At 42.7% G+C, this 144,179-nt stretch overlaps 5 protein-coding genes and 1 long non-coding RNA gene across 12 annotated transcripts in view; 3 read left to right on the top strand and 3 right to left on the bottom strand.

Annotated features, from left to right (window-relative positions):
• NEXMIF (neurite extension and migration factor) overlaps positions 1–7,634 on the bottom strand; it is a 175,225-nt gene extending 167,591 nt beyond the window's left edge. For 2 of the 6 annotated variants that reach the window (XM_072877075.1, XM_072877077.1), the window contains exon 1: positions 6,820–6,951. The gene's annotated coding sequence lies outside the window, so the exon portion shown is untranslated. Of the gene's footprint in view, positions 1–6,819; positions 6,952–7,519 lie in introns of those variants that run through there. The other 4 variants (XM_072877072.1, XM_072877073.1, XM_072877071.1 and 1 more) reach the window with 4 other exon arrangements.
• A 19,612-nt stretch (positions 7,635–27,246) lies between these two features.
• Positions 27,247–68,917, bottom strand: ABCB7 (ATP binding cassette subfamily B member 7). Its single transcript, XM_072876732.1, has 16 exons — positions 68,709–68,917; positions 60,936–61,013; positions 59,202–59,288; positions 53,099–53,218; positions 45,085–45,217; positions 44,377–44,645; positions 43,048–43,136; positions 42,877–42,964; positions 41,699–41,873; positions 40,117–40,274; positions 39,406–39,569; positions 39,105–39,234; positions 38,418–38,589; positions 33,450–33,553; positions 31,119–31,226; positions 27,247–28,335 (listed from the first exon to the last, which is right to left on the bottom strand). Exons 1-16 carry the CDS (start codon positions 68,874–68,876, stop codon positions 28,117–28,119), a joined length of 2,262 nt encoding a protein of 753 aa, XP_072732833.1. The 5' UTR covers positions 68,877–68,917; the 3' UTR covers positions 27,247–28,116.
• A 605-nt stretch (positions 68,918–69,522) lies between these two features.
• Positions 69,523–83,387, top strand: LOC140658694 (palmitoyltransferase ZDHHC15-like). Its single transcript, XM_072877381.1, has 7 exons — positions 69,523–69,742; positions 78,089–78,183; positions 79,766–79,886; positions 80,724–80,793; positions 81,430–81,462; positions 82,556–82,676; positions 82,759–83,387. Exons 1-7 carry the CDS (start codon positions 69,523–69,525, stop codon positions 82,816–82,818), a joined length of 720 nt encoding a protein of 239 aa, XP_072733482.1. The 3' UTR covers positions 82,819–83,387.
• Positions 83,388–84,795: 1,408 nt separating this feature from the next.
• On the top strand, positions 84,796–86,230 carry LOC140658725 (uncharacterized). Its single transcript, XR_012044834.1, has 2 exons — positions 84,796–84,967; positions 85,659–86,230. It is a non-coding gene; the product is annotated as an uncharacterized lncRNA (long non-coding RNA).
• Positions 86,231–90,597: 4,367 nt separating this feature from the next.
• Positions 90,598–109,659, top strand: UPRT (uracil phosphoribosyltransferase homolog). The gene is made up of 7 exons (XM_072877446.1): positions 90,598–90,970; positions 97,766–97,808; positions 103,882–103,951; positions 106,225–106,287; positions 107,051–107,212; positions 107,989–108,087; positions 108,970–109,659. The coding sequence occupies exons 1-7, from the start codon at positions 90,678–90,680 to the stop codon at positions 109,074–109,076; spliced, it is 837 nt and encodes a 278-aa protein (XP_072733547.1). The 5' UTR covers positions 90,598–90,677; the 3' UTR covers positions 109,077–109,659.
• A 714-nt stretch (positions 109,660–110,373) lies between these two features.
• On the bottom strand, positions 110,374–141,427 carry ZDHHC15 (zDHHC palmitoyltransferase 15). 2 transcript variants are annotated; one of them, XR_012044833.1, is made up of 12 exons: positions 141,209–141,427; positions 137,489–137,515; positions 134,961–135,055; positions 133,261–133,381; positions 132,352–132,421; positions 131,685–131,717; positions 130,469–130,589; positions 128,365–128,497; positions 127,069–127,195; positions 125,844–125,958; positions 119,580–119,662; positions 110,374–118,322 (listed from the first exon to the last, which is right to left on the bottom strand). XR_012044833.1 is itself a non-coding variant. In XM_072877445.1 (12 exons), exons 1-11 carry the CDS (start codon positions 141,324–141,326, stop codon positions 119,619–119,621), a joined length of 999 nt encoding a protein of 332 aa, XP_072733546.1. In that variant the 5' UTR covers positions 141,327–141,427; the 3' UTR covers positions 110,374–118,322; positions 119,580–119,618. The 2 variants fall into 2 exon arrangements, 1 of the variants encoding a protein (XP_072733546.1); XM_072877445.1 differs by having other exon boundaries at positions 125,849–125,958.
• Between the last annotated feature and the right edge of the window lie 2,752 nt (positions 141,428–144,179).

The raw sequence follows: 144,179 nt of genomic DNA, 5'->3' as shown, positions 1-144,179 counted from the left end.
GCTATCGATCAAGTAAACCTGTTCACATAATGTAAGCAAAACATTTACGGGGGGGGAGGGGGGAACAAACCACACCACAGCTTTTTGTAGCTAAAATAATCCCACTTCCCAACAGTTTTCTTCACACAAATGAGAACAGTGACCACCCTGAAAAAAGGCAATTTTCATTTCTACCCTCGAGGTTCAGAGAGGGCCAAGAGTACCAACTGCTCCATTCCCTGGAGCAGTATGAAATAAGACCAAGCATCCACCTGTATTGCCACCGCAATACCAGCATGAACCTTACATTCATATTCAGAGTATTAAAACATGACCTTGCCAGCTACAGGGGAAAAAGTGCTGCTAGGTGGCCAAACAGACACCAAATTCACTTTGTACTCGTTAAACTCCCACCCACAACGCTTGTTTCCATGAAGCAGTTAAGTATTTCTCTGAAGTTACTCAACAACTGTGAAGGTCAAGTATTGTCCTAACTGGCCGGTTACAAACAAACGCACCTTTCATGTCGGCATGTGCTTCAGCCTGCTACCAGCCACAGAGTAAAACCCTAATCAGAGGAGAAAAATGACAGCAAATTGGCAGCAAAGGGTACACACCTGGTCTACAGAGTACAGTCGATGCTTGCAGAGGATCTAGCTGACCCAGCTAGAGACCTGAAAATTGGGGCCAACGCAATGGATGGGAAAGAACTATTTTTTTTGATGTACAAAACTTATAGTTTCAGCTAAAATACTAAAAATTAAAAAAAGAGCTTCAGTGGCACTTCTGAAGAATAAAAAAAAGGCTTTGGAAGCTTTAGATTTGAAGCTTCACAAGCTTCTTATGAAAAATGCAAGCTTTGAAAAACTTCTGAAGATTTAATATTCTTACTTTGGGCTCTTCTACTGCCAACGGACTACGGGTGCTGTAACTAATAAAAAATAATTAATGCCAATAAACAGGCCCTTCATAAGGCTTCAGCTTCTCTTCTCCATCAAAGACTCAAGTCATTCATTGGGGCGTTGTACAGGAAACAAAATCCATCCACAAAGCCTCTCTTTTCTGCATTTGGTTCTCCTGCACTATAACTCATAATCAAAAACCTTCCAAGTGTGAGGAAAGGAATTTGATTTTTTTTAAGTACGCAGCTCCAAAGGCAACTCCCAAGCATGGCAGAGACCTTACCCAGAACAGGACTGAGAAAGAGCCGGGAGTTTGTGTGCTAGCCCTCCAAAGAGCCCAGGTCTCACATAGGCAATGAAACGACCAGGTAGTTTCTCAGGAGTGCTCCACGCCGAGCGGTACCCTACCATCCACCATGCCACGTCCCGGCACTCCCGAAAGTCTAGCCACATCCTGCAAGATTCACAAGAGCTGATCTTTCTGATAACCTCCATCTGGAAGTTTGAACACCCTCAAAAATGCAACAGTCTCATGGCATCAACCACCTTCTGAGCAGTTTCGGCACGCTGGGAAAAGCACTGTAACAAAGCTTGAGTTTTAGTACATGACAAGCTCCCTACCCAGGGGCAGAGGGGAAGCAGAAATTGCCTCAACTATTTTGCTTTATTTTAGAAATCCTGACACTCTCCTCCCTAACTGACTCAGCAGAGAAGTGCATAACAGCTTCAGACAACAGCAGTGTGAACACCACAAAGCGGTAAGGATGACCTTCACAACGTGAACTGGCAACTCGTGCATGAGGAGCCATTCTGCATAACAGAAGCTCTCGGTAAGCAAGGTGAGAAAGCTGATAAATTGGCAAAAAACCTAACCAGTGTCTAGGCCAAGCGTACCACCTCTGCCATTCCTGCTGGTTTCAATGACACGCTGAAGACTGGCATTGCGACGCCGTGCAAGGTGACATCCAGAAGTCCGACCTCAAGCTCTCCTAGGCTCTTAGGACAGAGACGCTCTTGGTCTCATGCCTAGGGATAACAACAGCTATTTGCAGAGACAATAATCACAGTAACGATAACGATTAAGAGAGGTGTTAAAACTGATTTGGTAAATGAATCAACCAGGGTCCAAGCAGAAGCAATGCCAGCCCTTTTGGTCCAGCATACTATGGTCCTACCCTCCCAAGGCGCAACGGCAGTAAATCTAGACAAGAAGATCGATCAGAAACTTCTAGTGACACATCCACCCATATTCTGAAGATATGGCAGAAAAAAAACCCAAAACAAAACAAAAAAAAAGAAATACAGCATCGGTGAAAGGAAACAATTAGCCAACAGAATTTTCTATCATGGGAGACTATCGAGACAAGAGCTTGGATAAATTAAGCAAATCAGGCATCTTATAGCAAGAAGCATTTCCAGAGCTTTGTTAAAACCAAAGACGACTGCAAATATGAGCTCACATCGCTGGGCATAAATCACCTTCTGCATACTTCAGGGTCAGAAGAAAACTTTGCGCAGGGACAACGCCCTCCATTGCTGCCCGCTGCCAGCTCTCCCTGCAGCGTCCTCCAACGCAGCCAGCGCGGACCTCTCCTGCGACCGGAGGGCACTGGGTTACAGCCCGGCGTCACTCGCAGAGCTGACGTAGCAATGCAGACACAGACCCAGCTCATACGTACCACGTTTGGAGACTGCATAATCATCCGGCTCAGCCCATGCGAAAGCAATATGAGAACACCTTCTGTACACAAGAAATTCTTGAGATTTAAAGTTTTAACACAAGCTAACAAACGCCAGAGATGAAAGAAATCCTGGGATGAAAGATCTCCATGACACCTGCTTTGAATAAAAAGACATTGCTACAAAAATATCAGAGACCTGCTGGTCTAGAGCCTTTGCTACATGTCATTCCCCAGACATCAATTTGCAATAGAGGCACACAAAAGCAGTATTACACAGATTACATGCTACTCCCCTGAACTGCAAACAAAATCCACCCAGCACTACCACCTCGCCGTCCAAAGCACTACTGAACTAAAGCCACCTTCTCTTGCTGTTCATAAGATGACTTTGCTAAGGATAAGGCACGCAGCCGGGTTCAACACTGATTTGCAGAACTGACAGCTCCTCCTGCAAACTTCGCTCCGGCTCAGCTTTACCAAATACCCCCAATTTTTCCTCATGTCCACAGGCAGGGAATGGACGGTACCAACACTTTGGCACTGGGAGTGGGACAGCTTATCCTCAGCTTGTGCATCCTTCAGGCAAAACCCACACCCGATGCCTGGATGCTTAAACCAGTTAATCATCTCCAGCATTTATAACTTCACGCTTTCTACACAACAACGTAACACGTGGTAATTATTTAACATTTCGTTCTAGTGGCACCCAGGAGCCATAAAATCAAAGGGCTGAGATCCCACAAAGCCTCTTGCACCACACAGAGGTAACAAATCGGGCAGGTCCCGACGCTAGAATAGCCCGGTCCCCTGCACGGGTGACACCATGGGTGCGTACGACCAGCTCGGAGGAAGGAGGGAAGAGCAAGGTACCAACAAAACGTGGTTTGCTCGGTTTTATGCCACATGGCTCATTTACTCACTGCTGGCAGCTTCCACAAAATCAGGCTCGTCAAGCACCTGACTGTATACATAGGTAATGATTATAAAGCCAAATCAAGCGGGGCTAAAAGTACACAAAGATCTAGCATAAAAATAAAAAAGTGCAATCCTCTCCCAGGTGAAAATACAGGACTTTGAACGTAACAGGTAGATTATATAAAAATTATTTTGCTCCCAATTCTCAAAATATTTTTTAAATTCCCTCACAGACCAAAAATTGTCATTACTGAGAAGCAATAGCAATTTTGCTGTGTTTAACATTCAGACTACCCACCTCTCTCAGGGCCAAACACAAACCCAACTACGGCAGCATCTGCACAGCCCCCAGGCGAGGACTAGGGCAAGGTCTGGAGTATCCATGGCTCTCCTCCCTGGATTCTGCCCACGGAAAAGATTATTTCCTAATGTTGCTTTTTGTTTGCGACAGGGCATAAACTTTAAGGGGATGGTTTGCTGTTGTGCTTGGGGAAATCAGCATGGTTGCTTTGTTAGTACTCTGTCTACAATGGAAAAGTGCTGCTGCACCTTGTATCGATGGCCGTGCCCTACACCCGGGATGCCAACCTGAGTCGGACCCCTTTGCTCGGGAGCACTTTCTCCCCAAGCCTCGCCTGCGTCCTTCATGTCCTGCAAGCACATTTAAGTCTTTTCATATGTTTCTTTCCAAAGACAGGAAAAAGATAACGCACATGATCGATCACAAAAACATCCACGAGGCATCGCCATCTCACAAGAGGAGGACACCATCAAAGCACTGCCCCACACAGATGTACTCCCTGCCCCTGTACCAGCTACGGAAGTTAAAACCCGCTGGCCACAATCTTTTCTTTCTTCTTTTTTTTTTTAATCCGAAATAGACTCCTCATCATTCAGAACTCAACGTTTAAGTAGGCTGCCAGAGCCTCGCCTCCAAAAGGAAACAACAAACACAAAAAAGGAAAAACAAAACCATGAAAATCGCCCCTCCCCGCCCCCAAAGCAAAGCACCGGGTGAGGTGCAGAGAGGGAAAGGGGGACGAGGTGCACGGGGAAGCCGGCCGGTTGCTCCCCTTTTCTGCCTCCCTTTTATTTCTGCTGAGTGCAGTAACACTTGAACTGGCTCTCTTTATTTGCGGCCGGATACGCGCTTTCAAAGATACTGTACTACTGTGTAGGCCAAGCAGGGACTCTCTTTCTTCCCTTAGTTAGGGCTTTTGGGAAAATAATTATTCACCAGAACTGCCATCACGAACAGAGAAAGCTAAATCAATGTAGCTTTGTATGGGCCATTGCCACTGCAAAGCAAATACTCCATCAAGACATGGATCAGTGAGAATTTTATCATTAGGAATCCTTACGCACATCTTTGTGTATTTTTAATATCCATCTTATTACTTGGCGTGCCCCCTCCCTCCCCACGCTCCTGCACCTCACCCTCCCCGTGGATTTGTCGTGTGTCGCTGGCAGCTACAGGGCTTGGCCATAAGATTCACATGCTCAGTAGAAAAACCTTAAATACACAGCCAGGTTTATTCCCTTTAAAAAAAAAAAAAAAAAAAAAGCATTGGTGCATAGCAGATTTATTCACTGAACAGGTTGATTTATTTAACAGACTTGACATACATCAAAACCTACTATGGGCTTACATAATTGTTATCCATTTAGCAGGTCTGCTTCTTTTGTCAAGTATTTGTTTTTAAAGAGTGATTCAGTAACGACTGCTGCCTTATGCACAGTTCACATACCTTAACCAATGTAGTCTTGCACGGGGTATTAGCTGAAGTGACTCTAAATTGCATCCTACCTGCTTGAGCACTGCCCTTATTTTTTTAGTTTCTGTATTCTTCCCTTACCTAAACTAAAAACAAAAAAAAAAAAAACCCAAACCCAACAAGCGTGAGCGTGTGTACAGGCACAAGCACAATTCACTTTCCAGCAGACTCTTTGCTGTGGGCACAGTGGTTACCGCATTACCACGCTGCTCCAGCGATAACAGCAGGTACCTCAACACCGAGAACGCACATCTGAATACCAGGATGTTGGTGGTTGCACAGAGGTTTTGGGCGAAGCCGGCCGGAGGGGCTGATGCGGGGCAGCAGGGGCGAGCGAACCGCCGAGCGGAAGCCGGGGAAAACCTCAGGGAAGATTTAAGAACCACAGAGCCGTTTTGTTTTCACGCAAGAGGCTCATTCAGGCCCTGGCTCGCACAGGCGCACCGCTCCCCTTGGGCCGCACGCATCCACCCACGACACCCGTCCACGAATTCCCCAAATACGCACCCATCCTGCGCTTGTTCCAAGCAGGAGGCGAAAGGCTGGAGAGCATCACCGAGAGAAAACGCGTAGCCTTTGCTTTCATTGCCAGTCCCGTTACAGCTTGTTTGGGTTAATATATCATAAACCGTATCGCTGGCGAGCGGCACAGTTCATTTCGGAGACGAGGATTTCATTATCTCCCCCCCCACCCCCCCGCCCCGTTTCAGCATCATCCACGCACACGCACGGGTCACATCTTACACTTAGTAAGCAAAACACATCACCGCTGCCACCGCTGCACGGACGCGCGAGCGGTTCAGAAATTAAAGAGACCGGAATAAAAACCGCACGAACCCAATTCTCCACCGCTCGCTAGACAGATGGTTAATTACATTCACAGCCGCATTTTTCGCTGGGATAGAGTTTCAGACAATGAGGCAGTTTTATTTGATTAGCCAGTTTTCTAGTTTAATGCACGGAATGACAGTTACTTCCAGGGTTTGGGCTTTTTTTTTTAAAAAAAATAAAAATAAAAATCCCATCCCCATCCCCCCCCCTTTATTTTTTTGTTGTTGTTGTTCTGGCCGAGGCTGAAGTAAGTGCAGCCCCCCCGGCCGCCGCCGCTGTCAATAAACCCCGCCGCGGCGTGAGGGGAGGCGCAGGAGGCACGGACGGGCGGCAGCGGCGCCGGCCCGGGGGCCGCGCTCCCCGCCGGGGCCCTGTGGGGCGGCGCCCCCGCCCAGCGCGGCACCTGCCCGGGGGACGCGGCGCCCGGCGGGGGGAGGCGCCAACTTGCCCGGCGAAGGCCGCCCCCCGCCGCACACACCGCACACCCACACCGCACACACACCGCGGCCGCCCCGCTCCTGCCGCCGCCGCCGCGCAACTTCCCCGCAGGCCTCCGCGCCCCGCACCACCACGCAGGCCGGCATTGCCATCAGCATCCCGGCCTCCTCCTCCTCCTCCTCCTCCTCCTCCTCCTCCCCCGCTCGCCTCACGCCACCTTCCCTACGGCTCCCGCGGTGTGTGTGGAGGCGGGGGGGCGGGGGAACGGGGTGGAAGCGCCGCCGCGGCGGGACTCACCTCAGCGCCGGGCCCGCGAGGGAGGCGGCCGCGCGGGGCCGGCGGGTCCCCCGCCCGCCCGGCGGTGTCGGCGGCGGCGGCGGCTGCGGCGCTCAGCGCTGCTCCATGCGCCCGGGGCCCCGGCGCGCGCAGGTGGACGCGCCCGCCCCCCGCCCCGCGCGCGCCGGCCCCCGCCCCTCCCCGCGCGCCGGCCCCCGCCCCTCCCCCGCCGCCGCCGCCGCCGCCGCCGCAGCCGCAGGGCCCTCGGCGGAGCCAGCGCTCCCGGCCCTCAGCGCCCCGCCGCCCGGCGGCTCACGGCCGGGCCCCCCGCGGCGCGCAGCCAGCCCGCGCCGGCCCCGCGCTCCCCGCTGAGGGAGGGAGGGAGGGAGGGAGGGGAGGGGGGGGCGGCTCCCGCCTCGCCCCCCCGCCGCCGCCTCCTCCTCCTCCGCTGCGGCCGCTCCCTCCTCGCCGCCGCCGCTTCCCCCACCCCGGCCGCCTGTGCCCATTCAGGAGGTGCCGGGGAGCGCCGCCGCCGCTGCCATTGTTCCCTCAGCCGCGGGACCGGCGCCCGTTCCCCCCTCGCCCCCCCCCCGCCCCGCCGCTCGCGGGAGCGCGCGCCGCGCCGCCACCGGGCATAAAGGGCGCGTGGCCGCGGCCCCGCACAGGCGGGCCTGGGCCCCGGCGGGGCGGGGCGGGGCGGCCTGGCCTCGCCTGGCCTCACCTCACCTCACCTGCCGCCCGGGGCAGGTGCCGCCGCCCGCCTCCGGGGTGGTGGCGCGTCCTCCGGCCGGGGGGTGCAGGCGGCCGCCGGGGCCGCCCGCCCCGGCCGAGAGGGGCAGCATCCCCCGGCGGGGGGGGGGACAGCGCACCGGCGGTGCCGTTATCGCGGCACTTGCGGGCAGGGGTGGGGAGGGAAGATGGGCGCCGGGAGGAAGGCAAGGCAAGCGGTGTGCCGGCCGAGCTTCGCCCGCACCCGCTCGGCGGGCGGGAAGGGAAGGCCGGGCCGGGCCGGGCCGGGCCGGGCCGGCGGGTGGGTGGGTTACAATGGAGGCGGCGGGCAGGGGCCGGGCGGTGCTGTCGGGGTGTCAGGGCTCCCTCCCTGGGTCCCCCCCCCGGGGATTGCTCATTCAGAGCCCAGAAGCGAAACTCGCTCCCCAGCGAAGTCTGTCTCTCCGGTTTAATTCTCCGAAGCGCGGTAGATGCCAGAAGTGAATAGGGGAAAGGGATAGGGAAGGAGGTCAGGGGTTGCAACAGCTCTCCTGATTTATTTTCATTATCACATTATTAATGCATAACAGCTTCTAAAACTATGCTGTGCTTGCAGATGTTCGTTAAAAGGAAGAGGCTGCCTCCTCGCAAGATTGCTTAGGAGCTGCTGAGGTGCCAGGCACCTGAGGGGGAAGGCAGGGATGCACCAGACGCTGCCTTTTGCGGAACAGGAGGGTGAGAACGACAGGCAAGGCAGGAACCTACATCTACAGAGCCCGCGAGCTTATAAAATACATCCACTCTCCCAGGACCCCCGCAATAGCTTTTAGTATTGCAGCCCTATTTCTCCATGACATCTGCAGCGCTGCTGGCCTCGCACCCACACCACGTCCAGAGTTATTGCGCTGGGGACTGGAGGAAAGTTTTGTTATTATATCTCCTGAATCAACAGAACTCTTTAGCAAATAGAAAGCAAACCAGACACGAGTATTTTAACTGCAATTGAAGACAAGCAAGATGAGTGTTTTGGTTTAATTAAATTCACTGTGATACTTAACAGAGGTTCCTATTCTTAAGTTACCGCTTCAGCATACGCAAAATTCTGCTGCCTTTTCATCCTGGACAACGCATACAGTCTAAGAAGTTGATGAGGTAATACCGTGACCAAAATTTTAAAATACCAAGCACTTTAGCCCTTGTTCTCACGGCGTCAGAGAGCCCCATGCATACATGCAGTAACAAAACAGGAATAGCGTATAACAACATATGTAACGCTCTCTGAATTCGGAACGCTTTACACATCAACTTCCAGTACTGCAAAATAAGCAACTCATCTCATTTGTTCTTCATTAACAGGAGCCTTCGTAACGTAGCCAGGGTATGCTATACACCACACACAAATAAATGATTCATTCCCACTGCAGCAGGGCACGTACTTGCAGCGTTACGCCCTGCTGTAGAAAGAGCGGCGAGCAGTAAGCGATTTGACTAAGGCCACAGACCAAGTCACTGGCGTAGCGGTAGCACCTCCCAGTCCCATCCTCAGTTACGGTTTTCCTCCAGCATCACCACGCTGCTGTGGAACGTGCACAGTTCCGTCCCTGCATGCTCAGTAAAATCAACATACATTTGGATGGTGTTCATTAACTGCTTTCGAAATTTCATGAACTTGGGGGAGGTTTTGCCCTCAGTCACTCCGCCACCAGCACACTCACGTACAGGCTATTACCTTCGAAAGTGCCGCCAAAGGCACGCCAGCAGATCTGGCAGCCGCTCTGCTAAGGCTCCCCACAGCGAGCAGGAGGTGTGTGACTAGAAGCGCCGACACCAAGTTTGTCCAACCTACCCAACTCCTCCTGATGCCTTTGGAAAGGAGACGGCAGCGGTGCGGTGTGCGGGGAGGCTGGCAACCACCGCAACCAGCGGAATACAGTCATGTAGATAAGATTAGACGTAAACGCGGGGAGAGCCATCGTGGAGGTGAAGAGACACATTCCATTAAATAAGCATTGCACCTGGATCCAGTTTAGAAGACGACAACCCAAGTATTTATATAAATGCTGTCTTGTAGAGAGAACACAAACATAAGGCTCCAAGATTATCCTTGTAGCTGTGGTACAATATAATGCCTTTACTTTCGCTTAGCCACACGCTACTCGTTTACGGTACTTCAATTACAGAACTACCACAATACGAATCGATCAGCAGCATAAAATTCTGCACAGCATCTTGGGCAATCTTAAAAATTAACAGTCTTTGCACTGTGATCTTTTTATGTACTGCCACAAACAGATGTAAAAAGTGCACTGACATGATGGAAGTGCACTACCCACCTTGGCTGGGTATTAATTTTCCAGACTGTCAAATAAAGAGACTCACAGGTGCGAGAACAAGGTGCTACGAAAGCTCCTTTTGGCAGGAAGAGATCAACAAAACCCCGAGCGAGGAGCAATTGCAATGCCAGCCAGCGCCTCGCTCTGCCCTGCCGCGCACCCTCGCTGCTCTCCTGACCTCCCCAATACAGCGCAGCTGCAACGTGCATCGTAATCATTCACTACAACCTGTAAGATGGAGCAGATCAGACATTTACATCTGTCCCATCCTCCCAGCTGTCTTCACACAAAATCCGTGTGCCCAGACACATATATATGCCGGGAGCCTACGCTTGCTTGTCCGTCTAGGAAGCAGGAGTCGCAGCCTGAAATAGCAGAACCTGGATTATGGCAACAGGCCAATGCCACGGTAGTTTCCAGTTCTCCAAGCGCCTATTTCCTGATCGTTCCTTCTTTTCCTGATGCCTCCTTTTCCCAATGCGCGAGAGCCTCGCTAAGGCATACCCAGTAAGGGTTAAATCCTTCATTTGGCATGGCCTGGCTTCATTCCCGCCATACACAGCCCCTCTGCTAAACAGCACCGGAGAGAAAGGCAGAGGTTCACAGGAGGATTCTGGATCGCCTGTGGCACTAGTACAACACAAATGTGATTTTCAAAGATCTCAAATCCTACGCTCTTGGGTAAGCCTGGAAAAGCATGGTTCAAGCAGAAAGCTGCCCAGATGTTAGGAACCTTAAAAAAACAGAGCAAAAGGCAGCAGGGTAACAGGAGACATCACCCCCCATCCCACCCTACCACAAAGAGCTGGAGAGGATTTCTTCCCCCACTCTGTCAGACTTTCAGGACCAACTTCTGAACAAGAAGGGTGTAATGTGGACCACCAGCAGGACAGGAGGCATTCCACGCAGTGGGGCACGACTTTGATTCAGGTGGGTGAGGGACTCACCCTATCTCCTCCTCCCTTCCTTCCTAGGTCCTGATGTGTGGTTCAAAACTGATTGTGCTGTGGGAAATAATGCTGAGCCTGCAAACAGCGATTCATTCGTACTGAGGCGGAAGCAACTCCTGAAGCAGAAACAAAGCTGGAATCATCAACTGCCACATACTGAATTTCTCCTTTCCTGTCTGTCACGCCTGGCAAGCCTTAGAGCTTTGTCAAAAAACCATGGAAGCCCTACCCAAAACAGTTGTTCCGTGTGAACCCCACTGCTTGCAGAAAGACTCCCTCAACAGCCCTGTCTTTTTGCATCCCCCTTCCAGTGTGCTGCCTAAGAGGAGCTGGAGAAGCAGTGCTGCTATTTAGTCCATACCTTCTCTTTGCCCTGACGGGTGATGTTTCAGAAACACCCAGTAGAAACTCAAGGCTGTTGGTCACCTCCCTGGGCAAGAGAAATTTCCAATGTGCCTGACAGAGCCCTAGAAGGAAGGAAGGTGAAGAGGGTCCCAGATTAGTCGTCCAGGCTTCTCCGTTCCTTGAGATGCTCCTTGCTCCACTGCTCAACCCCCTGCACCCCAAAAAAACCCAACCCTCCCTTGCAACTCCTTCACGAGGTGAAAAAACCTCCTTATTCAAGTCAGAAAGTTCCAGGAGACGGACAGCCTCTGAGGCTCCCATGGCCCAATACAACATTAAAACTGTGCTGCTAATAGGTTCTCATCCCCCAAATTAGTCCATATCTTATTTCTCCATGTCCCCCCCGCCTTCCTCCCAACATTGCAACTTCAGATTGTAAATCTTTGTTTAACTCGTGCATTTCTCTTACCACGTTTCCACGGCCAAACACCTCATTATTGGTGGCTTCTGAACAGGAGGAAATAAAAGCTTACATTTGTGCCTTGGCCAAGACGAATGCTCTGCGGACAGAAGGCTCTGTGTTCTCTCATTTCCTTGGCAGGACTAACAACCTTGGCCACTTTAGGGGAGGCTACCGTATTAGCGGGGGGGGGAGGGGGGGGAGAAAAAAAAGAAACAAAACCAACCATCAACGACAAAAAAAGCTCAAGAATGGTGCGGTGTATTCGCAGTGAGCCAGAACTGAACTTGGAGACAGCAGAAGGGTCAGGATATGTCAAAGTAGAAAGCTGAGACGAAGGGAAGAGGGACGGATCTGCCGAACGACAGCTTCCAAGACAGCCCGACCAACTGCAGCAGCAGAGCTGTGGAGCCCTTCGGCCCTTGACAGCCCCCAAGCTGAAGCTCCCGATGCCGTATCGCCGTCAGGGTCCCCGAGCCCCTTCTGCACTCCTACCTCCTTTAGCCCATTGAGGGGACACAGGCAGGCGGATGAGTATGACATAGATGGTGTTGGTAATGAAACAGATGGGAGATGGTGTCGACTCTCTCCGTTGAAGGCTCCTGCATTCCTGCACAGAATTTCGGCACGTGTGCGGTGAGCCCCACGCAGCCTGTGCACACCTGATTTACTGCCCAGGCGTTGATCCTTGGTGCAGCACATGCCTGGGAAAACCAGACCCGCTGTGGATTCATTATAGATTTGATCTACTCACGGGCAGTGGCCCAGCTGAGGTTGGACGCCTCTGCCACGTGCGCTAGACTAACGGAACTGCGGAGATGCAGTAGATGTTTCTGGATATCCCATGGCCCAAACCTAGTTGCTGCTTTGACCAAGCTGGCTGGCACCTAAAACTCCTGGATGAAGATGGCAGAGTCAACAGAGCTGGCGAGGACTCTTTGTTAACGGGTGGAAACTCAAATGGTGTTTAGCATTGCCATCTTTCAAGTTGTGCTCTTGTCTCTGTTTGGGGCGGGCTGCACGGAAACAGAAGGAAGTTAAGTCCTGTTTGTTGCTGATGGAGTTGTTACTTGTAGCGTTCCAATAAATGAGTTCATTTCCTTAGGATACATTCAGCTCCTTGTGCCTGGAGGCACCTTATGCTTTATGCTCCTGCTTCAAGTATAGAGGATGCTCCAGGAGTGAACGGAGGTTACAGAGAGCAGAGCTGATGAAAATGGTTGGTTTTAACGCAGACAGGGCAGCGATGTAACGTGGCCACGTCGGGCTTGCCATCCCAATTGCTGCTTGGCCCATCTTCAGAAATAAGTCCAACCTTAGAGAAAGACGTAAAAGTAAACTCACCTTGCCAGCAAAGCGTTCTCTAAAATGAATGTTCATGAAAATGCTCGCTTCCTTTGAACCTAAGCATCCTGAAACGATTCTCCTCAAGCACTGGAAGCTTGGTCAGGTGTACGAGTTTGCTTGCAGTTCACCTCTCATCAGCCTACGGAACCACTACAGTTTAGCTCTCGCCTCTTTTAGGCCCCATCTAATTACGCAACTTAACTACAGCGAGGACAACAGTTTTGCTGAACATGCAACGGCCTCGTCATCATATTTTCATGTGGGGAGACGAAGGAAAAGGCTATTTTGTGTAAAGTTCAAGCATTTCTACGGGGCTTGACTGATGTGGAAAAGGCAGAGCCCCCTCCAGTGTATCTGAAGGCAAATCCCTTTTTCTCGTGTGTCTTGCGTGTGCCCACATCTACCTGAACAGAAAAGCATAAATCTTGGAGATTTTCCTACCCGTTTTGCTTCAGGACTGTAGTTCATTAACTACAAGAAACGCAGTTTCATTACTGTGCATTAACCAATGACTTTCCTATTACCACTGCTGTCTCCATCAAAGAATCATTTATGGAAAACAAGGGCAGAGGGAACAACATGCTTTGGCAGCTTTAAGATTAGACGCCCAAAGCTTTTTACCCTCTGCCTTATATTTTTATGTTAAAGTATCATGAGATATTACCATATTTTTCATTATTATTTGTGGCACTAAATACTGCGGCACACAGTGCCAGATGGCTAATATTCAGAATAAAAATAATGCAAGGCCAATCTTAGAAAGACTCAATGTGAATGTAACAGCACGTATTCATCCTACTTTCCTAATGCACATAGTTAAAATATTAGCAGACTTAAAAATCTGGTTTCCCAATTTAGAAGAACAGCATATTATAGAATTATATTCATGCATATATACATATATTTAAATACGTATGTATAAAAATTTTAAATTCTTTCAATTTTATTTGCATGTTTCAAGGGTCTTAACGTAATACATGGGCACATCTTCTTTCACTCTTTATAAGGTTATTTTGACCAGTAAAGAAAACCAAATAGTTTCAAAATGCATTAGGAACATAGGCAAAAAACCTTTTTCCAGAAACTGTTATTGGTACAAAATACTTTTTTTTTTTTTTAAATATATAAACAGCTTGAGTCCTAAACTTAACCAGATGGAAACGTGCCTACAATGAGTTGGATCCAATTCAGAAGAGACTGACAGCCAACAGATGAGCCAATTTAGACTATCCTATGCCAAAAATGGTCAATCATGTTATCTTATGTGTGACTCTACTCTGGCAGATGCCAACTCCATCCAAACAACTTCAAGCATCTTTTTGGAAGACAGGATTATTTTACACACACTTTAAAAAAAATCATAATAATGCTTGATTTTGCTGGAAACATTCCACTTAGTTTCAGCATTTTCACAAGAGATTTTTATTAACTTATTTTAAGGATACATCTTTTTTTATAGCCTCCTAACAGAATAAATGCTTTCCAATCCAACAAAGACTGATTAAAAAAATACTAAATTGCAGTTCAGTGGCAGTCCCCAATTTATTTAAATATTAATAAAAGGAAAACTTTACACCTGTGCAAACCAATTTAGCTTCTTTCTTAAGGCAAAATGTTTACTCTCAAAAACACAAAGAAACACGACTAAGTAGAGAGTAAACCTACTTCCCACATCCCTCATCATCTTCCCCAAAATTAAGACTGAAGTTAAAATTAAAGGACCTTTTTTTTTTTATGGTGAGTGATTGCAACCAAGGCTTTTTAATTTGCAATTCATAATCTCTCAGTGAATTTTTTTTTTTTTTTTTACTTTCCAGAAGACATATTGACAGATAACGCTGCTAATTTGCCTCAGACTGCACCAGGAAAGGACCTCCTCCTCTGTCTCCACTGTAACCTATCCACTCTCCCTCCGGGAATACAGCCCTGCTATGCTTCCTTTTTTTCCTTCTTGCCCCTAATTTGAATAAGAATGGTCAAAAAGGGGAGAAAACACTTATTCAGTTATTAGTCCATCCTGACAGCACGGGACCATTCAATTGATTCTCCAATGCGTCACATAACCTGTATTTAAGCCCCGTATCTGCTGTCAGCTTGGTCTCTGTTTCAACTCAGTCTGAATTTTACCTTTGCACGCCAGCCCTAGGAGGTCGCAGGTGAGAAGATTTCTTTATCTGTTAGATTGAAAGCTGCAGAAACCAGTGTAAACACTTAGTAGATCATCATCTTTCCCAGGACACCTTGAAAGGCCACATTTAAAAAGATTAACGTCTTCAAATCTATTGTTTCCAGACAGAATAATGCAAGCTTTTCTTCCGAAGAAGAGGGCAGCGGTTCTGCTAGCTAGCCTGTAGTTTGGGTGTCTTCTTGACAATGGCACACAAAGTTGCAATTTCATTTTCCATTTGTATAGCAGGTAATTGCACTGCCTGTGTGAAGTAACCTTACCTCATATGGCATACGGGAGCCAGGCAATTATCTATAGGACTTACGGCAAGGTCTCAATTTCCAACCTTTTTATAGCGTCTTCTGTGATGACAGTCCCAAGATTTTGAGATCCACAGACATTAATCTAGACTGAAGTCTAGGCATTGGGAAGGTTTTAGAGATCTTTCTTATAGGACAAACATATATTTTCAGTTGTGTGATCATTTTCCTACAGTGCTCCTGCTTCTCTTGAAAAAGACAGTGTCAAGATGTGTATGACCGGAGAGCCTGAATGCAGATGTGGACTTTGCACTTGAGGCAACTCTCACAGAAAGGTTCGGTCACACTGAAAAGGTTCACGTACGCACTTCTCGGGCACACAACATTCCGTTTTCGGCTGATGAAAACACCAGGGTTCAGGTAACCACACCCTGCTCACATCAAACTTTTCCCTAACTAGTCCTAGCTAGTTTGTAGATGATATTGTTCTTGGACCTTGGCAGCACGCTGGGCTCCACTCTAGAACCACCCTAGGATGTTTCAGCTAGTCCTTACAGAGCCACAGTATTTTGACGCTTTCAGAAACAGGCCACCACATCAAACAGTGCAAAACGCTGCAGGCTGATCCACAAAGATCACTTTCCAGTCTGCGCTGGGGAGCGGCTTCAAGGTGACTCACCGGTAGGACCAGGGATGCTCTGTCCCAGTCTGACCCAAGGCTGGTGAGGTTTGGAGCCCTTGGAAAGAACCACAAACTGCTGGAGCAGCTCTTGGAAAGAATGGCAAGTTAAATTCTATCACCTAGGTGGATTTGGGGCTTTTAAAGAATTAGTTCATTTCCTCTGTTTAAGGATAGCTAGGCAATGGGTAAAGATATTAGTCAGCCACAACCAGGCTGATCACGGCTTTTCTCCAGTTCCAGATAAACATCTGGCTGAATAGCAAGAGGCGGCTTAGACGGTGCCAAGGGCTTCCCTTCACGTATTTGTTACCACACTCATAGCTGTTGCCCACCTCTGTTGTGTGATCCCTGATTGAAAAGCTGTGTTGGCAACAGTTGGGTGGTTCAGCAAGTACATTTTTTTTCTATGGCCGTGTTCTTTTTTGCACCTATTTTAAAGAAGAGCACTGGCTGAATTTAGTTGGCTACGTTGCGACTACCTGGTAAACCAATGTTTTCTTCTGTTTCTGTGCAGCCATTCTAACAGGTCTTAAAGCAGGGTCAGTGACGAGGACTTTAGGACAAGCGTGTATTAATACGAGTAGATGTTGCCTACAAGATATAACAGAGGAAACTTTGTTCCTCTGTGAGGAACCGTATGCTTCAGTCACAGGGCATAACAAACGAATCTAGCAAGGAATCTTTTCTTGTAGACAGACACAGCTCTTCTTGCTTGGTCACACATGCATCGTGCACCTTCAAGGCCTTCTACACTTAGATGCCATACATGCACCGGTGAGTTTACATCTCTTCTAACACTGCCCATTTCATTTTAAATTGCCACTGAGTTGCTTTGAACCATAAAGGCATTAGTCTGTGTTCGCTCCCCATGCAGACAGCACTGGTCACGTCAAAGCACTCAGCAACAAGGACTTCATGAGGTTCCTCTCATTTACTCTTCTGTTCTCTACAAAGTTCATGGGCAAACTATTTTCACTTCATTATCTCCTGCAGTCAGAGAGAAATAATCTGTTGAGTAACTTCTTTTTAATCTGGCTCAACCTTTAAGAATGCATCGTGACCATTTATATCGAAATTCACCTGAAGGACAACATGGCTCCTTGAGGAAGACTTTTGGCTCCCATTTAGGAACACAACCACTCCATTTCCATGCAATACCACTCGCATCTCACCACACTCAATAGGAATAAAAACAAGCGTGTTTAACAGATGTCACCGTTTCCAGATTGTCGCAGCTTTCCAACATTTCCTAGCTGACTGTTATTACAAGATTCCTGTAAGTCACCAGCGATGCAGCCCCTTACTCTGCTTGTCATCTTCTGACTGATGATGTGAGCTGTTAGACTGTAAACTCAAAGTTGTCAAATAGATATAATTTGCAGATTTAGTAAAAGAGCTTAACGTTCCTTTGAGCAAAGTACTTCAGAGATCCATTCAGTGGAATCTGAGGTCTGTGAAAGTCTGTACAGTTTTCTAGTTAGAACAGGATCTCCATAGGACAGCTCAAGTGTCAGCAAAGCAGCTTTGGTCTAAATCAGGGACTGCCATTAGACATGAGCTTATATTCCCACTGAATGGATTTCCAGAGACTTTAATATCTGAGTCTCAAAGCACAGCCATTTGTAGGATTTGCTTTCCTAGACACCTATTAGAATCACTTGGACATTTATTTGCTAGGATGTGACTACTTTCCAGTAGACTAAATAACAGCTAGAAAGTTTTAGGCCTTAAATTAAAATAAAACAAAACCCGCAAAATAATTAACAGAAAATACTTTTTGTTGGCTTCTGGAGCTGATCACATATTGAAAAGGAGTTTTCCGTATTTCCCTTTTGTTTTCACCAGTGTTATTTGCATTTGAGTTGCTGTCAGTTACTCCTACGCTATTTATATTAGCTAAGCTTTTCAGCATTGCAGTCCACCTTCAGCTGTTTCCTGTTCCTCCTTTTATTAACTGTGGTCTCTGTGTTTCTATTTAGTCCATATATATGTACTCAGGGCTTGATGGTGTGGCACGATGGCTTTATCTGTATGAATTAGGAGTTGAGAGCATTACGCACTCGTGAATTACATACACATCTCCTGTGAGAAGATATAAAGTGTTTTAAACACACCGCTCGGTGCCTGTTGTACCCCAGGCATGCATTACGCGCTGCTGTGCAGATAAATACTTTCCAGACTGGGGCTGAGAGCCGTTACATCGTGGAAGCGTCCAGCTAAGTCTGACAGAATTACGGGAACTAACGTACAAACCTATGACACAAAACGCACAAAGGAAGCCTAAGAAATCTTTAAGCAAGTTACAGCCACTTCTTGGTACAAAACATTTTGTGACTTGAGAATCTAATACCTGATGGAAATTCCAACCATCAATTTTGCTGGGAGCATAGCTCAGGCAACAGCAACCGCTTTTAAAAAAACCCATCCTAATGTCCTGCATGCTGCTAGCATGTATGGGAGACCTCTTGTTTATGACAGCTAAATCTTGCCCACGCTGAGATTCAGGAGGTAAAATTTTAGCCGTGGAGTTCTACCTTGGGTGAAGGAGAGTTCCACCTTGGGGGAGAAGGAGAGTTCCTGTGGTCAGCCGGAGATTTGACATCAAAAATTCCAGGGGACTGACAAGAAAGCATAAGGCTAATGGGGACTGAGCTCAATTGCCTCCACGTATTACAGCAATACAGCACCCAAACACACATTTCAACAGACAGGTATGCTCTTTGCAGCAGCACTACGCAGAAATACAGGGTTCTGGTAAACGCTAATTTTCAGTGGAAATGACATTCAAAATCACTCTTTCCACGCTGCGAGAATTGTGTGCACGTACCACTCTCTGCAAAGCTCTCCGTGGCCATTTTGGAAGCACTGCTACGTAACACGATCACACACAGAGATGCTCCTGAAAATTAGATGCCTGTACAACCCGAATAATACATAAGCCACAGCGGACAAAAGACAGCACCGAGTAGGCTGTTGTTCTCAGCTTCCTCATATTTCAGGCCACCTGCCTGCCCAAACTGGAAAAAGCAGATGCTGTGGCAGAGCTCCCCAAGCAGCGCTTCATAAAGCAAACCTCGCCCCGCAAGACGGCCGTGCCGTGAGAGGTCCAGCGGCAGCACAAGGACCTTCACTGCGCAGGTCCTGTCCCACTCAGGTCACCTGGTAAGGTCCTTTGAGAAGCTGCAATCCTCCACAGCACGCGAGGGAAAAGCCCAGCCCTAAGACAGAAGCTGCCAATGCTCCTTCCAGTTTATAGATGGGAAATATTTTAGGGAGAATTACAGGAGAATTACAGCCCAGATACGGGGAGAGGGGAGGAAGAAGAGGCAACAGAGCAAAGTAAGGTAACGTTTAAGGAGAAGCGATCGGCTTGCGTGCAAAGCTGCAAGGAAAACTCCTGCAAGCAGCCGCTGTTATGCGAGGCCAAGATTAGCATTCAAAGTTTGCCGTTAAGGGATTGAATTTAGAAAATCTTCCTTCCCCCACTAACCCAAGTTCACCTCTCTGAATTTCTCTTCCTCTGACATTTATATTTAAATACTGCAAAATATCGTTAAAAAAAAAGTCACTCCATTGTACAACTTAAGGTCATTAATTTATTTTTACCCTAGACACTTCGGAAACACTGTTTGCTCAGGCAAATGCCATTTTCAGTAACATCCATTATAGTCACGCTCTGGTCTACCACATCACACACCACTAAACATTAATTGATTCCCTCCACACCCTCAAAGATAAACTTCAGGTGTTCCACAATACAATTTTCAGGTTACTAATCTTTTCAAATTCCTCCCAGTCTCCCCTTTAAGCAATTTTCAGATACGTACGTGCACTTTATACATGCACAGAAGTCTGGATTCAACCATTAAAAAGTCTAAACTCTGCCAAAAATCTTCCTCTTGTCAAGGCTACAGGTATTTGCGATGCCTGCTACCCAGCCTGTGGGAGAGCCGGCCAAATAGGCTAGACAGTCACCTACCTCGTCCATCAGCTTCCCCATGTCGGCGGTAGTGTATTCCTCCGTAGCATTTTAGTTGTCTTGCTTCACTTGCCAACATTTCATGAGCTGCTCCTTAGAGCTTCCTTCCAGCAGAGACTATAGGACTGTCATAAAACTTGACCTGGTGCCTATTTTTCTGGTGAGGTCTTACGGTCCCAGGTCCAAACATTCAAAACCCATTACCAACATAATCCTTGTACATAAGGATGAATCCTTGTACGTGAAATAAACCAGGGTGAAGTTTGCACAAGGCAGAAGTAACAACTCCAGCCTAAATAATATTAACTCCAGCCTTGTGCTCTACCCTTGTACCCTGCCAAAGATCCTAGATTGCTGGATCACACAAGTAACAGTATCAACACACGACGTCACTCATTACCTTTCACAAATTCTGCGGACATTATTTTTCCCAGGAAACAGTCCCTAGTTTTAATTGTCAATAAGCTCAGTCCTTTATCTGTATTCTTCAAAATCAAGGAAGTTTTTCAAATCACTGAAGAAATAAAGATCTGTACACCCCTGTGTGAAAATACTCGAACATGTATTTCCATTTTTTAAAAGCTGCATAGCCCATTTCATAATTCATGCATCAACTGATCTTGAAATGTTCATTCCAAATTACAGACTGACCTTCACATTCCATTTTCTCTAGCGTAAAATGGAAACTTTCCATCTTTTCAACCTCCACTTTCCTGAATATTTGCCGGTGTATGCACAAGGCCAGTAAAATCTTCAGATGACCCTTGCAGAGCACTTTACAACGCATTCAAAGGCCACAACAAGCTGATACATCGTGGTTCAGCCTGCTTCTTCCTCTCCGTAATGGAAGGGAAAAACTTCTCTCCTTCTCCCTCTCTCCTCTCCAGGATAAGGTTGATAGCTTTACAAGACACATTTTAAGTTGGCGTGGCATAAAGGCTTTACTTGACTATTTTATAAAGGGCTACAGAGCATTGAAAACTGGAAATGCAATGTGGGGGAACCGAGATGTCACATTAGTCTTCCAACTTTGGGGATGCTATTCGAAATTCTGCCCTAGAGACACGAGTAACAATGCATTTTTCCTCTTTTTTTCAAACTAATAAATCCACTGTGGAACTCAGTACAACTGACACTTCTCACCTGAGAGAGATCCTGCGCTGAAACACTAAGGCGACTGCGCTCACGACTACACGGCAGCTGGAGGGAACTTGCACAGCAGCGCTGTGAATTCACAGATTTAATTAAGCACACAAACCATATTCCATCAGCCCTACTTTCACAAGTGCCCAGTGACTCAAAAGAAAGTTAATCATCATTTACTCTCGTGGGACGTGCCTTAAAGTCTGTTTAGGAAGCTACCTTTAGCCTAGCGTGCGGCTTGCCGGTATAACCAGCAACACTTCACGTAAAGAGGATCGTAACGGGGCTGGCCAAGCGTCCATCTAGGCGAGCACTTTGTGACGGATACCATACACCAGTTTTTTTGGCTCTTAAGCATCCGCAGGGCAATACACGGCAATACTTCCCCTCGTACGTATAGCAACATACAGCAATGCTTCTAGGCATTTGGGCAGTGCTTTAGCCCGGCCTCGGCTGGCCCTGTATAGAAGAACGTTCCTTATTTTAAGTGCCGCCGCCGGGCTCTGGCAGTGTCGTGGTGGGAGAGAAGAAGGAGCTGGGGACTGGAACAGCCTTCGCCTGCAGACCTTCCTCTGCAGGACTGATCTCCTAAGGGTTCTGTTGATTTTCCAGGCTGCGTAAAGCTCATGTCTTTTCCCTGAGTTTAGTCACAACATCTGCAGAAACTCATCAAAAGTCACATAACAGGAATTTAGAAGGTATTTTTCCAGGACTAACCATTTAAGGATTTTCTTAAAAAGAAATCGGATTTATACACTACAGTCAAGTAGCAGCTGAATTCTAGAATATCTGTTCTACAGGACACTCAGCTATCTACAATTTACCTCCCTCACCATTTCATTAAGACGACAACTATACATCACAATACTGCCACACCACTTCACACCACTTTTTTAAAAATATAATTACTATTTTAGAAAAATTCCCTGGCTCCTTCCAAGGAACGTGACAAACGCTTCAGCACGCAGTTAAGAAAGGATCCAGTTGCCATCAAATCTCCCGTCCTGTGCGCAGGCCGAAACTATAAATTTCCAGCAGACATCAGGACTAAAGGTAGGGCAGACTGTTTAGTTGCTCAACTAACCAAAATAAACATAATTGGAAATTTTTCACTGGGAAGCAGCAGATAATCGATAGAATACTAAATTGTCACTTCTACAACCGTTGTTTGAACACAGATGGGATGTTAAACGAGCATGGTAACCTCAAAATGATTCCTAATTTATGTGAAAATTATAAAATGCTGGATTTGTAATTACTGTTTTCCTTGATGCACACATGCAACTCAAATTAGCACTTAATAGAAGTTATATGTATACATGAAGAAAAAAAACCCACAACATACTCCCATTATAGCTCCTTCCCCTCAAAAATTAATGACTTCTTTGTCAGTAAACATTTATGGAGTGCTCCTGCACTGTATCATTACAAGATTTAAAGATATAGCAAATGAACCTTTAGAAACCACAGCTGGAAGTTCATCCAGTCGTACTTGAAAAAACCCAGCCTGCTCCAGGATCTCACGTTCATTCATTCCAGACGTACAGTGCACTTTGCAAGACCATGCAGAGCTCAGTGACAATTGCTTGGAGACAGAGTGACAGCAGGACCAATGGCTATTGTAGCTCAGATCAATGTGGTGCCAGTGCATCAGAAGAGCTATCAAAATTACATGTAAATAAAAAAACCATTTCCTGCTTTCTCATTTGATAACGAGAAATGAGTTACAGCTGCACAGAAAAGAAACCCAGTCAGTAATTAGACACAGTGTCATGTCAAGGGCTCAAGCAAATTCTTAAAACACATCTATTGTTCACAAGTTAAGAGTTTACATTTATAAAAAGACATTATTTTAAAGAAACAGTCAAGCTTTTAACAAGAATTTTCATTCTCATCAGCATGATGCATCTAACATGAGTGCTCTTCACATGTTTTTGCAGCTCCATCCACTGAAAACTGAGGGGATAGAAAAGCGGGGTGGGAACAGAATTCAGGTGCGCTATATGAACTTACCTTTCTGATCCATCATCTGGCCTTTGGTTGCCTTACGCCAACCCGCAGCCCCGTAAGTCGTTACCGGCTTTGCTGGCATTACCGAGCACTGCAAACAATTGCTTCTCCTCAAAAGGCCAATTCAAAGCTTCCCCTTCCACGTGGAAGGGCCACACTCCCATAGCTGTTATTAAAATCACTGCTAGTCGTGTTCCGTACCAGTGACCGACTGTTTCCTCTAGACATTGCTGCAAAGCTGGAAGAGCCATTTTGACAGGACACCCGTTTCTATTCACAAAGATAAATCCTTTATTTAGTAATAATTATCTATACACAGAAGAACAACAGGACTCAGGGTAAGAAGTCTTCCAGCAGAATGTTTACACAATATGATCTTAAAACTAGCGCTTTTTTGTTCTTGAACATCTATCATCATCCTGTACAATGTAAATCTTACATTTGCATTCTGAAAAGAATTTGAAAATAAATTTAAGCCCTCAATGTTAAGAGATGTAGGTAACTACTAATCCATGTAACAGAACTGCTGAGAGGAAACTGAGGGATCATCTGCAAGTAGCAAAATATGAATTTCCATTTGTAAAAAGCAAAACAACCTCCCCGCCAACCACTAGTTCAGTTTGCTAACTTGGAGGTTAGAATAGCCAAGATTTTGTGTGCTGTGTCTTCATATCCTGTGCCTAATAAGTTTTTACATGGGAATTAAAATTAAATTCTGTAACTTCATAGTTAATAGATGACTATGCACTGCAAGAAGCAGCCCCTTTTTAACGTCCATTTTTCACAAATACATTTCCTTTAAAAACAGAGAATGAAAGGGGGAAAAAAAATTAAATGGCTTTTTCCACTCTAACATTGCAAAGACTTTATAATGGTAGTAGATGACTTGAATTTTGAAAAACAAACAGCTAAAAGTCCAGAATCTGAAGAGCTGCTGTTTAAAAAAGTGATGTTCCAGATTACAGAAGAGCAGAATTACCAAGATTCACAGAGGCTGTGAAAGAGCTCCAAAATAAATCAGTTTTCTGTAAGAAACTGTAAGGCTTTTTAAGGAGATGCCATATATACTGTCTTAAGAGTCAGCACGCTACACGGAGTCTCTCTAAAGCTGTGACCCTCCCATTCAGCGTTTTAAACGTCTGCTTCAAATGGTGACACTCTGGAGTCATAGTATACGCATAAAAATTAAAAATAAAATAAAACCAAAAAGAGGGAGAGCACAAGTTTGACTTTCCAGCAGTCAAGTGAATCAATCATCAAGTATCGCTACTGCTTCTCCGAGACGCCTGCTCACAAGCAAAACGTAACACTCGGCAGTTTGTTCTTGCATCTCTTTGACAGATTTGCGTGAGGCCGTGGCGGCAGAGGATCCTGCTCATTTACAACTCTGCACCTACGCAATGACTTTTTCTGCTTTTATAGGAAGTTCTTCCCATTTAACTTGGGAAAGTAATGGGGGAGAAAAACCTTTTTGCTCTCATTAGTAGAGATGCCTTTTTTTTCCTCCTCCTTTTCTCCATTTCTTGTGTGGAGCAGCTAAATTTACAATGGTCAAGTATATTTTTGTAACCTGTGTCTAAGAAGCAGGTAGCCAAGCATAGAGAGCACTCATTCAAATAAAGCCACAAACAAGTCAGGAATGGTTATCTACCAACTCCATGACACAGGAAGTTTTCAGTCATCTCCAGAAACTCACTGCTATTCTTTAAAACAAATATTCTACAGTATGACTGGCCTCCTTTTTTGGGAAACGCCTTTGTTAAGAGTTCCCGTCATTCAGTTTGCTCAAAGTCAGACAAAGCTGCAGCACATGGATCGGCATCAAAAAGGATGGCTGAGATAGGTAATGACCTTACAGCTATATCAAACCCTTTACAGATTTAAACGGACATTGATCATTTCTGGTATTTACCAGCTGAAAACGGTCCTCGTTCCAAACCTATAATGCCCAAGACTCAGAGTACTTGCAAAGTCCATCTCCAGTGATAAAATGCATCAGCTTTGTATAATCACTCGTTCATCTGAAAACTTCCCTTCACAAACACAATCAAATTTGGCATTAAAATGGCTTTTGGTTTCAGACATTTAAAAGATAACACTAGCTTCTGTGCTCTCTAGACAATTACCGGGATGGCTAAGCCCTGCAATACAGAAAACTGTTCATTGAGAAAAAACTTTTCCTCCACCTTTCAGACCAGTGACATTTCTAATACTTGTGCCAAAAGAAAAAAAAATCTTCAGGATTGAAATATGACTATTTACAGCCTTTGCACATTTTCTGCTGCATGCAACAGCAGACAAATGATTTAATTCCAAAAACTAGCTCTTGGCGGGTGGGGAGGGACGACACATTGTTTGGTTTTTTTATTAGCCATGATACAGGAAAGGGAGATGCCTCATAAAAAGACTTTTTAATAAACCTTTGCTAACTGTTTCTGGCAGCTCAGAGATAACTGCACCTTTATAGTCAACCCTACTGCTGTCAGAGACTAAAAAAGGAGACAATTAGTGAAAATAAAAGGAAGATTGTAAGCTAGAAGAATTCTGAACTGCCACTACATTAACAAGGCTTCACTTTGCTTCTGCACTCCAAGGATGAAAATAAAAGTCCTTGCATTCGATATACTTTTAAAATAATTTTTAACTGGAGATTGATGCCAGGTTGGGTTTTTTTCACCCATCATTTTAATAGAGAGAAAATGAGTGACTAGCAGAAAAGACAGCAAAGGTTTCACTCCCTCTAAGTTACTGTTCCTACATTTACTTTCAGGGGAGGGTATAACACAAAAAACAACACTATTTCCAACTACATTTCCAGAAGCTCCAAAATCAGTGCTTTGCTAGTGCCCACACTGAGAAATCTTGCATCTGATTTACAAACGTAATTATATCAGTGTAATTATACTGGTACAATTCCCCAGGGGAAAAAAAAAAAAAGTTATTTTTCAACATCCAAGAGAAAAATTTTTATTTCTAAATTCAATATGAAGAATTATACCAGAATAACTAGTGATAAATAGATGTGGTAAATCTCTCTGAAGAGATAAGGCCTAAAAACACAATCCTGTTGGGGTGTTGACCCTGGCTGGACTCCAGGTGCCCACCAAGCCACTCCATCACTCCCCTCCTCAGCAGGACAGGGGAGAGAAAATACAACAAAAGGCTCGGGGGTCGAGATAAGGACAGCGAGATCACTCAGCAATTACCGTCACGGGCAAAACAGACTTGACTCGGGGAAATTAGTTTGATTTATTGCCAATTAGAAGTCAGAGTAGGGTAATGAGAAAATAAAAGCAAATCTTAAAACACCTTCCCCGCACTCCTCCCTTCTTCCCAGGTTCAACTTTACTTCCAATTTTCCCTACCTCCTCCTCCTGAGCGGCGCAGGGGGACGGGGAATGGGGTTGCGATCAGTTCATCACGCGTTGTCTCTGCCGCTCCGTCCTTCTCAGGGGAGGACTCCTCACGCTCTTCCCCTGCTCCAGCGCGGGCTCTCCACGGGGTCACAGCCTCCTTCGGGCACATCCACCTGCTCCAGCGTGGGGTCCTCCACGGGCTGCAGGTGGAGATCTGCTCCACCATGGACCTCCACGGGCTGCAGGGGAATCTCTGCTCCGGCGCCTGGAGCACCTCCTCCCCCTCCTTCTTCCCTGACCTTGGTGTCTGCAGGGCTGTTCCTCTCACATATTCTCACTCCTCTCTCCGGCTGCTGTTCCGCTGCGGTTTTTCTTCCCCCTTCTTAAATATGTTATCACAGAGACGCTACCACCGTCGCTGATGGGCTCGGCCTTGGCCAGCGGCAGGTCCATCTTGGAGCCGGCTGGCATTGGCTCTATCGGACACAGGGGAAGCTTCTAGCAGCTTCTCCCAGAAGCCACCCCTGTAGCCCCCCTCCCCCCCCCCCGCCTTGCCACGCAGACCCAATGCACCTGTAGTGTCCTGCAAATGGCAAAGACTGAGGTTTCTTGACACTGAAGAAGTTTTGACTATTGAAACGAAGAGATTATTATAGCAATGCTTTCAACATTATCCAGGTCATTTTCTCATACATTAATGACATAATAGAAATTTATGGAAGTCTTTATTGAATCTTAATTGCTCCCTAAGACCATGACTGAGATAGAAAGTGACTGCATTCTGCTTTGACTACTACAGCAGATGTTGAGGATACAGAATCCTGAACTCAGATTTTTCCATTTAAGGGAAACTTCCCATTCTTCGTATTTACATACAATGTTTTGTATGTTTTCCGTAAAGTCACACAATATTTTGTCAATTCCAGATTTTTGCCAGCCCTTAAAAATACTGTTAGTTTTCTTTTAGATACAGATACATTTCCTGATAGTCCAGTCCTGATAGTCCTGATAGTGTTTTTGAAGGGTGAGATAGATAATTCCAATATTTAGTTTGCTACTAGAAGCCTCTACTGTTTTGTTGAGGGTTTTCTTATTCTTTACAAGGAAGAACATTTTTAAACCAGGACACCACTGAAGAATTTAAATTGCATCTTCCTCAATAGCAAATGAGTTCAAATTGGCCCAGTTACAATTAAAACATGACGTATTTATCAACCATTAATGATGAGAAATAATGTAAATCGAGGACAAATCTGTTTACAATTTAATAATCCACCTCAAGCGACTACCAGGAGAATTTAGCAATGCCTAAAAATTGCCATAAATTACACTCTTAGTTGAGAATTGTGAAGTTTTTGAAAAAGCTCAGCTCTTGCAGATAACACTGAATATTAGAGATTTCTAAAGATGTAAAAATAGAACTCCTTTGGTTGAAATTACGTCCCTCTGAGAAACTGTAAAACCCCAAAACTGCAAAACCCAGGAAGTTTTTGAATTCTGACTTAGAAACAAGAGCTGCGTTTCATTGTAATCTTGTGCATTTTTAACCTGTTATAGAAGATTAATCCAGGATCGTACTTAGCATGAACAGTTTCCACAGCCTTTCACACTATTGATAATTTCTTCTTCTAGTTTCTTCCTTTCCTCCTCTTTGGACATCCGATTATTCCTCTCTTCCCAATTTGTATTGTTATGACTATTTAGTACTTTGCTGCTCTGTGTATGCCACATTTCGTAATAGAGATTGTTAGGACTTGCAAGGAGGTCCGCGTGTCTACCACGTTCCACAACTTTACCCTGTAAAAGAAGGGGAGTCAGTCAGTAATCAATATTACCAGATCTTCAGGAATAAAAATGCTGCCAACATATGGGCCACAGTTTTACAGTATAGATTACAGCAATTATTAATGCGAAGGAGCTTGGGACAGCAATGGAAGACTGAATGTGGTGCACCGAATTGTGTGTTACACTGCAAGCTGAAAACAAGGAGCTGTGTTCTTCCCAATCTTACAAAAATGGGAACGTAGATGCCTCCTGTCTATCCGGACAAAATTTAAAGCCCACCAACATGGAAAGTTTTACTATCTAAACTGGAAGAGCTATTTAAAGTAAATGTAGACCTCTATATGAGGAGCAAGGCGTTAAACTACTAGTGCAAAAGTCACATGAATGTACCAAAACAAACATGTATTTGTCTTTGCTTGACAACAAACACACACTAAGAAGCTGAAAGAAAAGAGCGTACAGAGAGGGATTTGTAATAAGGAAAACACATTTAAAATCAAATCCTAAAAACAATTAGTGTAAATTGTGCTTTTAGATGGTAATGCACAGTAACTTGTGTCATTGCAATTGCTGTCATGAAAATTGAGTGAGCAGTTCAGTTCATCTGTGCTATTCTCAAGAGCAGAGATGATCTATTGACTATCATTGTGGAAACGGGAAGGAAGAGTTGGAGAGGAGAACTCAAATCCTACAGACAGTGAAACAACACTACTCTTCAGAAAAACAGACTCATCTTTTTACTTTGAGATACACATTTACTTTCACTGACTTCAAATTAAAATAACGTATTCATTCTCCAGCTATTCTTTCTTTTGGGAAAAGACAGCATTATACAGACAACTACATGGATTTTATATTAGTTCTAAATTCTGATCTACAATTAAATCTACCTCCTTGTGACAGCTGCTGATGAACATGCTGAGAAAAAAATTGGGTCTTGTCACTTCTATTATTAGTCGTGCTGGTGGAATCTGAACAAATATACGCTTGACCAACATAACTGCAGAATTTATTTAAAAGCTTTAAGTGATTAATTTAGAGAGTTCATCGTAGTAGAGACTAGGCTTTTGAATTATGGCCTTTTTTACATAACTCTTAAACAATCATCAAAAATGTAACTTCTCTGTTCAGCTTCACAGCATTAAGATCAATATCATTAATACGATGTTTGTTTACTCACTCAATAATTATTCTGATTGTACCTAGGCAGAGGCACTGAAACTGTGATGCCGTATTTCCACTGCTAAGCAAAAACAGTCACAATCACCTTGTCTCATCTCCGCTACTGAGCCTTATTTATCTGGTTGCTAACACAGTGCTCATCAATCAAGCTGGGATGACAAGAGGCAACTTTCTGCTGAGCAAACGTCAATGATGCCGCGTGAAGCAGTCGGGCACTAGAAGTGATGCACCACGCTGCCTTACTCATTCACAATCTTTATTACACTAACATCATTCATGAAAGTGAGCACTCTAGCTGTTTTACAGTTTTAGGTTGTGCTTTTATTTTTAATTTAACAGTTACACTATAACACAAAACAGACTCTTAGTAAGCTGTGAAAACTTGCATCGAAAACAAAAAGTCGCAGATTGCCTTATAACATGTTAAAAAACACTTGCAAGATGTTTTAACATGCAGTTACATAAAGGATACACCTTGGGAAATGATTTTTCAGCAAAAGCTGAAAAAACAAGCAGATCAAGAACAAAGAAAAACTCCACAGAGCAGTATGAGTGATTTATTCCACTACTTCATTTTGAGATTCATATGAAGCTGAGATTTGTATAGCAAAGATAGTCATGAATGTCACCATTTCCTAAGATTTTGTTCCAATTCCCCATGAAATCATTTAACATACTGTAGGAATAATTTATTTTCTTATAGATATGCATATTTTAGTCACTAAATACACCTATAATCACAAGCATATAAATAGCAACTGAAAAATTAATGCAGAGATAAATTTAACATCTATTATCAGCAGATTAGAGCACAGTTTCTTCAGCATTATCTGTTAAAAGAGTAACTATGAAGTCATAAAAAGGACATTTGTTTATTTTAAACCTATAGCCAGATAAGGGTAATAGAGGAGAAAATGGACTTAGGACAGACTGAATATGAGGTAACAGCTGAATAGTGATATTAGTAAATCAAATGTTGAAACTTTCCTTCCCCCCCCTTATAAGAGAAGCATACAAAAAGGGAATAATCACACTTTTCTACAGGTACAACAGAGAATGGTGTTCAGATTTGTAACATAATTAGATTGAACAATCCTACAACAGTTTTATCTGCATGGAAACAGAACATGCTGTCCTCTCTCTTTCCATTGAAAGAAAAAAAACAATGGATGTACGTGAAAAATAGACACTCACTGAGTAATGAGAATGAAGCATAAATTGGGGGAACACATTAGGAAACCTAATCTTACAGAAGCATGTAATAAATTAGATTAAAAACATGCAATATTAAGCCAATCCCAAAGCATCAAGTGAAATTTGTCATAATCCATATAAAGAACATGTAATTAAATGAACTATGCAAATGAAATAAAAACACAACATACAAGAGAGCCACACATGCGAGTTTCTGCAACTGATAAACTGTTAGTTGCAAAGAAGAGAAATATGTAAAAAGCAAAGCTTGGGCTAGAATTTTCTAATATGGTTCATTTCCAAAGAAAGACCTTTCAGTAGCTTGGTGGAAATATAATATTTCAAAATGGACACACAGGCTCTCTAAAACAAACGCTGACATTATGTGAAAATTACACACCACAGGGTGATCACCTCACCTGATCCAGCACAATGATTTCATCTGCATCAACTACTGTTGACAACCTGTGAGCAATGAAAACCGATGTTCGGTGTTTCACTATGTCCCTCATGGCACTGAGAATATTCTGCAAGATTAAAACAGAGACAAATTCTTACACACTCCTAGGTGGCACGAAGAGAAATAAAATGCTGCCTGGAAATATGCAAATTACTGTAAATAAGTATGAGAAACATCTCCAGTACTGCTATAGCTTCACAATAAGAAACAGCTACAAGTATCTACAGAAGAAACAGAAGAATCCCAAGCATGAAATTTTTGTATCAAAAATAGTGTGGCCAGCAGGAGTAGGGCAGTGATTGTGCCCCTGCACTCGGCACTGGTGAGGCCGCACCTCGAATCCTGTAGTGAGGGGCCCAACACTGAACACAAGAGAGACATGGAGGGGCTGGAGCGTGTCCAGAGAAGGGCAACGGAGCTGGGGAAGGGTCTGGAGCACAAGGCTGATGGGGAGCGGCTGAGGAACTGGGGTTGTTCAGCCTGGAGAAAAGGAGGCTGAGGGGAGACCTCATCGCTCTCTGCAACTGCCTGAAAGGAGGGTGTAGAGAGGTGGGGTCGGTCTCTTCTCCCAGGTAACAAGTGACAGGACGAGAGGAAATGGCCTCAAGTTGCGCCAGGGGAGGTTTAGACTGGATATGAGGAAATTTTACTTCACTGAAAGGGTTGTCAAGCACTGGAACAGGCTGCCCAGGGCAGTGGTGGAGTCACCATCCCTGGAGGTATTTAACAGACGTTTGGATGAGGTGCTAAGGGACATGGTGCAGTGGTGGAATTGGCAGCGTTAGGTTTACGGTTGGACTCGATGATCTTAAAGGTCTTTTCCAACCTATAGGATTCTGTGAAATATCTGTGGCTCTGATAAAGTCCTCAAGCTGCAAAAAGACCTTTATTCATAGAATAATGCAGATATCCCAAGGGACAGAGGAAGAGAAGTGTTACTCGATTTCAGGAAAAACTTCCCTGTGCAGCCATGCTACAAAAGCAACATAAACAGCAGTAAAGGCACATGAAAAGAATAAATCACAATAATAATACTTTCCAATCAATGAAAGTTAAAGAAAAAAAAAATCCCTCTCAATATCACGCCAATGTGGGACATAAAGTTAAAGCAATCCTGGGAATTATCTATCCATCCACTGCTTCCTTTGTGAGCAGTCTTCCACCTTCCCCAACTGCATTCAGATGCAAGCAGGACTAATGGGGAATTTGTGCCCTCACTACAATAAGTGTCCGCTTTATTCTCCTGAAAAATGCTTGCCTTTGTCAGAAAACATTTTGATTAGCAGACATACTTTTGTGGAAATGACTAATTTTCATTTGCTGTCTTTAAAGTGCAGTTCTGCTGTGAAACTTTCAGCTTTGCTTATGATTCTTGCAATAAATACAGCAAAACAAAAGAGAGAAAGAATCCAAGTAGTGTTCTGTAGAATTGCATGTGTTATGAACATTTCTGGTCCAATGAGGAAGCTGTACTATATTTGAATGCTGTACTATATAGATGTACAGTTTGTACTCTGATTCCTTTGTATCTGGAAAATGAAAGTAATTTAGTGATTACAGGTCAATAAATTCACTCGATAATCTGCGTAAGTGAACACAAACATAGCTCTAGTTCTAGTTTTTGATGACATTAGTTTGCTTAAACACAAAACTCTCAGCACCAGCAGTAATTTCACAAAGATGTAGTTATGAAGCCTGATGCAGTTACTGTGGTAGTGTCATGACATCTATGTCACAACGCTCTAATGTTTCACAGCCCTTCCTGTGAAATGAATACAAATTAATACCAGCACTGCAGGTTACACCTACCTGATTCGCATCTCAGAAAGATGCTGCACAACAAACAAGAGGTTTTCTGTTCTGCATTACGTCACAATTATTTATAAGACATTTTTAATGAATGCTCGATATCTTCTAAACACCTTTCAAAGTGGATTGGAAAGCTTCACACTTCATGGCCATGTGAGGTATTTGCAACAGCTTCAAGAGATGAACATTTAATGGTGAATGGGACCTCAAGAGTGTAAAACAAAAAATATACCCAGAGACAGAGTTGATATTCTTCACTGTGTCTCAGGGTAGACAGAGACTCAGTATGTCTGCTCTGGCCTTTAGGAAAAGGGCTTAGCCATAGGATCTCTTAATAACAACAACCACCAGGAAAACACATGATAGCAATCTGGCAAAAAGAAGAGAATTCTTCCTTGAGAGGAAAAGAACAAGGAAAAAAGCATCAGAATCAGACATCATTACACCACTTAAGTTTTATATTTTTTTTATCCCAATTTACCTCTTCTGTAATTGAATCTAAAGATGATGTGGCTTCATCATAGAGAAAAATAAGTGGCTCCTTTAACATTGCTCTAGCAATTGCAACTCTTTGCTTTTCTCCTCCTGGGGGGAAAAGGCAAAAAAAGAGGATGATGTTACAATCGTGATATTCTAAATTCAACACCAGACATGGCTGTTTTCGGGGTTGGTTCTTTTTTTTTCCTTTTTCTTTCTTTTTTTAATATACATCATAGTTGCTACTGATAAAAGGTCTGTTACGGAAGATATCACACAAGTTCCTGCTCCCTGGTAAATCCAAAGTGATTCAAGATTGCTTATCCTTTTAGAAAAGGACAGAGAACTATTTTGTATATGCTACAAGGCAAGAGCAGGTAACTAATGACGATGTACAGTAACTCACGCTATACACCAGGGAGTATGGGCTCATTTACCCGGTCTAAGCTATGCCCCATACAGTAACTTCGCGTACATACATCCTGTTTTCTCTCACAAATAAACAATGCTCTGTCCAGGCCTGCTGTATTTGATTTCATGCATCTTGCACACACATTTTTTTCTTTCAGGTCTCTCCTTGAAATTCATCTAACTTTCCACTCCATCATGGCCCAGATTTAAAGTGTCCATACCTAATAGCTTTAACCAGCAAATTTCATTAAAGAACACAATTAATATGGTACTGAAGAGCAGCTTCATTATGCAATCTACTGCCTGTCGGTTTCTGATGTAACCAAGTTTCAGACTAGTTTCCTTCCTTCACAATTCTTACAGCCAACATGTACCCAAGAATAACTTAGGAAAACTTCCAGACAGGAAAACAGGTGCATTTGAGAACTTAAAATCTGCTAAACATTTGGTATGCAATGCCAACATTTCACATTTGCGCACCCGTCCTCCTTTGTTTTATTGAAGACTTCAAAACATTCGATTTAATACCATTATATTCTTGTTAATGTTCCATTCCTATCAGGAGAGAACATGCTTTAATAAACCATTTAAAAAGCTGACAATAATGCTGCCGTTCAAATTTTAAACCGTCTTTGGCAGAACTCAGTAGCAATTAGAATTGTACAATTTACTCAGTCTATTTTAATGTACTCTCTCTCTCCTTTAAAGCATGTTCAAAACTCACAGCTTGACAATATACATGTTTGAAAGACATACTACAATAACAAAATCCAAGGTCTTTCCTTCCATTTGTAACATATCGACTTGTTTCATGTTCTTCCCCATTCATATTCAGGACAACAGCATGTTAACCATTGCGTTCACAAAGTCAGGGTTTGGGCTGTTATAGCTCTGCCTATCACACATCTATTAGAAAACACTGAAATGGATTCTTCTTGAAAAAGCCAAAACTGCTTGTTTTTCATTATTTACTCTTGATGAATCAATCATTGAGACCAGTAAGAACTGCACTCAATGCTTACTTCACCATTTAAATTGATAAAGACTTTGCAATTAAGACTTCCTTATGCCTGTTTTCGTACCACACAAGCAAGGAAAACCACACTACGGGGAGAACTTCAGATACCGAGGCTTGTTATCCATGTTACTGTACTGCCATTAGGGAGGTTTGTTTGTATTAAGGTTCTTGCCAATTATAAAAAAAATCCACCAGCTTTAAAGTATCAAGGCAGCACTTCTAACATACAGTTTTCCAATGTCAGTCCTCAAAGTAGTAAACTGTTCATTTACTGGAAGAAAGGAATCCATAATATACCAAATTTTTGCATACAGGGAGACGCCAGTTTACTTACAGGTTTTTAAACTAATCATTTGCTGCACTCAACAGATTTACCTATTCACAGAACCAGGGCCCCAAATTAAGATCACAGCCTCTACTGGCCCCACACGTACTACCACTGTTCACACGTCCAGGACCCACGTTAATTGCCATTGTGCCTTTCACTGCGATACCAACCATGTCGGTGGTCCTGAAAACCTCGTTTTTGCCATCACACATATAAAATGCCTGCATTTCAAAGAGAACCACTTAAATTCACAGAGCTTTCAGTCCCCACACTTCTCCCACAAAATATTATTTTAAAAAGACAAAACAAGTCAGGACTTTGTGTTTTTCTTAGACTAGAAGTATAAGAAGCCTCACTCAAAAAATATTCAACAGATTCAGAAATGAATCTAATATACACCTTTATAACAATTTAGGGAGCCATTCTACTATTCAGAAAACTACAGAGATTCAAAGTAACATGCCATATTTTTACAGAGCTACTCAAGGAAGGAACTCAGAGATATGCATTTGACGTCTCCAATCCATTAAGCAACTAAACCATTTCTGGCCATCACAACTCTCATTATCAATGAAAAGACTGATCTAACAAAAGCACATGGGATACAGTGGACACGTTAGCTCCACATTCCAACCTAAACCCACAAACTGGCACCTGCAAGCAAAAGCACACAGAATCAAATTCCCTAAGAGCTGAGCACACAACTGCATTTAAGATCAATTCAACGCGCAATTTGAGGAAGCCCAAGATGAGCAGACATCTCCAAGAGCATTAGCCTAAGACTCCTGTACCCTGACTGTAAATGTTACTGAAGCTTGTTTATTACTATTGTTTGCCAATACTCATCTAATTTCTTGAAAATAAGAAACTGAAGCTGCTACTTCAATGGCAGATGCCCACTCTGAGCTCTTTTTCTATCACCTCAGAAATCCAGTGTCTTTCTCCTGAGGAGTATTTTACATACCCTTTTTTCTTTAAATACAAACAGAACAGGAGAAGAACACACTTCCCTTCACAGTTCGCCATGTGAGACCAGGACTCCTGACTTCAGCAGCTGCACAGTAAGAAACACCGCGTATAGCTTGCTGTCTTTGCAACAGGCAACGTCTCTGCCTGAACATGCTGCATTCCTGCGCTCCTGCCTCTGGACCCCCACCAGCTCCACATCCCCTGAACATCCATACATCTCAGTACCATTCTCAAGCAACCTCAGTACCCTGAAGTTTCCAAACTCACCGAGATAAGTTTCTCTCTCCTGTAGGACCATACCTCATTCCCAACCGAGCAGAGCAGTCTGCCCTCTACAGCTCCATCCGACATGCAAATGAAAACAGCTGACCTGTTCCTTGGTCCACCAATAAATGGTGTCTTGTACTTGGAGTCAGAGGGGAAGAAAATTAAGCTCTGCCACGTGTGTTTGGCAAACTCTAAACAGTAAGGCCTTGTGTTCAGGAGAAGTTGGTTAGAAAGACAGGTCCTACAGGTTACCACAGTGAGAGGGCCTCTCCTCCGGCAGAGCAGTAGTTTAGTTGTGTATGTACTGCAGTTTCTCCACTACTACTCTCTGCATGCAATTCAGCATTACGCTAGCTACCTTTTCAAAATCCTTCCAAACATTTTCAATGACCTCACACTTACCTAAACACCTTTAAGACTGTATTCGAAAAAGATACCAAACCAGTATGAAGAACTGTGCCCCACCACTGCTCGTATTGGCTAGCAGTTCTAAACAGAACTATAGTGTGTTTTGCTTTTTCAAAACAAGACAAAAGGAAATGGTTTTAATGAGCTTTGCAAATGCACCTTCTACTTCCTGTAATACCCACCAAGGAGGGGAACCAAACCCGCCAGTGAATTACATGAGGAAACCTCACGAAATTAGTATCCCATTTTACCTTGCATCAAGTATCTATCAAAAAAAACCCCACCCCACACTGTAAGAGCTATAAGAAGATAAAGACTTGTTTAAAATATAATAAAATAACCTAATAATGATATATCCCTCAACCAAAACAGTAATTTCATGTTTGTTTCATTCAATGCACATTTAGTAAGCGTTACATTTATGAGATGGACATCATTATTAGCTTTGTCTCAATGCAACTTCAACGTAAGAGATTTGAGATTGAAAGCATTCCAGTGGAATCTAGCTACTACCTAAAAAGTTATACTTAAACTCCATATTTTTAAAATCCTATGTCCCCCCAATAAAAAACAGAAAAAGGGCATGGGAAATGATTTAGACATTTCCCAGTTTCCATGTGATCCCTCATCTTACATTGTAACTCTGCCACAGGAAGAATGTTTGCTTTCAAACATCATCTTCCCTATGAACAAGTGTATGTAGTTTTAATATTACTCCTTCTCTACAGCTGTCTGTAAAGTGAATTTTTTGTAAGAGTGGCCCCAAAGAACATGCGTCTTTCCTAAGAGCGTGCCTAGCAAAGCCTGCCTAATGCCATGATACGACCTTTCTAGTCTAGAACAGTTATGCTGTTTTACAGAGTGGTCTATGGAAGGACTTTGAGAACCTAAACTCATATATGGAGAAATACGGAAATACAGAGGGACTTTGAGAACCTAAACTCATGCTTTTCTTGTTTCAGTACCAAGGTTGTGTAATATAAATCCATAGCTTGCAAATATGCAGACATCATTTTCATGTTGTTTCTTACACAATTCATGGGTAAGAAACACATAAGACATGAAGGCGCTTTCATTATGAACAGGGTCCAAAATGACCTCGCAGCAACAACATACCCCATTGTTTAACTTACTTACAACAGCAAAAACAAAACACCACCTACCTTTCAGTTGTTACAAGTTTAGATTTAAGAACTCAAATTTAGAAGATCTATGCATATACATATATAAGCCTATCACATTCTACATGCAAAGCACACATACATAAAGTTCCCAATTCTATTCACACGCATTCCACTACCCAAATAGACTACAAGAAAGATCATTTTTACTCAGGTGCATCTACATGCTTACCTATCAACTCATTTAACACTATCCCCTGAAAATACATTCCTTTAAATATCTTGTAGACTACAGTTGCCTTAAGCTACAGATCTTCGTAATAATATTTAGCCTTACAATTACATTATAATGTAAATAAGCTAAAAGCAAGTCTGATTGAGGAATAAACTATGCATTGAACTTTGAGGTAACAAAAGGGATACAAAGAACCTCTGTGCTTAAGAACCCACCTGAGAGCTTGAGTCCTCGTTCACCAACCTGAGTGTTGTAACCATTCGGCATTCGAAGAATAGCATCGTGGATTCCTGCCAACTTTGCTACTGCATACACCTCTTCCGGTGTTGCACCGATATTGCCATAGAGCAGATTGTAATAGATAGTATTATGGAAGAGAACAGCATCCTACATTTATGGAAAGAATATTTTAAATGAGAAACCATGAACAATAGTTTAAAAACTGTCCCAAATCCATGAAAGAAATCAATACAGAATAGCTTATGTTTTTCTAGAAAGCCTGAAGGTAAAAGTATTTGGGGAAATGTCTTTTCCCAAAAATGGGATTAATATATATAAAAATATATATATTTAGGACACAAAATGTATGTCATGCATACTTTTACCACTTTGCTAACTCATTATGGGTGGTAATCAACTATAAAGCTAAATCATTTAAAGCTGGAGGCAGTTTCTCATGAAGAGGCTTAAACACATTTCGGAAATTGGATCTATATGATGATGCATGTAAAAACATAGTATCTCCTGGGAAGAAAAGAAAAGAAAAAAAAAGCAGCATGGTGACTTTCAAAGGAACTAGACAATACCACTGCATTAGGATTGGCCTTCGTTAAACCACAGTGTCAGAATACTGAGAATTACTATTACAATGGACTATGCAGAGAGAATGAAACATGGTATACCTGAGGTACAACTCCTATTGCCTTTCTCAGACTTTCCAAACTGACATCTTGTATGTTCTGTCCAGCAACATAAATATTTCCTTTCTGAGGTTCATAGAAACGAAATAATAATCTCACAATTGTGCTTTTTCTGAAATTGAAAAGAATCAAAGCTAATGTTACATTCCTGGTTTGCCATTTACAATCTCCAAACAGAACTGATGTCACAAACAAAAATAATAAAAAGCAAAACATGAGAACACACACATTTAAGATACAAAATTCTGCATCATTGATTGGTGTATTTAGTCCATTTACCCACCCTGACCCACTACCTCCTACAATGGCCACTTTCTTTCCTGCAGGGACTTCGAAAGACACTCCAGCAAGGACTTTCTGCCCCTCAAGGTATTCAAAATGCACATTATCAAAGACGATGGCAGCAGTCTGTGGTGTGATCTGCAGGGATGGAGCCAGCTTTTTGTCCTATTAAAAGAAGAGTGCCACTTTATATGCTGCCCAGAAAGTATCTCAAGCAGTTCAACAAGCTGAACAGTACATTTCCTAGCTCAGAAAAAGGCAAATAGACACTCCAGCTTGGATATGTTGAAAATAATTATAATCCGCCACATAAATGAAATTGGTTTGTCCTTCCTTTTCCCCAAAGAAGGTAAAAATTTCTGCTGTAAACGCTCTGCTTCCCAACTTCTTTTGCAGTAATAAATTCTGCATCATTAATTACAAATAAAAATTCAAGCACAAGGCATGAATACTTAAATAAAAAAAAAATCTCAGTACAAACAGAGCTTCCGTGAAGCAACTTCTGCTGTCACTAAAAGGTTCTGCAAGAAAAAAGCAGCTGCTATTGCACTAACTGCACTTAAAGAGGAGGCAGAACAGCATCCTTACACAACATCTCCTTCTTGAATGGAAATTAAACCTGGAAGGTAACGAACAGGGTGAAATGGCGGCATTGCCAGAAAACAGCCCTATTAAATACCCAGATACTTTAGGAAAATAAGCTACTACTTACTTTAATTTTGGTATCTACACTGAGAAGTGTAAACAAGGTATTCATATCTATAAGTGCTTGTCTTGTCTCTCTGTATACTGTTCCCAGGAAGTTTAGGGGAAGAGAAAGCTGGAACAGCAATCCATTCACCATTACTAGATCTCCAACAGAAAGGCTGCCTTAAGACAAAATGGATGTGAGAGAAGAAGGAGACTTGAAGGGTTGTCTTGTTAGGAAGCACCAGAAGATTTTAAAAAAATAATCAAGTCAATCAAGTCTAGTTTCTTTTATCCCATTTCTAAAACCAGATGTTTAAATAGCAAACAAAACACATTCCCAGAAGATCAGATTTTATATAGGAAGGTGCCTGAAACAAATGGCAACGTTTGTGTGGATTTCACTAATAGCACCTGGAAAATAAGACAAGCAGCATATCAGGAAATTCACGGAAAACATCAGATTGTAAAGTTGTAAATTCCACAGAGAGAAAAATAAAGGGGCCTAAATAAGTTAGAAGGAGAGTAACTAATATATGAAAGCAAGAACCAGGAAAGACAATCTTAAGTACAATTAGACAAATCCAAATTATAGAATTTGTCATGATCAAGAGAGAGGACTTTCACACTATATACAACAGAGCTGCTAAAACATATAGTGAGAACCTCTGGGCAGCTTAATATCAAATATGCTGATCAAGGGAAAACTCAGGATGACACACTAGCTAAAGGTAAGTGCCAGGTCAGTTCAACTGAAACAGGTCCAGAAAGATGATTTAAAGCCGTATTTCTACCATCCTGCTTCAAGGCTATTCTAAATTTTCTTAAGGACAGCCATAAACTGCACCTACTGACTTATCCATTCACAGTGTAACTCCTCCCTGTCCTGGCATCTCTTAAAAAGAGCAAAGCAGATGCAAGAAAGACAACATGATATAAAGGTCTACCCTTCAGACACATCTGGATGCTAACAGTGTTTAAAGCATCATTATTTTTACCCTAAAACCACCTCGCTTTAGCTGAGCCTCATCCCGATACTGCATTCATCTACTATATTTGAAGCTTGTACTGTGTCTTCCTAAACAAGCAGGCTTCACTTTATGCAGTAAATTAGACAAATATAGATTAAAAACTCTAACGTATGGAAACAATTCTTTTAATAATGTGCCCTTATTAATCTAACGAACATGAAGGACACTGTCACATGGGTATATACACGTTGGGGAAAAGTTCTGAATCTTGTCAACATGGGAAAGAAGAAGGGCAAAAAGAAAGGACCTTTGTAGAAGGCCCACAGAAGTATTTGTATTTACAGAATTGTCTTTCACAATCCTTCAGCAGAAACTTCCCGAAGTTACATTTTCTTAGCATCTTTCTCTAACTGCTAAACTTTTAAACTGTTTCTAATAAAATTGTACTAGTTACTGCTATATATATATATAGTGGAATTAATAATACTCCAAGAAGCAGAAATACCCCAAACTCTCAAGCAAAAACTCTCAAAATGAACTATCACATCAACCATAAGTTAATCAAAATTAACACTTCTATTATGGACGAAGTAAGGTAAAGGAGAATCGTTTTTAGCTTATAGACAGATGAGTTACCTGCAATAATGCCCTGGCTAGCAAGCACCATGATGGCCGTTAAGCCAATGCTAAATATAGCACTCTGTCCAAAGTTCAGGAGAGCTAAGGTAGAGGTAGTCTTCAGGGAGGCATTTTCATATGTCTTCAAGAATTCATCATACCGTTGGGCTTCGTATTTTTCATTATTGAAATACTATGATATACACAAAAATAATAAAATGTCACATTCTCAAACATACTGGACTGTATATTTAACTAGTTCTAAAGTTCAGTACAAACATACTACATATGCACAGATAGACACCTCTTCAACACTTCTAACAACTAAAGAGAAAAGAAGATAAAAGATTAGTGTGTGAAGACAAAACCCATGAGCAAACCCCAGCACGTTCTGCACTGGGAAAGGAGACACTATGGAGATCCCTACCATACTCATATTATACTAGTAACACTGGGTGTCTGTCTTGCAGAACTTCTGCCCGATTAACATCAAAACCAAACACCAGCTGCCAGTAGATACTAAAAAGAAGAAGAAAAGTTACTGTCCTCCATGTACTAGAACACTCCTGTTACTGTGATGATGGCAAATTCTCTAGAACAGTACTTCTTACACAATGGTTCCTTCTGGGTCCTTCTTCACAGCTAACTCCACTGCTTATCTTTCTAGTTCTAGCTCTCCAATTAAAAGAAGCATAAAATAAGCATGAGCCTGCACAATTTCACAGCTGTCCACAGGATTTTTTAATAGTAGCAGTAGAAGAACCAATAGAGACCTGTTCTTTCATGCAAACATTGCAATGGAGTGCTACAAACCGCAATAGGTAATGAAAACAGTACACATGGTCATTTGAGAAGACAGTGTGTTGCAGGCTGACATTCAGAAGACAATTTTGCAAACAAGCGAAGAAAAGCTTCTTCCAGACTCTAAGTTTACATTTTGCAGAAACTGATGGTCAAGGTGATTCAGTCATGAAAGAAACTTCTCACCCTTTATTAGCAAACAGATTTTTTTCAAGCCCCACTAACAACTTTCATGCTACTCTGTCAATATCATGTAGTACTCTTCAAATGAATAATGTTTTAAAAATATGCTATTGCTCCAAATATGTAGCCCTATAAAGGACTAATCTTATGACTCGTTTTCCTTAGGCTGACAGAACTAAGACAAAGAGCCTAGTAGTAAAGATTGGTCTTACCTTCACAGTCTCATAATTGAGTAGTGAGTCAATTGCAGCATTACCCGCATCATTATCTGCTTTGTTCATTTCTATTCGAAACTTAGTCCTGTAAAATGAAGGCTTAATAAAGTCAAGAGTTCAGGCTGAGGCAACATTAAGTACCCTGATGAATCCAAGGGCGTGCCTTACCTCCACTGTGTAATTCCTATTGTGAATGCTGCATAGGCTCCTAGCGTCCCCAGGGTTACTAAAGCAAACTCTGCACCACATTTGTAGTACTAGAATATTTAAAATAAAAGAAAAAAAGTCATAATAATTTTCAGAATGTCACTGTTGTCTCAAAATTATGATAGCTTAGCCTGAGACAAGAACTCTGAAGGTCCCTCCCAACACACTCCCTGCTCTGACCAGCTTAAGACTAAATACAGGTATAAACTCAAAAGGAAAGTAGCAAGGAGAAAGGTATAGATAAAAAGGTAGGAGGAGATAAGAGAGCTAGCGTATAACATAATACTGGAAAGTTATTTTTGCCATTATAAAACATAAATGTTGCTGATGTTTGTGCCGTTATCACAAGTAAGTATTTGTTTACATGCTTTTTGAGTGGATTTTGAAAGAAAGCTGAAGACTGCAGAAGAAGAAATAAATGGCCTTGCAAAACAATTTATGAAGCGTTTTCTCTACTTCAGGGTACATCAGAAGAGAAAAGCCGTAAGAAGAAAAATTAAAGCATCGTGGCATGTTGGCTGACAGCCAACTTGATCTGCAACTTCCAAGGGTTATAAAATTCAACCCAGTATCAACAGGGGGTTTAACTCATATTGTTACATTCAAATTTGATCAAGTCCTTCTAAAAAGAAGGGGAATAAACCAAACAAGATTCTTGCTTTTAGTTTAGTCTAAGCTACATAATCAAGATTTAGATTTTAACATATAAAGATCCAAAGATCCTGATTTCAAAGACAGCAAGTGTGATTTATAAAAGAAAAGTTTAAAATTGAGCTTATTAAGCTTAAAACCTGCAAGAAGGAGAAGCCTATTTTCCAAAAGATAATTTTCACTTTTAAGTTCTGGATAAGAAAAGGCCACTATTCAGAAGAGAGCCAATAATCACTCCCTCCTCTATCCTTAACACACTAAGGCACAACATTCCTGGACATTCACATTCTGCTTCCTCAGTATTTACCCAGATATATTTGACACTTGTGTGCACAGTTTACTTTTCTGATTTCATTTTTTCAACAATTCTGAAGAAAAACATTTAAAACTATCTACATAAATACCACCGGCTACAGACAGGCGTTAAATGTGAAAATAATTGCAAATAAGCTGATTTAAACTAACTAATATTTGAAAATTATGGATTGCTTTCTCCTTTACAGCAGTTGCTTTCACAACCACCTTGTAAATTAAATTATTATTATTATTATTAATAATACTCAGTAGACTTTGGTAAAAAAACCCCAATGTTTTATTCCTAAATGAGACAATTCCAACTCATGAATAAACAACACTTACCAAAATGCCACTGACTAGTGCCACTTCAAACATTGTAGGTCCCAGATTAAATACTAAAGCGCTAAGAACAAAACTGATGCCTCTTGTTCCTCTGTCGATGGTTTTTGACAGAGCTCCAGTTTGCCTACTTAGATGGAATGCCAAATCCAGGTTATGAAGGTGCAGAAAAACATTCTTCGCTATCCTTCTGATTGAATTTTGAGCTACTTTCCCAAATACTGCATTTCTAGCTTCATTAAATAACGCTGCCCCAGCTCTTGAGATACCATCTAAAAAAAGATGAAAAAAAGTTTACAAAATGAAAATAATTGTATTTCCAACCTCCCTTCATGCATGAAATTACATTAGACTCATTCTTTATATATTTTCAACACTTTTAGTTCAAAGGTAGTTTATACTTAATTGGTCCAAAACTTCATGCTATTTTGCATTTATAAACCACTGCGCACACATTTTAAATCTGTTTCTTTTGCAGATGGTTAAAAGAAAGGGTAGGATTTATAATCAAGAATTGTTTCTATAAGCATTATTTCATTGTTTAATTGGAATACCAGAAGCAAGGTCACAGAACATTGGAAACAGACTTCAACACCGAAGTAACTATGAAAAAACCATCCTAGATGCTTAGCACAGCACACAGGTCAGAAGCTCCCACTCCCTTGCTGAAGAACGTTAACATTTCTCAACAGATTTGGGAACACCGCTTACAGCCAATGAGAACAGCAGTTGCCACAGTTGCCACTGTATTTGGTGCGTCACCGAGGTTGAGTATGTTTCCAGATACCTGGTTGAGGTTGTCTACTGCATATTTAAACATGAAGGGAACCAATATATTCATGGCCTAAAAGCACAAGAACACCAATTAGTCCATATGCATTAAAACACATATCTATGTAGCATGACTATTTTTTCTGAAATTGCTCTACTGTTATATTTAGTTCTTAACCACTTAGTGCGCGTGAGATGGCTCTCTTGATTTCAAGCACCATATTTTCCATACTATTAAGTCTTTTCTCCTGGGACTGCAGGGTTAGTTTGTCTCTCTCTCTCTGGCTCCTTTTAAATACCAGTTTCTATCCTAAACAAATTGTACACTGCAAAGGCACTTAAACTGAGGCCGAGCACTCAGTACAGCAATGGCAAGACTAGGATATGAATCAAGTAGCAGACACTGCATGACACACGCTCACAATGCTACTAAATTATGTCGTCATTACAGGTTGTTTGCTCTTTATGATACTGGCAATATTGAGTATTAAGAACTACTACTACAAAAGAAACAACTCACCCACATATTGCTAACACTGGGTCAACTGAGATGAATTAAACCAAAGCTCTAGTGAAGTAAAAGAAAAGAAGTTCACCTATCCTTTGTCTCTTCTGACTGTTAATACTACCTTAATATTTAAATAATGCTTTCCATTTGCAACATCACTATAAACATTAACTTAATGTCTACATTAAACCCAGCATTTGGCACAGCAGCACAAAAGACTTCCCATACAGTCTATAAGACACTACAAACTACTTTAACAATATGAGCTTTCAAACCAAACACTGAAGTCATATCCACAACCTAACACAGAGTGTGTCACTAGGTATTTTTGTAAGAGCACCAAAACCCCAATGCGTCTCCTCTAACAGTGGTGTCTCCTCTACATGCGAAAAGATAGCTAGATATGTAAATAGGCCAACTTTAGGGTTTTTTATTTGCACAATTGTAGCATGAGAAAATACTGAAAGTCTTAAAGAAAACAAAACTCTTAAGTCCTGTTAATGTTCCATTGTTACATCACTCATTCGTACCAACAAGAAAAAAATTTACTGTTAAACTTCATATAATAGAATTCATTAATTCAAACTGCTTCTAACTGAAGATTTGAAAATAAGGTATACAAGTTTTTTAGCAGTTGAACAAGTATGTTAAGATCTACAATCTTACAATCATGACAGATGTTAAAATACTTTACAGTGAGCTGACTTTGCTTAAAGTTGGGAGGTTTTTTTCCAATATTTGGAGAAAAAATTGTGGGTAGATGACAAATTATTTTACATGAGAAGAAACAAAAAACCAAAACAGATTGACAAAGATATTTCAGCTCTCTCCACCAAATGTTTTGTATACCCACTTAGATCTCAATTGTACTTAGGGATGTCTGTCAGTCCTGAAAGCCCAGTGAAAAAACTGTAAATTAACTGGATAAAACCAGGTTTCAAGAGAAAAGAGTGGTAAAGGCTTTCATAACTTCAGTGCAAATTCAAGCTGGAAGACAGGCATTTAGTAATTGTAATAACTATCCCAGTATCAAATATTCGCAGTGTTACAAATCACTGCAAGTAGTGGAAGACACGTACTTCACCAAGAGGGGAAAGCGGAGTTTTGAAAACACTTCTTTTAACTATGGGATTAAAGAAAAAATTTTAAAGCTAATTTTTTTAATCTGTTCTGTTTATGTTTTTTTAAACACTGTTTTAGGCAAAAGTTTTAAATGCAAATGAGGAAGGAATCCATTTTGTCCTCTTCCCTCCTGTGTTTCCCCTATGAAATACACTAAGCAGGGGGGAAAAAAAAAAAAGAAAAAAAAGAAAAAAGACAACTACCAAATTCTCAATACAACATAATCTAGACAACTCCTGAGAGGAGACAGATGAGATCTGAGAGCATCTAGGTGAGATTATTACTGGTTAGTTTGTGACTGAAAGAAGAAAACTGCTGAAAGATCAGGTCCTACTTCAAATACATTCTTCTGAAATTTATCCACTGCAAGCCTGAGAGTCTTTCAGCAACAGTTCCCCTTTTAATAGATCGGAATTGTGGAAATCTCCATTAAAAAAAAAAAAAGACCTGAGGTTAGCATTAACTGCAGAAAGCCAACAAATACCATCAAAGCAGCAGTACACAATAACGTCTGATAACTTCAATTATACACAGCAGACGAACAGGTTACTGCCATTACATGCTTAAACCTCAAGCATAAAGCCCCACAAAGAACTGAGGATGCATTAACAGAGATTTTGAATCTTTACAATACTGAATTCAAATCCCCACTCCCTTCCCCAATATAATAAAACCCCCCTACTTTCCGTTCAGAGTTGCTGAAACTCAATTTTGGGGTGGCATTTTGTTCTTAATAAAGACAAATATACTACCATGTGTGTTACAGTGATGACCAACATGACAAAGTGCAGGTTTTCCTGGGAGAGACTATTCAGTAGAAAATAAGAGTAATGTAATGCAGATTGTCTTGATTTGCTGCAGATTCTCCCAAATCCCTCTGCAGGGATTTTACTCTTCAGTAGACTATGCTACGCTACAGGTAGTTTAGAAATAGAACTACAGATATATTTTAAAGTCCATTTAAAGAAAAGAGATGTATTCTTTAAACTGCAGTTCTGCACTCGCAATTAATTTAACCGGTAACAGCCTACAATTTTGCAGAAATGTCGTCTTTTACATCAATATAATTCTACCCAATAGAGTTTTAAATGAAATTTAAAGCCTGGTCTCAGGTTATAGTTGTTCTGACTCCTGGAGGGTAAAGCCTGAATAAGAACAAGGCAGCATGGTATTGCATTTCATTAGCAATCAAGACAGTCTGCTTTCCAGTAATTTTTTTTTTAAAAAGTTAATCTTACAAAGTTGATAGCAAGAGAGATGAGAGGCCTTTATTAGAAACAGGCCTTTCCTATTAAATTTGTTAAGCCAATGAGATCGTGTTCACATTAATGGAAACAAAATTTCAGCCTTCTACATAAACTCACAGCTATCTCTTTAGCAGCCTAGATTTGCTGGCACAGAACAAAAAGCTTTAAGCACACCTCGGTACACTATGAAAAGCTGCCATGCAAAACAATTGTCTTATGCAATATATCTATATAGGTTTCCCTCCTCTTCCTAATGCCTGAAAGGTTGATAACTATTCCCATTACAAGACCCTTTTAATATAAATTTGTACATTTTCTATTTATAATTTTGAATTAATAGCTTATCCCTGCCTGAATTTATTGGAAAGCAAATACAGCACCCATGAAGTCATCCCAACTCAATTGCCCACATTTAACAGCACGTTATACTGTAATGCATCATGCTTAAATCAGTTTAAACTTTTTTTTTAATGACTGCACTGTTTTAAGCTGACAAAGCATCATGATCATCTGTATTCCCTTGTGGGACTATGCTACTTTTAAGGCAAACAGTCTTATCTTTCATTTTGCTCTTCTCAGTATTTCTTGTTTAATAAAAATGATGAATTAGTGACAGGCTGAGCCACAACAAGATAAAACTGCTCTACAGTGAACTCTGCTTTTGCCAATAATTCAATGAGAAACGCTGACGTGAAGATGACTGAATTTATCTCCGGACCAATATAAACGTATACATCCAACAACTCCATTGGTGGAAACAGAAAACTCCATCCCTTACAGAAGTAAGACTACTAAAGAAGCTACAAAATGTGGTCCAAAAGAGGGAAGAAGCATCTGGCTTCATGCCGTCTTCGAATTTAATGATGACCCGAAAAGTACTTTTTCCAGTAAAAGAAAAAAATTTAAAAATTTAAAAATACTTTTTCACCTGAAACTTCTCAAAAAGCTAACGGTTTCTAGAGGTTTATTGTAATTATCTAACTCCGTCTGAGCCCACCAAAAGGGTTCAAACACCAGGATCATATGTACATAACTGATCAGATAGATATAATTATCTTTGCACACAGACAAAATTCACAACACTTGTGTCTTGCCTCCTCAGCCAAACAACTTCTCCTGCAACTTACAGAAGTAGCAGTCAGTAGAAATGCAGATAGCCGGAAAGATTTCTCTGGCTCATGAATAACACATGCTTGGTCTGTGACCAAGAGGCCAAAAACCATCACAGGCTGACAGAGGTGACAAGCGATTTTGTCATATTCATGTGTTTAATCTAGCTTCTCAGAAGCCCGAGCACTTTTTCTTCTTGTGCTACAGAAGAAAAACGGAAGAAACTGAAAAGTAAAGAAGCATTTATTATACACACCCCAGCAGAGATGACAAAAAATGGGAGAGGGAATGAGGAAAAAGAAAAAACATGTATGTAGAACCTGAGTAGGCTAATCTATGTGTCTGAAAACATAGATAATGCCTTGTGTACTCCTCTCACCTATCTTCCCATTGCATCTTTCAGATCACACACTTCTAGATAGGCTATAAATATTTAAGATAAAAATGTAAAGTATGTCATAATACAACAAATCTTCCAAGGAAAAGACGACCTTACTAGCCCTAGAGCAGACTCCATCCTGTTAGCTCCCAGTCATAAAAAGCCACTTTGAAGGCTAACAATACTACTAGCGGTTATGAGTAGATAAAAAGAACCAAAAATCACAATAATTTGTTCAATGACTGGCAACTGGGCCCCACAAAAGGAGTCAAGACAGATTGTAACTGTACGCTCTTCAGTAGCTGCACACAAACTGGCTTTTGTTTTGAAATTGAATTTTACTCAACCGGAAGATTTAAAGAGACAAATTATTTCTCAAGCAGCAGGACAAGAAGGTATCATCTCCAGCTCTTCTGTGTTTTGTGGGTAAGTAAGCCCAATCAAACTGGGTGTGAACTCCTAATTTTTTTCCTGTGACTGAAGATGTCATGACCTACCTCTCCTCTGTGATTCTCCGGAGTTTTCTCAGAATAAAATTGAAGCCACTGTACAGCCTCTGTCTCAGAGAGTCACCATTTGGATCTTTTCTTCTAACCGGAAACTTAACTTTATAAAGACAGAGGTATAAAACCTCAGCAAACTCTTTTGTCAAACTCAGAAGAAATTGGCCCAAAGGCTTACAAAAGTATTTCTTATTGGGGAAGGTGACTAGTAGCAGGCACCATGATCATATAGTACTCCATGCAAAACCCCTAAGAATGAGCAGCCTTTAGACAAAATCCATAATAAGGATGTAAATCCTTCAGACGCAGACAAGTTCATAGCAAACAAAGAAATCGGGCCAAGACTGCAGCGAGGAGAAAGGTATGTTGGCATTCTTGTGCCGACACAACTATATAGCAGAGAAACTTTAACAAACTGCTTGTGTGGTCTATCAAGTACATTGTAATTAACCTCACAAGCAATCAGAACAAAGGGCTTCCAAATAGGATAATGAGGAAACTGCACAGGATTATACATGGTCCAGGCAAGCTACAGGTAAACTAATTTGTATTTAATTTTCTCTAGGACAAAGTGACCTTTAGTTTGCTCTGGAAGAAAAGCAGATGTTCAGGGCTTAAAGATATGACAGACTTCCTATAGCTCTGTAACAAACTATCGCATGTCAGTTATGCCACCATAACTACATGCATACGTAGCCCGTGTAAAGTATGAAGCAATTTAAGAAAATTTACCCCACAAAGGAAGAGTGGACATAGCTCAGGTGATGAGTGGTAACTTTAAACTGCAGTTATTAAAAGATATTTGATTTCTAACACAGCTTTGTTATGACAGAAACAGAACAAAACAAAGAACATTAGCAAAGGATAGCTAGAAGACACCCGTGAAATTTTTCACCCCAGCCAGTTATAATATATATTCTGTAGAGAGCTTGCTGTGAGTTTTCCCAATGAAATCCTTGTTTGCCAAAACAAAACATTTTCACAAAACACTTCTGGTTTAACAGGAATCTCCTAAACCCTGGGCAAAGCTCAACAGGTTTTCTGCTCTGCTTCTGGGAATCTGCTCTGAACATCAGGGCTTCCAGGCTGCCTTTTGCAGACTCTGAAGTAGAAAATTTAAGATAACACTTAAGAGAGATCCAAACATCCAGTTACTTCCCCAAAGAGCAACTAAGTGTCTGATTTTCTGACAGGGGGAAACCTCTCTCTCCCAGTAGAAATATAATAGCTCTGTATTACACCAAATACAGAGCTATTTGCAAGAGTCAGGCATTCTGGCCATCAATTTTGTTTTCATTACACCCCAGAAAGCCACTTAAAACATTAACAGATTTCCTAAAAGCAAGGTACAATGCTGCCACACGCAGGATTAGATTCTGGATTCACATTCTCCATCATATTCATATAACCCTACAAATTAGGAAGTGGGGGGAAGAGCAGAAGAGGAAAAGAAAAAATAAATACCTCAAACTTATTTCAAAATTGCCTTCAGATTATTATCCACATTACTAATAAGAGGCTTTAAAAAGAAACTGAATCAGAAGAATTTTCATATCCATCTGGTAAATGAGGTGTTCTTAAATATACATCACAAAACCTCAATGAACCAAGCATATAATCAGTTAAATATTATTACAAGGGCAACTGCACAAACTGCACAAGGCAAAATGCTCCTAGCATCCGCATTTTGAGCGGATAGCTTCCCAGTTTTTAAGTGTAATAGAAAGCATTGCTGTGTATTTTACACAAGGATACAAAAATGGTGGCAGTTTACTTGTGCAGACATGCCATATTCTGCATGTTGTCACTTGCATTATCAGCAACGTCCTGAACAGCAGCCCAAACCAAAATATCTACTGTAGACAGTACCAGCTAGCACCTGATAGATTGCTCATGAGAAAGAGCTGTAGACCAAATGATTGGCCTTTCCTCTTCAGCTCAAATAAATGAGCACATTTCTCTTCCAAGTACCCTTCTTTTATCACCTACACAGCTGAAATTTGTTTCTTCTCTTTTCATAACATGGCAATGTTGCTGAATGCTAATAAGTTGCTAGTGCAACTAGCTTAAGTGCTAAAACTCATTGCTAAGTAGTACCTACTTTAGCTTATCCCAGCAAGATACTAATATTAGCTTTATGTTTGGTACAAATTGCCATACTTAGAAGCAACCCAGTTGAGCCATATGTCTCAATGAAACTTACAAAATTTACTTCCAATATTTTGCAATCAAATTTTTTTTTTTCAAAAACAAAAGATTTTTTTCACAAAGTTAACATTTGCTCTTCTGAACTATTTCTGCAAGGTTTGCACAAAATTTGAATTATATCCGCCATTAACCTGCAGAAAGCTTTTGCATGCCTATTTCTTTCTAAGAACGAATAAACACGAATTTTTTTGCAGGTGAGAGTATAAGAGACCCTTTCACACAATGAAGTAAAGGTAAGAGCAACCCGCCATTTCATAATCAAAAGACTACAAGAAAAACCATTTGAATGAAAGCATGGTTCAATATTAAAAAAATGAGTTATACAGCTTCTTTCACATTAGGACACTAGAGAAGTCCCTGAAAGAATAGAAATTCCGCTGCCATCTCACAGAGAAATATCAAGAAAAGAGTGGAGCTCAAATCCTCTTTTCCATAGCACAGCAAGAGTCGTGAGTAGATACCACCACATTGCTCAAGTTCAGAGTTGAAAATGGGCACAGAGCCTTGAAGAAATCCTGTTTGACAGATACAGCACCACACAAGAGGAAAAGATCTGTAAGCAACCTTTAACTCACATTTCCCATAACTTCTGATGTAAATGATTAATCGGCAATGGAAAAACCTGGACTCAACTAATGTGAGCAATGGAAATAAAAATTCTGGTCATCATTATCATCATCATCTTCCCAACCACACACATGCATACACACCTCGTTAAAAAATCCAAGCTATTATTTCTAATACTAAATGCTCCTCACACAGGAAACAGACATCTTAAGATTGTAAAAGCCCTTAAATAGTAAAAAAGAAAATTATTCCTTGTACGAACTCCAGAGGAATAGTAACTACCACAATACAATGAAGTATCTGTTCTTACCTTTGCACTTGCTAAAAACCCCAGAGATATGACTACTCTGCCTCGCAGGTCTGGTCTGTCTTTGGGCCACACATACGACAACATTGCTCTGATAATCTTTTTGGCATCTATCTCCTTCAGCTATTGGAAAGAACAAACAAAGGCATCGTATTATAAAGAGACCCCAGGAAGCAAAATAACAGTACAAATAAGAATGAATTTTATATATTTGGATCACGTCCTTATTTTAGTTGATAGGCAACAGATACTTCACGTTTGAAACTAGGGCTGCATATTAAAATTTCAAGTTGTAAGTTTTTAGGTTTATATCCATGACATGCTGTTAAAACAGATGAATTGTTCTTATTTCACATGTCCTCAAGAGTACGAGTATAGCTAGCTGTAAATGGAATACAGAGAAAGCCACAGTTCACCATAGTTGAAATACTTTGCAGAACAAATAAACCGACCCTTCTTTTTTCTCTTCTCAAGATTTCTGTACAAAATGCAAGGGTTTGGTATTTCTTCTTTGGAAGCTGTTTTAACATAGCATAGAAACAACGGGAGGGAAAATGCAAAAAAATTTAAAAATTTTAAAAATTTAATGAAGTAACAAAAACCTAAGGCAAGAAGGAAGTCTGAAAGGTCTACAACAAACCTAAGTAGTTTGGAGAACATTCAGTGAGTCACAACAGAATACAGCATTTTAAAAAAAATCACTAGCATTACAGCAACTCAAATGAATCTTGACTGAACACTTATGTTGATATATAAATTGAACTGAATATAAGTTTCAGCTCAGATGATTTGGTTGCATTACTACAAATTTAAGCATTTCTAACAATCACTTTCACAGTTTTTTGGTCATCTCATAACCTTTGCAGAGAAGTGAGAAATACTCTTCTTCTGCCCCTGTGTTTTAGGGCATGTTTTCAGGAACCCAAAGGGTAGTCCTTCAATGGGTGCCCAATGGAGTCATGACTACCAGCAAGAAAACTATTTTAGTGGCCTTAACTCATCTTCCAATGTCACCACTTCATTTAACAGAATGGCCCCTGAAGTTGAGTAATCAGGCTTCATGAGGCAGAAGAGATACATGGCCACACATTAGCTTAACTGATTATGTCAATTTTTAATGAATTCTTCAAATAGGTTCTCCTTCTCCAAACCTCAAATCTTGCTCTAAAGACTACCACAATTCAGTTAAGTCTACTAGAGAAATATTAGGGGTTTTGTTTTGGGACTTTTTTTTTTTTTTTTTACAGAAACACAGGTTATTTTATGGGATGACAGATGTCTGTATCACTTACACTTGAGATATATTCCACTAAACTTCCAAGCAAAATATATTTATCTGAAGCCTAAACCCTGCTACCCAATTGAGAATAACAGCACATGCAGTAACATACAGCACAAGTATCAACAACTTGTTTTTCTGTGTTGGCTACCCTGGGGTTAGCTTGAAAGACATGAAGGTTGGTTATCTAAAGCTGAAGGGAGGGCAGCAAGTAGCAGCTAATCTCTCCCTTTCAGGCAATATTTTTGTAGTCGGGAAGGAGGGGGGGACGACAACAAAAAGTTAGTCCACACCTTTTGAAGATGACTTTTCATTACAGAAGTCAGTAGAAAGCAGGAGTTTTACAATATATTTTAATGTTTCCCTCACTAGATTGTGCACTCTAAATGCTCCCTCCTCGACTCTGAGGATAAAAGAAATTAGAATAGAAATTCTCGGTTAAGGTCCAGTGTGAATAAGCAAGAAAGGAGAGTTCTGTTAAAAGGTAAAGATTGCTGAGGCAACCAGGGAAGCCAATCCTATAAATGTAAGCTTTTAAAAGCACCGGAAAATTCATCTCAGTGTTTCTAGTCATAGCTTCAAAGAAAACCAAAGGGTAAGAGATACTGCATTTTGTCAACAATTGCAAATGTATTGGAGCATTACACACTATAAGCACATTTCAAACGACTTCAAAAAAATGGATATATGGAAGATTTGTAAGTGAAGAGAGGATGCAAAACTGTTTCTGTTGTGTCCTACCCATTCAGGAGATAGAGGTATCTGCTGCAGCATATACATGAATCTTCCCATTTGAGCCAAGGACACGCATAAATAGCAGTTCAAACATTTGGAAAATATCTTTGATCACCACTTACAGGTTAAAAGGAAGTTAAAAAAAAAGTGGTATCACATTAACACAAAAGATACTAGTGCAACCAGAGCAGTTCTAATTATATGTTGCTATTGGCTAGTCAGACTTTGCACAGAAAAGCTATTAAAAAGAATGAAATACATTGGCTGCAAACAAGGAATCCATTTCCGTTTCTTCATGGCTCTGAACGGTGACAGAAGTAAATCCGTTCAGAAAAAAGTCAGAAGGCAGCCAGTCATTTGCCAAAGGCCTTGCAAAGGAACAAGAAGAAATATCAAAGGAGATGCAAAAGGCACACTTATTACATCAAAGTTTACCATGAAATAAATGTTACTGTTGTACAGAAACATGAGTTGAAAATGGTTTAAATATGCAAGTGGCAACATTAAGAATTAAAATGAGCAATCTGTTTAATGGACCTAGGCCCTTCTTTGATTCTCTATGGTATATAAAAAGGTTAAGAGATGTATTTATTTTACCTCCTTTTAAGTGGCAGTAATGTTTTGTATTTTCTTTCAAGGCCTATTTCTACAGGAATGGAAGGAAAAGTATTATAAATCTAATATAGCAGGGAGCAAAGAAGAAAAATGTTTTCTTCTTTTTGAATGCATCATGTTTTTAAAATACACCACCAAATACTGAAGACTATTTGCAAAGGAATGAGTATTGACCATCTTCCTGTCCCCTCCACCCATCCCATCCAGGTTCTGGACCTTTTAAAATACCTAAAGAGGGGAAAAAAGAAAGTCATCATTCCTCTTCACAATTTCCAAGATTACTGAGTATTGCAAAGCATTCACTGGGCTGACCCTGTGACTTTACAGATAAAGCCTATGTCAGGATGATGAGCTATCAGAAGCATGATGGCAGAAAATGGTAGTTTGACTTGCATTTAAGCTGTCATTGCTGATGAAGAAAAAAAGACCCAGTTCTGGCTCCTTGTGTACTCACTCACAAAGCTGTATCATCCTCTTTATTGTACTAGCACAAGCTGTCTTATATCTGCACGAGGTTATTCTGCAAATCACTAACAGCTTGCTTCCTGCCCTGCTTTCTCCTCTCTTTGCAGCACTGAATTGCACAGTCCCAGCCCATTTCTCATACCACCTCTGGAGCTCACGAAACACCTTGATGAACTGATTCAGTTTATGAAACTGGCAGAAGACTCTTTGGTGTTTGTTGCAGGGTGTTGTCTCAGTAAAGAGAGTCAGATAAACCTACAAACTCAGTAGCACGAGAGAAAGCATGGCTGAGAACAAAACTTACTTTATTTTAATAGCAGGAGGCATTTAGGTTGTTCCAGTCCGTGATATGCAGCTTGCTGTGAGTGAAGCAGCAGTAGTTGTTTGGGAAGGAAGGGGGTGTTCCCACCATTTGGACACGTTATTTTTCAGCTAGATCACTTCACGCTAGCTCACTATCTGACCGTACAGTGACTTATGTAGCAAAACACCAAGGTGAGGAAGGAGGTAGGATTCTTTTTTCAGTTGCCTTATCAGCTTAAATAAATGTCAAACTAGGGCCTGAATTTTCTGTCCAAACTTTGCGAAAAAAGTCCTTAGTCTTCTGTCTTTGTACTATTCATCCCTCCACAGAAGGCAAGCAATGACTAGCAAACTAAACAGCAACTGAGTGAAATGGTGGTAGGGGAAAGCTAATTATCAGGGCTCCATCATGACTATCAGTCTTCCCATAAGAAAGTAATGTATGTCTGCTTAGCAACAAGTCAGGCAGCACAGTTCTTCCTGTCTATTCTGTGTACAAAAGACTAACACACAAAAAACCAAAGGTGGTAAAGAACAATACCGTTTTCAGTTTCAGTATTCAGCACATCAGCCACTGCTGCAAGTAAAAATTATTTTGTAAAAAAACAGATGTGTAAGCTTCTCTCCTAGTTACTTGTGAGATGAAGGTGATGGGCCCTTCATACTCTGTATTTATCCTTACTATTCAGTCCTGTATCCCCTGAAGCTGCTATAGAAGGGGCAATTTAAAACATCAGTCCCAAAGTCAGTTTCCAGAATGAACAGGCTGATTTGTCAAAAAAATTTTGGAAGAGAGAAAGGTGTAACATGCTGACATATATCACCTGCATTTTTCCTAGAAGCATAATCCTAGGGGAAAAAAATTCTCACGTGGTAAATTGGGTGCCAAAACTTTTACACACTGAACATAAGTGTGTGTATACACAAGTGCAAGAATTGCACTTGTAACATCAGGTTTCCTTCCCTTCATTTTTGCTGGAACCTCTTGGCTTTTGCACCCAATGTTACTCTTTGTTTTTTCCATCCTTCACGCATTTCACCTCACCTACAGCTAGTTCTTGCTGCTTTCTCCTGGACAATCCTTAACAGCTGATATTTGTTTAGTAAGACAACAGCCTTAACTGACAATGTCCTATATTAACTACATCATACTCCATTTATTGGAATAAAAAAGTCAGGGGACTGGCTTATACAGGAATAGCTGCAAGTAATGGGTGAATGGAGATTGTCACTGGAATATTTATACTGCCTAGCAGACTAAAAAAATACCAGCTGGCATCAAAATTGCTGGCTAACTTATAGTGAGTTTTTATGTTAAGTGAGTTTTAATGTTAAGGAACATCCACTGTTCCTTAACATTACTAGTGTTTTGGTAAACAGAATCTTCCATTTCCCTCCTGACCAGAGAAAACCCTGAAATTTAAATTTTTGAATGATGCCAAACTGTAGACCTTTGAAAAGTAGTAACTCCAAAGAAAATACATTATTATTAAACATGTAATACCTATGATGATTAAATAGATTTGTCCTGGAAGTTGCCGATCACATGTGAAGGGGTTCAGCTGAAAAAGTCTGCATTTTAGGAAATAGCTTTTTAAAGAAAGAATAAACAGCTCCTTGTGGTATTTTTGAAGATTAAAACTATGAAATTCCCTCTTACTACCAAAGCATAAATTTTGGTAGCATCTCTCCTGACTTCTACCTGTAGCACAAACAGGTTTGGATTCAACGAAAGGACAACTCTCAGATGAAAATTTAAGAGGAAATCCTAGGTTTAACTCTTCAGTTTCTTTACAAATGAGGCTGTAGGAAATACATCATCAGAACAGTTAATCATGAGCAAACCAGCCCCGAAAGACCCAGATTCTGCACTGAAATTTCAGTTTGTCACCAACATGGTCTTCACTAGTTTTGGAAAGATCCCGCCCAAGTCTGAACAAGTTATAATCATCACACAGAATCGTTCTGCAAATACACAAAGCATCAGAAATAAGTTTGCCCAGGACGTGAGAAAATGGAAGTTACATAAACTCAAGAGCTTTGATTTTGCAATTTTAATCATGCAAAGTTTGTGTTGTTTTAACCAAAAGCTTGCCTCGTTTTCTAACTGTAATCATTTGGTCTAATAAAAGATACTGCTTCTCCTTACATACCTATCATAATTATTTTAACATGTGCTTCCTGAATATAAATACAGTCAAAATGTATCAGATGCATTAACATTAAATCCAAGTAAAAATACATGCAGTTTAATTACTTCTCTTCCCCCGCTTCAGGTGCCATTTTACCAACTGATGCAGTAACTTGTATCCACAAGCTGATTTCTACTATCCTGAATGTCAAGTCACAGGGAAGTATCAGTCACAAACAAGAATAACAAATCACTATAAATTACAAAGAAGCATACTTTCCATGAAAAAAAACTAACATAATGCAGGCTAATTTCAAAGGAGTGTGTGACACTAAGACTGTATTTTTAATAAAACAACCGAAGCACTTCAACACAGTTATTACAAACATTTGGTGATTTAAGAGCTAGCAAGCCTGCATCGACAATTAAACAGTATCTACTCCACTACAGTAGTCACGTATCTACCAATGCAGGTTTTCACAAATTGTTGCTTGGGGTATTCAGCTTTTTTTTTTTCCTTTGGGGAAGCTGATCACATTTTTTATTTAAAAAGCAATACTAATCAAGCAATTTTTTACCCCTTCCTTTGGATCTGTGTGAAGCCCTCCACCTGCATGGCCATGCCAACACATTCTCTTTTCTATCAGTCGCCACCTTGGGAGGATCTGTGTGAAAATGAAAAGTCAATTTGCAAGAACCTCAGGAAACATGCATGTAAAAGCCAACAGAAAGAAGAACTACTGGTCTGTTTTCCCTCCCTCATCCTCCAACGGTATCAGCTTGCTTTAATAAAGGATATTACCTCTCTCTAAAAACCTTGCCTTCCCTAAGGAAACAATAGTAAGAAAGGGAATATAAATCTAGCAGTATAGTAAAGAGCATGTTCCAAGCAGCCAGGAGGTAAAGATAACAGAGCCTGAAATATTTCAGTTTAAAAGGAGACCTAAAAACTGAAAAGTAGACTAAAGAACATAGAAAAGAAATTAAAGTTTTGGAGGATAACCATACTCAGGCACATTAATAAACAAAGTGGAACACACTTAAGCAATAATACTCTTTCCGTGTATGTAAAGAGTGGGGGCAAAATAAACAGATAAATCCACTTCAGACTTCTCTTTCCTATCAGGATGAGAACAGTCTACTGGTGCCATATGACAGGTACAAGCTAGCCCGGTCCAGAGCCCCTGCTGCGATCCCTGTACAGCATGTACAGGTGCAGTTAGGAAAAGAACCTGCTTTTTAAAAAAAAAGCTCACTTCTCTTAGCACGTGGCCAAGATTCCCTGCTACATAAATATGGAGCAAATTTATGCATTTATTAATGCATGTAGATGTACTAAAAAATAACAACTCACTACCACTAGGCATTTCTCCAAGTTCAATTCCAAAGTGCTTGCCACAAACAATAGACATACTAAAGTTTTTCAGAAACATTCTGCATTTTGTTTAAAGAATTTGATACATGTTGACAATTTCCAGGTTCAAGTTACGTAAAAGCTCTTTAGGAATCTCATTTTATGTATTTGGTTTGATAGCAGACCTCAGGGTTTCCCAAATCAAAATTTCACTTTTCATATTTTAAAGAAAAATGTTATAAAAAACTATCTAAGTAGATTTCATGCTTTGAAGTCCCAATGACTCTGAAAAGATTTTAGCTGCTTAAGTCAGTTCTATGAGTGGTTATTTTTTTATAATAAAAAAACCCAAAAACAAAAACCAAACCAAATACACTTCCTAGCTTCATACAAGCAAAGTGTGTTACTTAGAAATTTGTCATAATTATTCCATGAACAGTAAAAATTGCATCTTCCTTATGTTTACCTTAGTGTTAAGGCAAGCAGACCTCATAGGAATAAGAGCCTGACATCCTGGTACTCAGAATGATGAGAATAAATTTCTGCAGTTTCTTGATATTCCACAACCTAAGCAGAATTGTGAAGTAATAAAGCCCTACATACTCAAGGAAAACTCACAGTTTTCTATGCATCGGTATTTTCTATGCCTGACAACATGAATCTAAGTATCAACACACAAAACCTACATTTTTAAGAACTCTTTGTAAGTTACTGTATTATCATTGGTTTCTAGAAATTCAAAAAGACTTCCTGAGGAGAGTGCAGCAGTCTGAAGCTTCTAAGCAAAAGTTATCTCCTCTTCTAGAGGCAGAAACATAACTCGCCATTTAACTTGCTGCACTTCAAAACTATAAATAGTGAAATTAAAAAAAAAACCCAGCAGACTAAACTGAAAAATGCTCCAAGGGCTTGAGTTTCCTCTGAGCTGCAAGTAGGAAGAAAACCAATTTATACCTACCTCTGAAGCCTCTAATAACGGCCTTGAATAATCTCCCCCCAGACTGTGCCATGATCTTTGCTTGCAGATTAGTGGAATCTACAGAATAAAAAGGGGAAAAAAAGAAGTGAAAATGGAGTCATGCAGAACATTCACTTCACATTCAGAAAATATTCATCTAGTTTATGTAAACAAGCGTAACATGAAAACAAGGCAGATGGCTTTGTTTTTTAACAACTGACCACAGAAAAAGAAAACTGGTGGGGAGCAGCTGTAAGATAAATTACATTCAACCATTAAAAATGCTAAGTGACAATGAACCTTTCCCTTCCCTGAATCCCCACTCCCATCAGACTTTGTTTCCTTTGTACCATGAAAGCCCAAAGTTTTCTCTTTCCTCTCATTTTAATTTTCTCCCAGGTTGTCTTCTGACTTCTTTCAAATATTCTTTTGTTCTGTTTTTCATTATGAATTGTTATTCTTATGCTTATAGGTTCTGCCATTTCCAATTCCTCTTAGCTCAGCTCATGCCATGCTTGTCTCATAGACCACAAGGCTGATCAAAGCTACAGCTCTTGACTGGGAAGTACTGGGACTATCAGAAATTAGAGCATGGCTGACTACAAGTTTTAGGTAGGCAGGACACAAGATACCCAATATTCACATATCCGTCAATGCACCTTTAATAGATACACTGCTAGGCACCAACTGTAGCATGCTTTACATGTTACATTGAAAGCAATTCATTTTCCATACGAGTTTCAAAGGACCATGTATTTTCCTTAGCTGGACTAGCTGGTAGAGCTTCCCCAGTGGCAAAACAGGGACCTCTCTCTTGGTTAGCAATGATGGTGCCACATCATCTTTGACACATTCAATATTAAATCTTTTACTGCTCTGTTGCAATATTAACCATACACCTCACACTATATAAAAATCACTACCACAGAGCAAAATAGCAAAAGAACGGCTCATCAGCCCAAGGCAAAGGACAAATGTCAAAAAGGAAAAAAAAAAAAAAGAACCTAATCATAAAAAAGGGTATTTTTAACCTTGACAAACAGCAGCACCATCATGTATTTTATACCTTGCCTTAAACATTCCTTTGCTCTTGTCCTAAGACACGTACCATAAGTTATAATTTAGTCAGTCATTTTTAAGAACATTAAGATCATTCCCCCACAAGTCACCTGCTTATTTCAAACATTTCCAGTATATGACATTACACGCAGAGAAAGAGTAAACACTGGAATTATACATTTTGCACTTAGTAGAGCTAACTGGCCTTGGTGAACTGCCCTGATGCTTCCAAGACCTGTGTTAAATGAAGGAGCTTTATTTCTTTATAAGGCACTTCATTGCAGATACACTCATAACTGTACAGTTTCATGTCAGCACAGAGGATTCCATCTAAACCACTATGCTCTCCATATGAACAGTGACAGTTTCATAAACAGAAAATATAATGCAAAGAGAAGGACTTCAAGATGCCTCAGCACATCCCAAGTTACTGCAAATTAATGTAATCATTACAAAGGCATGGTTATTTTGCATACAAGTTCCCACCAACATGCAAGAGGAGGATTAAACGCTCCTAGCAGTAACAACTATTGCGGCATCTGGGGAGTACCTAGAATCCAACACCAAATTAAATTGTACAACCAATACAAAAGGCAGCAGTGTTCTCTAATTCAGCAAAGGCAGTTACATCAATACAACTCCACCTGCTTCACCAGTCAGAGGCCATTCAGAAGTACGGATTAAACTATGACAATTCAGAATTTATAGCGGAGACATGAACCAGGGTGAGAGGCTTAATACCACCAAGTCCTTCATTCCCATCAATGAGATTGAGTTCCCATCGCCTATAGCCTCAAGTGCAGTCAGCATATTGAAACCCACCAGCATTTATACTTCTTTAAACACATGATGCTGATAAAAGACTAAGACACCATGCCAAAGAGACATTAGGGGCTGATGAACCACTGCTCACAACTATGCTTTGGCTTCTCTTAAGACAACACAGCTGGAACCTCTCCTGAGCAGTACCATTCTCTCCTGCTTGGCCTTGCAAGAAAAAAATCTTGAGTACTATAAGAATTGAAATTTAGGTATTTAATTCTGAATGCATTATTTGTTGTTGTAGTATATTCCTAGCACATGAGACTAAACACTGATGCTCCAACAGCTACTGGGAAGAAGCTAATTACTGTTCTTCCAGAGTGTACTCATAGGACATAATAAAAATATTTTACTAATAATTCATATCATTGACCCCAAAGTTCACAAAGTTTTCTTTTGACTGATGTATGAGACAAAAAACATCACAGAAACAACTTCTATTGAAACACCAGCAGATCTGGTCTCAACTACTGCATTAGATAGCCTGCTTACTTGACTGAAGCTATAAACTGTCATGGGGTTAAGAGATAAATACAGGAAAAAGATGAAAAGATTTGCACAAGGTACACAGGAAAACTTAAGTTCTTATTTTCAGTCTTGAGCCTGGAAGACTGGAGGTTTCAATCCTCTCCCAAGCTCCTGCTAAAAACCAAATCTCAGCAAAGAAATACAAAATTAAACAAGGTGAACAATTTACTTCACTGAGAAGTCATCCGGCCATCACAGTATTATCAGCAAAACCGCCCCGACAAGTGGGACTGAAGCTTACCCTGTCACTCTCGCACATCCCACGGGCAGACCTGGGACTCCACTTGCCCTCGCTACAACTCTTTCCCAATAGATTTAAGACTACAAAGGAAAGGCATACTTGAACCTTACTGCAACAGATCACAGTAGCAGGTTATTGCTTTAAAGGAGCAAGAGCAAGTCCTGCTTATTTCTGAATTTAAGAAATCATGCAGGGAACTTTAATTCTGGCATTTCCTAACTTTTGACTGCCTGACTCCGCACCATTATGTTCTTTTAATGTGTTTTTGGATATGATTCTAAATACTCTAAAGCGTGAAACAGATGCCTAGTACTGATTGCACATAAAAGTCATATTGCTAAAGTGTCATGACTATTGGTAGTAGTTTAAATACTATAAATGCAAGCAAACAACAGGGATTAAACACATCTGCGCAAGGTCAAATCCACACTTAGAAGCTTCTCTCTGGAATTATGTTATGTACTGTTCAAGACGTACCGCATTAATCTAATGGAGATGGGTTTTTTTTAAACCGCAACAGAAAAGATAACTCAAGGTAGGATTCAAGTACCTGTGCAGTATTCAAGTCCCACTGTTAATTTTCCTGGGTTTGCAAAGCAAGGAAAAAAAAAAAAGATGAACAGGAAAGAGCAGAGGAAGATGAGAGAAAAGGTGAAAATATTCTGGTATAAACACAGACTGTCACCAATATGAACAATATAAACTTAAGTGGAGTTATGTTTAACAATGGCCAACACGCAATTGCTCTGTACACATACCCAGAGCAAATGAAAGCAAGAAGGGTAAGAAAAAGATACCTTAAGGAGTTTCCCCTGTAACTTCTTACTAATACACCCTCACATTTGGCTTGTTTTGGTAAAACACATCTCAATGGCAGAACAGAAAACCCACACAGCATCACAGCAGGCACCCCAGTGTACACCACAGCATCCCCTACTACAGGGAGTGTTGCTTACCCTGTGCCCCGCCCCCCCCCCCCCCCCCCGTATTCCCCAAATGACTTTCAGATCAAGTTCCCATATTTCCATCTGTTCTACTTCATTACATATCCTTCCTCGTAACAATTTTCAGTATTATTAGATGTCCATTTTTATAGACAGACATATGGGATTGCTGATCTGCTCAGCAGCAATACTTTCTCTATAAAGGGATTTTGAAAATTCAAGGAATTTCAAATACTCCGTTACAAAGCATATATCTGTCAGTAAAGACTGTTGACTAACGGAGACGGTTGATTAATAGTTCCCATGCATCAAGCTGTTCAAATGCAGCATCAAAGTCTAGAGAAGAGAATTCAGCAATGCACACAGACACGTGAAATGACATCTGGACAATAAACATCAGAATAATTTTACAGAACAGACCAGGTTTCAGGTAAAAAAAAAGGGGGTGGGGGGATGGGGCAAAATATAAATAAATTTAACGAAAATACCTGAAACTTCTCTTACAACCACTTCCAGAGCAAGGGATATTATTAAATTATGCAGAAGAACACACTTTTTATCACATGCCATGTGGCAGCTGGAAGGGCAAGATAATGCAAGGGGAAAAAAAAAAAGTCTCTTCTATTTTTTACCGTTATACTTAGAATAATTTACAAAGCCCTGCTTTCTATAACCGCCAAAGTCCTCTCTGAAAGAAACCCCTTGGTGTATTTCTTGACTTATACAGATTCCTAGTAAAATAATTATCCTTATTTAAAGGCTGTTGGACCTTTTCAGTCAAATACTATTTTCCTTCCATTTAAGTTTTAGACTGAATAGAATTTGCCATTGCTTTTATTTTGGATGCAGGCAAACTGTTCTGCAAAAACCTTCTAAGCTTCCTAGAAAAAAATACAGTCTTTGTTTGGTTACTTTTCAAAGTTTACCGAGCAGGCCACATCCAACATACCCATTCTCTCTATTACGACTCAGCAGAGATCCTAAATTCAAAACATGAGTTTTGACACAATGAACCCCTGCCTGCTCCAACTACAGGAGGGTGAACTGAAAGAGCTACATTTACAGAAATACAAACTGATCTCAATATCAAGAAATGGAGTCTGATCACAGTTCCACAATATTTATGACACCTGCTTTTCCCCTCCATAAATTTAGCTATTTTCCTCTCCAGGATACAAATATTACATGTCCTATCACTCAGAAAAGCAAGAGTCTAATCAAAACTACTGAAAAATCTAAGTGTGAGGGAAGAAAGACATGGATCTGTAATGCAACAGCACCCAAACAACTCTACTGTATTTGAATCTCATTGTACTAAGTGCCACAGAAAATACATATATTGTATTACAATACAATTAAGCTTACAATTAATTGTAAGCTTAAAAAAGCTTACAACTGACATGAAACAATGAAGACAAGGGGGATCAAGTACTGCACAGATGGAAAGTAGAGTAGAAGGATGACGAGCAAGTGTTTGAAATCACCTTTTTCAAAAAGAATGGTTAGTAACTTTGCTTTTCTGGTCATATTTCACCAGAGCTTTCTCCTTCCTTTAATCACGTTTTTTTCCTCACATGTTAAGCTATGGCTATACCGTTTAGCAGTCTGAGCTGCGAAAGGCACAGCTCTTGACAGACACAGCTATGCTGTCACAACCCTCTGCTATTTGTGTAGTTATAGCAATAAAAGCAGAACTGTGGTTGTACAGCTGATTTTACTCACAAGAGTGATTTTCCTACAGCAGTGAGGAGCACCGTATTGCTGGTATATTGTCACATTAGGTGCGCCCTCCCGGGAAGGTCCTTGCTATTTAGGAACACTTTGGGGAAGACATGCCATTACAGCCAACTACCTGGATTTCACAAGCGGTTGGGTCCTGCCCATCTCCCATCCCATGTGAGATTAAGAGGCTGCATCACGGGCATTTCTTCCACATTTACTGCTCTTGGTTATACTCAACAAGCTAGTGCAAAATCTAACCCATATTTGATACCTAGAATATAGCAATAAAGGTAATATAAGAGCTTTTCCACACACTAAAGTATATATACTAAGATGTGTCATCACACTGTAGCCTGAGGCTTTCACAAGAACACCTGCTATAAAACGCTATGTTCATTAAACCTTATTCCCAGACAACTGCGCAGGATGCAGCTTAGGACCGTGGCAAACAAGTTTAAGTTGTTTTAAATGCAATACCAGGTGCGTTTCTTCCATTTTTTAATATAGAGAAAAGATCTCAGAATAAGCTCATTAAAAATATTTACAGTCCTCATTAGCATATAAACATAGCAAAATAATTAAATAACTGAAACTAAAATAGGATGCACATATTTGCTCCCAGAAGATTTTTTAAATGCTGAATTACCTAATTTATAAAAATCAATGGCTAATCACTCCAAAATACAACCTGCTGAAGTGCCTAGCCAACTTTTAACAGTCACTTCTGTTGGCGCAGGCACGATATTTCTTGAACGAGCTGACAAATGAGAAGAAAAGAAAAAAGGAAATTGAAATCACAGGACAGTGCATTTTCCTCTATCAGAAGATTCAATTAAATATTTAAAAAATCATGTCAACTGCTCCCAAAATTTTGAAGGACATTATAACCAAAAACTCCAGAACACCAAGTTTGAGCCTCCTGCTAGATAATAATCAAATAAATTTGCACAACACACTTACATAAAATGTGTTGCCTATTTGTCATAATGTGGCACAAAGATTTTATTTAACGAAATGTAAGATCTTGCTTGTGCATTTAATTAATTCTAATTTTCATCCAAATAGAGCTTGATGCAGAGGTGAAGTAAAAATTAATCACCAGGCTGTAAAAAAAGAAATGCATAGTTGACCACTTTCCAACACAGACATGCCTAGAAACTAAAAGGCCAAAGAGATGAATACATATATATACTACAGACACAGCCTTAGCTCTCTAGTTCAGAAAATCTAGAGCAAATCAGCATTTAGCAACATGTGGCAATTAAGACTTATCAGCAAGAATTGGCATTTCTCACATGAAAATAAAAACATTCAAAAGGAAAATAGGATTAAAATTAATACTTCTATGCATCACCATGATAGCGTTGTTTATTTACTAACATCTGAAATAAGTTTCCAGGAACACTGGACAACACCAAGTACTCAGATAGATTTTAACATATCCAAATATATTTGGTCTGCATCAACTTCAACTCTCAGCTTCTTGTCTTAAACAAGTTTCAAAACTAAAACTCCCCAAAATTTACTACTTCACTCCTGCTCATTTCATCTACAAAGTAATATGGACTTGACTGTAGTCCATGACAGAGGTCTGCCTGTCAGGGGCAACTAATCAAGGCAGGTGACAATGAAAAGCTAGTCCTAAACAGTGGTACTCTGGGGGGGCAGGGGGGGAAGGCCATTATCAAACAGAAACAGTAGCTATCCGAGAGTTTATGGAAAGTTCATTCAGTCTTTGAGATACACTTCCTTCCCTCACTTTGAAAAATGCATATGAATTATTGAAAGCTGGACTCATTCAACTTGAGATGCATACTCAATCCTTTACTTGTAACAAAAAAATCATTCACTGGAACACATTACAGCCTTCCACTGCTGACGGAAAGAATTCCAATTCCAATTTCTTTTCCCTACATAACGGCAAAATTAGCTGTCGGCATAAGTTATTCTCTACACAAATGTTTAGCATCCGTTCGAAGGCATTTTTTTTCAATGCTTGTCCACAGAAAGATGATCAAATGCTCGAACGCAGCGTAAAGAGACGGAACGGTCACCTAAACACGACCACAAGGGAGGGAAAGGTTCAGCCTGAAGTTGTCTGGGCCCAAACTTTGCCCAAGACCTTCTCAGTCACGACCAAACCACTCTCCACGCACGCTGCACAGCGAGGGCCACGCCATGCCCCCCAGCCCCTCTGCAAGGGGCTCCCCCGCCGGGGCGGACGGCAGGGGCGGCTTCCGGGAGCGAGGCGGCGGCACCGGCCCCCCCCGACCCACCGGGCCCCTGCCGGGCGGCGAGCGCTGACAACCGGGCAAGGCAAGGACGAAACAGGCCGTCCTCGCAGAGCTCGCGGGGGCAGCGCCGCGGGGCCCGGCGCCCCTCCTCAGCCCCTCACCGCCCGCCCCCGGCGCCCTCCTCCGCCGCCCGCCCTCGGCCGGGGCCGGCGCCCCCACGCACCTGGCCGCTCCCCGGGGCCGCGTGGGCCCGCTGCCGCCCGCTCCCCGCAAGCCAGCCCTGCGCGCAGGCGGCGGCGGCCGCCGGAGGCCGCAGCAGGGCGAGGGCGAGCAGCCGCCGCTTACGGGAAGCGGCTGCCGCCAGGCTCCGCGGAGCCCCCAGCAGCGCCATCTTGCGAGGGCAGGAGACGAGAGGATTGTGGGACGCCGGCGGACCCGCTGGGAGGAGCGGCGGGGCGGGAGGAGCGGCGGGGCGGAGCCCGCTCCCGGCCCGGCCGGCCTGAGGAGAAGGCAGGGCACGTCGCCATGGCAGCGCCCCGCTCCGCGCCCCCGCTGCGCGCCCGGAGCCCGCGGGGACCGCGCTCCCGCCCTGGAGAGCCCTCGCCCGGCCGCCGCCCGCCGCCTCCTGCGGCCACGGGCGCGGCAACGCGGGGCCGTTTGGTGTTGCCGGCGGGCAGCGGCGAGGCGGGAGGGCGCCGAGGCTGCCCTCAGCCCTGCCCTGGCGCCCCGAGCGGGACGGGCGCCGAGCTGGGGAGCGGCCAAGCCCTTCCCGAGCTGTCACCTCCTCAAGAGGATTTTTGTTCTGACTGTGAAGATAAAGGCACCCTTTTCGAGAAATTGGACTGTTGAAATATGGGGGTCCTCAAGCCCAAACCATGCAACTGTAAGCATTGCTCATACTGGTCAGCAGCTCCATTAATATGGCGGTACTTCATAAAGTCCCTCGTTCGGTAGGGTGCTTCTTCCAAACTGCCGGTTAGCGCAGCCACGCTGTCTCCATGCACAGCCGGACACCGAGGTCACTGTCAGACGAGAAGATGGGCCTGAGCTGGCACACGTCCCTCTCGGCAGATTTCGGGGACCCCGCAGAGCGGCTGCCCCGGCAGTTTCCTCGGCTCGGGCACAGACAGGCCTCAGCCCGCAGAGCCGTGAGGGGAGCACCGGCCGGAGGGGAAGGTGTAATCGAGACGGCACGTGGCATGGCACGTCTCCGCACAGACCTAGTTCTGTATTCCATGCCCTTCCCGCAGATAAGCTGTGAGCTACCTCAGAGAACTCCTTCGGCTAACGCCACTGTGATCACAGCTCAGCCATAGTTCCTTTGAGACCAGAATAACGAAGCAATAGTATGGTTCCTAATTAAACACCAATTTAGGAAGACAGAGATATGCCATGGATTACATTCACAATGGCCTGTATACTCTCATCTGATTGGCATGCAGAGCCGTGAGGAAGCTGTAACACTGTGTGGCATTTTTAATCACATAAAGATTTCTTCAAAGCTACCAGAGCTTGACTACTGATGCTCTTGCCTTGAGGGAGAGTTGTAAGCTCATTTGCAGGGAAGAAAGACAGACAGACAGACAGAAAGGAAGAGGACAATTGGCTTAAAGCTGATTTTTAACGAGGCAGGCTGTCTCTAGCCTGTGCTTTGATACAGAACTTTCCTTCTGACCAGGATTCACTTTAAACGACAGAGGCGACATTTCTCTGTCACTAATCTAATTCTTCATCATAATTGCATTGGGCAGAGCTCGGTCTGAACAGTGCCGCCCAGTGGCATCATGCAGAAAGATAAGCAGCAATTCTAGGCTTATGGCTTCCATACATCCTCTTCCTTCGGTATGCCCGTTTCAACATGGAAGCTTGACCAGGCAAAATGTGGTAATTGTGACTCTTTGTCAAGGACAGCCTGGACAGACAGGCTGGCCAACACTGCAGCAGCTTTCCAGTGATTTCAAATGTTTCTGCAATGTTGCTGCACACACTGCTGAGATAGCCTTCATACATACAGTGTACAAATGCAGATACAGTGCATGCTGGATAGCTCAGCCCTGCAGCACAGGCTCCCAGCCGCATGATACATGTCCAGTATTTCCGCCGCATCAAGCTCTTTGGACATGCGCTACACAGAATATCCTGCGTGTGGATAAAAACCCCAAATTGTGGTATCGCGGTGTTTGACATAGCTCTAACGCCTCTCTAACGGAGACGTACAAAATCACTCAACAAACGTGTATTGTTAAACCTCACGATGCCATTCCGAGACAAGCGTGTTATTACAGTCTTATCTTCGTTCAATACGGAGAGAAGAGCAGGCTCCGTGTGCCTGGACACTGCGTCAGCAACAGAACCTGTTACATACCGCCAATGAGTCCCCAAAATTGAAGATGGAACACACGCATTCGATCATTCAGCTCATACTCTCTTCACTACAGACTAGTGCTACTTTTTGGCCTAATACAGTTTCAAAGCTCTGAAGCAAGCACCAGCTGCGTAAGAAATAAATACATTCCCCTCATGAAATACGAAGAGGAATGTGTAGTGTTCTGATGCAATATTGAAAATGACGTTCTGTCATTCATCTCGCCCTGAAAAAACACATCAGCAGGCTGGTGGAGAGGAGGCGATTAATTTTGAAAAAGGGATTAACAGTGCTAAACGCTAGCGGCTTAGTTTACAGATAACTAAGGGGAGACTACACCCCATGCTGCAAACATTTAAGAAGGGTGAGAAACGATTAATGATGACAGAAGGAAAGAGTACTGGAAGTAATGGGATCAAATTAAATACAGGAAAGCTAAAGATAAATATCTGGCAAATAATTGTCATAATGGAAATGTGATCGGACAGCTGGTATCCCCTCATTTAGGATATTTAGAATTAAAACAGCTAAGACATGAGAAAATTTTCTGCACTGAAAAATCTGGCATTACGTATATATGTATGTATGTACTTACGATATCAAGTGGCTATGTGGGATTTGATGGAAAAATTTCTAATTAATAATTTTAATAGGCCATTTTCATGAACAGAGCAAAAAAACAGCTTTAGAATTTCAGTTTTCTGCACTAAGCTGTCTCTACACTTTTAAGGCTACTAAGGTACTTAATACAGTTGGTATTAATATTTTCCCTGCAAATTTTGCCTGTACCTGCTGTTCCTTCTTTAACAACTCTCAATGCTGCTGCGTTTATTTCCTTCCCCTACTATTTCACTCTTTTTTCCATTTCCAGTCTTCTCTTTCTCCTCTTGATACCAGTTCATTTTTTAGGTGACACCAGGTGACTGATACCTGTACCGGGCACTGCACAAACCCCAAAGAGACACAAAGAGAACGAGGCCGTACACCTGTAGCGGTCAGAAACATGACAACCCCTTCTCACAGTGACCTAACCAGGAGAACAAAGCTCATGCTGTAGACACAGAAAGCTAACAGACGAGTTTTATAAACTTACACTCTTTGAAGCAGCTTGCCCCCAAAAAATACCTGTTTCTCTGCAAATTTAGCTGTAGAAGCGGAGGATCTCCTTGCATAAGCCAGGCAGAAATCAATGCGTGCTCCAGAGTTGGCAGTCAGAGAAGATGACAGAAGCAGCTCGGTAGAAGAAATAGATGCTCTGGGAATGGAAATAACTCACCACAGAGGAGATTTGTGAACGGAATCCTAAAGGGACCTCATCTGGACTTTTTCCACACCGCCTCCCAAAGCGCCGTAAAATACTACGCTGCCAACACCAAAATACTAAACCGTTAAATGCTAAAATACTGTGGCAAACTCATATTGCGCTCGTCGGAGGGCTGCACTCGGGTAACTGGAGCACGGCCCCCAGTCCTTCCAAGAGCTGTGCAGAGAGCAGACCAGGGCTGGAGAGCAAGGTCAGTGTCCTGAACGACAGCACCTTATACCCTAACATGCTGTACAGCTGTGCCGGGATGTCTCGCTACCCCCACAGCAAAATGAAGATAAAAAATGAAGACACCCCGGCACACGGCGTGTTGGCGTGAAGACTAATGTGCTCATGTTCTCTCAACACTTTAAAGGCAGCATCTGGCCAATAAAAGGTATTGGAAGTGGGTCCTTAGCTAGCTTTTTCCTGTAAGAACCATACATCAGGGTGTAGTGCAGAAGCACAGAAATGCCAGTGTGGAGGTATTACATACCTCATAAAATCAAGGCATTTCGGAGGCAATAAACGGGAATTAATTTATTCTATTTATTTCAAAATAGATGAATGGGGGCAAACGCAGTCAGAATGGACAAAAACGATGACATTTGCAGAGGGATGTGAACTGTGAAATATAGGGCAGAATGAAAGGATGAACTGCAATAGAACAAGAGGTTTTATAAAAAGCGATAAAAATGGGCTCAAATGATTCCCAGGGGTATATTAATTCAGGCCCCGGAAGCATCAGTTTTTATCACAGAACCCTCAACGCCAAGCTTGATATCATTCCTTATAAACCCATTCTCATCCTGAATGTGTTTGATTATGACTGCGTTTCATCCCGATCAAGAACTAGTAACAAGCCACACGCTTATTTATAGTCTGGTAAGAAGCAGAGCTGGCAACTTAGACACTTCTGTGAAACGGGCTTCCCTGTGCGAAGAACGTACCCAAGTGGAGGGAGCGTTGCGACCAGGTCATAGGTAATTGCTGATAGGTGTGTGAATGCTTTCTGTTGAAGTACTGGAGGAACTATTAAGAAATCCCATTTATTGTACGGACAGAAGATGGTTCCAACTCACTCCACCCAAGGAAAAAAGCATTTCTAAAGATAGGGCTGGGGTACACTAAACCCTTCAAGGGGAGTTTACAGTGTTTATTTTTACATTGTTTAAAGTAGCTTGCCACAAAAAAAAAGTATCTGTTTCTCTGCAGATTTAGTGTGGAAGCGGAGGATCTGCTTGGAGACAGACAGAAATGCACACTCCTGAGCTGGCAGTCAGAGAAGATGACAGAAGCAGCTCAGCAGAAGAAATATAAGCCCTGGCGCATGGAGGTGAAATAACACCTTAATTAGAGTTTATTAACGGTTTTAAGTTCTTTCTCATTAAAGGTGTTTAATATGATTATAACATTGTAATGAACTTCACTTATAGCGACAAGTACTTGTTTCTTCCAGCTGTAAAAAAGCAGAGTACAATTTCATAAAGACTATTTCTACAACTAAGATTTATAATTATTAAACATTCCTATAAAATGGGAGGAATCAACACTGAATGCCAGATAATCAGTATGCCAAGGGGAGACTGGAACCTGTATTTCATACGGTAACATTGACGATTCCAGTTACGGCAGGCATCGGACTAAATGAAAGTGCCCCCAGAGCTGTGGAAATCAAATTAATTCAGCAGTCAGGCTAGAGGATAAAGAAAAGTGACAATACTCAGTTATAATTTAGAATCAACAGTATTGGAACACAAGGAGGGGAATGCTTCACCAAAGTATATGAAGAAAGAGGGAAAATTAATGGGAAGAAATGAATGCAAAGAAATTAAAGATGTGAACTATTAATCCTCAGACCTTACATTTAAGAACAGGGCAGCTACACATACACTTGAAGTACAGTGTGAATTATATTTCATAGTCAATTGAATACCTGGCATAAATGAGCTGTATTTTAAAATGTTTTATTATGTTACAAAAATGGCATTTTTATTTTCTTCTTAAAAAACATGTTTTTGTCCACCTTAACACTAAGCAAGACATCCTATATTTTGTTACCGCAAACAGGTTACATGTTCTATGAACATACTGTTAGCTGTTTTACAAATATTTTAAAATTTATCATGTCAGTTAGTTCTATCACAGATAACACAGGGCTACAAAACTATCTAAAATCCTAACTAGAACGCCTCTAAAATCCTAACCAGAATGCCAGCCAATGGAAAAGACTGTTTAACCTCTCACATTATAGCCACAAACCACCCTAATTACCAGTGACTAATGTGTTGGAGCATTTCCTTTTTTCTTGCTTCAAACACTTTAAAAGAGCTGGATTTTAACACTATGCTAAGCATAGATCTTTTGAAAAATTACACCCATTACAAGGTCTCAAGACCACCAAGGACAAAGTCCCCTGTATCCGAGCGAAGTCCCCTGTTTTCCCGCTGACCATTGTCAGGCAGGGCTGGCACAGCACTGGGATCCTAGAGGATGCTTCCTCAGATGGCCATGGCGGAGGCACATGGCATCAGAAACTCAGCTGAGAGCAGCCTTCATGCAGACAGTGTTTGCAGTGTTTTCCCCAGGGACCGCCGAGCCCCCTGTCAGCTGCAGGGCCCGCTCGGCGAGGGGCTGTAGCCGTCCTGCCGCGCTCACCGCGTGTCACGAAAGCTCTACTTCAATTTCAAGGTTTTTCCGGTTTTTGTTTTGTTTTTTCTTTTGGGCTTTTTTTTTTGGTGGGATTTTGGTGGTTTTTTTCTGTTCTTATTTTTTAAATAATCTGTCATGTATTTTGGTTATTTTATCTCAGTCTGTTCTGGCACTTTGCGTTTTTGTCCAGTGTTGTATTGGTTGTAGAATATATGCTGTTACATGTGCATTGAGTCTTTCTAAGATTGGCCTTGCATTATTTTTATTCTGAATATTAGCCATCTGGCACTGTGTGCCGCAGTATTTAGTGCCACAAATAATAATGAAAAATATGGTAATATCTCATGATACTTTAACATAAAAATATAAGGCAGAGGGTAAAAAGCTTTGGGCGTCTAATCTTAAAGCTGCCAAAGCATGTTGTTCCCTCTGCCCTTGTTTTCCATAAATGATTCTTTGATGGAGACAGCAGTGGTAATAGGAAAGTCATTGGTTAATGCACAGTAATGAAACTGCGTTTCTTGTAGTTAATGAACTACAGTCCTGAAGCAAAACGGGTAGGAAAATCTCCAAGATTTATGCTTTTCTGTTCAGGTAGATGTGGGCACACGCAAGACACACGAGAAAAAGGGATTTGCCTTCAGATACACTGGAGGGGGCTCTGCCTTTTCCACATCAGTCAAGCCCCGTAGAAATGCTTGAACTTTACACAAAATAGCCTTTTCCTTCGTCTCCCCACATGAAAATATGATGACGAGGCCGTTGCATGTTCAGCAAAACTGTTGTCCTCGCTGTAGTTAAGTTGCATAATTAGATGGGGCCTAAAAGAGGCGAGAGCTAAACTGTAGTGGTTCCGTAGGCTGATGAGAGGTGAACTGCAAGCAAACTCGTACACCTGACCAAGCTTCCAGTGCTTGAGGAGAATCGTTTCAGGATGCTTAGGTTCAAAGGAAGCGAGCATTTTCATGAACATTCATTTTAGAGAACGCTTTGCTGGCAAGGTGAGTTTACTTTTACGTCTTTCTCTAAGGTTGGACTTATTTCTGAAGATGGGCCAAGCAGCAATTGGGATGGCAAGCCCGATGTGGCCACGTTACATCGCTGCCCTGTCTGCGTTAAAACCAACCATTTTCATCAGCTCTGCTCTCTGTAACCTCCGTTCACTCCTGGAGCATCCTCTATACTTGAAGCAGGAGCATAAAGCATAAGGTGCCTCCAGGCACAAGGAGCTGAATGTATCCTAAGGAAATGAACTCATTTATTGGAACGCTACAAGTAACAACTCCATCAGCAACAAACAGGACTTAACTTCCTTCTGTTTCCGTGCAGCCCGCCCCAAACAGAGACAAGAGCACAACTTGAAAGATGGCAATGCTAAACACCATTTGAGTTTCCACCCGTTAACAAAGAGTCCTCGCCAGCTCTGTTGACTCTGCCATCTTCATCCAGGAGTTTTAGGTGCCAGCCAGCTTGGTCAAAGCAGCAACTAGGTTTGGGCCATGGGATATCCAGAAACATCTACTGCATCTCCGCAGTTCCGTTAGTCTAGCGCACGTGGCAGAGGCGTCCAACCTCAGCTGGGCCACTGCCCGTGAGTAGATCAAATCTATAATGAATCCACAGCGGGTCTGGTTTTCCCAGGCATGTGCTGCACCAAGGATCAACGCCTGGGCAGTAAATCAGGTGTGCACAGGCTGCGTGGGGCTCACCGCACACGTGCCGAAATTCTGTGCAGGAATGCAGGAGCCTTCAACGGAGAGAGTCGACACCATCTCCCATCTGTTTCATTACCAACACCATCTATGTCATACTCATCCGCCTGCCTGTGTCCCCTCAATGGGCTAAAGGAGGTAGGAGTGCAGAAGGGGCTCGGGGACCCTGACGGCGATACGGCATCGGGAGCTTCAGCTTGGGGGCTGTCAAGGGCCGAAGGGCTCCACAGCTCTGCTGCTGCAGTTGGTCGGGCTGTCTTGGAAGCTGTCGTTCGGCAGATCCGTCCCTCTTCCCTTCGTCTCAGCTTTCTACTTTGACATATCCTGACCCTTCTGCTGTCTCCAAGTTCAGTTCTGGCTCACTGCGAATACACCGCACCATTCTTGAGCTTTTTTTGTCGTTGATGGTTGGTTTTGTTTCTTTTTTTTCTCGCCCCCTCCCCCCCGCCCCCGCTAATACGGTAGCCTCCCCTAAAGTGGCCAAGGTTGTTAGTCCTGCCAAGGAAATGAGAGAACACAGAGCCTTCTGTCCGCAGAGCATTCGTCTTGGCCAAGGCACAAATGTAAGCTTTTATTTCCTCCTGTTCAGAAGCCACCAATAATGAGGTGTTTGGCCGTGGAAATGCGGTAAGAGAAATGCACGAGTTAAACAAAGATTTACAATTTGAAGTTGCAATGTTGGGAGGAAGGCGGGGGGGACATGGAGAAATAAGATATGGACTAATTTGGGGGATGAGAGCCTATTAGCAGCACAGTTTTAATGTTGTATTGGGCCATGGGAGCCTCAGAGGCTGTCCGTCTCCTGGAACTTTCTGACTTGAATAAGGAGGTTTTTTCACCTCGTGAAGGAGTTGCAAGGGAGGGTTGGGTTTTTTTGGGGTGCAGGGGGTTGAGCAGTGCAGCAAGGAGCATCTCAAGGAACGGAGAAGCCTGGACGACTAATCTGGGACCCTCCTCACCTTCCTTCCTTCTAGGGCTCTGTCAGGCACATTGGAAATTTCTCTTGCCCAGGGAGGTGACCAACAGCCTTGAGTTTCTACTGGGTGTTTCTGAAACATCACCCGTCAGGGCAAAGAGAAGGTATGGACTAAATAGCAGCACTGCTTCTCCAGCTCCTCTTAGGCAGCACACTGGAAGGGGGATGCAAAAAGACAGGGCTGTTGAGGGAGTCTTTCTGCAAGCAGTGGGGTTCACACGGAACAACTGTTTTGGGTAGGGCTTCCATGGTTTTTTGACAAAGCTCTAAGGCTTGCCAGGCATGACAGACAGGAAAGGAGAAATTCAGTATGTGGCAGTTGATGATTCCAGCTTTGTTTCTGCTTCAGGAGTTGCTTCCGCCTCAGTACAAATGAATCGCTGTTTGCAGGCTCAGCATTATTTCCCACAGCACAGTCAGTTTTGAACCACACATCAGGACCTAGGAAGGAAGGGAGGAGAAGATAGGGTGAGTCCCTATATTTCATTTCTCCCACTTTTTTTTGGTGAAAGATTGGAATTATGCCCATCATGAATGAAACTTTTACTTAAGAAGTCATTGTTCTGCTTGTGTTTTGTTTTGTTTTGTTTTTTAGTGGCCTATCTTATAATATTCCATATTCTCTTTGTGCTCTTTGTGTGGACATACTGGAAGTCTATTTTTACTCTCCCGGTGCAGCCAGGCAAAAAGGTAAGAGTCCAAGCACTTTTCATTCATTGCAGAACAAAAGCAGGGACGCTAAAGAGAACTCAAAAATCCTTCAGTCTAGTTGGTCTGCACAACTGATTGGATTTCCTAAAGAGATGGAAAGTGACCTAGCGTTCTCCATAAAAACTGCGTAATTTACTGCTCTGAGAATCCTTTACCTCCCCAAAGAGCTTGATTTAAAGCAGAGATGGTGTTAACTTCTAAAGCTGCCTTTTGAGGTGTTCCAGGAGCGGACAGGATTTTTCATGTGGAGGATAATAGGACTGATGATTCTTAACTAACATATTTATAGTGCGGTTGCTCTCTAAGCATTTAACAAGTTGCAAGCCAAATCCTGAGGACCTTCCCTAACCTAGCCTTACTGGAGTCTCCTGAGTAAGGACCTTCAGTTTTGGTTTTCACTCTTCATGGAAGATGTTACAGTGCAGGTGGAAACGGCTGCATTTGCAATGGTAGCGGGGTTTCTTGATCTCTCGAGCCAGATGGTTGTGGTGCGTATGTGAACATTCCGTGTCCCACCGAAGTCCAGCCCTGCCTGCTCTGCCGGGAGCCCTTTGCCGGCTGGAGCAGGCCTGTCTGCAGGGGTGAAGTTTGCTTCCTTTGTCAGGCTCTTTCTTGTGATAGTGAGGGAGAGAAGAATCATTTTCCCTTTAGACATGCTGAGATTCTGATGTCGCACGCCTGTGAAAGTGCGGACTGGGGCTGGGTGCGCAGCCTGTGGCTTTTAATTTGGTGCTGGGAATACGTGGAGCTCCAGGAGCTCCAGCCCTTGTAGTTCCCTGGTCAGCAGCGTCACGAAAGAGAAATGTAACAATATACGATGGTAAAGAGAAACTGGAGTTCACTGTGACAAAAGGAGAACGTTTCATGAATAATACTTAGTTAAGGGTTTGGTATTGTTTTTTTAACGTAGGTGGCTTGTTTTAGGACAAGGGTATGATTTAGTGGTTTGAGCACAGGACAGTCAGAGGCAGGCATTTGTTTCAGTTCTTTTTCAACCAAATATTTACTTTTCCATGCTGCTCGGATTGGTGGATTTTTATTGCATTTTGGTTTACCTCTTTATGAAGTACTCATAGAACACTATGTTTGGAGCAACGGAATGAGGATGATGTTTGTGTGGCACTCCAAATGTACATGACTGTAACCGGATCCTAATTACAAGAATGTGGATTTATAAATAACAACTAATCCCAGTTTTAGAAATATAAAACTGTGGCTGGGGACAGGTTCTTGCTCACAAGGGAAGTGCTTAAAGTGTCCTTATCGCAGTTAGTAATGTTATTCATGAAAAATGGTAATCTAAGGCAGCAGCAGTAGCAATTCCAGTATGTTGTGTTGTGATCCTTAATTTCACTTTTGCATTTCTTATTGATGTATCGCATAGTATTCTGCCTATCCAGCACTTACTATCTCTCTTTGTTTTTTTAACAAACACATTTTCACATTAGATTAATCTCATCAGAAGGAGTGGGAGGTAAAAACTTTTCCAAACTTGCCTGTATTTGCAATACTATCTCTGCTACCCGTGGGTAACTGCTGCTCTCGTCACTTCTGCTTCTAGTACCATATGTCCTATGCTGACAAAGAACGCTACGAAAATGAAGAAAGGCCGGAAGTGCAGAGGCAAATTCTCGCCGAAATTGCAAGGAAGTTGCCGGTGTACACCAGAACGGGGAATGGAGGTCAGCTAAGCAGAGAGCTTTGTGTCCCTAAATCTAATCAAGCACGCTGAAGCGGCATAATCCAGCTGATACTGCTGACCCGCAGGGCGTTCCTAGTGCCCCTGCGTGTGCTGAGTAACTCTTGCGCGAATAGTCTTACTGCCTTTTGTCTCAGGTTTTATGTTTGGGAAAACAAAAAGCCTTGGACGCTTGGGTTCATCTTCGGGGGGTACCAGGTGCTGCCTTTGAGAAGCAATACGTTACCCTTTGTATTTACAGTTCAAAAGCCTACTTCTGTTGTCTGTGTCTCGTACTAGTAATAGAATGACAAAATCTGTAGTCGTTTTTACTTGAAGTGGAGTCTAGCTTGGACATGCAGGACATAATTCTGTGAAGAGATTTTTGGACCTTGTTCTGTGATTAAATGCATACTGCACTCCTTTCAAAGCTAGAGAGAAATCTGTGCTCATATTGGAGGCTCTGACCTGTTCATTTCTGTCAGCCAAGCCAAAGAATTCTGAAGGAAAGAGCTGCTATACAGGCAATTATCAAAATGGAATGTTTGTAAAGTCTGAGTAAGCGTGGAAGCCAGAGGGAAGCGTACAATTCTGTTTTATCGCTTTTAAGCTGTTGTATGCTTTGCAGTGAGGATTGTTCCCGCATCTGCAAGTCTCCGGAAGAATTATGAGCATTGCTTATCTGATGATGACCTGGCAGCAAAAATCAGCTGCAAATGCTCTCCTCTTTTGAAGTGACGGAGGAAAGAATATGAATAGTTAGGAACTGAGCGGAATATTAACTAACATGTGAAAAAGAACACTTTTCTATTACTTGGTCTTAATGTGCCTGTAATTTCAGGTGTTCGATTCTGTGATCGATGCCAGCTGATAAAACCTGACCGTTGTCACCATTGTTCCGTTTGTGCTACGTAAGTTACTGGATTGTTTTTCCCTGCAGTGAATATAGTCACCACTAAGTTATGCGAACGGGCCGGTCCTTCACGTCTCTTGCACACATGAAGGTACCCACGTACCTCTGGCCCAGCTGCAGCCGACAGCGTGTGTTCCTGTGTGACAGCGCTGGCATTTGCATTTCTGCTCTCTGTGGCCCTGAAGTGTTTGCAGTTCCCACACCTACAAGTGTGTCAGCAGTGTTAAGGTGCTAGAAAACATGGCATCTAGTGACAATTAACTGACTAACCTAGGCAGGTTAAAATAAAGTATGATTTTGACTTTTCTTTTTTTTTTTTTTAATTTTTTTTTTAAATATTCCAGGCCTTTACCTGTGGTGTTTTGCAAAAGTTTTAAGCCCTCTAGGGCAGAAATCATTTTCATTTCCTTTTATCTTGCAGACTACCGAGGACATTGGTTGATCTTGAAAAAGTAATAAATGTTCCATCTTAAAATGATACCTACCTACCTTAAAAAATTCCAAGAGACAGTATTATCTTGAGTCTGTGTCGTGTAGAAAGCTCACAAGAACCAGAGGCTGTTGCTATTGATCTGCAGTTGGCAATTAAGTACCAAATAAAAATCTTCATTTTTTCTTTTTTGTCCCTTTGCAGATGTGTGCTAAAAATGGATCATCACTGTCCATGGTATGTTCTAGATATTGGTTTGTAGTGTTTTGAAAAGAGAGGCTGTTTAAATCTATTTCTTCCACAGAATAGTGCCTGTATGCCTCTTTCATTTTAGACCGTGCATCTCTCCATGTTGGGAAATGTATAAAATAATTACACTTTGAAATTGCCTGGGATGTTTGATATTTTGAAAGACAGAGCATTCATGTTCCATAAGCTACGTGTAAAAAGCTGTTGTATCGATATCACTTAAAACCCAACTGCTAATTCACCCTTTGGCTATTATTCAAGTTTTAAAGGGGCTTCAACTTTGCCTTTAATTTGGGCTGTATGATCATTTCGGCATGCAGTTGGTGGTTGCTTTCAGTAATCATATTTGCACGGAGATTGTTTCTGAAATGATGCCTGCCACCTGTGCATGGCCAGAGACAGTTTGTGTAGAATGGTGCACGGATGAATTAAGCTTTACGCTTCTTGAGAACTGCTGCCACTAAATTGCTTAAACTCCCTCTGCTTTTTTAAAAGGAAGATTTCAGAAATCAGAAGCAACACAAACAGTTCCCCAGCTGAACCTCCCTGGTAATCCTAAATTGTAGAGGATTTTTCCAACCCGAGTTTTGAGACAAACACCTATGACTTTTTCTGCGTTCCCTCGTTCCTTTTTAGAGTTGTCCTGTGCGTGGAGAATGATAGTCAAATTTGGGTTTATTTGTTTTGTGTGTAAACAAACAAGCAGCAGTGAATCTGGCTCCTGAGTTTTGCAAATGAAGGAAGGAACACAGAAATCCCCGATCTGATTACCTTTGCAGACAAGAAACAGACACTGAGTAGTTGGAGCCTGCCTCCGTGACAAATTTACCAGTGGTACCAACTTTAAACCAGATCCCCAAAATATGAACTGTCCTTTTGCTTGGCATAGCAAGAAGTCTTCAAGTGACAAGCCAGAAGACTTTAGCCACGTTTCATTTTGACCACTAAGGGGAGCTCTTTATTGACGAAATTGTGTGGCACCATCAAGAGGCTTAATAAAAGCAAAGAAAATGGTAGGATTCATTGTGTTACCACCGTGTGCTGTACATATCCTGATTTCAACTTTGCTTTTGTCCTCTAGGGTGAATAACTGCATTGGATTTTCTAACTACAAATTCTTTCTACTGTTCTTAGCCTATGCTTTGCTGTATTGCTTGTATATTGCTGCAACAGTCTTCAAGTATTTCATTAAGTATTGGACAGTAAGTTGTGAAATCTGGTGACTTTTTCATATCCTATGAGTCTGGTGGGGTTTAGTCACTCTTGTTCCTTTTTTGCTTTCAGTCAATGGAGGGTCTGCATTTCTTCCCTAAGGTGTTCTCCTGTGCCCTTTTCTGCGTATAACTCCCATTAGGTGTCTGAAATGCACAAAGCGAGACGCCAGTAGACTTCAGGAACTTCAAATTGTGGCCTTAGCTTCTGGCAGCGAAGTTACAGCCTTTTCCTGTTCTTGTGTTTGCATGTATGTATCTCAGAGTCTTTGGCAACTTCCCACAAGTTTCTCAGTTTGGAAAACTCCCGTGTCCTTCAAACGAAGACACCCTTCACTGAAGGACAGCCCAGGACTGCTGTTTACAGAAATGTTCTGGTGCCTTTTCAATAGACATGAGGGTATATCATGACTCACACCCCTGAAATCAGAGGTGTTACGTAGGGATAAGCACCGCTTGAGTTAGGCTAGGCTCTTGGACATGACTGTGGTTCATCTTCCCAACTCCCAACACAGCTGCTGTTGTCTGGCCATATCTCCGTGCTTAAAAACCCCCCAAACTTCCCCTGACGATGGAAATAATTGTCTCCTAAGTAGACGTTCTTAGCTGTCAACCTCTGAAGCTTTTCAAGTGGTTGCAAGAATACCTCCTACGTATTTCAGTCATATTACAGGAAACCATTAATTGTGGGTGGGTGGGTGGTTTTCTCCTATGTTGCTTCCTGAACTGCCCGGGCATTTTTTTTTTTATTTTTTAACTTTCTCTGTATTGGTATCTTAAGGATGAGGTCCCTCGCACTTAGGGAGAGCGAGAGAGCGAGCAAGGGAAGGCGTAGAGGGCAGATCCTGGGGTTGCTACCCCACTGTTTACTGTAACTGATGGTTTCCAAAATCTTAATTTCTTAAAGAGCGTCTGCTCCCTTCTCTCCTCGGGTATCAAAGTAGAACACCCTGGCACTGATCTGTACTGACAAGAAAAAAAAAGGTCAAAAAACCTTGTTTGTATTCTAATCCCCACATGACTCCTTTCTCAATTTAAAAGTTGACTGAAATAAAGTATGCTTCTTATTCAGTTATCGATTAGCATTCCTATGCAAGCAATGCCAACTGACAGTTCCAGTAAGAGACTGGCCTTTTGTCTCCAGTTTTTTCTGTCCCCTCTGCTGCTAACTCTGTACGACTGTGTTTAAGTGACTTAACTTTGCTGTGCATTAATTTATTAAATTTCTGATGCTTTAATGGCCAATCAGTTACATAAAATGCCTCCTGAGGTGCTGCTGGGACAGGAGCAGGAATTGCTTCTTATGCTAAGAAAGGCACAGAGACTTGAGCTCTGCGGCTGCATATAAGGGATGTGCAAAGGCTGAGAAGTCAGATTTTACTGTGGGGTCCCCACAGGGATTAGCGAGGTCCCCTTCTCTTGGTGGCGGTCCTGTTCTTCGCAACATGGCGGCAAGGGCCGGCGCGGGGGCGCGCCCCGGCGCATGGAGGCGATGCTCTGCCAGAGCCAGCGGCTCGGCCCGCGGCCGCAGGACGAGCAGCCGGCGACGGCGACAGCGGGCGGCGGCTCCCGGCTGATCCGCTTCGCGGAGCCCGGCGAGGACAGCGGCTGCCCCAGCCCGGACAGCAGCAGCAGCAGCAGCAACGGCGCCGCGGCGGCGGCACCGCCGATCCCGGCGGGGGAGGGCGGCGCGGCGCCGATGGGGCCGCAGCTGAAGCTGCTGCCCATGAACGACCAGCTCCGGGAGCTGCAGACCATCATCAGGGACAAGTGAGCCCGCGGCGGGGCGCGGGGGCGGCGGGGCGGGCAGCGCCCGGGGAGGCCGCGCGGCGCCGGCCTGAGGGGGAGCCGGGGCGGGCGGGCGGCTGAGGGGGGATCGGCGCCCGCCGGGTCCCCCTTCCCTCGGGGAGCCGCAGAGGTATCACTTAAGGAAGTGTGAATATGGAATTGTAAATTTCTCCCGAATACAAGTGCCCAGTTGTCAGATTTATGCAAATCATTCTTCTTTTTCCCCAGAAGTCAGACTTCAGACACAATTTGTCCTCTCTTGTTCTTTGAAATATATTTGGGAAATTTACGTAATTTTTATTTTTGTCTGATATAGGAAGAAGGAGGGGACGCTTTATCTGTACAGCAGCTATTCTAGAGACAAAACTGAAAAAGGGCGGCTTCTCCTGTGCTCTGGTTTGCCTGTATTGGCGATCCAAGCTGAGAGAACTTTCTGATGAAGTCTCAAGTAGCGAAACACCTAGCCTAGCAAAACAGAGACCCCCAAAGGAAAGGTGAGCCTGAGGGAGAAGCATTTTGCAGAATGTTTTGGCGTTATTTTCGACCATTTTGTGCTTTATTACTTAAGTAAAGAGTATCTGTTGGGAAGCTGCGAACTACAGAAGAGATAATGCGTGGAGCAAGGATATGGGGCGAGACCTGCTTGGGAGGACTGGACACTCATCTGCAAACGGGCATTGTAACTGCAAAGTCTCTGATGCCGGCAGAGGTGTCTGACACCGAGTGCCAAATCTCAGCTTAGTGCCATAAAGCTCAGAGGGTGGCAGGTTCTGTGCTGGTGCGGCCTCACCGCAGCACGGCAATCTTCCAGCAGGTGCACGCCGACAAAATTTCTAATGCCCTGAGCATTTCTCTTTTCCACTTTTACCTCTAACTTAGTATCTCTGAACGTGTTAAGACTGGGACTAAAGATAATGTATTATAACACCTGGCACACTTGGAGTTGCATCCCTGGTAGGGGCCTTGAGTTGCTACCAGAATACAAATGAACTACAATGCCTGTACTAATTAAAGACCAATCCCATTTTCACTGAATTCAGTGAGAGGTTTGTTATTGGTATCTGCAAGACATGAGTTGAGTTGCATGTGGAATAAAATACACAACTGTGTTCACCTGTAAGGTTTTCCCTTCAAGAATGTACTCAGCTGAGTTTTTGATGCTTATCCCATTGCTGCCTCCTCTAGGCCAGAATCGCGTGTGCCTCCGCCATGGCCATCTGAGGAAGCGTCCTCTAGGATTCCAGTGCTGTGCCAGCCCTGCCTGACAACTGTCAGAGGGAAAACAGAGGACTTCACTCGGACACAGGGGACAGTGCTAGAGGTACTGTGAAGGATCAGGCCATACGTTACTAGAAATGAGAGATTATTTAATTGGGAAGCCTGACTTAATCAGCGTAATGTGTCTAGAAGTCAAACCAGAAACAAGCTCTATCCATATTGCAGGAATATCAGCAGTTGTACACTAGGCATAGTATTATTTATAAAATGACTGGTTTATGGCATCAATAAGCTGATTTATTAATTTCCATCTTCTTGACATTCATACAGCCAGGTCAGTTGAATTTTTTGTTTTTTAATTATTGTTTTGTCTTTAGGTTTGTTAACTGTCAAGAGTCACATTTCAAACTCATGTGAATTGTGCTGTATCCTAGTTACTGTTCTCTGAATGCTTATTTTTAACCAAGTACTGAAACTTCTACAATTCAAACTGTTAATTAGCTGACACTGCATGGCCAGTAATAAACGTCAATATATCAGACTTTAACTGTCTGCTTCGTGTTTAAAGTTAATACTTCTAGTCCCCTGAGGACAAGGAAATACGTTAAAGAGAAGGGAAGCAAGATAGCACAGAAATGGGGACAGTTAAGAAAAGATGGGAAGACAAATCCCTTTATCCTACAGGGAAATACAACAACAAAAAGGCTTCTAAACGTTTTCTTCAGTATTGCCCTTCATTTCTGAAAGTCATTTTCTTAGTACAGTACAGAAAGACTGAGTGCACAGTGTAGACAAATTCTACTCATTATTAGTGCAATAATTCCTTACATACAAGGACTAAAACAGTCTCGTTGTAAATAGTCACACCCTGTGCGGTTTCACTAGTTCCCAATTGTTAACAAACTCGCTGTGATCCCTCAGCGTGCAGGCGCCATCTCCACTGCCTCGCTGAATGCTCATGAGCTTCCACCTAATTTAACCACAGAAAGACATCTCTTCCACATCAACACCTATTACCAGCTCCAAAATTGGTTTGTGAAGCTTAGTAGAGATACGCCCACGTTTTTTTTAGCTGCTTGTGAAAGTCCAAAGTCACACCAGGAACTATAAAATAGAGCAGTAAGGTGGTCTTGAGGACCATCATATCATGCCCATACCGGGGAACTGTCTTAGTGTTTACCAAATACCTTGAAACCATTCCTAATGCAAGATAGAGAGAAGGTAAAAATGAAGGAAGAAACTACATATGGAAGTCTGTACATTAACAACAGTTACTACATTTAGAGGCAAGCATGAAGCATTATATTAAGGACATGCTTATATCCAGCTATGCTTTAGGTCAACTCAGAGATTTTTCTCCTCTTCCTCCAGCTATTCAGCTGACAGTCGTCGTTTTGTGGCTGAGATCTAGAAGTGAAACTCTTGTCTGGGATTTAGCTTTCATCAAAGAGCATCCTGAGTTAGGACACATCCAAGCTGTCCCCAACTTTTTATTCAGACCTTTCTCTGCCAAGAATTTCATGGGATTTGTAACTTTGGGTTCATGACTCATTTTAACATTCCCCTTGAAGGGTTTAGTGTACCCCAACCCTATCTTTAGAAATGCTTTTTTCCTTGGGTGGAGTGAGTTGGAACCATCTTCTGTCCGTACAATAAATGGGATTTCTTAATAGTTCCTCCAGTACTTCAACAGAAAGCATTCACACACCTATCAGCAATTACCTATGACCTGGTCGCAACGCTCCCTCCACTTGGGTACGTTCTTCGCACAGGGAAGCCCGTTTCACAGAAGTGTCTAAGTTGCCAGCTCTGCTTCTTACCAGACTATAAATAAGCGTGTGGCTTGTTACTAGTTCTTGATCGGGATGAAACGCAGTCATAATCAAACACATTCAGGATGAGAATGGGTTTATAAGGAATGATATCAAGCTTGGCGTTGAGGGTTCTGTGATAAAAACTGATGCTTCCGGGGCCTGAATTAATATACCCCTGGGAATCATTTGAGCCCATTTTTATCGCTTTTTATAAAACCTCTTGTTCTATTGCAGTTCATCCTTTCATTCTGCCCTATATTTCACAGTTCACATCCCTCTGCAAATGTCATCGTTTTTGTCCATTCTGACTGCGTTTGCCCCCATTCATCTATTTTGAAATAAATAGAATAAATTAATTCCCGTTTATTGCCTCCGGAATGCCTTGATTTTATGAGGTATGTAATACCTCCACACTGGCATTTCTGTGCTTCTGCACTACACCCTGATGTATGGTTCTTACAGGAAAAAGCTAGCTAAGGACCCACTTCCAATACCTTTTATTGGCCAGATGCTGCCTTTAAAGTGTTGAGAGAACATGAGCACATTAGTCTTCACGCCAACACGCCGTGTGCCGGGGTGTCTTCATTTTTTATCTTCATTTTGCTGTGGGGGGTAGCGAGACATCCCCGGCACAGCTGTACAGCATGTTAGGGTATAAGGTGCTGTCGTTCAGGACACTGACCTTGCTCTCCAGCCCTGGTCTGCTCTCTGCACAGCTCTTGGAAGGACTGGGGGCCGTGCTCCAGTTACCCGAGTGCAGCCCTCCGACGAGCGCAATATGAGTTTGCCACAGTATTTTAGCATTTAACGGTTTAGTATTTTGGTGTTGGCAGCGTAGTATTTTACGGCGCTTTGGGAGGCGGTGTGGAAAAAGTCCAGATGAGGTCCCTTTAGGATTCCGTTCACAAATCTCCTCTGTGGTGAGTTATTTCCATTCCCAGAGCATCTATTTCTTCTACCGAGCTGCTTCTGTCATCTTCTCTGACTGCCAACTCTGGAGCACGCATTGATTTCTGCCTGGCTTATGCAAGGAGATCCTCCGCTTCTACAGCTAAATTTGCAGAGAAACAGGTATTTTTTGGGGGCAAGCTGCTTCAAAGAGTGTAAGTTTATAAAACTCGTCTGTTAGCTTTCTGTGTCTACAGCATGAGCTTTGTTCTCCTGGTTAGGTCACTGTGAGAAGGGGTTGTCATGTTTCTGACCGCTACAGGTGTACGGCCTCGTTCTCTTTGTGTCTCTTTGGGGTTTGTGCAGTGCCCGGTACAGGTATCAGTCACCTGGTGTCACCTAAAAAATGAACTGGCATCAAGAGGAGAAAGAGAAGACTGGAAATGGAAAAAAGAGTGAAATAGTAGGGGAAGGAAATAAACGCAGCAGCATTGAGAGTTGTTAAAGAAGGAACAGCAGGTACAGGCAAAATTTGCAGGGAAAATATTAATACCAACTGTATTAAGTACCTTAGTAGCCTTAAAAGTGTAGAGACAACTTAGTGCAGAAAACTGAAATTCTAAAGCTGTTTTTTTGCTCTGTTCATGAAAATGGCCTATTAAAATTATTAATTAGAAATTTTTCCATCAAATCCCACATAGCCACTTGATATCGTAAGTACATACATACATATATACGTAATGCCAGATTTTTCAGTGCAGAAAATTTTCTCATGTCTTAGCTGTTTTAATTCTAAATATCCTAAATGAGGGGATACCAGCTGTCCGATCACATTTCCATTATGACAATTATTTGCCAGATATTTATCTTTAGCTTTCCTGTATTTAATTTGATCCCATTACTTCCAGTACTCTTTCCTTCTGTCATCATTAATCGTTTCTCACCCTTCTTAAATGTTTGCAGCATGGGGTGTAGTCTCCCCTTAGTTATCTGTAAACTAAGCCGCTAGCGTTTAGCACTGTTAATCCCTTTTTCAAAATTAATCGCCTCCTCTCCACCAGCCTGCTGATGTGTTTTTTCAGGGCGAGATGAATGACAGAACGTCATTTTCAATATTGCATCAGAACACTACACATTCCTCTTCGTATTTCATGAGAGGAATGTATTTATTTCTTACGCAGCTGGTGCTTGCTTCAGAGCTTTGAAACTGTATTAGGCCAAAAAGTAGCACTAGTCTGTAGTGAAGAGAGTATGAGCTGAATGATCGAATGCGTGTGTTCCATCTTCAATTTTGGGGACTCATTGGCGGTATGTAACAGGTTCTGTTGCTGACGCAGTGTCCAGGCACACGGAGCCTGCTCTTCTCTCCGTATTGAACGAAGATAAGACTGTAATAACACGCCTGTCTCGGAATGGCATCGTGAGGTTTAACAATACACGTTTGTTGAGTGATTTTGTACGTCTCCGTTAGAGAGGCGTTAGAGCTATGTCAAACACCGCGATACCACAATTTGGGGTTTTTATCCACACGCAGGATATTCTGTGTAGCGCATGTCCAAAGAGCTTGATGCGGCGGAAATACTGGACATGTATCATGCGGCTGGGAGCCTGTGCTGCAGGGCTGAGCTATCCAAACCATCTCTGCGTACGCACGCATCAGTCTGACAATCGGGATTTGTATTCAGAAGTTCACAATTACATATTTGGGTTTCCTTGAATCCCTCCTCTTTTTCTGCTGTGGCCCTACGCTAATTCATGTCTATTACAGTTTCGTGTATCTTGAGAGCTCCCCAAAAACCAACCAAACAAATACAGACAAAAACCCTGCAGCGGAGGTTTTGTGCCGTGCGGCGGGCCCGGCGGGCTCGGAGCGGCGCCATTCAGCCCCTCGCCGAGCGGGCCCCGCAGCTGGGCTCCGGGGAAAACCTGCCGCAAGGCGGGAGGAGGCGGAGGGCGACCGGTGGCCGGCGGCGGGCCCTGACAGGCCGTTACCGGCGCCCCGGCGGCCGCAGAGCCCGCTGCGGGCCAGCGGCTCGAGACAGAGGCGCGAAGCGCGGGAGAGCGGCGGGGACGAGACGTCACCGCGCCGGGCGGCGCCGACAGGAACGCCCCGCCCCGCTCCCGTGCCTGCGCTCCTGCCGCGGCCTTGAGTGGCGGTGCCGGCAGCCAATAGAGCGCGGGCGGGCCGGCGCGCTCCCGCCTCTCTCCCTCCCCCCGCGGCGGCGCAAGCGGGGCCGGAGCGGCGCGTGGCGGCAAGGGCCGGCGCGGGGGCGCGCCCCGGCGCATGGAGGCGATGCTCTGCCAGAGCCAGCGGCTCGGCCCGCGGCCGCAGGACGAGCAGCCGGCGACGGCGACAGCGACAGCGGGCGGCGGCTCCCGGCTGATCCGCTTCGCGGAGCCCGGCGAGGACAGCGGCTGCCCCAGCCCGGACAGCAGCAGCAGCAGCAGCAACGGCGCCGCGGCGGCGGCACCGCCGATCCCGGCGGGGGAGGGCGGCGCGGCGCCGATGGGGCCGCAGCTGAAGCTGCTGCCCATGAACGACCAGCTCCGGGAGCTGCAGACCATCATCAGGGACAAGTGAGCCCGCGGCGGGGCGCGGGGGCGGCGGGGCGGGCAGCGCCCGGGGAGGCCGCGCGGCGCCGGCGGCGGGAAGCGTGGCCTGAGGGGGAGCCGGGGCGGGCGGGCGGCTGAGGGGGGATCGGCGCCCGCCGGGTCCCCCTTCCCTCAGGGAGCCGCAGTCCCGCCGAGCCCGCTCTCGGCCGGCCTCCAGTGCCGGCTCCGGTGCTCGCCGCAGCCTTCTGAGGGATGCGGCGGCGGCCGCTGCCCGTGGGCTCCCGGCGCGGCCGCCCGTCAGCCAGGTGGCCCCCGCCGCGGCGGCGGGCGGGCCTGTCGGCGGGGCGTGCTCCCGTGCCGGGCTTACCGCCCGCGCTTCGGGGCGCTGCGCCAGCGGCTCGGCGGTGCAGCCATTTCTGGTGACGTGTGGCCGGCGGGAGGGGAAGGGAAGGGAAGGGAAGGGAAGGGAAGGGAAGGGAAGGGAAGGGAAGGGAAGGGAAGGTGTGCGCCGCCGCCCCGCCCGCCCCTCGCCGCCGCCTCGCCTCGTCTCAGCGCCCGGCAGCGCTCCCGGGGGGCTTCGATAGCCGGCCCCGCCTCGGGGCCGCCGGTGACAGAGACATTAATTCGGCGGCTTTTAAAACCTCTTGCAGATTTTTGCGCGCCCTGATGTGAGGTTTTTGCGTACCTCCACACCGTGGACGGCTCGGAGCTTGCTTGCCGCATCATCATCACTGTACAAAGGCGCACAAACCCCTTGAGAAAGGAAGCTGTAGATTATTGTCACACCGTCGTGCCCCGGCAGGAGCTGGGTCTCGTTACCACTGTCTGGATATCGTCTACTGTAGGCAGGATGGGGTGGATTAAGACAAGGCGGGTATAGGAGCACAGGCTGGATTTAAAGGTTGGCAGAGGACAGGTGCTAGGTTTGGGAATAAATGGCAGGGAAATCACACCAGTTTGGTGAAGATTGGGACTAGCATGTTAAGAAAAACGTAAGGGCCAAGTCTTTGCAGTCTGTATTAGTGTGTGGGGGTGTTAAGGATTTTGGGACAAGGATGGCCAGAAGAAAACGGATCACGAGGACAGTCTGAGAGAGCTAGAAATAAGAAAAAGATTGGAGAAAAGTGGGACTAGCTGAAATGAAAGAGAAGTGGAATCAGATGTTTGAGGAGCAGGGATTGGAACAAATTAGGCAAAAAGAATAGTTTTGGAACAAAAAGTTGGGGATAGTGTAGAAACTAGACCATGGTGGTGTGGGAGGAATGGGAGAGAGACTATTAAGGAGGGAGGCAGACAAGGAGAGAACAGTTTACTTAGGGCACATTACCTGAAAGGAGAACGCCTTTTTTTGAAGGCATTATTTTCCACTGCTGTCACTTTGTGTCACCAAGAGCCCTTGCTGCCACCATACCTTGTGAGACATGAAGGTGTTACTCCAGTTTTACAAATCTTAAGCTGAAGTGCAGAAATCCATGCAAAATTGTGCCCCACTGCTGAACATCCAATGCGAGATACTTAAGACCAAATGTTTTATTATGCGTTACATAGCATCTCAGATGTTGAAAGCATACCTCCCAGTGATCACATTTGTAGCTTTGATTGTTCAGCACTTGGAAGGCGATGATATAAGGTATTAAATTTAGCATGCAACATATGACAAATATAAGTAGCAGCCATCTATTAAAAGCACAATTTGCCTACCGTGATGCAGGAACCACCAGCAGACGCAGAGGTGTGAAATCACTCTATCGATAAACTTGATCAGGTTCTGAATAAAACCTCTTCCTGCAACACATTGGCTTTCTAACATCTGCAATAACTAACACACAGCACAGACATGGTTCTTCCCCTTGTTTCATATCTGTCCATCTGCATATTCTGCATTTTGGTATTTCCTGGTTCTTGAATGCTTAACTTTGTAGCTAATGACACTAACGTGTTTTTATGCAAAACTAATTATAATCTCTCAAAGACAATACCTACATTAATTTTATTAGCTTACATGAGCCTTGTTACCTTAAACTATTTTTTTTTTTAATCTTCAAAGCATGGTGGAAAAAACATAATCTCATTGCAGGCAGGAGCACACAGAGGTAGTGCAGTCTCAGTGTAAGGAGGGCAACTGTGGCAAGACCACACAAAAGATCTCTGCAGGTGAGAATGTCTGCCTGGCAGCTTCCCTGCAGAGCAGAAAGGGAAGTTGTAAGTGGGCTAGGCAGAGAGAGAGAGAGAGAGAGGGGAAATCCAAACTAGGCTTGGTGATGGCCTATAAAAGGTTTTGAGGTTAGTGAAAAGGAAATTGCATATAGTTTTGATATCTATGCAAATACTAGCAATGTGGTTACTGTACCCAGTTAGGGTTTTTTAATTATTATTTTGTTGTAAGTAGGTTTTGAACTCTTGCAAATACGTTTAGTAAGTTTCTGGTTATAGTGAGCTTATCCAGAAACCAGCAGCTGATATTTTAACTTTGAAGAGATTTTTTTAGAGTTGCATCAGCTTCATTGCACAAGATTTTGGTAAGGGGAAGTATCAAATAAGACTTGTAAATAATGAATTAATTACTCATAACAGCTGCAGTGATGGCAAACTGTGCTTTATGTTGAGCATGACGCTGCCCTGGCAGTGGAGATGTAACTGTCCCTTCCAAGCTCCCTTCCCAACCAGTGAGGAAAACTGGACAAGGCCTGCTCGGAAAGGCAGGTGTAGGCTTTGTATGTAAGGACAGTAGGGAAACACAATTTTTACGTTCTGTCTCAGGAAGTCAGCTGCATTTCAGTAAATAAGAGACCTTGGACTGGCCTGTTTCAGTGCCTGTCATTCAGAAAGATGCTAAAACGTGCTCAGCTGCAAGGGTGAGAGGATTTCTTACGCACCGGTTAGAAACTGTTGCAGTAACCTTTCCCTGGGCAGGTGTAATCTGCCTTAAGACAACTATATGACCACTGTAGCATTCAAACCAAGTGCTAAAAGAAAGTCCTCAGAAGAAGTATCGTATTTGTGAATAAGGAGCTATACGGCTAAAGGGAGCTACTGGTCAAAAAATCCGATTTAAACTGACAAAAAGGGTATGTTCACATACACTGCTTGGGGAAGAGGGAAAAGCTGTGGCACTACAGGGCAATTAGATACCTATCACTTAATCTTTCTTTCCGGATTAAAAAAAGAACAGGTAACACCAGAGCTGCCTGAACTCGAGGAGGATATTTGGATTACTCTAATGCTGCAGAAGATGGATGTTCCAGGTACAGCAATCACCTGAAAAGGTCATGAAAAGGGCAGAAATTGAAAGGCAAGCTACTGGGGGGGAGAGGAACAGAACAAAAGTAGGGAAAAAACAGTCAATTTAGGGCTATTACTGTGAAGTAAGGAAGAGGGAGATACTCACAGTGCAAGGCAAGTTAGAATCGGGCATGCTTATGTGGAGCTAAGGATGGCCAGGCCAGATGCAGAGGACCTCAGGGACTCTATTTTGTCCGTAGTGTGAGCTGCTCAGAAAAGTGGAAAGCTCCTTCCTTGTTCCTGAGAGGATTTGGAGAAAGAAATCACGGCCTTGCAACTGGAATAACTGTCCAGTTTATAAAAGAAAAGCCCACCTTCGTGTGGCTGTTCATCATGTCCTGTGGTGGGTTCAGAGGCAGCTGGCTGAATCAGTAATGGCCATCTGATAGACTAAAATGACCATGTATTTCTTTTGCTTCATTAAAGTTAACAAGAACTAACTCTGTGTGCCAGAATCGGGGAGATGGATGGATCACCTCAACTTGAGTGTGCGTGGGTTTGCTCATTTTTCCTCAGGCTTGTTCACTTTTCCGTCTAGCGAATGCTTAGTGGGTGGGCAGATACCTTTCACACTGTGTGTTGGATGTGAATTTTGAGTCCTCTGATGGGATGTGAACTGATGCATTTAAGTATTGAACGTTTGGGAACAAACAATTACAGCTTCTTTCTAAGGAGGGTATGATCTCAAAGTCATTTCTGGCCTGCACAGATTAGAACCAGGGATCTGGAAGCTGAAATGAGTAGTGCAGCAATTTGTAATGTAGAGCTCTGGTTTCTGTAGAAGCAAATTCATTAGCTCAGATTGGAGGTGTCATTTTAACTCCTGATTTAACAATAGACATGATTTAAATGTGGGTATTTAAAGCTTATTGTGCCTGTTATGTGAGATCATTCTGTTGTGTTCTGCTAAGGCTTCTTATTCCCTAGGGAGCTGAGTGAACAATATAGAAATGAAGACAGTAAAGTGGTAGGACACGCAGTCCTGACTGCTGTACAGAGTAGGATGGTTCAGGAGTGTGTAACTCGCCTGTGATGAGTAAAGACGACTACTGCAGGCAGGAAGGGTGGGATCCCTTTCACATACCAGCCCCCCAGCCCAGGCACTGAAAAAAATTAAGTACTGAAATACGTTAAGTACTGAAGTGCTGCAGGTGGAACACGGTCCTGTTTCCCAGCTACATCATCTCCCCTTAATGGCAACAGTTTGTCCAGTGCCTTAAGTTTTCTTACAAAGGCCTTTTACAAATTCTGTTTAGGGAAGCGGCTTTTTTTCAGTCTTGTCTTCACAGTACCCTGGGTACCTCTCAAGAAGTTCTTCTGTAAGGTAACTAGAGAAACAGGAATTACTGAAGTGCATCAGACCACGACCCACGTAGCCTACAGCCGTATCAGTGGTTGTAACTAGTACCAAGTGCTAAAGCAGGAAGAAACCCTGCAGTTAGTCTGTATTATGGTACATTCCCAAAAAACATTTCTTCTTACCTCTTGAGACACGCACGTGACTTTAATTGTACATCAGCCATGCTTCCATACCTGCAGAAACAAAATGAAACTAATTTACATTGTTTAACGCAATGTTCGTGTCGTTAGCTGTGTGCTACAACAGTCAGGTTTTAATGCCTCACTTTTTTAGATGTTGTCTTGTTACTTGATTAAGAAGCTGAAAAAGTTTCTAGTCTGCCAGTGATCATTACTTTCTATACTTCTATCTGGTATTTAAGGTGAACAGTTAGTGTTTTCACATAAGCCTTTTTTTTTGGCCCCTAGCAATTCTCATATGATGTGGGGCTTGAAATCTGGTCACAGCTTTCCAGCTGCCAGTGTACAAGAGGTCTGTCATTTTCAGTATTACTATTATTTGTCTCTCATTTTTATGCACCCTTGTTTTCTGTTGTCTTCCTCCCCTCAAAAAAAAGGCATAACTGACTAAGGGTGTTCAGTGAACTGCACATAAAAACATCTGTGTCTCTCTGCAAGGACAGAGGAGTTAATTTAAAGCCTAGTAATCTGTATTAATAACTCATAGTATTCACTCTAAACATGTATCGCTTTGCAGTCAAAACTGCAGTCTTGACACTGCTGGGTTTGTCTTACACCCATTCATGAAATATGGCTAAATTTTCTGAAATGCCATATCCTGATCTGGAAGAACCTAGATGTGCCACCTATGCACTTTGCTACTTCCCTTTTTTAAAATATTTATACACACCACAGATGGAAATATGAATCCCTTAACAAAATCTTAATAAAATCAGTGTGTATGATTGTAGGGTTTTGGGGGTTGTTTTTTGCCATTTTGGGATTGGGGTTTTTTTGAGCATTGCCTTTCTGGTTAATGTCAAAGTAGCAGAAAGTTAGGAATATCCTGTTATTACCAGAAAGAAGGAAAAAATGAAAACAAACAGTGTTTTTATTAATGTGTTATTAGCACAAGGAAAGAAATTAGATTAGGCTGATACTCTTTTTAAAACATCCTTTTTTAGTGTGGCTAAGTTACCACTTGCCCAGGAAATAAGCAGACAAACCTCTTGACTTTCACTCATGTAAATGTAAGATGTTGCAGAATCTTGGGGATTAAATGCAAAACTCTGTGGTATTTAAGGAGACATCCAGAGTATCATGGTTTGAAAATGAGAGGGGGTATGCCTGCTGTGATTAATAGAAAATTTCCCTAAAAAGTACCTGCTTATGATGTCGATGCTTTGCCTGAGTGTTTTTAAGGCTAGCATACTGTAAGTGTTGGCTCCTTAATTGGAAATTTGTCCTACTCTTGTGTAGTGAGAGTTGGTCTTGAAATGGGAAGCAAGGTGTTAAAATTTGCTTTTAAAATTCGTGCTTTTAACATGGCATACTTACAGAGTACCTAGCAGGAGGAAGTGAGCTCATTCTGTCTTCTGAATGGGCCAAAAGCTATGCAGTCACATGAGCCAGAAGTTGGAACCAAGCTACTAAGACGGTGTTTTAATGGGAATACTCGTTAATCCCTGCTCATTTTAGTCTCAAGTTCGCTAATCTAGTCACATCCTGAATGAATTCCAGATCAGATATATTAGGTGTGTTAACTGCTTATCAGGTGTGTTAGCTCCGTCTCAGGGCTAGGGATCTGCATTATCATTGTCCCGTGGTTTCTGATTGACTTAAGAACGGGTGGAGCAAAGCTCTCTTGCTCAGAGCTGTAGGGAATGTACCAGGCTGGCGCACATCTGAGCTTGTGAGGTGTTTTGGAACTGACCTGGAATGGTAGTACAATGGAAAAACTGCAGAACGTCATCCTTATGTTTTCATGCTTTGATTGCTACTGGTACAGTGCAGCAACGTTGCCAGTAGTAAGAGGCGTTAGCTCTGCGTTAGCTCACTGCATCTCAGTCTTCGCCACCAAGCAGGAAACCCATGAAGCAGAATCTTTGTGGGATAGATTGGTAGGAGACTTTTCTCTGAACTGCCTTTAGAATATATTGTTCTTGAATTAGTATTATGTTTAAGCAATGTTCTCAAAATTGTTCCCCAATTTGAAATATAAATTATTACCTTTTTCAGGAAATCCAGTAGAGGAGACTTCGTATTTTCTGCTGATCGTCTGGTAGGTGGAGAATTTCTTCTTCTTGGTATTGTACTCTGTAACTCTTCCATAAAATGGGTCTTTCAGGCTAGAATAATGGTGCTGTGAGAGCAACTTTTCTACACAAAGGAAATTGCTGTTTGACAGCAACTTTCTGTATAGGGACTTCTGTTCTCTGTTATGGACTGCTTTCATCTCAAACGATTCCAGAAACCATGTTATTATCAAACACAACTACTTCAGGATAGAAAGCAGTACTAATAAGAGAATACTGTTTAAAAACAGATGCACAGAAGCTAGAGATAATTCAGTTTTACTTTGAAACCGTACTTCTGATCTTGTGAACAGAGCTGTAGTTTCTTACAGTCTAGATAGCAATTGCTTGCATGCAGAAGAGCCTCCTGGCACTTCTTGTGTATTAGATTAGTAGTGGGTGCATCCACACTGGGAATTTGTTTGTAGCCATATGGTAGTTACTAGCAGGCACAAAGCAGTTTGAAGTTTTCACACGTTAGTAAGTCAGAACAAAGGCTGCTGGGAATGCAACATTTATCTCATTTAATTACCTGCTTAGAGAAAACCACACCACTCATGCCCACACGTATACGTCCTTGTATTCATGAGGGTGTTTGCTGTCTGCAAATCCACATTTATTAACAAGGAAAGTCTTTCTTTCCCTCTCTAGCAAAGATGAGTCCAGAGACCATTCCATCACCAGCACCATTTGCTACAGCAGGCAGGTTTCCTGTGATGAGCCCAATCTTAATCCATGCCTGATCCAGGCTTGCTCAGGACTTAGATGTGACCACAACCTAAGATTGTGACTGCAGTGCTTTTTCTTTGCAGCTTTTCCACTTTCTCCCCTGCTTTTCCCTTCTTGAGGATGTTTCTTGCATTCCCATTCACCGAGAACAGTAAAGGCCCAAGCCAACAAATCCCACCACTCATAACTCGCAGATCAAGTGACTGACTGGAGTGCCTTCTTTGCTGATGGTACATCATAACAGACAGGTGGAAAGTCGCAGCCCCAACTTCATTCTGTGCCAGCAGTTCTCAGCAGATACTATTTAAATAGACACGTCCTTTACAGTTCACTGGATGAGTAGGAACAGCCTAGGAAACATCCACCACCTGTGAAAGACTAGCTCAACTCTGTGTCGTTCTTCCTGGGTTTTGTGGTTTCAGGTTCTTCATGTCCTTAAATGTGCAAATAGCACAAGATTCAGGAAGCCAACAAAGGTCAACACCAGCAATCCCATACATTTACAGGGTATAGGTCTCCAGCGCAGGGGTCAGGCCCCTTCCCCACCAGTACTCCTTTCACAGGAAGGGTTTCTGGTTAACATTCTCATTTTACCTTGTATTAGGTTCCCATCATGCTGCACCTGTTAAGGAGCATTCATCCCTGCCAACTTCTTTGACTTCAAGAGAAGCACTATATTCCTAATCTGTATTTTAAAAAAAGAGATAACCAATTCTAATACTGACAGGAAGACCCTTAACAGTCTTGACTGGACCTTACTGTCATTAATTAGTGTGGAGGACCTCTCCCATGTACCTTCTCACTTTACTTGGAGGTCCTGCGCCATTTTGAGGGAAGCACTGATTTTGTCCCCCTCATTGCTAGATGCAGCTTCCAGGCAGTCAGTTAAGTTTAGGCCCTTGTACCAGCATCTTCTATGGGCTGGCCAGCACTTGTACAGATAGAGAGCCGCTCTTCCCAGAAACACCTCTGTTTGCTGGTCGCACAGATGTTTGCTACAGAACCTGCTAGTCTGTTTTCCATTCTGTAGGAGGAATTTTATGCAAAACAGTATGTAGGACTATCTCATTTTCTGTATGTTATTCCTAGGTGGGGCGAAGAACAGTTAAAATTTCATGTGGGACGTGGCCTTGACTAAACTTGGTGGGGTGCAAGCATAGTTAAGACTTGCTACGTTTTCCACCCAGTTAGCAAAGAAAGCTTAAGGGCAAGATGCAATACATGAAGAGAAGAAACATATGCATGGGATTGTAGGGTAACAAAATATATCTTGTTGCAGAGAGAAAATGAGAATGAAGTTAAGCTTGCTACGAGCTTGGCAGTTGTTAGTGGCAATATCTCATAAGGTCACCATAGGAAGAGGTCTTAAGGAGGGATTCTACAGCTGATGAATTTCTGGTGGTACAGTTTTTTTCTTCTGGCAGTTTGTTTCACACGTAAGGGATGACACAAACATTCAAAGATTCTTGGGAGAGAAAGGAATTAACAGGCGGTAAAGGTTAGCAGGGAGTTTCTGAAAGCCACTGCCAGTGCTGTGATCCTGAAGCTGAAAGATGTGGGGTTAAAGTCATGAGGATGAAGACAACCCATCTTGTGTTTGAGGATGAGAGGCAGCTGTGGGAAGTAAGCCTCTAACACAGGAGACAATCAATCATTATGACTTGCGGTAGCAGATACCTGGAGAGGGAGACCTCAAAGCGGTAGTGAGACCAATTTGAGAAACACTGTCAGACAACTCCTCTCAGTGCAAGAGGCTCACGCTGAACCCTTGTATGTGTGCTGCCCAGCACCCACGCGCTGTGGAAGCATTTGATGTCACCTTGCAGGATTGCTGTAGAACTAGTGAGATGCTCACAAAGCCCACAGCATTTTTACTGAGACCACCCGAGAAGTTTTTTCCAAGGCCTGCTCAGTAGGAGGTATGCAATAAGCTATGTCCAGCCCTGTGAAGTTAAGCTGGTGCTGCACACCAGCTGAGCGGTGTGGTGTTGTGGGCTAAGAGACCAGGCGAGTAACAGGAAGAGGAGCCATCTCCCAGAGGCACAGAGGACATTGCATGTCTAGAGTTTTGGCAAGGACCAAGCCAAATTGACTTGCAGCCTGGATTCAGGCAGGTATTTGTCATTTACCCAGCACTGACCTACAGCCTCAGTTCACAAGTACAGTGGTGCTTTTCAGCAGAAGGTAGATTTTGTGGTTTGACTGGAGGTTGAGGAATTAATTAGTTTCTCAGCCCTACCAGCAACTCCCTGCGTAACACTGAACAGGTCACTTCACCTTTCTGCCCACCTGCCTCTCTTTTGGGGGGGTAATAATGCATACTTTAAAAGTGGTTGGAAATCCTGAGGTGCAAAGAGCTATACAGATACAAAGCATGGCTGATAGCCTCACTGTTCTGCCTTCCCTTCAGCTTCCAAGAAAAGCTACAACATAATGGGTTAGAGGATTCCCCTAGGAATTACTGTGATCTTGGAAATTAGGTGATGCATGGCTATCACGTAACATGCAGTTAGACTACTGTCTTCCCACAAATAGGGGAAGATAATAATGGTCACTCCAGAATTTATTTAAATTCTGGCTTCTTGGCATTTAAATGCTTCACCTTTCTCCAAATTGCAGGCAGGTAGAAGAGTTGTAACATGCAGCTGCTGAGGATCACAGATACCTTTTGGGGTGGCTCTAAAAGGGCTCCCGTTTTTCCAGCCTTGTCTGGTCAGAGCAGCACCACCTCTGACCGGGCTGGTTTCCTTATTTAGTGATTGCACCTCTTCTAAGTGGGACTACTGTCAGCCTGCTTTCTATAGTTGCCTATATCCAAATTTCTCTGTTCACGGACTCTGAGGAACTGGTCAAACCGGATTTCTTCAGTGCTATTTGAGTGTGGTAAGGAGACTTTATTCATGTGTTTAATTGGCTGAGAAAAGGTAGATTTCACTAACATTTTCATATCCTTATGGTAGTTAGCTAAAACTCTTTGGACCTCTATTAACTGTTGGTTTTGCTAACGGTTCTAACAGATCTTGTACTAATGAAGGTTCAAAGCAAACAGTATTTCCCTTTGCTTACTGCAAAGGCTCTGGGGTAAATCTTAAATGTAGAACTGTAATAAATGAGCACGTTGGCCTATAATTTTGTATATCAGCATTAAATGCTTAATTTAAAACTTCAGCATAAGTCTGTAAGCCTTGACAGTTCAACTAGGCCTGCTAGAATTTAACATCCCTTTTAGCTTTTTTTTTTCTCCAATTAAAAATAGACTTTTTGTTATTGATAACTTTAATTCATGGTTTTAATTTCTGGTCAAACTCTTCTACCTTCAGACCAAAGCTTTACTTCCCTGCTTCATGTGGGACCACAAGAATACCTGTTGTAGCTTCCAAACAACGGCAACCACGTCTCTGGGAGAGGAGCAGGGCTGCAGGTTCTCAGGGCCAGAGAGAAAAGAGGTGGAAATTATAATCCCTGAGCGTGGGGGCAGCAGAAAACCTAGTGCAAAAATAAATGTTTTATCAACACTGACAAGTTTACAGAAGAATCCTTCCCAGCCTCTATATACAACATTCATACGTATACTAAAACCAAGCAGATTATGTGACTATAGACCTTCACTGGTTCACTCTCAACTTTTGGCAGATAACGTGGAACGATGCTAACCCTGTCAATGTGACAGCAGTACGAAAAAAGCATTTCTTCCAAACCTGGCTCATAGGTTGGCTTTTTTTTTTTGTGAAATAACTTTAAAAAAATAAAATAAAATTGTGTACAGATGTCCCAGAAACCTAAAATTAAATCAAGGATTTCTTGGCTTGTTCATGTGAGAAGATGTGTCTTTCAGTAGAACACTGGTGCCTTCAGTCTCAGGATTACAGTGACTGAATCAGAAACCCTACTTGCAGAGCGACAGGAGGAGGAAGAAGAGGAGGAGGAAGGTAGTACAGCTGGCTTCTCTACATTTGCTTCCTGGAGCCACCAAACATGCAATGAGACAAGCACAGAGGGGCCTGACAATTCAGAAGGACCTGTTTCCCATATGCAGTTTTGCTACACTGGAAATACTACCCCGTGAATTGCTTTTTCAGTCTTTTGCCCCCGTTTTATGTCAGTTGCACCCTTTGACTCCTTCACTGATTTAGTCTGACCACCACCTCTGAATATGGCTGCCACAAACCCAACTCTAGGAAAAAATTGTCATACTAAAATGACTAAAAATATCTTCAAAGTGGGATTGTAAATTTAAGGGACTGTTTCTAATTCCTAGTAGAGGCTGCTGGTGTGCTAGGAACTAGGGCAGAATGGAAGAACAGAAAAAAAATCTTCCAGTCTGCTCTGCCCTGTTTCTGAAATAAGAAATGTCTGAAGTGAGCAGTATATTTGCTCAGTCCCAGGAACAATCACCTCATTTCTGCCATTATATGGTGACTTTTGCTTAACAGGTTTCATCTTTAGCTCAGCAGTAGCTTTCCTTGAGCAATTCTGGCCTGTGAATCTTTGGCTCACTAGCAGAGAGAATTTTTACACCTTTAATACCCAGAGCATCTTTCGTGGGCAATCATTCTGGGTTCAGATGAATACATTTCGGTAACTTTGCCTGGGGTACAGCTGCAGGGCCAGCACCGGGGGAGAGCTGGAGGTTTTCTGGCCACGTGAGGCTGGAGGGGTGTGTGGCTTACTAGCTGTATCTCCAGCAGAGATGTCCCTGCTGAACTGGGCCATCTGTACCGTGTGAAAGTGCAGGTGCTTGGCAGAGCTTCCCATAGTAACCACAGCTGGCAGGTGCCAGAAGAAGGAGGTGATAAAGAGATTTCTAGATCTACTGACTTGTCTTTGGGCACTCGCTGGTGCATTTACATTGCTGCAGCTTCTGTGGCTGTTCTGGCAGCCCCACTGCAGTTGTCATAGAAATACGGATGTGAAAATAGACCTCAGAGCCTAGCTGGTGGGGAGCTGGGAGAGGGTGAATTTTCCCTTTTTCTCACTAGTATTTTGTGTCAGCAAAATGAAGTTGCATTGGTGCTTCACTCATTTGTTGAGAAAAATTTCTGTGATGCCTGTGCCTGCCAGATATAAATAAAGTCAGTTTTATGATTGCTGATGAACCCCCTCTTCCCCCAGTTTTGTTTTGTAATGCCTTCATTTGATTTGTGGACAAAACGTAGGCATCTCCCCCAAAAGGTCTCTAAATTCAGTCCCTAACTACTGTTAAAGAGACCCTTTTAGACCCTTGAGGCTGTTAGGTGTTCACCTAGTACTTGTGAAAATGACTGACATTTAGTATCTTATCTCCGTAGATAACAAATCCCTTTAGGCTGACTGATCTCTTTGGTTCTACAGATCAGACTTGTGGTTGAAGAGGGACTGAATCAACTGCCATACACAGAATGTACGGTGACCACTCCAACAGGTATGCGGGAAATTACTCCTCCCCTAGGTAGGACTGGAAGTGGAAGCTTAACTAATATAAAAAAATTTGGAACTGTTACAAGAATCACAGAATCGTAGAATATCTCGAGTTGGAAAGGACCCATAAGGATCATCGAGTCCAACTCCCTGCTCCTCGCAGGACTACCTAAAACTGAACTACGTGACTAAGAGCGTCCTGCAGACGCTCCTTGAACTCCAACAGGCTTGGTGCTGTGACCGCTTCCCTGGGGAGCCTGAGGCTGAAACAGTTTAACATTCAGGGTAGAATACGGAGTTAAGGTCCTTTCCGGTATTTAAAAAGCTAGAAAGTGCGTAACAACGCAACTGAACAAAACATACTGTCATATAGTTGTCATTTTACTAAGGTTTTAAATTGGTCTTGCAAAACCATGATGAAAATTTACCAGTGTATGTGCAAGATCAGTTTACTTGCCCATACTGCAGTGCTGAATTAAAACTGATGACATTTCACATGCCCATTAAAGAAAAAGTACTTGGCACAAGCAGTTGTGCCATGCCAGCCTAAATCTGTCTCTGTTGGCAACTGGGGCCAGCTGGGAGTGGTGATAGGCAGCAAAGAAAAAGTGGCTGTGTTGACATTAGAGGAAACCCATTGCAGTACTTTTGGTTTGCTCCTATTAACTGTAAAGATAGGTAAGGTTGCATGCATAACTCGGAGGTAGCTGCTTAGTGCATCAGCAGCTTCTTGGGAACGGCTCGAGTACGTGCTGTGAACCCACGGCACACCTGTAAGACACGCACCAGGCGAGTCCTCTTCCCCCCCAAGAATTTAATTTGCATTTCTGCAGGGTGAGAGCAGCTCTGTGGATTCACACCCTCTTCCCCTCGGCCCTTCGCAGTAAATCATTTGTACATCTTTACTTTTAGTTGGAGAAAGATGGACTGAAAAGACTCAAGTCCAAAACGAGACAGAGTTTAGGAAGGCACTCGGGAGGCACAATCACTTACCTTTGCTCCTTTTTAAATAAAACAGCAGCTACTTTACTTCTTGAGCATCGGCGTCACATCTGTTCCAGGTCAGTCGGTGACGGATAGGTTGATGGCCATCTTCTCTCTGCATTACACAGTTTGACTGGCAGGTCCCCTGCAGTAACATCACTTGGAAGGTCTACAGTTCTCTTTGAGTGGGCCACTGCCCTGGCCGTGGGCAACGAGAGTCTCGGACCTTGCCCTTGGTGAAAAGACAGTTTCCTGCCCTTACTCCTAGACACACTGTAGATAGTCTTACTGTCTGAAACTGTCTTAGCGCTGCAGTCGGTGTTGCCCTTTCACTCCAATGCCTGTGCCCAGCGAGGGAGCTAAAACAGCCTCAGCCGAGCTCTGCCAGTAGGAAGTGTCCCTTGGGAACTCAGATGCTTCTGCATGCATTCCTGCACGCGTATACTGAGCTCTTTCCCTCCAAGCATTTGTAAGGTGCCATAAGCACAGGTGATTTCTGCTCTTCCGAGCTCAGAAGCAGAACACCCCTCAAGGACATCAGTGGAACACCCTGTTCTTTCTCCTTTCAGGGAGCCTTTGGACTTTTTTGTCAGGCAGGGGAGTATGCAATGCCTGTAAGGAACATCACCACACGTTCTTCCCAGCAGCGGTGCTGGGCAAGCTTGTTACCAGCTTCTGGGGTTAGATCTGAAGAAGTAGGACTGGGACGATCTTGTTTTGCTGTCTTTATCTTTGAATTAACAAGAGACTTGAGCTCGCAGTATACTGATGATCGTATCTCTCATGTGCATACCATTGCCCACTTCTTTCTTTCAGTGACCAAGAACACAATGACAGTAGCACTGTAGCGTCCTATTGCAGTTCTAACTCTTCCACCTGCAGCACTGCACTGTATTTACTTGGCTTCTTAGGGGACATACTGTTTACCTTTATTTTGCATAGCGTCCTTCATTTAAAATAATCACCGAGTAATAAAACACATCCTTGGAAAGGATCACTTCTGTGCCCCTTTTCTGACACGACTTTTAAAGGCAAAAAAAGCACAAGTTCCTTACCAATGATGGGTTTGGCCCTGTTTCCATTGCTTGTTAGAGGGCTGCAGGATATGGTGTGCAGCTTGGTTCATGCCACTTGTGGAGAGATGTGGAGCTCACTGTTGGCCCCTGGGTGTTTGAGGGATCTCTGTTCCATTCACACCAAGGGCACTTAAAACACTGTCCCCCAAAGGGGCGTTAAGATGGGGCAGAAGGGAGCAGCCACTGCCACTGATGTCTGGTTTCTTTCCTCTCACAGGACACAAGTATGAAGGAGTCAGGTTTGAAAAGGGAAACTGCGGAGTCAGCATAATGAGAAGCGGTAGGCAGTTTCTGGTTGTTGAATGAGCACGAATTAAACGTTTTGGAAACCTGTAAGCACCTTCCTTTCAAAAATGTGCAGCAACACTTCTCTACAGCAAAGCCTTACCCAAACCTGCCAGTTGTTCTTTCTTAGGTATCCTTCATCACAGCGTGTCAAGTAATGTGTTTCGTGAACTTTTTAGGAGACAAATGGCTGCAGCAGATTTCATCTGGCCTCTTCTCTAGCAACTGTTAACTGTGAGAGGCCAGGCCAGCTGTCCTTCCTTGTTCGCCGCCAACAGCTACTGCTCCGAGACAGATAAACCGTGCTCCGGGCCGGTAGAGTCGCTGTTCTTTTGCCCAATGTGGCGGAAACCTTTGTATCTGTGACGTAAAATCCAGCGGCTCCACAGCTTCCTGCACGGCATTTTGCACCGTGGTGTCTCTGGGCAGAGCTCAGAGACGTCCTCCAAACCCCAGACGTTTGCTTTGACGTTTCCAGCTCTCGCCTTTGAGAGCTTAGCACTGGTGTGTGGCAACACTAACACCCAGGAGCCAAGTAACACCAAGTCGACTCGTTTGTCTGTCTAAACAGAGAAAAAAGGAAAATAGCTTCAAGTGTTTTTAACACTTAGAACCGAGAAAAAAAAAAATAAATGTCCTTTTTAGAACTCTTCACCAAGAGAGTACTGGGGCTGTCCATTTAATTGTAGCATCCTGCAACTGTGCCGTTTCTTAGCGTGTAACCATTTGTTGTTGGTTTTTTTGCTGCTCATTTTGAGGCGAGGCAATGGAACAAGGCTTACGAGACTGCTGCAGATCAATCCGCATAGGAAAAATCCTGATACAGAGCGACGAGGAGACTCAAAGGGCGAAAGTGTACTATGCTAAGTTTCCACCAGACATTTACAGGAGAAAAGTTCTTCTTATGTACCCCATACTAAGTAAGTGTCTTTCACCCTTACGTACAGTTCCACTCATCTGAACGGGGAGTGCGCTGAATTTAAAGGAAAATTTCCAAATTTCAGGGGCTTTGATTCGGTTTTTTGCTTGGTTTAGGTGACACAGTAGGGAATTTATCAGGCTGTGCCAGAATACGTATTAGTCAGCCTGCACCAGCTGGAATGCAGAGCAACTCCTCTGGGCATGCCTGCGTTTGTGAGAAAGGCTGAAGCACTGAGACTTGATATAAATTTAATTTTTTTCATTTTGCCATGAGAAGAGACTCAAACAGTACTTTTCTCATGCTATTAAAAGATATTTTTGGATTAATATTATAATCCTAGAAATAAATTACTTTAAAACTAAATACAGCTAATACTACCAAAAAAAAAAAATCTGGTAAGCGTGGTAAGGAGTTTGTCAGGACGAAGTAACTTTTCCAGTCTAAGATTTAATTCTGGTTCTACACATGGAGCTCTTAATGGCCATTTTACTATTTTAGGTGAGCTCTCTCGCCTCAGGGCTTTAACAAAATCCACCAACTTCAGTGCTTAAACCCTGGCAGAGCTGGCTGTTTTGGAGCAGAGATGAAGTTCCTTCATCAGGAGACCAAAGTTTTCGACAATTAATACATGCGGAGGCGATAGTTTTCCAGTGGGAAAGGACAGCATCACCAGTCAGTCGCACACCGCTGTTAACAGGGATATTCTCGGCTGGCCTAGGACAAGTTCTTCAACCAGGGGGAAAAAAACACAAATCTCACTTTTTCCCCTTTTAGGTACTGGCAATACTGTCATCGAGGCTGTCAAAGTTCTTGTAGAACACGGCGTACAACCAAGTGTCATTATCCTGCTAAGCCTTTTCTCCACACCGCATGGTAAGTTGAGGGGGCCAGACGAGCGGGCACAGGTACGTTTAACGGGGAAGAGTTAATCAGTCACGCGCTTCAGACAGCGGTGAAGAGCTGTTCCTTTGCAAATAACGATAGCCGCGTTGCTTAGCTCAGAAGAGAGAGGGGTTTTTTGGCGGAACCGTGGAACTGAGAGCGAAGGGTGACATGTTTGGTGCGGGCAGTGGAATGGGCTAGCAGAAGGGAGAAGGCCTGTTACACCCAACGGCAAAACATTCCTGGTAAATGGTAAAGCATTCCTAAAAGCAGGAATGTGCAGTGCTGCCAGGTACACGGAATGCTTCAGTGGCTCACAGAGCAGTGCCAGGGCTGCTGCTGCTGCTCTGGACTGTAGCAGCCCACGGATGGTGCTGAGCTGCTCTGCCAGCAAAAGAGTACCAGTGCTGTGAGGAGCGCGAGGTGAATGAAGCTACCGAGCAGTCCTGTCTGCATGCCAAAGATCTTAACTTGTAAAAGGGATCCACCAAGGGAACAGCTGTTTCTGTGAAGTAGGAAAGTGGATCTTGTGTGTTGTCTTAAAAATGGGCCATGGCAGAAACCACGATCCAAAAAGTCAGCTGAACCGCAGAGAGTTATTCCTGGCAGCCTGTAGCCACTCTGGTGATTAGATGGGGGCTGTACGTGTATGGTAAAGAAAAGAAAAACCCAAATAAGAAAGCCCAAAAAGGCAACCCACTAAGTTCAGGAAGTTTTTCCTCATAGACAGGCAGCTAAGGCAGAACCATGAAGCGGAGATGGAAGAACAGAGCCTGACTTACCTACGGAACTCTGCTAATCGTGATTTAACATGTGGTGCTGAAACACAGCGGCAGTGCTGTAGTCATTATTGCCTTTGCCCTCTCTCAAAAGGTGCCAAATCTATCATCCAGGAGTTCCCGGAGATCACAATTTTAACCACAGAAGTTCATCCTGTCGCACCAACACACTTTGGACAGAAGTATTTTGGAACAGACTGACGCACTCGGAACAAACGGATATGACTGTATGATGTTACAAGAGGGTTTTTTCTACGTTTTATTATTGTTGAGTTGGTTGAGGGCAAGTTTAAAAATCTTTTTGGCCAAAGGGGGAAATACTTGACTTTGGTTAGTTCTGGTCAGGTGCTGCCGGAACACTGAATCAGGCCCAGTAACGAAGCGCTCCGTCATTACAAAGTCAAGCCTCTCAATGTTGGGGTTGTATAAATGGCTACACTCCCTGCTTTAACTTATTTATTCTTCTATAGCCTGTCTTGTGGCTGCTTGCAAGAGCAAAATAAAACAACTAAATCACAAAGGTGCACACTTCATTTCTAGTGGTAATGTTTACCTCACTCCAGGTCAGCAGGTACAGCCGCTCCTAATGCTTCTGAAACAGTGGGTGCGCTTGGAACTCGATGTAATTCTTAGCAGCCACGCTGAGTTTTTGGTAGAATTTTCCGTCTTTGGCTGCTGGCCAAGAACTAAAGATGCAACCCTTTGAGTTTTGTTCTGTATAGGTTATTTTCAAATAGTAAACCAGCCACAGTTGTCTTGCTCAACGGTACCGAATAAAGCAGCTTCCTATTGCAGTACACGCGCCCTGGCAAAGCGGGGGGGAAATCGAGGGTGGGAGCAGCGCTGTCTACAGCAATTTCTGTCGTTTCTGAGAAACTTAAGTTTTGTCTGCAGACTTCTGTGGGTGAATCAGTATCGGTAACCCTTCTAAAGAAAGGGAAGCTGTGGCAAAAAGTTGAACTCACTTTCTAGCTCTGTTTGTAGAGCAACGGGGCTTACAGTCAGAAGACAACTGTGGGCCTCCCGGCTTAGCACCCTTTCAGAATACTCAACGCAGTAACTGTATCGATCCGATTAAACATAAATCTGCAGCCAAATTCTTTCTTTGGCTTTAAATCCCCTGGCACCAAGTACACAACATGCGGCACTTAAACTAGCCAGTATCTTACCTTGCTATAACTTGGGGAAAATTTATGTATAAAGACAATAGAGCCCATTATTATTTTTCAAATACATCCATATTGTAAGAAGTGCAGGATGACGGAACGCCATCCCAAGTAGAGTGCTTCGCACCTCTCGTCAGACAAGCAGAACGCAAAGGGCTGCCCCAACCATTACCTCGTACGAGAAGGGGCAGCACGTAGTGACTCCTTTTTTTGACACAGATAAAGAACCTTCCCCACTCCAGCAGAAATTTCAGTTAATTACCGTTGTGTAAGGCTTCCAGAGAGAGAATGGTTAGCCTGAGCATGGGCTAAGTCACAGGAAATAACCATTCACAAGTATAATAAATTGGCCAAAAATGGTTTTAATGCAGTCCTTGCCTGCACTACAGTGTAAACCGTGCAGGCTTTCTAGTATAAACCGTAATAGAAAATGACAAAGCAGCATGTACAGGACATTCTGCTGTAGAAACCATACAAACACTTGGAAAATGCCAGTGAAACGTACACAAAGCATTCGTAATAGCCGGAATGTTTGTGGGACAGTAAAAATGAGTATCCAAAGCTTTTGTAAAAACCCACTTGATATCAAAAGTCTCTGTGCCGGCAGCAGCATTGAACTCCTGAACCCGACTGAACATCCCAAATGTTGTCAGCAGACCACTGGAGACGGCCACTGGAAAACATTTACTTGCTATCAAGTGAAGGGGTGAGAATCAGTATTAAGGACACAGCTCTGGGTGGCACGTCCTTAGCTGAGCAGAACAGCGTTGACTGTACGCAAGACACTTCGAAATACCAACGCCAGGCCATCCCGGTTATCTAAAAAGCAGCTGAACGTAGTAACAAACCAACGCGATGACATTTATGTTAACTTTGCCCAATGATATCGCAGTTACTGGCGCAGAGCCCGCTACGCCAGTCTTCCTCGATAGGAAAAGGGCGTAGGACGAGGGGACTTTACAGCGCAGGGCGTTCCGACCCAGTCGCAGAGGTAGCGCGCTGCTTCCCAAGCGGAGCCTTCGGATCCCAGCACAGCTCTGGCAGTCAGGGTTCCGCTCCACCCACGTTTTCCCGCCTAGCCGAAACACCAGCACAAACCCACTCGCTTACTTTGAAGCAAGGTAACAAACTCCTCCGAACGCTGCATTCTAACATCCAGCTAGGTCTGCGATTATCTGATCCTGAGATTTAATTAGGTTTTATCTTTGAGGGAGCCGTTTTCACAACAAACATAAATGAGTCTCGGGAGAAAAACAGCTGGCCAGACAGAGTAATTTCTAAACATGACCTTTCTATTTTACATGTTACTAGCAAAGGGAAGCTGTTAGAAGTCCCCTGCTCTGGCAAGGCAATTCGGAGTTACTCCGGGATAGCTCCCGCTTAGCCCGTCGGTGAGCGCAGCAGGAAGCTACGTGTTGACGCAGTTACTGCAGGAGAAGAATGCCCACACAGGGAGTTAATTCAGACCAGCACAACAGGTCCCACCTACCCCTCGCACAAGCTTTTAGTCACAAAAATCCTACCTCCTCCTCAGGGGAGGCCGCCTCTGCACCAGCCCAGGTGGTTCATTACATCGTCAGGACACCGGACCCTGATACGAGGAATTTCTCTCTCCTGCGCATCCTAGAGGCTCCCGGATCCTCCAGAAAAAGGCAGGGAAAAAAAAAATACACCAACACTTTCAAGAACCCACGGGATTTTCATTTCTCTTGTACAGGGAAGTGCTGATTCAAGAAGGTGCAGCACACGCCTTCCCTGGTTTAGAAAGGAGATGGAGGACAATTTTTGTTTGTTTGTTTCTCAGCTTCCTGTGGGATTTAGCCCAAGGTTTAGCTCAAGAAAAGTTCAAGTCTCACGAGTACTGAAAGAGCAGGGATGCCTTCAGGTAAAATACCCGCGGGCTACGTGAGCTCTTTGACACTGGCATTTGACGCAAGCAGGCATTTCTTTTTAGGCACAATTGGATAAGAAGCCAAGATGATCCCTTTGTCCTTTTTGGTGCGTTTTTTGGTTGGGTTTTTTTTTCCCCCCCGCCTTAGCATAACTCTTCTTTTTTTTTTTTTAAACAGTGGCTGTTATCCACTAAAGTTTTACAAATGCTGCTGTAAATCTGAAAACCTCATACAGAAACAAATACTCTAAGCAGCATGAAAGCATAACCAACTTACAGGCTCATACTTGAAATGCAAACTTCCATTTTATTTCACAAGGTTTACATTCCAAACTGAAGCTAGAAAATGAAGAAATGAGATTTTTCGGAAAGAGAGAAAAGCAATGCAGGAAGTTGGATCCCACTGCTCTGAGCAAAGCAAGCTGAACCTGAATGATGAGAATCACAAACCGATACCTGACAAATGTGAAGATTAGTTACAAATAAAATACGTGGCACAACTGCTTAAAATGACACCTACTCACCTTCACAGGATCCAAAAAACCAGCACAAACAGCTGAAAGCTGATGATATTTTAACTATATATTCGGGAAGAAGAGGAAAGACTCTCTCTCAAAGGGAGATGGAAAAAGACAAGAATAAAACTGCGTGACAGTGGGTACGATCTCAACGTTCGTTACCAGAAAAGGAAACGAGCACTAGGCAGGAAGAGTACATGGCAATGCCACAGCCCTGCAGCGTGTGTCGCTGCCAAGCTGTCTGACAGGCCGTTACCTGTAATGAAAAAAGCCACTCTGCCATGCAAATCCTTTAACGGATGGTTTCAGAACGAGTTTATTTTTGCAAGTGTTTCTGTAACAAAACAGAAGCTGATAGAATTGGAAAAATATCAGTAAAATCAAGGTATTTTCAAGTACTATGGATCAATTTCAAAAATTTGTACCACAGGAATCACTGAAATGAAAATGTGACCCTTTGAGTTAATTAATTCTGGCTTAATAAACAAGGTCAACAGAACCTCCTCAGCCTGCTAATTCAACGCTTTCGGCAACGAGCCAGCTACGCAAACAGTAAATCTGTTCTGCGGGCGTAATGACTACGCACGAGGCGGCGGGTCCCTGAATACATCTTGGCACATCATTCTTTATATCTAACTGCGGGGAAGAAAGGGTAAATTCTTTTTTTCCCCCAACACTTTACATTCATATTATGTTACAGAGTTTATGCATCAGGTTGGGTAACTAACACTAAGTTGTGCTTTGTCCACACCAGCATACAGAACCAAAACCCGACAGCTAGTACAGATTTTGCTGAATCACATTTCTGGCTTGTGCTGGGAAGTGAACGTTCACTGCTATAGTGCTGTTAGGAAGCTTCCCGGTTCTTGTCAGTGTCAGTACACTACAGGCACAAGGTAGAGCCTACTAAAACCATACAGTGCTGCTTCCTGTTTAAAGGAATACTTTCTTCTACTCCAAACACATACTGTACCAATTCAACAAGAGAGAAAACAAAACTGCAGTGCAGTCAGGCTTACAGAAGTCCTAATTCCTTGGACAGGACTCGCTGGCCAAGGAGAGGACTTATCACAATACTATCCACAGAAACATCAATATGATGTTTTCTCTATTTATTTTTCTTCAAAGAGTACGGTGTACCTGAACATAAATGGGAGAGAAGGGGAAGAGGTGAGGAGGTGGTTGTTAGCGGTCAGTTATTGCGGAGCATTAATCCAGGAGTACAGGGACGAGACAGTGGCAGAATCACAGTAAAATCCAGCAAGAGCGTTCTTTCTTTGACACGACAACAGCCACTTGCAAAAGCTGCTTAGAGCAGAGAAAGTGTTCACTCACATGAAGGACGTGAGACGCATTTGTAAAATGCTGAAACACAAACAACAAACGGGCCAAAGGCAAGGTAGAACGTGCTGTCCCCAGCTTGAACTCTCACACGTCTGTGCCCTGATTTAAGCTACCAAAACCGTGGCTGCGTTCAATGCTTTCAGAGACACTCCTGGTGAGTCTCTGACACCTGCAACACTGGTTGCCACTCCAGCCATATATATTACCACCTGATGAGTGTCGGTAGAATTACAGACAGCATCTGGTGGCCCTATTCCAGCTTCTATGGTCTCGTCGAAATAACCCTGGCAGTCACCGGCACCATGGCTGGCAGTCGAAGGCCTGGTCTGTACCACGGAGCAGCCACGTGAAGAGCGCTCTCCTGCTGGCTGTCAGGCCCACCTCCCTTGGCTACATTAAGCTAAGCCAACAAAACTGTTCTCTAAATACAGGTGCTTCTACACCTCAAGCTCTCCTGGCAGTATGAGATCCACTAAGGACAACAGCCGTTTTGGACCCTGAGCTGAGAACCACTTCTTTCCTGCTTTATTCTGTAGCGTAGATCTGATGCGAAGCCAGAGAAGACAGCCCCCTGGATGGGGTCGAGACAGTTGCTGTGCTGCTTCCACGCTGCACCAGGCTGCAGTTCAACAGCTTAACGAGCACTACAGTCAAACAACTTAAATCGGCATCAGACCCGAGAGTCAAACCTGAGTTCACCGAATTTTTTGGGTGCAACTGGATTTACAGCACTGAACTAGGTAGAGGCTGACAGTAAACGTCATGAGGTGGCAACCCTCGTGGGAACAGGTACACTGCCCCGGGCGCACGGAGGGCTCAGGAGCGTATCTGAAATGCTTGTACACCAACGCAGGCAGTAGGAGAAACAGAGGATGAACTGGAAGCATTGGTCAGCTCCCAGAGCTACGGTATCATCCGTATTAGTGAGACTTGGTGGAACGAGCCCCACGACGGGGGTGCTGGGATGGAGGGTGCAGACTGTTCAGGAGGGGTGGGCAGGGCAGGCGCGGTGGAGGTGTCGCACTGTACGTACGGGAGAGGTTTGATGGTACAGCCCTTACAGTTGGTGATGACGTGGTGGAGAGCCTCTGGGTGAGGATTAGGGGCGTGGAAAACAAAGGAGATGTAGTGGGTGTACCCCTTAAAGAGCTATTTGCGTGTTAAAAAAACTGCCACGCACTCGGCTGAATACTTTATCTCTTTTGTTACCTGCAGCAGTGACTGCAGACAGCCTGAGGATTTTCTCCTTTCCAGTGCATTTACCTAGCATATTCAACAGAACTTTACGCATCCTGCATTTATCACATTCTTGGTATGCAACTTTCTTTCAGAAGCTAAGGGAAAAAAAAGGCAATTTAAAAAGTAAATAGCAGCCCAGCTTTAAAAGCACGGGTAGCAGGGGGTGCAGTCAAAATTACTGCTTTTACGCTGCCCGGATCTCTAGTTAACAGCCTTTTTAAAGGCCGAAAATACTAATTGGAAAAGCCGTATTCTCCTTCGTAGGCCATCTGCAATTATGTTTGCGGCATCAGCTGCAATAATGCACCGAGCAAAAGGATCTCAGCATCAGGATTTTGAGAAGCCCTAAGTTTCCCCACAGGGATCTGCCTGTTCATTTACGTGCTGCCTTGAAGAACACAGACGCATAATGTCTTCAGCAAACGCCACGCTGACGCTCTGTTCCTGGACACCCACCTCGCACTGCAGCTTTCTGCACTCAGCTTTAATCACGGGATGCAGAGGAGCCTGCCCGACTATTCCGTGGCACTGGAAGGCAGCAGAAAGGGTACGAATGCCAGGCGTAGCGTAAGGATATCTCCTTTAAGTAAGCAGAAGAGAACAAAACGCAGCTTGTTCAGCCGCTCAGACACGTGGTTTTCCCAGTTTGTTCTGCCTCCTTCTTACACAAAACTTTTGCGTTTGTTTCATGTTTCATTCCGAAGCTTTCAAACATCTGACGCGTGAATATTGATCTGAAGTGGTTCTGAAGCTATCGAACTATTTATTGTTTCTACCCGGACAAGAGTTTGTCATAACCGAGTGAGGCCGAGCTGCTTTTAAGGACGGGGAAAAATCAGCCGTAACTAATTACAAGTTACTGAGTAAGAGCAAGTTACTTGGAAACCTTTAAAGCTGCTTCTAAATCTGAGCTGGATAGCTGCGTTATCATAAAGACATCTGTTTTAATAATAATTAGAAGACAAAAATTGATTTTCTATACTACCTAATGAACAGTGCTGCAGCTCGACAGCAGGCAGGGATGCTGCCTGCAGATCTTGTAGGCAGCTCTGCTGCTGCTGCTGCTGCTGGGCAGAGAAACGACACTGAAAGAACGACATGGCTGTAAACAGAACCAGATCCAGAAAGGATACAAGAACCTGCGCAGAAACTCCTGTAAATCCACACGGCTTCAGACACAGCTCCGATACTCCTATCTTAAAAATACACGTCAGTTGACAGAATGAAACAGAAAGTCACCAAATCATCTTCCTGGTTTTACACACAAGGAATTTAGGGTTTTAAAAGGCACAAACAGCACCTCTGTAGGTGCTCAATTCCTACACATTTCCTACTGTGTTTAGCTGCCATCTCCCTCTCAAGATCCCCCCCCAGAACACATTTTGCCAGGAATGAGGTGATTAATTCTACTGCCATCTTTCATCAAACACAGCTTAAGGTCCACCACGAGGTTTGCATTAGAAATGCAGGTTTAGATCGAGAGGAAAAATAGTTTCAGCACTCAACAGCCGTTTGATGACAGGGCCGCCCAAGAGACGTGGTTAAAGTGGCTGAAGCAGGAACATTCAGAGTGTTCAGTACCGCTCTGAGGAGAAGAGAGAGTAACCTCCACTAAGCCTGGGAGAGCCCACCCTGACTCCTAACAACTAAACTTCAGCAATAAGACATTCTACAGAGGTCGCTGCCTGCTCTACACCAAACTACAGAGGCTGATGTATAAAATACCTGTCCACAGGGCACGGTTTATACCAGGTAGTTAAATGTCTATTCTTATGGACAGAAAATCTCTGCAACTCTTTTCTGTCTCACGAACCCATTTCCACTGGTAGCAGCGGCAGAGGAAACGGAGGAAAAAAGGATTCAGTACGCAGGCAAGGCCTTTGTCACCAAACAGATACTCATCAGGTAGTTTCTCACGACATGCATGACTGCTTCTGTAGTCACTGTCAACACAAACGGGCTGATGAACAAACACAAAAACGGGATAGAAAATGGTAACAAATGATCTTAAAGGCAGTATATGAATAATTTAAGCATGCACCTAATTCAAACATGAGTGATGGAGTTGCCAGGTCTGAATCATGCAGATAAAAAAAATGACTCAGGTCTAGAAATGCATATAATCCTGCCAGTGAATTCTCAGGTCCATTCCACAGAATAAAAACAGTGATACATTCCTTTGACTGTGAATGGAGCAAAATGAAGAAGAAATCTGATCACCTCTTAGTGCTGAAAAACCTTTAAACCACCAGTCAAATACATTTACTTAGGAAAGAGCGTGAAAAAATTCAATACATCAATTGTCTCTTCAGCATTATGGGACTAAAACCACCTTCGTGGAGTGTAAGCTCCAAACACTACCGCTGGAGTTAAACTTTCAGTGCACATTTCCAACTCGTGTTTTGAACTTACATCTTCCTTTCTGACTCCATAAACACACAAATTTCCATCAAACTCTGATCCAGGAATGAGTTGATAATACTCTAATTACCAGGCAAACTCTTCTCATTTCAGCCCTAGGAATTAATGCAAACTGTACTGTCTAAAGTTCCCTTTTGCATTTTAGGTGTCTTCAAGCAGGACTGGGCTTAAAGGGCATTATCACTCCAACTCTAAGACAATTACACCCTCCTAAAAATAAATTTAAAAAAATCTGTGGCCACAATATTCTTGAATCTTGATACTGGCAATGTGAATATTTTATTTTCATACACAGCTGCACATGTATATATGCATGTTCAGCACTTTTTCTTTCAACACACTTACATCCAGCTATCAATTTAGTGCCAAATTTAAGTGGGTCTGTCTCTCACTGAGTTGAACTGACTCAGACAGAACTTTAAACGCGTTAGAAAATGCGACTTGTCAGAGAAGGTTGGAGAATCAGTCTCAAAATAAATACCATCCCCAAGAATATTATGGCTTGGAAGAATTTCAAGAGCTTGAGTCCCTGATGTTTGCAAGATAAAAAGGCCTTTGGAAATGCCCTCGCATCAATACTTTTTACCTATTTTTAATAAAAAATATATATTATTTATAAAATAAAGAGAGCAGGCCAAAGAAGATTGGCCAGAACCACTCTATAAAACTGTTCTGTTCACTCCGTAACTTAAACTTATAAAGCCTTGAAACATCTGGATAGCAGGATTTCTGGAGATGCACTCTAGAATGCAGATTCCAATCAGACGATACTTCATGATGTTTTCTCATCTTGAAGATCCACTTGTTTTCTGCCCCTCAAAACTGAAGTCCATGCCAAGAGAAGGGATGTTGACTCCTGAGAGGGAAGCTGAAATTTAAAGAAAGAAAAATGTGCAACTATAAGCACTGATCTGATGAGCAATGGACGGCTGTCTAATCCCGACTTTGAGTGTCATTTTCAAGCCATGCAGAACGACAGGGAAAATGCTGCTTTTTCACTCCCTCGGTAGAATGGCAGTATGTGGTCCTCACCGACTATCAACAGAAAAAAATACTTTGGGGATTTTCTTCTCAGTGGAAGAAAATGGAATCGCATCTACAATATGCAAGAAGCCCATTTATAAAAATCTTGAGTTGCCCTATTCGTGTGCAGAACTAGGCCGTGGATTACAGTGCTTTGCCATACAATACAGAGTTATTCAACACCCACAGAAAATAGAGGGGCAAATTCTGTCTGACTATTCCTCCTCCTGCAAGTGGCACAGCTGAGGATACTCCTTGAATCTTGCTCAATTACACTCCACTGTGAAAACGTTTCACAGAGACTGACGAGCACACAGCCTGCAGCTTACTGCAACAGTACGCGGGCAGGATGCCTCCCCACCGTTATGGAAGTCAGACCAGATTATACACCAGTGAACATTCTGGTAGCAGCATCTTCCCCAAACCATATCATCTGTTGTTGTACCCAAGTTTCTCCAGGGTGAAAAAAACCTAGATAAGTGAGTAATGGCTGACACGGGCATTTACAAGTTACTTCCATTTATTCCTAACTGCAACTTGGCTGTTCTCAACTTCAGTTTCTTTCAAGACTGTATCTGCACCTTCCCACACCTTTCATGACTCACTGAACAGAATTCCAGTCTTGCAGTTGTACAAGTTAGTGGCAAGAGTCATTCCTGCCACATTTGCCAGAGGAGCTGCAGGGTTTGTATCCTCCCCTACAAACAGTGCTTTCAGCTCTTGTGTTAACTGTGTCAACGTCCAGCCCAGCGCTACCGGATAGCCACTGTTTTCTTTTAGGTTCTCTTAAGCAATATATTTCTGGACAAGATGGGGAAATATTGGTGAAATACTACCGTGCGTAGATGCATCACCACAGTACTCTGGTGAGAGGGTCTCTGCCCTTCAGCAGGCTCAGAAGCCTAGATGGCATGCCACTATCACAGCTGCACCCTTCCAAAGCCAGCGTGAAGGTCTGCACTCCACAGCCTTCAGCATGTTAGACGGCTCTGCCCGAGCACTGTGGGCTATGCCACTGTTAAAGTCAAAACGTGTCCACCATTACCTGCCAATGTCCCTGCAGAGCGGCTGTTTTGAAGGTAATGAAGAAAGAAATACTGACCTTTCTGAGCAAGCTTTATACTGCTGCATTTTCAAACTGCTATGTCTCCCTTTCTATGGCAAGGGATGAAGCTTCACCAGAATCTATACAATGAAAAACAAAGTAGTTAGAGGTAAGTAAATCTGTTTTTCTCGCTGAGAATATATTTTTCACTAAGTATGGGAGTGTGTTTTTAAGAATCATTCCAAATAAAAATAGACAACCACTTGTCAGAGATAACTGAACAGCAGTTTTTAAACAGAGATTACTCTATTATTGGCTTTATCTATTTCATAAGTCTGTCACAAGCTTTAAAGCCACAAAGACAAATAAAGATCTTTCAGTTTTAATGGAACATTTCAGGCCTTTCTGGTTAGAAAGCTATACTGGTTTACTTCTATTGTGTAAGATGGAATCTGAAAGCTCTAAGCTGAGAGCACTTCATTTGCCGATGCCTTACAAAAAAGAAAAGCAGTGGTGAGAAAACAAGGCAGAGTAAAACATCATTGTGCCTACAGCACAGTCTCCTAAAACCCTTCTGTCAGATGGAAGTGAGGGTACCGCAGCTTAATGAACCAGGAAATCATGTTCTCTGAATAGCGTTGCGTTACTACAGCACTGGTAGAAATACGTGGTAATAGATTTCACACACTCATGGTAAGTTTATTCCTAAACATTTTCACTTGCCAAATAAAAACATCATTCTTCTACGAAGACACACAGCTTCAGCCCAAATCTTGGACAACTGAAAGCTGTGGAGGTCAAACTTAAGCCATATATAAGCAGCGCAGAAATTTCTACTTTAAACCTATGTAGAGAGGTTGAGGCAGTTGGGCTTGTTCCATCTCATGAAGAGGAAGCTTGGGGTCAATCTAACAGCAGTCGCAACTACGTGGAGACTGTTTAAAATGACAACCAGCCTGAAAGCAGCTCATACCTCATATTCAATGGAAACAGCATCCTGATGATCGTAGGCAACAACAATATTTTGCTCTACTGTAGAACTGTATTATTACAGTAACTAACCCCCAAGAAATGGAAAGCAATTTATATGCATAAATCTATCTTCATAACCTGCCTTAGAGATAGGAAGGTTATCGTGCTGTATTTCTCCCCATCTGCAAAACATCGTTAAGTGAAACACACTGTCCCATTAAAAAAAAAAAAAATCTGTGGCAGCTATAGGAATAAGAGCCAATTCCCCAATTCATACTTCTAGAGTTGTTCCCATGCCTGCAGATTTCAAAACTGTATTGCTCTGTAGACATCTTAAACTGATCTCACACCGTTCAGTTTTAAAATCCAGAGCTGTAAGACTCCGTGAGACACAATGGTCAAAATGCAAGAACGGCATCAAGCAGTGTCAAAAAATCAATTTGACACAGAACTTTCTTTAATTTTCTCCAAATTAATTTTCTCTGTGAAGGTAAAGAAAGGAAAAAAAAAAGCAAACACTTCCCCCTTACCACTCAATGATACATACACAAGAAATAAATTTGCCTAGGCCTCTTGTTTCCTTATTGGGTGTAAAAAGAATCAGTGCTATTTCCATTATTGGGTTATTTTCATATTTATTAGCATAGACATCTATTTTACCATGCAAAATCTTTATCATTTATTTTTAAAATCATTTGTTCAGATGGGAAGTTCCAAAGAACAGCCCTTAATTCTGCATACCTTTAGGAAAGCATATGATCTGCATGTCAAAGGGAACTGATAAAACGATGTAAGACCTGCTGATTCTAGGACTTAAGTCTCACCGAAATTTCACTACCAACTTTTTATGGAATATCTTTTTTCATCTAATTGATTTAGCAGCTGCAAGTCTGATCCATATATAAAACCATATTGGTTTTACTAAATATATTTACCAATTAAATTAGTTGAAGTGACACAGATTCCTACATCCTCCATAGTTTCAAAACTGATTATAAGGCAGTCATTGATGCAGGGTTTAGCACTGCTTTAACTTAATCTTTTTCTGTTGGACACAATTTAACCATTTATATAATGCCTAAAATCCAGAGATGCAAACCTAGTCTTTTGTCTCAGTTTACCGAATTGGCCAATACAGTGTCGTACTGTCTGAGCAATCTGTGCTCACTTCTGACATCTAAGTAGCTTTTTAAATGTCTTGATGGATAGAAATTCAATCCCTACAGTCACAGCAGATGAGTTCTCTACTCGAAGGACTGCTACGCCAAATTAGCTGGTATCTCAGGACATGAAGCTCCTTTAATTAGACTCCTACTGATTTGAATTTAAATTCAAATCACATGCCTTCAGACACCTGAAGCTTCATCACACCAACAGAGATATCAGCTTCCACCTATTACTCAGGATATGCTGGTTTCTGCTGGAAAGATGCTACAGATGACAAATTTTTGAAGATGAGAACAGTTTGGGAAAGATTTGATTCATACTGAAGCCTTTTGTACAAGTTTAAATGAAACACATGATTAAATTAATAAATCAAAGAGGTGAGATGTTGCTATAAATGTACAGAAATGGCTGTCCCGTCCTAGGCTCCACAAGACAAAGAGTGCAAGCGTTCACAGTACTGACACACCCACGACCAACGTGTCAAATACATTCTAGATGAGTTCATTGAAAAAACTGATAACCTTATAAGCTGCCAGCATGTGATTTGGGGTAGCTCTCTGGCTAGACAGATTAAACAGATGCCTATGAATAAGGGATGAGCATTAATAAATCTGAAAAAAAAAAAGTCAAATTACCATTAATTTGGAAGCAAGTGTTTTCAGTCTCTGGCTAAGAAATGAAACGTTCCCCACAATATTTTTCTCCCTACATGACACAATAAAAGCCTTAGCAAGGCCAGGATTAAGGAAAAAAAAAAAAAAAAAAAAAGTCCAACCAGCAAGGGCACATTTAAACATCTATACCACAGACAAAGGACAACCTTGTGGATAAGATGATGAAAAGATGGCCTGTACACTCCTGGGACCTAGATGAAACTACCTCATCTCTGCTTTCAGTTGGGCTTGTCCTCTCCTCGTGAATCTCCCAGTCCCCTTAATGCTTATGCCCCCAATAGCCACATGTGAGCTGATTTTGCAGTTGTGGGGCTTAAAAACACCCTGCTTTATGCAGACACAGTGTAATCAGGGTGGAAGCAAAACACTGCAATAATGCAGTTGGGCACAGTAACATCACCCAAAGAATCACACAAAGAACCACTTCATCAAGCTCCTCCTTTTGTCATTATTTCCGTGGTGCTTCTCTCTCTTGTGCACGAGCCTGGAGTGAGGGACTCAGCTGATGAGGAGACCCCTTGTTACTCCTGCTACATAACACAAGTGCACGAGCATTTACAGGTGAAACGCCAGGAGATGAGAGACCCCACTCAAATACAAGAGGACAGTTATTACTCTGATCTTGGTGCAGCTCCCAGTGCCATCTCCTAAGACTGCAGGACTAAAAAATCTGAACTTTCATGTTTCCTCAACTCCCACTTTGCCTCATGTCCAGGTAATAGGAAAAAGAACAAACCTGCTACCTTTTCTTATACAATTCCCTCTCCCCCAACATCTTTTATATTGATCAGAATGATACACAGACATTTGTTATCTGTGCTAGCAGAATGGTACAGCCAGGAGCTTAGCGAAAAATGCTCCACGAGATAGATTTATGCTGTATCACAAAACTGCTTACTCAAAAATATTTTATGTGTTATACGTTTGAATTCCATGATCTTAAAGGTCTTTTCCAATCTAAATGATTCTATGATTACTGAATCAATCGTGACCCTACCTGGTGGTCATGGAGAGCCACAGAACCTGTAGAGTGCAAGATTCAGGCAACCCTGCCTGTTGTGGAGCTTTTTGGTGAAAGCTCTGTGCATCGCTCTGCTCACGAAACTGGATCAGCGGCAGGGCCGACAGCTGCACTAGAAGTGTCAGCCACTCTGTCCTGCAGCACCGGCCACAGAAGCATCCAGGGAAGGGTGTCAGCTTCCTCCCCTCCCAACCACACACACTCTCCCCAGTCTCCATGGGGGATTTCATCTTGCAAAGTTCACATGTTCAGACTGAGCGCTGAGAGGAGGATTTGCCTGTTTGTAAGAAACATAAAGGGAAGTGGATTTCCCCGAACGTTTGCTCTAGCAGCTGAATTCCAGTTCCACATCACTGATTTGTAGACACAATCTTATCTAGGGCATTCTTTTATTTGTGGTTCCCACCTTTACCTCACAGCCACTGCAAAAAAATGAAAACTTCTCCAATCATGGACCAAGATCCACATACCGACAGCTAGCCCTCTACTCACAGCATGTGTTCAGCCTGTTTTTTCGCTTTTGTCTATAACTTTGTATAGGCTCAGTTTGGCTTTTACATTACAGTAAGAGGTTCTAATTTTACCAGTATTACAGTTCTACAGCTTCTTGGAGTAAAATTGCAAACTATTTTTTCCACTGAGGAAGGACAGACTAGAAAAGAATATGTCAGTTGGAAGGGACCTACAACGATCACCTAGTTCAACTGCCTGAACATGTCATTTGTTTTATAAGCACTATAAATTGTGGGCCTTCACATAAGCTCCGGATTCAGATTCTGGGGTCTGATCTGGCCAAAAATCATCTCACTGTCAAATGTTTTCATACTTAAGAATTAATTTGTTATTCAGAGATTTTATACTTTGTAAAAGCTGGAAGAAGTTCTGACTCATTCCTAAAGGAGTTATTTTAAGCATCATAAACAATACACAGAGATGCCATATTTTGCTATTTTTAAAGCCAATTTGTGTTACCTTATAACTGCCAAAATGTACAGAACAAAACAGGAAGAATAGGTAGTTTTCTAACACACAAATATGAACTAATTAAAGCAGTTAATCTGAAGAAAAGCTGAAATGAGCCTCTTCAGTCCTACTGACAAAATCCTGAAGAGTGTTATTTTCCCAGCAGTATGTGAAGTGTGCCTTGGAAAAAACATAGACTGTTTATTTTGCAGTGGAATAACTTGAACAAACAGCTGCAGGTAAGACCTAACCAGAGACTGAACAGCAAGTACTGTGCTGTTAGGATTAAAGAGCTCATTGCGCAGTACGTTGCATACATATACAAATATTCACATCAAAAGTTTGTTACCCCCTTTAACCAAGATTATAGTCTTCCTCACAGGTTCCCAAACATACATGGTGCAAATATGACTGAAATGTATACCCTCAAAGGGAACATTATCGGCAAAGTTTCTGAAAACTATTCTGAGGCGATAAAGAGCGCGACTAAGGAAATCACATCTCTGAACAATAAGGCAGTGATATTTGGTTCTCCAAGTAGTAACCTGAGAATTAATTAACACTTTCACCATTCCTTAAAGGGAAAAGAAGAGTGAGACTATCATACTTCTTCAAAAGGGAACCTGCGGATGGAATCCTTGCTCCACAGGAAAAAATACAAGCCCATGCTTAACTTACTGACACAGAATTCTGAACCCTCAAACATGGTAACTGGGGTCCCTGACATGAACCCTGATATTCTAATACATACTGGATTCCCCAAAGACCAAAGCTTGGAGGTAAATATGCAAGGGAAAAAAATCAAGTTCAAACAGAGAAATGTAAAGTTAAGAATCGTTAAACTAACATCTAACAAAAATCATCAAAGAACGGATATACTTATAAAGTCTTTTTTCCAACGGGACATCCATAGCATAAAAGGTATGTTTACATTTCAGAAACTGATCAAATCTATTGCACAAACACGCCTGTTCACCTAGGATTGCTCTCAGCACATATATTTGTTCTATGGAGATTAGCGCATAGCTAGGCAAGCATGAAAACCAAATGAACTTCTTTACTCTTGTAATAAAGCTGAACAAACAAAGGACAAAGTAGCTTCCTAAATGTGTCACTGCATTCAAGTGTTCGCATGTGTTTTCATGCACTCTCAGAGGATAAATGCAGTTTAAAGAAACACCTTAGTCTTTTCATTTTTACAGGCACAACTTTATGTCTCCAATAAATGTGCAGCAGGCAGCAACATTTACATATAAATACACTCAGCTTGTGGAAATTTCAATGTCTCTCTGCAACTTATAACCACCTCTCAGTTCACTTACTTGCAAGTAGAAAGCTACTAAAAAAAAAAAAAGAAAAAAAAAGAGTTGACTCCAAAGTAGGGCTTATTTTTAATCTGTGTTCATGAGTCAAGTCAGAGCTGCCCAGTGACTTAGCCAACAGAATTTTTTTATTTGATTAGCTCTTATAATTCATCCATTAGTTACTGTAGGTCAAGACACAATTAATTTCCTTTAGCGTTACCTTACCATGAGGCTCTTCATCTATTCCATCATCTTCCCACTGCTCTTCATTCGCTAGGAGAGGATTCTGAGCTTCACACAAAGCTCTCATTGGAAAAAAATGTCCATCGCCCTGGCTGCATGGAAAAAGGCAGAGAAAGACACTGTAAAAAGCAGCAAGTGGCTCGGAAGGATGACAATTTCTACACGTTTTATCTGCAAAGTTTTCTGTTGCCTGTATTTCCAATGTTTACTTAAAATTATTTTTAAGTTTTGAAAAATACTGTGTTCATTTTTTGTGGCAGCTCAGATACCAAGTTTTACTAGCGAGTAGTTTTGGTCCTCAATTCCTTCAAGCTCTCTGGAGAATAAAAGTTCAAACCTATAACCTGGAATTAAGTAATTTTTAGCAGAACTTAAATGTGCCTAACTTGATCAAGTCATTTGGATACAGAAAAAAACCTAACTTATGGATAGCTAGACATGAGGGGGGAACTAAGGAAAACATTTATGTAGAAGGAGCAATTTATACCATAGATTCTTCAGGGCAGAAATTACACTTCTGTGTTTGAATGACGCTACATAGAAAATGGCCCCAATCTCAGTTAGATGTTACTGAAAGACAAATAAAAGACCTACTTCCCTGTGACCTAAACCTGTACACAAAATGGAAAAAGAAACCCAAAACATCCCACTCTGCAAAGATCTAAAGTTGCAAAAGCTTTTTTTTGCTTTACTACTGCCCAAATAGAAACGCGTATCTGGATATCAAAAAAGAGTTTGAGAGTACGTTCAAACTCACGTAATGTAAACTAACAAAGTTAAAAACTAGATGCTCTAGCTTGGTGTGCACCATACTGTATTCCCTAACAGCCAGCAGCATAGACAGAGGAACTGTAAACTACCTGAAGTGCCTTCTTCCTCTGATAATTTATCTTTATGCAAGGGAAGTAACCCGAGTGTTCACTTTGAAGTGAACGCCCATCCACACATATGCCACAGGAGTCCAGGAAGAGTTCAGACACCCTGTGCACCACATTTAGCCCTCAAAAACCTTTCCCTTCCTGACTTCTGGTGAACAGCATTAACACAGATGATGCTTGTTCGTGCATTTACAATGATGCACAATAGTAGTCAGCCAAGCCACACACTAATAGGTATAACACATGAGGCTGTAGCAGACATTTAGACATCAGTCCTTTCAGTTAATTGTATCAGCTTTTAGCACTGACTTGATTATTACTTACCTAGAGGCAATAGGTAGTAACCAGAGCTTTTTTTCTTCTCCAAACACTTGCTGAAGATTCTTTACAAAGCCAAGATTGAATCCATTTTTATCTGGGCCATTTTGAAACACTGGAGCTGAGAAAGCCTCTACACAAAAATGCAATTTTAGTGAAAAAAATGAAAATCAATGCCAAATACTCTGAAACAGGATTGTGCATGTTGTAGCCATCTAAAGACAACATGATTTAACAGACTATGAACTAGCATTACAAAGATACAAAGTTTGAAAATAATAGATTTTTCATTTTGCAAGCCTGTAAAGACCTTCAAACTGAAGGCAGGAATTTGGTCTTGCAACTGAACCGTATAGAACAGTCAAACCAAACTACAAATGGTTTGTTTAATCTAGAGAATAGAGTTAAAAGATCTTTGTGTGAGACTTGTTGAAATTCAGTGGGTAGAAATTTCTAAGTAAAAAATGTACAGAATTAAGTAGGTTGGTCTTTAATGCATATTTCAGAAGTGGCACTGGAGATTTGAAAATTGCCTCATTCGTTAATGATATAATGAAAAAGCATTAGGAACAAACATATGCAAATAGACCCTCTGTTACGGTGAGACATAAAATTAAGAAAAGAGAGGGAAGGAGAACCTAGAGTGCACTAGAAACAATTTTATCTACCTTCTAAGCTGCTGCAGAGGTCTGATGTTTTGGGATAGATGAGCTTCAGTGCTCCATGAAATGAGTGTTAAAGTTAATAACTATACAAAATCTGAGTATTTGCTCAAACTCTTGACAGTGTGCGTATTGTTATTGTTATAAAACTTTATCTAAAAAGCATTAAAAATTGAACAGCATTTGTCTGAGGAAAGACAAAGAAATCACTCGACAAAATCATAGTTTCAGATTTTAATTTCATTGGTTTTGCAGTCATAACTTCTTTGCCTTTGTCAGTGAAGATGAACACTGTTTTTCCCAACCTTACTAAGCTGTTTTAGGATGCGCTCCAGCATATGAGCATAAAGAACCATTATTCCTGAAAAGCTGCACTCATTTCACAGCAAATGTAGTTATACATATGCATAACATTTTTATAATTGGACTTTTACACTTTAAGGCTCTCATTTCCCTAACAAAGCTTTTGTCGCACCAGCTAATAAATGCAGCTCATTTGAACTGACAAATTTCTGCAACATTGTGCCAAGATCTTAAATCTTCCTCCCCTCATAAGCCAGCAGGAGTGTACAGAACGCAAATGCCTTTTTTTCTTCTTTTGGTGTGTCTTACTTAAACAAGTAAGACACAAGAGCCTTACCTAAAGTAGATCTGTTTCGACTAACGAGCCAACAATGGTAGCCAAACAGAAACATGAGGCTTACGAAGAACATGACCGCCACAAAGAGAAGGAAAAGGACATGAAATTTGGAACGTCCATTAGTCAGTTCACCCTGGAAAGAAAAGCAACACAGAACAAGTGATAGGAACAAATAAAAGCTGGAAATTCTTTGTTCCTAGAAAGATATCCTCTAAAACTCCTATTTGGAGTTCTCAAACTTGTATACACAAAAGTCACACCTTACTATAAAAAGCAAGAAGAGACAAAGAAATGATCTGGTTCATTTCCCCTCCTGTAACCAAAGCAGAAAGAGTGGGGGTTTGCTACTAACTTTTTGTATGTAACAGAGCCAGTAGAATCACAGCTTCCCACCTGGGCCCAAGAAACATGCCCTGTGCCCACAGGGAAATTAGCAGGCACAAGCTCTTGAAGCCCTGTTTACGTTCTGCTGAGTTTCCTGTCCATATATTAAAATTCTGCACTTCTTGGAATATAAGGCATGCCAAGAAAACCTGACCTCCATAGCTATAGCAGTCAGGTAGTGTTAGAACTGAGCACAGGTGGTTTGGCAGAGTTTAAAAGCCAAGTGGGATCTTACAAGCAGAAGAAACACTTATGTCCTTCTACAGTAGAAGGGTCGAGTGCCAGAGATCCTCATAAGCACACATCTACCGACAGGCTGTGGGGACCCCACAGTAAAATCTGACTTCTCAGCCTTTGCACATCCCTTATATGCAGCCGCAGAGCTCAAGTCTCTGTGCCTTTCTTAGCATAAGAAGCAATTCCTGCTCCTGTCCCAGCAGCACCTCAGGAGGCATTTTATGTAACTGATTGGCCATTAAAGCATCAGAAATTTAATAAATTAATGCACAGCAAAGTTAAGTTACTTAAACACAGTCGTACAGAGTTAGCAGCAGAGGGGACAGAAAAAACTGGAGACAAAAGGCCAGTCTCTTACTGGAACTGTCAGTTGGCATTGCTTGCATAGGAATGCTAATCGATAACTGAATAAGAAGCATACTTTATTTCAGTCAACTTTTAATTTGAGAAAGGAGTCATGTGGGGATTAGAATACAAACAAGGTTTTTTGACCTTTTTTTTTCTTGTCAGTACAGATCAGTGCCAGGGTGTTCTACTTTGATACCCGAGGAGAGAAGGGAGCAGACGCTCTTTAAGAAATTAAGATTTTGGAAACCATCAGTTACAGTAAACAGTGGGGTAGCAACCCCAGGATCTGCCCTCTACGCCTTCCCTTGCTCGCTCTCTCGCTCTCCCTAAGTGCGAGGGACCTCATCCTTAAGATACCAATACAGAGAAAGTTAAAAAATAAAAAAAAATGCCCGGGCAGTTCAGGAAGCAACATAGGAGAAAACCACCCACCCACCCACAATTAATGGTTTCCTGTAATATGACTGAAATACGTAGGAGGTATTCTTGCAACCACTTGAAAAGCTTCAGAGGTTGACAGCTAAGAACGTCTACTTAGGAGACAATTATTTCCATCGTCAGGGGAAGTTTGGGGGGTTTTTAAGCACGGAGATATGGCCAGACAACAGCAGCTGTGTTGGGAGTTGGGAAGATGAACCACAGTCATGTCCAAGAGCCTAGCCTAACTCAAGTGGTGCTTATCCCTACGTAACACCTCTGATTTCAGGGGTGTGAGTCATGATATACCCTCATGTCTATTGAAAAGGCACCAGAACATTTCTGTAAACAGCAGTCCTGGGCTGTCCTTCAGTGAAGGGTGTCTTCGTTTGAAGGACACGGCAGTTTTCCAAACTGAGAAACTTGTGGGAAGTTGCCAAAGACTCTGAGATACATACATGCAAACACAAGAACAGGAAAAGGCTGTAACTTCGCTGCCAGAAGCTAAGGCCACAATTTGAAGTTCCTGAAGTCTACTGGCGTCTCGCTTTGTGCATTTCAGACACCTAATGGGAGTTATACGCAGAAAAGGGCACAGGAGAACACCTTAGGGAAGAAATGCAGACCCTCCATTGACTGAAAGCAAAAAAGGAACAAGAGTGACTAAACCCCACCAGACTCATAGGATATGAAAAAGTCACCAGATTTCACAACTTACTGTCCAATACTTAATGAAATACTTGAAGACTGTTGCAGCAATATACAAGCAATACAGCAAAGCATAGGCTAAGAACAGTAGAAAGAATTTGTAGTTAGAAAATCCAATGCAGTTATTCACCCTAGAGGACAAAAGCAAAGTTGAAATCAGGATATGTACAGCACACGGTGGTAACACAATGAATCCTACCATTTTCTTTGCTTTTATTAAGCCTCTTGATGGTACCACACAATTTCGTCAATAAAGAGCTCCCCTTAGCGGTCAAAATGAAACGTGGCTAAAGTCTTCTGGCTTGTCACTTGAAGACTTCTTGCTATGCCAAGCAAAAGGACAGTTCATATTTTGGGGATCTGGTTTAAAGTTGGTACCACTGGTAAATTTGTCACGGAGGCAGGCTCCAACTACTCAGTGTCTGTTTCTTGTCTGCAAAGGTAATCAGATCGGGGATTTCTGTGTTCCTTCCTTCATTTGCAAAACTCAGGAGCCAGATTCACTGCTGCTTGTTTGTTTACACACAAAACAAATAAACCCAAATTTGACTATCATTCTCCACGCACAGGACAACTCTAAAAAGGAACGAGGGAACGCAGAAAAAGTCATAGGTGTTTGTCTCAAAACTCGGGTTGGAAAAATCCTCTACAATTTAGGATTACCAGGGAGGTTCAGCTGGGGAACTGTTTGTGTTGCTTCTGATTTCTGAAATCTTCCTTTTTAAAAAAGCAGAGGGAGTTTAAGCAATTTAGTGGCAGCAGTTCTCAAGAAGCGTAAAGCTTAATTCATCCGTGCACCATTCTACACAAACTGTCTCTGGCCATGCACAGGTGGCAGGCATCATTTCAGAAACAATCTCCGTGCAAATATGATTACTGAAAGCAACCACCAACTGCATGCCGAAATGATCATACAGCCCAAATTAAAGGCAAAGTTGAAGCCCCTTTAAAACTTGAATAATAGCCAAAGGGTGAATTAGCAGTTGGGTTTTAAGTGATATCGATACAACAGCTTTTTTACACGTAGCTTATGGAACATGAATGCTCTGTCTTTCAAAATATCAAACATCCCAGGCAATTTCAAAGTGTAATTATTTTATACATTTCCCAACATGGAGAGATGCACGGTCTAAAATGAAAGAGGCATACAGGCGCTATTCTGTGGAAGAAATAGATTTAAACAGCCTCTCTTTTCAAAACACTACAAACCAATATCTAGAACATACCATGGACAGTGATGATCCATTTTTAGCACACATCTGCAAAGGGACAAAAAAGAAAAAATGAAGATTTTTATTTGGTACTTAATTGCCAACTGCAGATCAATAGCAACAGCCTCTGGTTCTTGTGAGCTTTCTACACGACACAGACTCAAGATAATACTGTCTCTTGGAATTTTTTAAGGTAGGTAGGTATCATTTTAAGATGGAACATTTATTACTTTTTCAAGATCAACCAATGGCCTCGGTAGTCTGCAAGATAAAAGGAAATGAAAATGATTTCTGCCCTAGAGGACTTAAAACTTTTGCAAAACACCACAGGTAAAGGCCTGGAATATTTAAAAAAAAATTAAAAAAAAAAAAAGAAAAGTCAAAATCATACTTTATTTTAACCTGCCTAGGTTAGTCAGTTAATTGTCACTAGATGCCATGTTTTCTAGCACCTTAACACTGCTGACACACTTGTAGGTGTGGGAACTGCAAACACTTCAGGGCCACAGAGAGCAGAAATGCAAATGCCAGCGCTGTCACACAGGAACACACGCTGTCGGCTGCAGCTGGGCCAGAGGTACGTGGGTACCTTCATGTGTGCAAGAGACGTGAAGGACCGGCCCGTTCGCATAACTTAGTGGTGACTATATTCACTGCAGGGAAAAACAATCCAGTAACTTACATAGCACAAACGGAACAATGGTGACAACGGTCAGGTTTTATCAGCTGGCATCGATCACAGAATCGAACACCTGAAATTACAGGCACATTAAGACCAAGTAATAGAAAAGTGTTCTTTTTTCACATGTTAGTTAATATTCCGCTCAGTTCCTAACTATTCATATTCTTTCCTCCGTCACTTCAAAAGAGGAGAGCATTTGCAGCTGATTTTTGCTGCCAGGTCATCATCAGATAAGCAATGCTCATAATTCTTCCGGAGACTTGCAGATGCGGGGAACAATCCTCACTGCAAAGCATACAACAGCTTAAAAGCGATAAAACAGAATTGTACGCTTCCCTCTGGCTTCCACGCTTACTCAGACTTTACAAACATTCCATTTTGATAATTGCCTGTATAGCAGCTCTTTCCTTCAGAATTCTTTGGCTTGGCTGACAGAAATGAACAGGTCAGAGCCTCCAATATGAGCACAGATTTCTCTCTAGCTTTGAAAGGAGTGCAGTATGCATTTAATCACAGAACAAGGTCCAAAAATCTCTTCACAGAATTATGTCCTGCATGTCCAAGCTAGACTCCACTTCAAGTAAAAACGACTACAGATTTTGTCATTCTATTACTAGTACGAGACACAGACAACAGAAGTAGGCTTTTGAACTGTAAATACAAAGGGTAACGTATTGCTTCTCAAAGGCAGCACCTGGTACCCCCCGAAGATGAACCCAAGCGTCCAAGGCTTTTTGTTTTCCCAAACATAAAACCTGAGACAAAAGGCAGTAAGACTATTCGCGCAAGAGTTACTCAGCACACGCAGGGGCACTAGGAACGCCCTGCGGGTCAGCAGTATCAGCTGGATTATGCCGCTTCAGCGTGCTTGATTAGATTTAGGGACACAAAGCTCTCTGCTTAGCTGACCTCCATTCCCCGTTCTGGTGTACACCGGCAACTTCCTTGCAATTTCGGCGAGAATTTGCCTCTGCACTTCCGGCCTTTCTTCATTTTCGTAGCGTTCTTTGTCAGCATAGGACATATGGTACTAGAAGCAGAAGTGACGAGAGCAGCAGTTACCCACGGGTAGCAGAGATAGTATTGCAAATACAGGCAAGTTTGGAAAAGTTTTTACCTCCCACTCCTTCTGATGAGATTAATCTAATGTGAAAATGTGTTTGTTAAAAAACAAAGAGAGATAGTAAGTGCTGGATAGGCAGAATACTATGCGATACATCAATAAGAAATGCAAAAGTGAAATTAAGGATCACAACACAACATACTGGAATTGCTACTGCTGCTGCCTTAGATTACCATTTTTCATGAATAACATTACTAACTGCGATAAGGACACTTTAAGCACTTCCCTTGTGAGCAAGAACCTGTCCCCAGCCACAGTTTTATATTTCTAAAACTGGGATTAGTTGTTATTTATAAATCCACATTCTTGTAATTAGGATCCGGTTACAGTCATGTACATTTGGAGTGCCACACAAACATCATCCTCATTCCGTTGCTCCAAACATAGTGTTCTATGAGTACTTCATAAAGAGGTAAACCAAAATGCAATAAAAATCCACCAATCCGAGCAGCATGGAAAAGTAAATATTTGGTTGAAAAAGAACTGAAACAAATGCCTGCCTCTGACTGTCCTGTGCTCAAACCACTAAATCATACCCTTGTCCTAAAACAAGCCACCTACGTTAAAAACAATACCAAACCCTTAACTAAGTATTATTCATGAAACGTTCTCCTTTTGTCACAGTGAACTCCAGTTTCTCTTTACCATCGTATATTGTTACATTTCTCTTTCGTGACGCTGCTGACCAGGGAACTACAAGGGCTGGAGCTCCTGGAGCTCCACGTATTCCCAGCACCAAATTAAAAGCCACAGGCTGCGCACCCAGCCCCAGTCCGCACTTTCACAGGCGTGCGACATCAGAATCTCAGCATGTCTAAAGGGAAAATGATTCTTCTCTCCCTCACTATCACAAGAAAGAGCCTGACAAAGGAAGCAAACTTCACCCCTGCAGAGAGGCCTGCTCCAGCCGGCAAAGGGCTCCCGGCAGAGCAGGCAGGGCTGGACTTCGGTGGGACATGGCATGTTCACATACGCACCATAACCATCTGGCTCGAGAGATCGAGAAACCCCGCTACCATTGCAAATGCAGCCGTTTCCACCTGCACTGTAACATCTTCCATGAAGAGTGAAAACCAAAACTGAAGGTCCTTACTCAGGAGACTCCAGTAAGGCTAGGTTAGGGAAGGTCCTCAGGATTTGGCTTGCAACTTGTTAAATGCTTAGAGAGCAACCACACTATCAATATGTTAGTTAAGAATCATCAGTCCTATTATCCTCCACATGAAAAATCCTGTCCGCTCCTGGAACACCTCAAAAGGCAGCTTTAGAAGTTAACACCATCTCTGCTTTAAATCAAGCTCTTTGGGGAGGTAAAGGATTCTCAGAGCAGTAAATTACGCAGTTTTTATGGAGAACGCTAGGTCACTTTCCATCTCTTTAGGAAATCCAATCAGTTGTGCAGACCAACTAGACTGAAGGATTTTTGAGTTCTCTTTAGCGTCCCTGCTTTTGTTCTGCAATGAATGAAAAGTGCTTGGACTCTTACCTTTTTGCCTGGCTGCACCGGGAGAGTAAAAATAGACTTCCAGTATGTCCACACAAAGAGCACAAAGAGAATATGGAATATTATAAGATAGGCCACTAAAAAACAAAACAAAACAAAACACAAGCAGAACAATGACTTCTTAAGTAAAAGTTTCATTCATGATGGGCATAATTCCAATCTTTCACAAGAATGACCAAAAAAATAAAGGAAAAAAAGAAAGATTTACAGTACCAGCCATTATTACAATACAGCTAAGCCTGACGGTCAAAGGGTCAGCAGAATTTCAGAGGTCTGTGGCTGCAGTTCGGGGTTACCTATCTCACAAGCCTCCCTTTCTCCACCCAATCCAATTCCGTGAGTGAGGAAGAACACAGCTGTAAGTGACTTCACCCACTGGGCAGGTGACAACCCTGTATCATTGGGAATGACGGGATTCCTGTCTCTGCCCCATACCCTAGGTGCAGGCAAAGCAGAACTGGCTGGTGCTGAGCGGCTTGAAGGTTAATACCGCGATACTCTAGCATTGCCAAATTTGGGGTTCAGGTGCTACTAAATGCACTTACAATCACAGTACCGTATTACCAGTGTACTGTCCACTCGTGCAATGCATTCTTCACCGCTTGCAAGAACTGAGAGAAATAACATGCTCTAGCAGAGCTTTACATCACCAGAAAAAAAATCAAATCTCTTATTAAACACCTTTTAGATTTGCCACAGTTGATACAACAAAACAAATCAGGAGAACATCCCTCAAATGGAGCAAAACAGGTGTTATGATTACTGAGAAAGAATTGTAATCCACTAGACACAACGTTATCACATGAAAACCGGCATGCGTCAGAGCAATCTTATTTCAATATGCCAACTTTATTTCAAAGCCTTTGGACATAAGCAGGCATACTGTGGTTCAGAAAGCCAAAGGACAGCTATCCTTCAACTACACAAACTATTTGATTGCTATTTCTTTAATACTCGACTCACTGAGACATTATCAAACAGTTACAAGACAGTTTTAAACACACCACTTAATCATAATAATAACAACCTCATTTTCCACATTCCATTTAAGCTTCAAATTCTAGAAACTAAGATTAAAGTACCTACTACTAGTGGAAAGAGAAGTCTAAAATCCAAACACTTCCTAACTTCTCAGGCAAGACTGACTGTGTGAAAACGTAACTGGTAAAAAGGCCAAACACAGCTTTGAGACTTTCTAACGAGATGGCAAATGATCTGATACACCTCATGAGAACGTGATGGATTGTGTGACTGATCTGTGAATCAATGATAATTCATTATTATGCTCTTAAGTTTGTTTGAGATGTTATCCTTATACTACATGCAGGTGGAGCTCAGTCATTTTTAAATTAATAGGTAAGGAGATAAATCTTGCAACAGGTTTAATTTTGTTGATAAAGCAATACACCAGCATGTTAGAGGAAGCTGACCTGGAGATGCACTAATAGATTAGGCAACTAATAACTTTCTTCTGCTGAATAATCATTAATATAATGCCTTCTATAGTTTCTCTGTAACAGTTTCAAATATTAGGACAGCTCCATAGTGGAAAGAGAATTTACTTGATGCAGCACCTGGAGGATCTTTAAAGTATCAGCTAGCATTGTTCTTCATGGAGCAATGTGCCAGCTGAAAACTGCTACACCTACTTCTATCGTTCATAAACCTGGAAAAAATGAAGGTAAGAGGCTGTATTAGCCAAATGCCTCCAAAGCACCTCCAGGGAAGAAGAGGAGGAACACTAAAATGGCCACTAATCCCTTATTCTTAGAACATGACTGTGGCCTCCAACGATGCACCAGTGGAAAGTCTCATCAAGTGATCCTGCTGCTCTGCCCGACTCGTTCAGCGACCTCACGATATTGTGGCTGGGACCTCAGAACAATGTCTGTCATCCTGTACTACCAAATGAATCTCAGAAGTGTTCATGCCAAATAATGACGAGACAGAAACCTTTGCTCTAACTCATCTGTGGTAGCAAAAGTGAAAGTTACTGGGTTACCGCTCGATATATGGTTAGTGGTCAACAGAACCAAGCAAAAAATCCTTTGCAAAAGCCTCCCTAGAGAAAACATTAAAAACAACTTTCACTGCAAGATCAGATAAAACAGTGGAAAAACAATAGGTGGGCCACAGAACAGAACTAGTCTTTTCTGTTTAGCTTGTAAAATCAGCTCTGAAAACGTAAAGCAGAAAGGGAGGAAAGGTGCTTGGGTGTATACAGATAGCCATAGCTTTTTCTGAAAGAGCAAAGAGGATCAAAGCCTCTTCGTGTTCTTCTGCTTATACTGCGACTACACAGGGGCATTTCCCAATACATCCAAAAGTTATAGCACGTCTAACAATGCATGCGGTATACTTCATGAACGTGTAATTACAGGAAGGAAACACTGCAAGAGTATGTAAGTTTAAAAAAATTGACGGAAAGTATTTTTGATATTTTAACTAGAACATTTGGGAATCTTTTTACACAAGGACTGAATGTCAAATAGTAAAGTGAATACACCTACCTTTTTCCACCGGGTTGCTCAGAGTCACTGAAAAAGAAAAAAACATATGTCTACAGAGCAAACAGGATTCCCAGAAAATTCTGTGACAAATAACGTTTCTATTTGAAATATAGCCATTTTAGGGAAAAAAGTTAAAATTCAACAGACAAAAAGAGCGCCCACAGTTTAGCATCAAATCAAAAGCATCCATAACAATTCCTTGTTTACTCACGCAAATGACACCCACAACAAGATGTTCAATAACTGTTACTTATGTGGCATTTTCCCTTGTTATAAAATATAATGTATATATTTGTACATTAGAAGTATGACAAAAATAATCCACTGGTGACAGGGATGCGAGAAGATTACCAGGGCTCCTCTAGCAACTGTCCAGGCAGCATCTCTATGCATGTACTTATAAGCATGTCCTTGTAGCCTGCTTTGTACTAGTCTCTAGGTGATCCTGATCCTCCGCAGCAAGCCATGCCCCAATGCATTTCTGCATCAGCATAAATAAAAAATTACAAATTGTCTCGGCTTTAGCCTAGTCAGCAACAAAGGATACACCGTAATGACTCCATTATTTTTACACTTCCTACTAGCAGAGTTTTTACAACCCCTCTCTACTTTACCATAATCATAGGAACAGTCCCCACTAACAGAACCACTTAGAGCAACCAGCAAAGGCTCTATTGCTCAATGTCTACTTCTACTGATTATTTTAAAATCCATCCATTATTTTAAAAGCCATCATCCAAGTTTAACAGAAAAGATGAAGACATCTTTCTTTAACTGAAAACGGAGCAGTTCTGTGATATCTTGACAGAATACTGCTTGGAAGACAAAGCTTGTTCATGGGATGGGAGCCCCTTATATTGAGTCCATAGCCTTGAATCTCATGGTTGCAACTGAACTGTGTTGCTCCTTGGAGGAACAGGGGAATGAAAGGAAACCAGTAGCCACAGATCATCTCCCCGAGGCACGGTAATCTTACAAAAATAGGATCATATTGTTGGAAGACTCAAAGATTTGAGAGATTGCACATACCAGCGGTGACCCCTTCAGTAACTCTGTCAGACTGTACAGAAAACAAAGTGATTGAGGGATTGGAGCCCTTTACTTCTAGCCTACAGCCAGTGCCTGGAAAGAGACTCGACTCTTCAAGACTCACTCTGTCATCTTACTTGAATAACCAACTTGGAAAATGTAAATCAGAGTAGGAACCAAGAGGTCCTGCTTTTACTAATGAAAGCAGCTTTTCTTAAAACCGTGCTCACAATTTTGATCTGCAAGCTCTAGGATACACAACAACGTAGATGAAAAAAGAGACTAAATATTTGCTGTGTCTCTGCGCACTCAGTTTCAGATGAACAAGACTGTTGGGAAACCTTTAGTTTTTCCTTTGGTTTGCTGCAAATCAAACTATGAAGAGTACATCAGCTTTTCATAAATCCTGCTTGGTTCCCTCCTGAAGTATGTCACACTTGCAGCATGGTCTTTCTAAGGATTTTACTTGAGAAAAGAGCAAACTCCTAAATAAAGATTATATAAAAAGTTTTATCGCAGGACACCAGGTCATTGTTCTCACTGTGGCCGCAACCACCAACCAGACATGAAATAAAGGCCTCCTCTGCAGTATGACTTGTTGGCCATACCAATCATTGAAAGTTTAAAACCCAACTCATGAGATACCTCCAGGACATCACCCCCACGCTACTATCAATCCTCAGCAGTCTGCACAACTAAAGATGAAAATCAAGAATCCAAACAGAGCATCTACTATTCACACGCTTGCAACAGCTGAAATGGCAATACACAATGGAAACCTGAAAAAAAAGAAGCCAACACATAAAGCTTTGCTTGTTAGAAATCTGGAAGAGAGAGAACGTCCTGAGAGCTGGTTTTCAAGTAACTGCATATGCCAACAGTTAATGTTCAAATCCTAAAATAATTAATTTAGTCATTTCAACTTCTGTATAGATAACCTCCTCCACACATAAATAAAATGCATGAGAGAGAAAGATGGGGCAAAAAAATAGATGGGTGTGGGCAAAGGAGTGATTATAAGCTGTGATTCTAGGCAGCGAGATGAGCTCCTGCCAGCTTAACCAGCATTTGCAGAATAATGCAGGCCCAGTCCAAACCCCACTTAAATCAGCATTTTTCTAGTAGCTGCACTGAGACTTGGAATTAACCACTGTTAAATATTACTGAATTTGCGCAGCACTGCAAACAAAGCATATTTCAAAAGACTGACAGCATGTCAGAAAAATACTCTAAATTTTTTGTCACATGGTCTAATCAACAGTTACATGCTCCTTGGAGATATCATTCCATGTGAATTCTTGAAAGAAACAGCCCACAATCTCAGAGATGGAATAAAATGTCATGAAGTATTTGGGGGTTTTGCCTAGCTGCCAATTAACACAGATCAAAGAAACTGCATTTCATTTTAGTCCCCATCGAGAAAAAACAGTAGGTCTTACTGCATTGGCAACCCTAACAAAAATCTAATTTAAATTTGCTGTGCAGTACCAGAAGGCAGCTCCTTTCACAGAAACGTCTCAAACTGCCATTCTGAGCACTTTGGCTTCCTTTATCTGGCTTACCCTGTCCTGAAGAGAAAGAGCCACATGCTCCTCCTCACAATTTCAAAAGTCCAAGCTACCAGCTTTTCTCTCCACCTCCACCAGACCTAGCGAGCCTTTCTTCTAGTAATGGGTTTTTGCGCACACGCTAAACCAGAACATAACAAACACAAGAAAGTTTGCAGCTTACTATATAGTTAAATTGCTACATTGAACTATACAATTACTAGCCAGTACCAAAAATTTCCTTTCTAAAATTTAGTGTCTTCCATACTACTGTAACAAGTTATGACTCATGAGCGTGGTTTAATGTAACCTTTTCTTTTCCGAATATAAAAAAATCACTGCAATGCAGGGCATATACTGATTTTTGTTACTGCTTAAACCAGAAATCACACCTGAACGTTACCATATGGCAACAACATGGACTTTCACTGCAGGTATAAATCTCCCAGTCGTCACAAACGTCACTTCCCTTGGCTGGCTTGAGGACACAGAGTACATGGACTCATGACTAAGTAAAAGAGCGTGCAACACCTAGCCAGCCCAGCTAGGATACAAATCTTGTGGAAAAACAGGACAGCAAACCATAACCCCCCCCCACTAATTAATCCCATCGTGGACTTGACTAGTAATAAAGTGTTTCTCCATATCCACCTGGTCACTTTTGGGTGTGTCTACTGCAGCTACAGGTGCCATGAGAGCCTGTGGAAACCTCTGCCAGCTGCAAGTCTCGCTTGGGTTGCAGCCTCGGCAGGTTCAGGCATCGGCAGCGCCGGCTGGTCCGGCTGCCATAGCTGGCGGCAGCGCCTCTTCCTCCGGCACGCGTAGAGAGGCGAAGAGAAAGGCGAACTCCTCCCGCCTGGGAGGTGTGCGGGGGGTTTACGGCCTGGATCACCCGCCCGGACGTGACTCCCGCCTCCGGGCCCCTCCCGGGCCAGCACCGGGGGGGGGCCACGCTGCCCTCGGGAAACGCGGCCTCCTGCGGGGAGCCCCGGCCCGCAGAGCCTGGGGCCGTGCCGGTGCTGAGGCGCGGCCCGGGGGCAGGACGCGGCCCCGCTTCCCCGCGACACCGGCCCGGCCCCGCCTCACGCACCCTCCCGCCCCGCTGCCCCCGGGCCGCCGCCCCCTGCCCGGCCGGGGCGCTCACCCAGGCACAGCTCGCAGACGTAGGCGTAGTAGGACCAGAGGACGACGAGGGCGATGATGAGGACGGGCAGCCAGGCGAACGCCCGCTGGCAGCACCGCAGCCCCCGCGACAGAGCCATCTTTCACCTCAGCCCGGCCGCATCGGGCATCGGCTGCGCGGAGCTGAGCGCCGGCGGGAGGCGCGCGGCGCTCGGCTGAGCGGCCTGGCGGGCAGCGCCGGGGCTGGGCGCGGCGCGACGCTGCGGCGCCCCCTGGCGGGGCGGACGCGGGCAGCGTGTCCGGCCGCCGCGGGCGCTCCTCGGCGGGGCCTGCGCCGCCCTCCACCCGCAGCGTGGCGGCACCGGCCCTGCCGCAAGCTCCGGTCTGGCCCCCGCAGCTCCACGGCCCTGGGAAGCTGCTGCAGAGCTTGGGTTTCCTCAGGCGCTTCTAAATCTATTTACCGCCCACGTGTAGCCAGACGATGCGGCACTGCCGTGGTCCTACCAAACCCGCTTCCAGCAGCTGGTCACCAAGTCACCTTGTCCCCTCTCCACCACCGTTTGATTAAGCGGAACAAGCTGCTTTTCTGAGACAGATCTGTCTACGTGAAATAGATTTAAGATGCTCCTAGAATTCCCAGTTACGTAGGCACGAGCCACGATACCTCGTTACTTGCCCTAATTTAAGTTCATTGGCGGTGTTCAGACTTTGATACCCGTCCCTGGCACACCGGTACTCAGCTGCCCTTGTCTCTGCTAGAAATACCCCACGGAGAGCCCACGTTAGCCTTGTCTTCCACGGTAGCATCCCTGTGGCAGTTACTATGTCTGGTGTACTCGGATGTCTTTCCTCTGTGTCCTCTCTGACTGATGCAGCTTTACACTAAAAGCTCTTTTTATCGGTAATCATACAATTTTGTACTTTGTTCTATTAAGCTTATCTTGTTTTTCTTGTAGGATGATCCTGTCCCTCTGCACTGACAACACCAGCTTTGTATTGCTCTCAAATTTCTGAAGCACAAGCCCAGTTTACTACTGAATATACATGGGAAGATCAGATTCAAGACAACCTGTGGAACAAAACGAGTAACCCCTCCAACAACCTGATAACATGGCATTTAATGTAAAAAAAGAAGAAGAAAAGACGACCATCCCACTCCCCCAGTCTGCTCCACAACCCCCTTTGAATTCCTGTAGGAATCCTCCTCATTTCCACATTCAGTAATGTGTTTTGAGTTAGGGCTTCAGTTAATTAAATGCACTATATTGCCTCTGTTAAGGAAATTAGTTTTCTCATCAAGAGAGCGATTTATCTAACAGAATGTACTTCTGATAAAACCCTGGTGTAATTTACCACACCTTCGAGTCACCTCTTTCTTCGTCAGTTTTCTTTCTCAGAATTTGTTCTAAAACATTCCTTGTCGTTGGTATCAAACTTGCAGGCTGTACTGCCTCTAGCAACTTCTCTCCCTTTTTGGGTATAGGGACCACATTTGCCATTCTGCCCAAATCCCTGAATTTAGACATCACCTACAAATTCTTAGACCACACTTGTAATTCCATACTTAGTTCTTTCAATATTTTAAGATGGGGATGATCTACAACCTCTGATTTTCTCAAAAAATTTGTTCAGTAATGAGACGACAGCTGTCTTAACCTCTTGTCTGCCCTGCTCACAATCTGTACGGTCACTATCCTCCTCTCCTGCAGGCTACTAACCTCTTTCTTTAATACAAAACCTGAACTTTTTGGCACTTGTTTTAATTTTCTGTGTGTGGTCCAGCTTAAGCAAGCTTTTGGATAGTCTCTGCTGTAGCAAAAGTGCTTTGCAGATACCATAACATATGTTGGCCTGAGCTGCATGTAACCCTAAACACGGAATCTCAGACATCTGACTTAGACTGTGAAATCCACAGTCTGTATTTTTATATATATATATATATAGTCGATGGAAAGAGAAATGCCCCCTTCTGGGGCATTCAGGGAAGGGATTCAGGACACGTACACTTGATGTTTTGAGGGTTTGGAAGAGGAAGATGTTAATTCCCGCTTGCTTTCTCCTCCTTCCCCACACTGTGTAGAGCTGAGAAGCCAACATTTTTGCCAGCAATACATTTTACAAACTAAGATTTAAAACTCATTCTTGTGAGTTAAATCGCTACCTGAAGCAACTCACAGAATCTCCTCTCCTAAAATCTCAAAACCGCTAATCATATAGATGGGAGGCACAGCACATCCATGATACATTTTTCCTGCATGTGTATATATGAAGCAGGAAGGCAACCTCTCCGACACAGCAATGGAACACTGTAAAAGTGAGCAGACATTTTCAGATAATGCCTCTGTAAATAAAGTTAAGCCTATTTTTTTTGTTCAACAGCCAGTCTTTCTATGTGTTCTAAGATCCACATGGATTATCTTCAAAATTCTTTTGTTTCATGGGCTTCCAGGGGAGACTTAGTCATATAAACATGAGCTCATCTGAGGTAAGAGATTCCCAAATACAGCTCTTTAAAACAAAAATAATCATGCGACCTTGAAATCTTGTGATTCTTATAATGCATTTTTTGCACTTGTGGTTCAAATGGTAGCTCCCCCTTTGAAATGGCCAGCTGGAGTTAGAGATAACTGGTATAAGGTACCTTGCGCCCTTTTCAGAAATCAACACTACAGATGTTATGCAAAATAAATGTTGAATCTGAAGTCAAGCTTCAGCCAATTTTACAAAGTAAAGAAAGTCCTCTCTGGATGTGCAGCCTCACTGGGCTCCACAGCAACTACAACAGTTGCAAGTAGCCTGATTTAAGAGAGTGGTTTAGGAAGACATGGGATTATCCTAAGTAATATCTATAAGTTTCATTCTGACCTGGAGCAGTTTTCTGCTAATACACATCACACACCACTCTTTAAACAAAGCAGCACACTTCTGCAGAGTTCCGAAAGCTGTGATTTCATCCACATCTGTAACTAGACTGTTTAAAACTACTCTCAAAG

This window comes from Ciconia boyciana, chromosome 12, assembly GCF_034638445.1.
Source record: "Ciconia boyciana chromosome 12, ASM3463844v1, whole genome shotgun sequence".
NCBI lineage: Eukaryota > Metazoa > Chordata > Aves > Ciconiiformes > Ciconiidae > Ciconia > Ciconia boyciana.
This window is presented reverse-complemented; position numbering and strand designations above follow the sequence as displayed.

What these genes read in the sequence shown, in the direction of transcription:
- ABCB7 (XM_072876732.1), bottom strand. Translation starts at nt 68,876, where the DNA reads ATGGCGCTGCTGGGGGCTCCGCGGAGCCTGGCGGCAGCCGCTTCCCGT. An exon ending in CGTTATTAGAGGCTTCAGAG is followed by an intron (nt 59,289 to 60,935) that starts GTAGGTATAAAT and finishes ATTTTCACACAG; the next exon opens with ATCCTCCCAAGGTGGCGACT. An exon ending in TAGATTCAATTACAGAAGAG is followed by an intron (nt 31,227 to 33,449) that starts GTAAATTGGGAT and finishes TTAATCTTGCAG; the next exon opens with AATATTCTCAGTGCCATGAG.
- ZDHHC15 (XM_072877445.1), bottom strand. Translation starts at nt 141,326, where the DNA reads ATGGCTCTGTCGCGGGGGCTGCGGTGCTGCCAGCGGGCGTTCGCCTGG. An exon ending in ATTTCATTAAGTATTGGACA is followed by an intron (nt 128,498 to 130,468) that starts GTAAGTTGTGAA and finishes TTTTCTTTCCAG; the next exon opens with GGTGAACTGACTAATGGACG. An exon ending in TTACTACCTATTGCCTCTAG is followed by an intron (nt 125,959 to 127,068) that starts GTAAGTAATAAT and finishes TTTTCCATGCAG; the next exon opens with CCAGGGCGATGGACATTTTT.
- UPRT (XM_072877446.1), top strand. Translation starts at nt 90,678, where the DNA reads ATGGAGGCGATGCTCTGCCAGAGCCAGCGGCTCGGCCCGCGGCCGCAG. An exon ending in TATTTTCTGCTGATCGTCTG is followed by an intron (nt 97,809 to 103,881) that starts GTAGGTGGAGAA and finishes TTGGTTCTACAG; the next exon opens with ATCAGACTTGTGGTTGAAGA. An exon ending in TCTTATGTACCCCATACTAA is followed by an intron (nt 107,213 to 107,988) that starts GTAAGTGTCTTT and finishes TTCCCCTTTTAG; the next exon opens with GTACTGGCAATACTGTCATC.
- LOC140658694 (XM_072877381.1), top strand. Translation starts at nt 69,523, where the DNA reads ATGGGCCTGAGCTGGCACACGTCCCTCTCGGCAGATTTCGGGGACCCC. An exon ending in GCCCTTCCCGCAGATAAGCT is followed by an intron (nt 69,743 to 78,088) that starts GTGAGCTACCTC and finishes TTTGTTTTTTAG; the next exon opens with TGGCCTATCTTATAATATTC. An exon ending in ATTTCATTAAGTATTGGACA is followed by an intron (nt 82,677 to 82,758) that starts GTAAGTTGTGAA and finishes TTTTGCTTTCAG; the next exon opens with TCAATGGAGGGTCTGCATTT.